Source organism: Rhipicephalus sanguineus, chromosome 9, assembly GCF_013339695.2.
Source record: "Rhipicephalus sanguineus isolate Rsan-2018 chromosome 9, BIME_Rsan_1.4, whole genome shotgun sequence".
Classification (NCBI taxonomy): Eukaryota; Metazoa; Arthropoda; class Arachnida; order Ixodida; family Ixodidae; genus Rhipicephalus; species Rhipicephalus sanguineus.
In genome coordinates, this window is record NC_051184.2 from 147,322,926 (window position 1) to 147,467,104 (window position 144,179).

General features: G+C 48.0%; 2 protein-coding genes and 2 long non-coding RNA genes across 10 annotated transcripts; 1 reads left to right on the plus strand and 3 right to left on the minus strand.

Annotated features, from left to right (window-relative positions):
- Positions 1–1,188: 1,188 nt before the first annotated feature.
- On the plus strand, positions 1,189–121,355 carry LOC125759995 (adhesion G protein-coupled receptor B2-like). The gene is made up of 5 exons (XM_049419542.1): positions 1,189–1,360; positions 1,791–1,860; positions 30,617–30,766; positions 69,076–69,253; positions 121,158–121,355. The coding sequence occupies exons 1-5, from the start codon at positions 1,189–1,191 to the stop codon at positions 121,353–121,355; spliced, it is 768 nt and encodes a 255-aa protein (XP_049275499.1).
- Positions 96,060–98,038, minus strand: LOC119403992 (uncharacterized). The gene is made up of 2 exons (XR_005186117.2): positions 97,811–98,038; positions 96,060–96,204 (listed from the first exon to the last, which is right to left on the minus strand). It is a non-coding gene; the product is annotated as an uncharacterized LOC119403992 (long non-coding RNA).
- Positions 116,241–117,204, minus strand: LOC119403995 (uncharacterized). Its single transcript, XR_005186118.2, has 4 exons — positions 117,151–117,204; positions 116,982–117,088; positions 116,362–116,465; positions 116,241–116,304 (listed from the first exon to the last, which is right to left on the minus strand). It is a non-coding gene; the product is annotated as an uncharacterized LOC119403995 (long non-coding RNA).
- A 4,775-nt stretch (positions 121,356–126,130) lies between the features above and the next one.
- On the minus strand, positions 126,131–130,775 carry LOC119403993 (uncharacterized). Of its 7 annotated transcripts, none has more exons than XM_037670626.2 (3): positions 130,346–130,775; positions 127,505–127,592; positions 126,131–126,316 (listed from the first exon to the last, which is right to left on the minus strand). In XM_037670626.2, exons 1-3 carry the CDS (start codon positions 130,754–130,756, stop codon positions 126,228–126,230), a joined length of 588 nt encoding a protein of 195 aa, XP_037526554.1. In that variant the 5' UTR covers positions 130,757–130,775; the 3' UTR covers positions 126,131–126,227. The 7 variants fall into 7 exon arrangements, with proteins under 7 accessions (XP_037526554.1, XP_037526552.1, XP_037526553.1 ...); XM_037670624.2 differs by having other exon boundaries at positions 126,131–126,430; XM_037670625.2 differs by having other exon boundaries at positions 130,259–130,775.
- Between the last annotated feature and the right edge of the window lie 13,404 nt (positions 130,776–144,179).

A 144,179-nucleotide genomic window follows, 5' to 3' on the forward strand; every position in this document is an offset into this window, starting at 1 on the left:
TTCCTTGCGCAAACTACAAAAAAATGTTTGCAGTTGTACTCAACGTGAAAGCCGTAGGAGGTGCGGAGCAGTGATACGCCTGCCCTTGAGCGACGCTCGTGTTGGCGGGCAAGCGAGCGCTGGCCTTCCAAACGCGCAGCCTGCTCGGAGTACATGGCGGGAAAGAAAACCTTCAGTTGTGGTTAGTGCAATATTATTCTAGTACACTATATTGGTCTTGCCCTCGCTTGCCTTTTCCATCCCTTGCAATAACACACCGCTATGCTGTGCTTTACGTCCTTCCTCCTCACTTCTCCTTTCAAGCAGAAGCGCCAGTTGGGATAGTTGGAGGATCGTCTTCACTGCGCCAAGAAAGCTGATAGGATTGTGCGCAAAAGTAAGCGGTGACTACAGCAGGACAAAGGATGTAATGTGCTGGACTTGCAAAAAGATTTGTTGAATGCGCGAAGAACGTCGTTTATAAGAACCAAGTTTTTAGCGGTGCTCATTACGTTGGACAGACGGAAAGGTGCGCCAGCGATAAGCTGCGTGAGCACCGATACAATTGTGGCCTCCTGCAAGCTGCGGGTCATCTGGCGACACACTGCAGCAGGTGCAGCTGCAGTGCAGTGTTTGAGAAAACAGAAAATGTGCTCAATTCGAGCAGCCATACCAAAAGGCATGTCTTCGAAGCCTACACAATCAAAATGGCATCAAAAGGCACGTGTGTAAGCGCTCCGTCGAGAGCACTCATTCAAAAGAAAATAGAGCTAATCAACGAGTCTAGATGGCGGCGTAAGCCAGGGCTCCTCTGCGCATGCTTGTAATCTCTGTATATATCGCTTGCTCATGAGCGCATTAAACAGGCGATAGTTCGGGCTCATGTGTTCTGTGTCTGTTTTCCTTAGCTTTGCCTAGTTCTTTTTGTAGTTTGCATAAGGAAAGTTGATTTGTAGTCTTAAATAAATTGTTTTTTGTTGTGCTTTTGAGGTCTGTTCTGCTGTAACTACGGAGGGGACGCAGTAAGCGCAATGCCCACAACGTGAATGAGCGATAATCCCAGCGTTGTGCGCGCGCAGTCTTATGAGAGCCTTTTAATACAGTCTCGAAGTTTCCCAATCATCAAGCAGTGGTAATAGTTCTTTCGTCGGTGACGTAACAGTAACGAAATAAGCGCGCGCGTATGCGAAACCAGGATCGCTTGTCGTGATGGACGTTGCTTTGCAGAAGCAGTGCCTCGTGACGTCGGTGTGCCTGCAGTACTTCTTCCTCAGCGTCTTCCTGTTCCTTCTGCTGGAGTCTGCGTACGTGTGCCGGCTGCTTTCGCCCGCTGTGGTTCCTGTGCCCTTCAACGGCATCTCTGTGGGCCTCGCTGGCTTTGGTGCGTACACACGCGTCCGTTCGTGCCGCCTTAGACAGTGTTCCTCAGTATTACGACATTACACCACTACGTAAATAAATACGATTTCCTTTTGGACGCTCATCCTTCAATACTATGGACCTATTAAAGCAGAAACACGCCATAAGGAATTCAACTAGCACGTGCTACTGAAATCACAACTAACAACTTCGCGTGAAGCCACCATATGCTGAAATAAGTGCGTTTAGTTGAGCGTATACGGTGTCTTCTTGGCATGTTCTTTGATTAAGATATTCGAGTTGTCTAGTGCCCGATGCGAACATTTATCTTTTAGATTTTTCGCTTTAGTGTCTGTTCATGGTAGCACTCGGCATTGTGCGCCTGCAACGACTGTATGGTGCATATTTCTGCATCACATAATGGTCATGTTGTCTTGACTGCTTTTGCGCAGGTTTTCCGGCCATTGTGACAGGTGCCTCCGCTGGGACGCTTGGAGACAAGTACACCAGACAAGGCCAGATGTGAGCAAAGCGCGTTTCAGTGGTTCACTAAAGACTGTCGTGAGTTACTTGAAACCGATCAGAGCTGCAAAATCAAAAGCAGCTGCGGCATATAAGGTCTTTAGTTAGTAATACTAGTGTAGCGCAACACTCGAACCAGAGCATGTCTACGTCAGTATATAGAGACGCTGCTAAGATTTCCTTGATTGTGCTCTCGATAGCGCTGCACTAGTAGTGGAACATTACCTACTAGCAATGCCGCATTCCGGCACTAGCTCGCAGACCTGAATCTTGTATTCTGAGAATAATTAAACAGAAAAAAGCTGTCAAAAGTCATATCCTCTAGTCTGTGTCGTCGTGTCTTTTTCTCGTCCGCGTTCCGTTTGCGCTGGCCGTCATGAGTATTTGCCCATTCACCCAAACTCGCTACACTATTGTAGTTTTCTTTAATAATACGCAGAAAACACATGTACATCAACGTTAACCTGTAATCAAATAAACAGAATACAGGCAATATCATATTTAGGGAAAAGGTCAACGGTAGAATGAGGTACATTTGTTATATACCGGACAGCTCTCGTTTGGAGCGTATGCAGCTTTTGTGGATTTGCAATGCCTGTTGTACACCACACAACACCGCAATAATCCAAATCAGTGGATACAAGGGAATTATAAAGGAGAATTTTCACTTTAATAGCAAGCACGTGTCGCGCCCTTGATGTGACACCGACAACGCTAAATATTTTAAATCGAATGTATTCCGTGTGTCCATTCCAAATACGAAAAAAATAACACCAAGAGTGTTTACATTGCTTACAAATTCTTTCACGTCATAATCTATATGAAAAAACAAATATTGTGATAATTTTTTTCATATGGGCCGATATAGAATTGCTTTTGCTTTCCCTGAATTTATTATTAGGTGATTCATGTCTGCCCAACTTTTTATGCGTTTTAAAACATCATTGGTTGTTTGTTCTAAGTCACTTTCAACTATTCCCGACATATATACCGTTGAAGCATCAGCGTGTGCAACAAACTGTGCATTATCTGTGATGTGTACGATGTCGTTAACGTATATAGAAAACAACAATGGCCCCAGTACGCTTCCCTGAGGGACCCTATTTTAACAGGCCACCTGGTAGATTTTGCAGCGCTGATATTTATATACTGTGTTCTGTGCGTAAGGTATGAATTAATGAGCTCGTGGGCTGTTCCACGGACGCTATATTTCTGGAGCTTTAGAAAAACAGCATCACCAATGAGGTGAAATGCTTTCGATAAGTCAATGTATACACCTATTATGAGTTCCTTGTTAGTGAATGATTCTATGATAATTTCTTTTTGAGCAGGTAGCGCCGTTTCTATAGAGCGATGTTTTCTGAAACCATGTTGAAAGTCATCCAGAAGGTTGTGCTTATTGAAATACGACGTCGAACGAGAGTGCATCATTTTTGTATACCTTTTGAGAACATTAGTAAAACAGAATTTGCTCTACACTATCCGCGGATTGATGCGCAAAGACGCAGTTAAAGGCATCAGCGAGTGCTTCCCGTGATAGCTCTTTACCTTCGCTCAAGATGTGAGTTGAGATAGCTGCTGCATTGCTTGGGTGAAGAAGCACGTTTAACTTGCGCCAAGGTGCTTCCCATGTCTGCGTCTTTTCATGACGAAATAGACTGATGCAATAAGAATCTCTTGCATCTTTTAACATAGATGCAAGCTGGTTTCTGTACGCTTTGAATTCTGCTAGCAATAATCCATCTCTAGTTTACACAAATTTTGCGTAGGGGGCGTTTTTATGATGTATAATTTTTAACCGCCTTCGAGTGACCGAAGGCTTGTGAGCCTTTTTAGCCTTACTTATTTTCTTAATTGGGAAGTTCGCTCTATAAAGGCCGGTCAATGCATTTATAAAGTTAGCCCCGCCACGGTGGTTATGGCGCTCGACTGCTGACCCGAAAGTCGCGGGATCCAATCCCGGCCGCGGCGGCTGCATTTTGGATGGAGGCGAAAACGTTTGAGGCCTGTGTACTTAGATTTAAGTGCACGTTAAATAACCGCAGGTGGTCAAAATTTCCGGAGCCCTCAACTACGGCGTCTCTCATAATCGTATTGTGGTTTTGGGACGTTAAACCCCAGATATTATTATATTATTATTATTTATAAAGTTAGGATAGGCGATGTCACTGTAATTAGGATTCCAGGTTTCTTCACTTATAGCTCTTCAAAAATACTCTAGCTTCCGCGAGGTTATTATCAGACTACTACGTCATGATATAAACAGCGCACTGTGGGACGAGGACAAAAAGAAGGTGCACAACACGGGCGAATTTTTAGATGCGAAGTATCTTAAGGCGGAGCACAATCCGGTGGTGGTGGTGTGCGGCGTGACCACCCCTACTACGCATGCGCATACCTACTCCACACACTCCTCTCCACTCACCCTCTCCTCTCCCCTCTCCCCTTCCCCTCTCCACTTTCCCTCTCCCCTTCCCCTCTCCACGTTCTCTCTCCCCTTCCCCTTTCCACTTTCCCTCTCCACTTTCCCTCTCCCCTTCTCCTCTCCCCTTCCCCTCTCCACTTTCCCTCTCCCCTCCCCCTTTCCACTCTTCCTCTGAAACGCGGGCTAGACATGCCGAAATTCTCTCCTGCCCAACGCCGCAATGAGCTCGAGCGCATGCGCGTCCCCTCCGCTTCTCTCTCCTCTCACATGCTGCCCCCCTCTCGCCCGCCTGTCGACCGCGTTCCCCGCTCGCCCTGTGAGAATTAACGGCCAGGCTAGATGGAAGATACGACGCGCGTAGCGTCCCTCTTCGCGTTCCACGACGCGAGGTCGGTAGCATGCCCAACGAACGCCAACGGAACGCGATCGTGCAAGTGCTCCGGCTTCGCATCGGCTCATGGTCCCCTTTAGCGGGAGATGGTGTAATTTTTCCTTCTCCTCGTCCCTCAGTGCGCTGCTTATATCATGATGAATCCGTACCAACTAGCTCAAGTTTCAATTCTCATGAATACTACGTGTTTTCAAAAGCTTGCTTTTAGGAAGTTCGTTTTTAACACGAAAGTGTTTTATGCCGGGGTCCACCAAAACTTGAGTGACGTATTTCCGTTAGGGAAATGACATCGAAAAAATTTACACGATCAGATGGCAAAGAAAAAAGGTTCCGTCAACGGGCATCGAACCCACGACCGCTCGGTCCGCAACAACAGATGCCGGGCACGCTATCCACTGCGCCACGGTCACAGACTCTCGAGGCTTTACAAACGCGCCTTTTATAATTATCGTGGCCTCCGCGATTAACAGCTCCAACGCGTTACACGTCCGTCCAATTAGGCGCGTTTTCAATAGAAGTTCGATTTTGTCAGTGCCTTAACACACCGCGAGGTGGCGACCTTAACCCTAGCGTCGTAAAAGCGTTGGCCTCGCTCATAGCATCACGCTAATCCAAACCAAAAATAGCTCTGCGTGTCGAGCCTGCCTCACCTGCCTGTTACACCGCGTTCCCCGCTCACGCTCTCGCCCCGAGAAAAATAGCGGCCGCAGGATGGCGCGACGCATTTTGCGTTTCTCTCTAGTGCGGTCGTGTTGTTCAATCACGTTTTAACATGACGCGGGTTGGCGACCAAGTTCTGCGTTCAATATGCGACGCTCTTCTGGCTATCACACCTCGTTCTCTGATTACGCTTTCGCCGTTAACTACTACAGCTACCACAATGTTTTGCGTAATCATTTAATATGGAATGTTAGTCGTCGGGATGGAGATGTACCACCAGTCATCAAAGTGGCTGCATCCACGTTAAACGGTGCTATAGCTGCCAGACATCAATATACATTGTGCAAGCTCTCTTATATCAATGTACAGTAAACATTCAGTTACTTCTGTAAGGGCACGCTTTCCTTTCGTGTTATTCCGATTCCTATGACGGGGGAATCAACCATCTTTTTTTTTCTACTAACGTGAATATACTATGATGATCACTAATGCATGTATAAATCATATCAGCCTTTAATAATGGCCGATTAATATGTGATGAAAACATCTAGCAATGAGTCGCCATCTAGAGAAACACGCACAGGACTAGTGATCATATTGTTACGGAAAAAGACACCAACTCAGAGGGATACGTATCCCTGTATTGTTTACAGCTTAGGCGAGCAGCGCAACCGACGCGAACAGCACGCGCCAGTCTGTCTGTCTCGTCCTTCTCTTCGTCTCCTTGGCCGCGATGCCGCTGGTACGTAGCATTACCCCCGGCGGCCGAAGCACCGTCCCAGAGCTTTAAAGGTCGTTTTCGGAAGCGGTGTTGTAGGGCTTGAGCCGTGAAACGTGAACAATATCGCTGGACCGAACAGATGGCGATGGACAGATGGGGCCAATCTCATAGGTAACAGGTGTTACTTGACGCAGTACACGGTAAGGTCCCGTGTAGCGAGACAAAAGTTTTTCGGATAGGCCCACCCGACGATGAGGGGACCAGAGTAGCACAAGGGCACCGAGAACGAAATGTGCGTCTCGATGAGAAGCATCGTACCGGCGTCGTTGTTTGGTTTGCGACGCCGTCAGCCGAGCGCGCGCGAGCTGTCGGGCTTCGTCGGCTCGCGCGATTGCGTCTCGGGCATACTCGCTGGTGGACGAGGTGGAGGTAGGAATGATTGTGTCAGCGGTAAAGTCGGCTCTCTTCCGTACAGGAGATAAAAAGGGTAAAAGCCTGCCGTGTCGTGACGCGATGAATTGTACGCAATAGTTGCGTGGGGTAGGGCAACAACGCAGTCTCGGTGGTCCGGCGACACATACATAGCGAGCATGTCCGTAAGCGTGCGATTAAAGCGTTCCGTTAGCCCATTGGATTGAGGGTGGTATGCAGTGGTCAGTTTGTGCTGCGTAGAACAGGAACGTAAGATGTCGGCGATAACTTGAGACAGGAATTGACGGCCACGGTCTGTGATCAGTTGTCTTGGGGAACCGTGAACCAAGATAACGTCCCGTAACAGAAAGTCAGCAACGTCGGTTGCACAACTTGTCGATAGAGCTCGCGTGATCGCATAGCGTGTAGCGTAATCTGTAGCCACTGCGATCCATTTGTTTCCTATGGTTGATACGGGAAAAGGTCCAAGAAGGTCTAATCCAACGCGGTAAAAGGGTTCCGTGTTTATGTCCAGTGGTTGAAGATGGCCAGCGGGTAGCAGCGACGGTGTTTTGCGGCGTTGACATAACTCGCACGTGGCGACATAGCGGCGTACTGAGCGAGCAAGGCCTGGCCAAAAGAAACGGCTCCGTATGCGCTCGTATGTGCGAGAGACGCCGAGGTGTCCACCTGTCGGCGCATCGTGAAGTTCAGCGAGGACACTGCGTCGTAAATGCTTAGGCACGACAACTTGAAGGTCAGGTCCGTCAGGGCGGAAATTTCGATGGTAGAGGACGCCCTCTTGAAGCACAAAGTGGCGAAGAGAGGCGTCGTTTGGCGAAGATTCCGTGCGGGTGATGAGGTCAAGGAGCACGGGATCCCGTTTATGTTCTTCCCCAATGTGAACCAAGTTGGACACTGAGAATATGGAGCGCATCGTGTTGGCGTCAGTGTCATTAGAATCGTCGACAGGGTACCGGGAGAGTCGGCATCCTGGTGCATGCGGCCAGATTTGTACACAACCGAGTAGGAGAACTCTTGGAGGCGCAAAGCCCAGCGACCAAGCCGCCCTGAGGGGTATTTAAGAGAGTTAAGAGAGGTTTAAGAGAGTAAGTGGTCGGTAACGACCGAAAACGGGCGCCCGTATAGGTATGGCCTGAACTTGGCGACCGCCCAAACGAGAGCCAAACACTCACGCTCTGTGACTGAATAATTGCGTTCGGGGGCGGATAAGAGGCGGCTGGCGTATGCAATAACGCAGTCGTGGCCACGTTGGCGTTGAGCAAGCACGGCGCCGATGCCATGACCACTTGCATCCGTGCGGATCTCAGTAGGGGCAGCAGGGTCAAACTGGGCCAAAATTGGAGCAGTAGTAAGGAGCGCGATGAGATTGGACAACGCAGAAGCCTCTTCTGAGCCCCATGTAAACGGGACGTCTTGCTTGAGGAGCTGCGTAATAGGTCTCGCTATATCCGCAAAATTTTTCACGAAGCGTCGAAAATACGAACATAGTCCGAGAAAGGTGCAGACATCCTTCGCAGATCGTCTAATGGGAAAGTTCTTGACTGCGCTGATTTTCGCCGGGTCTGGCTGTACTCCGTTAGCGTCCACTAAATGGCCAAGTACTGTAATTTGGTCGCGGCCAAAATGACATTTTGATGAGTTCAGCTGCAGGCTAGCACGACGGAAGATGGCTAAGACGGCTGAGAGGCGTTCTATATGAGTTTCAAATGTTGGGGAAAAAACAACGACATCGTACAAGTAGCACAAACAGGTGGACCATTTCAATCCTCGGAGCAGAGAGTCCATCATTCGTTCAAAGGTGGCTGGGGCGTTACAAAGGCCAAAGGGCATGACCTTGAATTGATATAGGCCATCGGGGGGTGATAAATGCCGTCTTTTCACGTTCCATATCATCCACCTCAATCTGCCAGTACCCGGAACGGAGGTCGATGGAAGAAAAATAGCGGGCACCATAGAGGCAGTCAAGGGCATCATCTATTCGTGGCAGAGGGTAGACGTCTTTTTTTTGTAATTCTGTTTAGGTGGCGATAATCGACACAGAAACGCCATGTGCCTTCCTTTTTGCGCACTAGCACGACAGGGGATGCCCAAGGACTGCAGGACGGCTCAATGATGTTCTTGGCGAGCATTTTGTCGACTTCAGCTTGGATAATTTGACGCTCAGTCGCCGACACGCGATATGGGCGCCTATGAATAGGAGGCTGGTCAGCTGTGTTGATGCGGTGGGTTACACCAGTAGCTTTTCCCAACGGACGGCCGCTGAGATCGAAAACGTCGACGTAGGACAGCAGAAGCTGGTGGAGCTCGTCAGTCTGCAGCGGCGTTAAGGTGCAAGCAATCATCGACCGTATGGCGCTGCCGGGACAAGGATTAGATTGTTGCTGGGCATTGGGATCGGACGGAGCGGTCGCCGTGAGAGCAGCCACCGCGCTGTCTTCTAAGGTCGAAAGTAATGCCAAAGAGATGCCTTGCGGGAGCACTTGCGGTGTCAAACTAAAATTGACAACGGGAAGGCACGTGGAGTTCCCTGTGACAGAAAGAACGGTGTGTGGTAGCGTAATACCACGACTTATCAGGACATCGGTGACAGGTGTCAGTACATAGTCGCCGTCGGGAATTGGTGGTGTTGAGACAAATTCGACATAGGTCAGTGTTTGGGGTGAGAGGCGAGCGTATCCGGTAGTGCAGAGGCGACTCGGCCTGGGCACAGGAGGGTCGATCATGGGCAAGTGGAGACGGAGCATACTGGCCGAGCAGTCAATGAGGGCAGAATGCGCAGACAAGAAGTCGTGGCCTAGGATGACGTAATGGGGACATTGTTCAAGGACGGCGAAGAGGAGAACTGTGTGGCGATCAGCAATGCTTACATGAGCGGAGCATATTCCCATGACAGATGCTGTTCCGCCGTCGGCAACACGGACAAATGGAGTCGTCGCAGGTATGAGAACTTTCTTGAGCTTGCGTCTAAAATCAGTGTTCATAACGGAAACTTGAGCGCCAGTGTCGACTAGAGCTGTCACAGGCGCTCCGTCGACTTGTATGTCAATAAGGTTCCGTTTCGTCGGTATGGTCAATAGAGGATTTTCGCTTGGTCCGATTGATGCAGCGCCACCTCCCGGGGCTGCAGCATTTAGTTTTCCGTCGGCGAACGTCGTGGGGGAGCGGGGGAAGGTGGTCGTCGGGGCTGAGGCGAACGGGACTGGCGACGGTGAGGTGAGGGAGAGCGGGAGTAGTGGGGATCGTGAGGGGCAAAGTGGTCCTGATGGGAAGAGTAGGCCTGAGGGGCGAAGTGGGCCGGAGGTGCGTAGTGGGCCGGAGGGGCGAAGTGGGCTGGAGGGGCGAAGTGGGCAGGAGGGGCAGAGTGGTCTGGGCTGGTTGCAGAACGAAGAGCGGGACGATTATTGAAGGGGCGGGAAATTTTGTGTAGGAGGACCCCAGCGACTTCGGCAATGACGAGATATGTGTCCTATTCGGTGACAGTAGAAGCATATGGGCTTGTCATCAGGTGTTCTCCATTTGGACGGATTACGGAACGCTGGTGGTGAGCCAGACGGGAGTCGACGTGGGGGCGTGAAGTGCGGCGGGAAGTCGGTACGGGGAGGCGTCGAAATAGAGCAGATACCCATGCTGGCAATTTCCTGTCGGATTACTGCTTGAAGAAGGGGTAGAGGAACGGAAGGAGGTGTGTCAGAGGATGGTGGTGCCACGGTAACAGGGCCGGCTGCTTCAAGTTCACGCCTAACGAGTCGGGTCAAGTTATCGCAGGCGTGCGGTTGTCGGTATGTAGCGAGGCAAGAAGACGTCACTGCGGTATTCGGAAGGCGCGGAATTATTTGGGAGACACGCCTACTTTTAGCCTGTTCCAAGCGACGACATTGTTGAAGTACCGAATCTACAGAGGACACGTTAGTGAACAACAGCAAGTTGAACGCGTCGCCGGCGATAACATTGAGTATGTGCGCAACTTGTTCTTGCTCAGACATGGTTTCGTCGGCTTTGCGGCAGAGGGCCAGGACATGTTGAATATACCTGAGGTAGGACTCAGTGGAGCTTTGCGTGCGAGTCGATAATTCAGTATTTGCGGCGAGTCGACGTCTAAGAGAGTTGCCAAAAAGTTCGCGGATCTTTTCCTTAAAGCTGTCCCAGCTGGTAATCTCATGCTCATGGGTGTCAAACCAGAGACGAGGGGTTCCGTCTAGGTAAAATATGACATTCGCGAGCATAAGGGTGGGGTCCCACCTGTAACTGGCGCTGACGCGTTCATACAGGTGCAGCCATTGGTCGACGTCAGAACCTTCGAGGCCCGAGAACACGCCAGGCTCTTTCATGGCGGAAAGCGTGACGAAAGTGGGTGCGGGCGGTGGGTTGGCAGGTAGGGCAGGAGGCAATGCGGGCGGCGGGGATGTAGCCGAGTCTTGGGAGGCCATGGGGAAATCCTCGAGACAACGTCCGCTGCGGAGTTCCGTGGCGAGGTAGGGGATCGCACCACTCCACCAAATATCTTACGTAAAAAGACACCGACTTAGAGGGATACGTATCCCTGTATTGTTTACAGCTTAGGCGAGCAGTGCAACCGACGCGAACAGTTCGCGCCAGTCTGTCTGTCTCGTCCTTCTCTTCGTCTCCTAGGCCGCGATGCCGCTGGTACGTAGCAATATTACACGCACCACTGAAAAACATGTTCGATTGAGGTTCTTTTTGCTTACTTCTGCAAGCATGCTCACATTAAGATCAGCACCGATAACAAATTCTAGGTTGTACTCTGAAGAAAAAGCAAGGAAACGCTCAAGAAAACTTATAAACAGCTTGAAATCACCCGAGGGTGGCCTATAACAAACACAGAACAAGATATTAAGACTTCCCAAAGTTAGCCCTTCACAATCAGGGTTCACAGTTGTGAACTGTGGCACATGCTCAGCAAGTATGTCTTCATTCATCAGAACGGCAACGCCGCCACCACGCTTATTTCCACGATTTTTAAGGTAACAGTGATAACCAGGGGGGCAAGAAGTCAATGACGTTCCTTAATACCAAGTTTCGGGTAACATTATCACTGTGAGATGCAATTCGAAATTTTCTAACATCGATGTCATTTCATCTTCCTTATTCACAGGTTATCGCACGTTTTGGTGATAGAACGTCAAGGCAGGCTTTTTTTCTCATCACTAAGCTGCTGAATTTCGGATGGTTTGAGGGCCATAATCTGTACTCGGGGACAACTTTCTGGGGCAATGAAGGAAAAGCTACAGAGCCGCAATGCACGTACTCTACCGCTAATAAATGTAGTCCCACAATTGCGTCCGTATTTCTTGTGTGAGATATATAAATTACTCCTTCATTTCCTACATGTAGCTTTTAGGGGCGAAGCTCCTTAAGGCGGCACCCGTTCGTCCCTCGTAGTTGTCGTAGTCGTAGTGCGTAACTAGTCGTAACGCTAGTACCAGATCTTGATCTCCAAGGTGGTGCGTTGTTGAACAATAAAAAATTCGCAGCGTGCGCGTTAACTAAAAGCCGAATTCTTCTGTCTCTCATTCCCCATTAGCAGCCATTGGCATGTTCCAGTAGGAAACGTTAGTAGAAGTAGAAGTGTAAGTGTTAGCTAAAAGCCGACTTCTTCTGTCTCTCATTCCCATTAGCAGCCATTGTTTACCTCCAAGGTAGTGCCTGGTGAGATTTCTCCTGTGCGTGATTAAACAATAAAAATTTTGTTCAAAACGCCGTTCATTGATGAAATAAACCAACGAAAGACGCCAGATGTTTTCTAAAAGCAAAACGAAAGAACGCCAGATGTTTCTAAAGCAAAACGAAAAGACGCCAGCTGCTTAACGAAAGACGCCAGATGTTTCTAAAGCAAAACGAAAAGACGCCAGCTGCTTAACGAAAGACGCCAGATGTTTTCTAAAGCAATGGTTTTCTTACTGAAAAACCAAAAAGACGCGTACCATCAAGGAAAAAGTAAGGACAGGACAGAAAGGGCGTCACTCGCAACTAACTTTATTCCCAGAACATCAGCGTCATATATAACCACAGCGACCCTGCGCGCGCACATCACCTCACAAGCTCGTCAAAAACCCGCGATAACAAGATTAACGAATCGAAAATGAATCGACGAAACTAAATTCACCCCCACGGTGTACGAGATCCCGTTTAGTTGCGGTAGGGTATATATCGGCCAAACAGGCCGGTGCATAAACGACAGGATGAGGGAGCACGAACTTTCGGTGAAAAATAAACTTTCAGCACATTTGCCTGTGCATTGTGGTTCCTGCAAGTGTGAGCCTGGGTTTGCCAGTGTTTCCGTTCTTGGAAAGAGTAACGATGTCTTAGCGCGTGAAATTATGGAAGCATACTATATTAGAAAGAAGAAAGAATGCTGTGTTAGTGACACATCTGTTGCTCTGCGTGGGGGTGAATTTAGTTTCATCGATTCATTTTTCGATTAGTTAATCTTGTTATCGCGGGTTTTTGACGAGCTTGTGAGGCGATGTGCGCGCGCAGGGTCGCTGTGGTTATATATGACGCTGATGTTCTGGGAATAAAGTTAGTTGCGAGTGACGCCCTTTCTGTCCTGTCCTTACTTTTTCCTTGATGGTACGCGTCTTTTTGGTTTTTCAGTAAGCATGTACCAACTAGCCCAACAAAAAGTTCTATTAAATTACAATGGTTTTCTAAACAATGAAAATTCACAGCGTACATGTAAAATTAAAGTGAGCTGCAAGTCGTCTTAACTCATCGAACCTTTAGTATAAACGCGCCCGATCTCACGTCGGTGATGATGTACTGGGTAGAATTCACGGAAGATTCACGGTTTACCGATGAACCTCCGCAGCTTCGCCCACTCATCATCACTCACTCCGTGGATACGCTGTGATTTTTTTTCTCAGACGGAACGCAGCGCACACAAGCGAGATGTTTGTATTTCTTTTTACTTTATACGTTGTCACTTTGCGTTTTTGCGTACTTGGAAAAGTCGCGCCTTTTACCCGTACCTTAAACGCTTAGACGTACCTTAGACACTTCTACCCGTACCTTAGTCGAAATGCGACGCTAGCCATCACTTTCCACGGCGTTACGAGACGCGCGCCAAACCGGACTACACTAAAACCTCGGTGATACGAATCTCGCAGGGTTACCAAAAATATTTGTATCATCCGAAATTCGAATCACTAGAAAATATGGAAAATTATAAGGCGACAAAAGAAAGTTGACATACGTTTAACTTAGTGTTTCTCAGGGTCGCAGCGACGTCATGAACAGATCTGAATGATTCCCAGTAAAGTTTTTAGACGTCAACGATCACACAGGTACTCGTAATCATACTTGTACCGGATGTGTTGTGCCCCGTGACCGCTAGTAGCCCGTTCCTAATCTTGCTACGCTTTTCTGCATGACATCAGAGTACTGCACCGAAAGTGACATAAGAAGCGCTTTGCACACGATAGAGGCCAAGTTCCTTCGCCAAGACCGCCCCCTTCGTCTCTTGGGTCTTCGTCCACGTTTCATGGGGCTTCAAGACGGACCCGCAGCCCAAGTTTCAGTCTTGTTTCATAGTAGGAGACCTCGCGTCGTGGAACGCTGTACGGACGTGCGTCGCATGGGCTCCGTACTTCCTGGCTCGTTTCACCGCAACTCTTCGCCCTTTCTTCGCGATGCTTCTCCAGCGCATCCGTGAAGGTGAGCCGATCCGTTTGACACCTTCGGAGCCCAATTACGTCCATTTTCGACCACTTTTAACCGTTTTTGTGCACGCCGCCGATGCGCTGAGGCTATCGCGCGACGCTCGACTACGCGCCCCTGCGCAACGCGCAGCTGCGTTCCAAGCCACACCGGCGGCTGACGCTGCTCGCGTTTCGTCGCCTCCGCCGAAACTACTCGCAATTCTCCAAGCCGCCGACATGGCGTACCAAGTCGAAGGCGAATTCATCACCCCTGCTGAGTTTGAAGATGACTCACGCTGGATCCGTGCCGTGAAAGCACACCGTGCAGCCGCGGCCCACCAGCCCATCACCTCGACGCCGCCTGCCTCGACCCTATCGAACACGCCTGTTCTACCGCCGAACATCACCCCCACTACTACCACGCTTCGTCGTCATGCTCCTCTCCCTCGACTCCCAGCGGAGGACTTCAAGATCGTCTTCAGACCGGGAGGGGGGCTTGACCTCCGCACTACAACTAACGGTGCCCTTCTCCAAACCCTCTGCACTCTGCCACCATCGACTACGCCACCGCCCGAGCCGCTGACCGTGTACGAATCAATCCGTACAACAACTCACTGTCAGCACCCCATCTGAGTCACACGCACGGCTCTACCTCCGTGTATCGGAACTCCGCCTGGGTTCCATCTCTTAACCCCTACGTGCCTACATGGCGGCACCAGACAACGCCCTCCGCGGCATCATCTACAACACCGTGGACTCCCAAACCAAGGAAGAGATCATCCATGATCTCCAGTCCATGAATGTCAACACCCCCTACGCCATCGCCGATGCGCGCCAGATGGGGCGCTCCAAATCCATCATCACCTTCGTTGGCACTACCACCCTCCCCTCCTCGATCGTCTTCAATTGCGGATGATGATGACAAACTTTATTTATGTACAGGCAAAGCTCCTGTGGATTGCCCCGTAGGGGCCTTGCTGATGGTCGGGGCCCTTAGTCCAGGGCTCCGCTGGCTCTTGCCATCCGGTCTGCTCTCTGAACGAGCCTGATCTGGTCGCTGAGGGCCGGGCTGGACAGCAGTGCCTACCATTGCTCACATGAGGTGTTCATGTTGTGGTGCTCGAGGTCGTGTATTGTGCACTCCCACGTAATGTGGTACAGGGTTGGTGCGGCCCCGCACCATGGGCATTCATCCCTGTAAGATGTGGGGTGCATGTGGTGTAGTGTGTGTAGGTTTTTGTAGGTTCCGGTTTGGAGTCTACGCCATGCAGTGGCCTCCTTCGTCGCAAGCTTTTGATGAGGTGGTGGATACCGTAGGCATCGCCCTCTGTGGTAATTCAGTATTGTGGCATACTGGAGGTGAACTGGCTCCGGGTCCGCTGCAGTCGACGTAAGGAGCGCTCGGTTGTGTACGAAGCCTCGAGCTGCCCAGTCGGCGTGCAGGTTACCCGTGATGCCAGAGTGGCCTGGTATCCATACGACGGTCTGAATGTAGGAGTCGTCCTTGCCTTCCCTTGGTATTTGTGCAAGGAGATGTGCCGCAGGCACACCAATTCTGACCTGCAGGAAGTTCCTGCAGTCCTGCTGGGAGTCTGTGAGTATTGTCAGCGGCTTGTTTGCATGCAGGCCTTCGCGGATGGCAAGTGCGATGGCCAGCTCTTCCGCTTCTGTGATCTTGCAAGGGCGGACAGATGCTCCAGAGGTTATGTGGCCGCGGCGGTCGCATACCACTGCCACTGCTCCTTTAGTCCTTGTCCCATACAAGGCAGCGTCCGTAAAACGGGCTGTAGTTTGGAAACGATAGGTTTTCTGGAAGTATTGGGCCCTTGCTCTCCTTCTGCCGCTGTGTAGGTTGGGGTCCATGTTGCGTGGAATTGGGGCAACGTGATAGCCCTCCCGGACATGACGAGGTATCTCGCAGGTTTCCTGGGCTCTCGTTGTCGAGGCTTGGAATCCTAGGGTTTTTAGGACCTGCTGGCCCGTGCGAATACGCTCAAGTCTCTGTTTTTGTGAGACGTGAGGGGCTGAGGGTGTTATGAAGCCCCAGTGCCATCAATTTCTCAGTGGATGTACTCGTCGGCAGACGGAGAGCAGTCTTGAATGCCATTCTCAAGAGGGTGTCGGCCCGTCTGGTCTCAGATTGTGTGAGATTATAATAAGGTAGGCTATATGTCCCTCTTTTCTTAGATGTCACCCTAGATATCATGCGTGATATAGCCTTGACGCTGGTTTGGAGGAGCATAAAGGTGTGGGTGGCTCGTTGGCTACTCTGCAGCCACATGCCCAGGATCCTGATCAATGGTTTCTCTGGTATGAGTTTTCCATTGAGGTATACCTCAAGTTTTAGATGCGAAGTATCTTAAGGTCGAGCTCAATCTGGTGGTGGTGGTGTGCGGCGTGACCGCCCTTACTGCGCATGCGCCTACCCTCTCCACACACACCTCCTCTCCACTCCCCCTCACCATCCCCCTGTCCTCTACCCTCTCCCCTTGCCCCTCTCCACTCGCCCTCTTCCCTTCCCCTCTGCACTTTCCCTCTCCCGTCACCCTCTCCACTTCCCTTCTCCCCTCCCCCTTTCCACTCTTCCTCTGAAACGCGGGCTAGACGCCGAAATTCTCTCCTGCACAACGCCGCGATGAGCTCGAGCGCATGCGCGTCCCCTCCCCTTCACTCTCCTCTCCTACGCTGCCCCCCTCTTGCCCGGCTGTCGACCGCGTTCCCCGCTCGCCCTGTGAGGATTAACGGCCAGGCTAGATGGAAGATACGACGCGCGTAGCGTCCCTCTTCGCGTTCCACTACGCGAGGTCGGTAGCATGCCCAACGAACGCCAACGCAACGCGATCGTGCAAGTGCTCCGGCTTCGCATCGTCTCATGGTCCCCTTTAGCGGGAGATGGTGTAATTTTTTTTATGGGTCTGTGGAGGCTGCGTGGTTATGTCTGCTTCGCCATACACGTAAGATTTCAGATTTCTCTGGGGAGCACTGTAGACCCCGCTGGCTGACATATTCTTGGACGATGTGAGCTGCAGTTTGCAGGCGCTCTTCCTTTTCAGCGAGTGATCCTTTTGTGGTCCAGAGTGTCATGTCGTCTGCATAGAAGGCGTGTCGGAGCCCTTCTACCTCCTGCAGTTTTCCGGCAAGGCCGACCATGGCTACGTTGAAGAGCGTGGGTGATATTACTGCTCCTTGCGGCGTGCCCTTGTTGGGAGGTTGGTATGCAGGAGTCTGGAGCTCTCCGATCTTCAACTCCGCTGTGCGTTGGCTTAAGAAGCTCTGAATGTACTTGTATGTTCTTTCACCACAGTTGGTGTTTGCGAGCCCCTCCAGTATTCCTTGGTGGCTGATGTTGTCGAAAGCCCCTTTAATGTCGATGGCTAAGAGGACGTGTTCACCGTTGCGGGGAACGTTGCTGAGAACCTCTTCCTTGAGTTGTAGTAGTACGTCCTGCGACGACAGGCCAGCACGGAAACCGAACATGGTGTCGGGCAGGTGCTTATTATCTTCCAAGTGCTTCTGCAGTCTTGTGTTTATGATTCTTTCGTACACCTTGCCGAGGCAGGATGTCAGCGAAATGGGTCTGAGGTCTTCGATTGCCAACTTCTTGCCTGGTTTGGGGACCATCATTATTCTTGCGTGTTTCCACATCGCTGGCACCGTGCCTTGTTCCCAGTGTTGGTTGATGAAGGCCATGAGTGCAGAGATAGACTTGTCGCTGAGATTTCTTATCATGGCGTTTGTGATGCGGTCTGTGCCCGCCGCCGTGTTACGGGTAGTAGCTGCGATGGCCGCTCTCATTTCATTTTCAGTTATAGGTTCATCCATTGTTGGGTTCGGTTGTCCCACGTATGATGTTGTGCATGGCTCTGAGGGAGCAGGATCTCCATAGCATTTGGTCTTGGTGGCGTCGACGACGTCTTGTTGGCTGCCTGGGTAGGTGTGTAGTAAGCGCTCCAGGGCCTTGTGTCCCTCTCCTTTGGTCTTGGTGGGGTCGAGGATGGCTTTGAGGATGTGCCATGTCTTGGCTGTACCCAGGGTGCCGTCCAGGGAGTCACAGAATTTATACCAGTTCGCCGACGCGAGTTGCATGGCGTATTCCTCCGCTTCCGCTGTTATTTTCGCTGTGCGTGTCCTCAGTTTCCTATTGTTCTTCTGCTTTTTCCAGCGGCGGGTAAGCCCTTGTCTGGCGTCCCACAGATGTAGTAAATGGGAATCCACCTCCGGGATTTCTGTTGTTCTGACTATTTCTTTTGTGTGGTGTTCTTTTTGTTGACAAACTTTGTTGCACCAGTCTTCCAAGTTTGTGATTGTCTCTTCATCCTGCTCTTGGGCTTCCCTCATTTTTTGCCAGTCAGTTAATTTGGCTGTGCCAATATCCCTGCGTAGGCGTCCGGTCTGTAGTGTTATGTTCAGTATGTAGTGATCGCTTCCCAAGTTTTCGAGTGTGCTGTGCCATTCGGCTCGTGTGGTTTGTGTGATGAAAGTGAGGTCGGGTGTTGTGTCACGTGTTACGCTGTTTCCCTCCCTTGTCGGTGTGCTTGGGTCTGTGATGGGCATGAGTTGACACAATTCCATCGTTGTCTCTAGCTGGAGGCCTTTCCAGTCACGCCTCTGGTATCCCCATAGCATGTTCTGCGCGTTGAAGTCGCCCATAATGACTAGTGGGTTTTCTTTGGCGAGGCAAAGGGTGTCTCGGAAGAGTTTGGCAATGGTAGCCCGCCTTTGACGTGGGGGGCTATAGATGTTTAAAATGAAAGCACTTTGTTTCTGGTTGCCTTTGTAGACGAGTTCGAGGAGTACATGCAGTACGTCTATGTTGTCGTCCAGTTTATGTTGTAGAGTTGTGATGTTTTTATCCACGAGCGTGGCTACCTTCCACTTTTCATCTTGACTCGAGTGATATGCTTCATATCCCTGAAGTGTTGGTCGGGTACCGATCTCTTGTAGGGCGATGACCCCTGGTGGCCTTGAAGATTGAGCGATCAGTTGTGTCAGCAGCCTTTTTTTCCTTCGGTACCCGCGGCAGTTCCATTCCCAGAGTTCTAAGTTTTCTTTGACTTGCTTGCGTGGTCTAGGCAGTTTAGACGTGGTTGCTTTTGTTTGAGTCTGCGGTATGTGGTTTGATCCTGTCGTAGAGGTTATCTTGTGGAGGTTCTGTCGTAGTCTATTGCGTAGTTTCGTGTGGTGAATCTTGTCTTTGGCCGTGCTGTCTTTAGGTGCTTCTGTTTCTGCAACTGCTGCCTGTGTGCCGTTAAGTGCAGTCTTTGTCAGCTGTCCCAGCTGAGTGCGAATGTCGTCCATGAAGGCCTGCATCTGGGTGCGGATGGCCTCGAATTGGTGCTGCAGGTCAGTGATGGCTTGGTGTGGCACTGTTTCCTGAGGTTTCTGTGTGAGTTGTGTCGCTAGTTTTTTGAGGTGTCTGTTTTCTTGTGTGAAAATTTACTACTTTGAAAATTATTAGAGAAATACAAATGCAGAAGTTCATTATTCGCATAAAGGCCTATTCATACTGCAAATATGAACAAGCCAAGATGTTCATAGAAGTAGAGAAGTAGCCATAGCGTCCCAAATTTGACTAATTTTCAAAAACGCAGCGTATTTTGTGAATTTTTAAAAATACATAATTTACTCAAAATTCCATGAAATGATAAGAGCTATTACCTCTTAACTTCTACTTCCGCTCAAAAGAAAGATATTTGTAATATATAGCTTGAGTAGCTGCCAGCATGGTTCCGAAGTTACGAAAACGCACTCTTCGTAAAATGGTCGTCGTCAACCGGCGACACTTGTCGAATTTTGCTGTGTTGAAAAAAATTTTTATTTGAAAACGAACTGCGATTTCGTGCTGTGCAGTCATATGTGCACAACATACAAAATTATCAGGAAAATCGGAAACATCAAATATACACCCTTTTTTTATCTTTCGTGGAATCGACCACCTGTGTTTTTATGCTCGCGAGTTCCTGTTCGAATTTTGCGGATGGTGGAGGCTGTTGGTTTTGGTGCGAGTGGGAAGCTGCTGCTGTCCGGCTTACCCTGTCTTTGTTGGCGTCGTTCCCCGTGGTGGAGGCTTCCCTATTCTGTTGGTGCTGCTGCTGCTGCGAGAACCCGTTGTCATCGGGTGCTGCGGTGGCTGCTGCCTGCCTCTGGTGTTGGGGCATCGACCTCGATCGTCGTTTGGGCGACTGGGATTGAGGCTTGGGTTGTAGGCGTGAGCGGGACTTAGATCTCGAACTGGAACCTGGCGGAGACCTGTGGGCACTTGGCGGCTTGGTGAGGGCAGGTGGCGGAGATCGGTGGGCACTTGGCGGCTCGGTGGTGGCAGGTTTTGGCCAGGTCTGAATGCGCGTTAGTTTGTTTTCACACTCTTTTGCAGCTGTGAGATGGGGCCCTCTACACAGGGCGCACTTCTGAACTCAGGTGTGACCGGCTTCTGGGTTTGGAAGATTGCAAACGTCGCATGCTCGAGCCGTTGGGTTGGGCCATACGTCTCGTCGGTGTCCGGGGGTTCGGCAGATGGGGCAGAACTGCCTTGTCGGCTGGTAGCATCGGCAGGGCATCTCCCCTCCATAGAAGTAGACCAATTGAGGCAGTTGGGGGCCCTCAAAGTGGAGCAATGCCGTCTGCGATTGTCTGAGCATGCGGGCTCGCACGATGCGAACTCCATGTGTGCGTACCCGAAGATTTCCTAGAAGCTCTTCTTCGCTGGTGCCCGCGTCGATGCCGTGCACGACACCTTTACACAGGTCCTTGGGTGTTGACAGATATACCTTCACAGGGTGTGGCCGTTCCTGGAAGGTGAGGCTCGTAATTTTTACGAGTGTAGCCGCCGTAGCTTCGTGAGGGGTGCTCACGATGATGATGTTCGACCCGCGTCTCAGGCGGACGATGAAGTCTTCCCCCTTGCATGCTGACGCCCGTCCAGTGGCTTGGATGATCGCCTTGGCCACCTGATAGAAACGCAGTTCTCGAACGATCAGCCCTGGGCTCGGGCGAATTATGACCTTCAGGTCAGCGCGCGGGAGCGGTGGCGCGCGTTGGCGGGGCCTACTCCGTGCGTCTGCGTTGTCGGGAACTTCTTCGGCGTGCTCGCACGGCTCACCGGTGTCTGGCGTCCGGGTTAGGGCTAGCTCTGCCGGCGTGGTTTTCGATGTAGAAGTGCGCTCGCCCGGTTCCTGTTCGCCGGAGATTTGTTGTTTTCGCAGGCGGCGTCGCCGATGAAGGGAGACGACCGTTTGCCATTGATATTCTTGATGCATGAGCTGTTCCGGGAGTACGAGAGACGGCCCCGGCGAGGCCTCGTCCATTGGGGCATCGTCTTGTGCCTTGGGCGCATCTTCCATATTTTCTGTGGTGTTTGGTAGAAGGACGACGTTGTCCGGGTTTCGGGTGATCGCAGCGACCAGGGTTGGGTTGCCTCCGCGGCTCACGAACGACGCATCAGCCGCCCATGGGTCTCCGGCGCCCCGGCGTTTGGTGTAGGCCTAACCTTGCCGTCGGCAGCGCCCAGCGGGTTGGGGCTCTCGTTGCTCGTAAAACTTCGACTCGCCAAAAATTTTGGTTCGATTGAGTCGCCTGAACGTTTACGATGGCGCTCCACTCATCTCAGTGGCGTCCGGGAATTTCAACTGCTTGGGAAGTTCAATAGTCGCGGAGACGACGCGACGAACAAAGCACCTCTGCCGCTGCCACCCGTCCGCCCGAAAGCCGAGGCCTGCACGAACTGCTGGACTCCTGGCCACCGCGCTGACGTCTGCACCAAGCCCAAGTCCGCGCTCTGCTGCCGCTGCGGCCAAGCCCACAATACAGTTGAGCCCCCGACCTGCGTCCCATGCTGCATCCTTTGCAAGGAAGCCCACCTCACAGGCTCGCGCCCGTGCAAGCTCCGGTTCGACCGGACCGGCCCGTCACCCTCGACCCACTCTAAGCCCCAGCCTCCCCCACCAGCGCCACCCACCGGGCCCATCCTGAAGAGCTCCTGGCCTTCCCGCCCCCACCGCCGATCTACATCTCGTGGTGCCCGTTCTACCAGCCACCACCGCTCCGTCTCTTTCCCGCCCCTGCCCAGGCCGGAGGCGTTCACCACCCCCGCCATCGCTACCAACACCACAGCCAAACCACCGGTAAGCTCGATAACGCAGCCACACAGGTCGGACTCCAAAATCGCGGCTCTCGATTGATGCCCAGCAGCTCCAAATTCAAGAGCTGTCGCTCCAGATGCAGCCCGCGCTGGCACGCCTGTCCTCTCCCGCTCCTCCTCCTCCTTCCCCAGCCCCCGCACCTCCACGAACGCCGTCTCCGCCGGCGCCGCTGAGGAGTCGATGTACACGGCACCCTCGGCTGCGTCCTCGCGCGCGTCCTCCCCCACCCGTCGTCCACCGCACAAACGCCGATCACCCTCCTCCGACGCCATCGCGCCACACGAGCGTGATGTCGTTTGCGAAACAGCCTCCTTCTTGGAGGCGTTCGAACAGCGCTTCATGGCCCGCTTCGCACGACTTGAGGAGCGTGTCGTCGCTATCGACACGCGCGTGGCCGCCATCGAATCCCACCTTAGCGCCTTAGACACCAGAGTTGCTGCCTTAGAAGCCCGCCAGAGCACGACTCAGGCCACCCTCGCGCATCTTTCGCTCCCCGCCCCACTCACCCCGGCACCTACTCCAACTCCGCATGGTGTCCCTGCCATTCATCATGGCCAGACACTACCCGAACTTTAATCTCTGGCAGTGGAACTGTCTGGGGTTCTGCGGCAAGCGGAGCACCCTGCAGCTCCACCTCCAGAATATCCCCCCGACACTATTCCCTCTGTCCTAGCACTCCAGGAACCCCTAGCTCCCGTAAAACTGCGCGATCACACCTCCTGTCATCCGCCTTCTGAGGCCCACCCAAACGTTGCGACGTTGGTGCACCGCAACCTTACTGCCGTGCTGCACCAGCTGAACGTTTCGCACTGTGCCCATCTGCTCCTCGAAATCCTTCCCCGCCGTCGCACTGAGGCAAGCATCTTTGTTCTCAATGTGTAGAGCCCTCCAAAAGCCGCTTCAGCACCTCTACTCCTCGTCCTACGCAAAGCGCTTTCCTGCGCTGGCCGCAACGCCCTAGTTATTCTAGGCGACTTCAACGCACCCCATACCAGCTGCGGCTACCCCCAGAATGCCCGCAAAAGCCACTCACTTTGGAATTTCATCCAAAACGAGTGCATTTCAATCCTTAATGACTTCGCTCGCCCTACCAGAATCGGATCTAGTGTCCAGCGAGACACCAATGCGGACCTTGCCCTCGCCAAACATGTAGCCGATCCATTCTGGACTAATACGGGTGTCTCCCTCGGTAGCGACCACTACGTTCTCTGCACCATTTTCCCACTCTCCTCCCTTGCTCGCACCTCTACTCGTCTTACCCAGATAGCGGACAGGGACCGATTCCGCTCCATTCGTCTCACTAATTCCTCTTCTTCTGCTCTCACCGGCCTCTCTGCTTGGACTGAGACCCCTTTGGCGGACGTCCGCTCTGCCACATCCACAATCCCTGCAGCGCCCCACTCCTCTACGGCAGACAGCCGTCTGCTGCACCTCTGGGAGGCCTATCACGCTGTCCACCGCCGGTGGCAGACCCAGAAGCACAATCGGCGTCTGCGCCTCCGTTTGGCTCGGCTCGCGTCGGAAATGGAGGAGCACTGCTCTCTTCTACGACAACAGTGGGGTCAGACCTGCGATCTTATGGCCGGCAACCTGGGCCTCCGCGACACGTGGTCGCTTTTCAGGGTGCTGCTAGACCCCACACACACCAAAGCTTCCCAGCGCAAGGATATCGCCCATCTCCTTCACTCTTCCCCACTCACTGATACTGAATTCCTGCCGGCTCTCCGGGACCGCTACCTCTGTACCGAACCCTCTATTCTACTTCCCGCTTACACTGGCTCCCCCAACCCCGACCTTGATGCGGACATCTCCTTGGGCGAGGTTCGTGCTGCGCTATTCACGCTCCGCACGACCTCGGCCCCCGGGGCGGACCGCATCACCAACAAGGCACTCCGCAACCTGGATACCCCCTCCCTCGAAGCCCTTACTGACCTTATCAACACACATTGGCAGGCTGGTACTCTTCCCTCGTCCTGGACCCATGCACGTGTCTCTTTCATCCCCAAACCTGGCAAACCTATTTCCCTCGAGCACCTCCATCCCATATCTCTCACCTCTTGCCTCGACAAGCTCTTCGAGCACATAATCCTGGCCCGCCTCCAAACCTATTTGGATGACCATGACCTGTATCCGGACTCCATGTTGGGCTTTCGTCCGCAGTTGTCTACCCAGGACGTCATGCTCCAGCTCTCCGAGGACGTCCTACACCCCTCCCACCACAAACGCACTCGAGCTATCCTGGCGCTGGGCCTCACCAAAGCATTCGACAATGTACACCACACCGCCATTCTGGACACTCTCTCTTCCCTTGACGTCGGACTCCATGTACATGCTTACATCACCGCTTTCCTCGCCCACCGCACAGCCGAAATCTCATACGGCCCACTTTCTTCTCCTTCCTTCTCCCTTGGAACAAGGGTACTCCCCAAGGCTCTGTCCTGTCACCTATTCTTTTCAACATTACCCTCTTCCCACTTGCACGTGCCCCAAGCACTATTCCAGCTCTGTCACATGCTTTCTATGCCGATGACATCACCCTTTGGGTGACCACCGGCAATATTGGCGACATAGAGGCCACCCTCCAGGCGGGTGTGGACGCGGTGACGACACACGCCCGAGCTATCGGGTTGAGCTGCTCCCCGACCAAATCAGGGCTTTTGGTCCTTCTGCCTCGGGGGATGGCTCCCCTGTCGCCTTTTCCACTCACCGTCTCCGTCGACGTTCAGTAGGGTTGAGAGCTGGGCTAGTTGGTGAGATATCATTTTAACGTATGGTGTAGTAGCGCGAAAGTGTCGTGTTTTTTGCTTCTTGTCCTCTTTGTCCCCGTCGAATTTGCGCTACTACACCATACGTTAAAATGAGGTCTCCGTTGACGGCACACCCCTTCCTCTCGTCTCTACCCTACGGATCCTCGGTCTCTTTCTTCAGTCCAATGGCAAGCACACTACCCTCATCATGCAACTCATCAATACGGTACACCAGACCATGCGCCTCATACGCCGCATTGCCAACCGTCACCACGGCATGCGCGAGCACAACCTCCGCCGCTTGGTCCAGACCTTTTTTCTCAGCCGCTTCGTCTATTCTATTCCATATCTCTTCCTTTCTCGCAGCGAGGAAGACAAAGTTAACAGCCTTATTCGCCAGGCGTATAAGTCGGCCCCGTCCCTTCCCACATCTACCTCAACGGTTCGGCTACTGTCGATGGGCGTCCACAACTCCCTCACGGAGCTGACGGAGGCCCATCGCACGGCCCAGCTCCTTCGCCTCTCCCGCACCCGGCCTGGTCGCGCACTTCTTTCCGCCCTTAAACTCGCCCCTCTTATGCCTCTTCCCACCTCCCTGCCCATCCCTTCCCATGTCTCCTCCCTCCTAACCGTTGATCCCCTCCCTAAGAATATGCATCCTGAGCACCACCCTTCCCGTAGAGCCACGCGAGCCTCCGCGCTCTGGCGTAGGTTCGGACGGCAACCTGCCGTGGCTTATGTGGATGCCGCCCCGTACCGCCACTACACAGCCGACGCTTTTGCAGTCACCGGCAACTCCCTCCGACCCACTATTACGGCCTCCGTCTGCACTTCCACCTCTTTCGAGGGGCGAAGAGGCAGCTATCGCCCTTGCCATCACACAAACCTCCGCGGAATACATTTACTGTGACTCTAAGCCTGCGGTATACAACTACGCAGTTGGACGGGTGGCACCCCCATCCGCCGGTATCTTGCGTTCTGGTACCACTCCCTCTCGCCCCATTTATATCATCTGGGTACCTGCTCACGCGGGTCATCCTGGCAAACGAGCCGGCCAACTCCATCACTCGCGATTCGACTGACCGAGCAAGCCCGCCTTCGCCGGGAATGGACACGCGCGACGCGCTCAACAAGCTCAACAAACTCAACAAAGAACGCAGCGCCGTCGCCGAGCACGCCGAGACGTTTGACCACAAAATAGACTTCGACGGAACGGCCATCCCAGAAAGTGAAACCAAGTGGAGGAGGAGGTTGCTACTGGAGTCGTGGCACATACAGAGGACCACTCAAAATATCAATCGTTCCCTCGGAACTCTCCCCCCAGTGTATGCGCATGGGCTACGCTCCGCGGTAATGCGTGGGGTCGTTAACCGCCGCAAGAGTGCCTTAAAGAGGCCGCTGCCAAGCCGCCGCAGTCCCCCCTGAGGAAGGAACCAAGCTGGTTCCGAAACGTCGGGCTTTTACGTGTTTTCGTAACTTTGGTTGGAGAATAAATATCAGTTATCTCAGCTCCTCACGTACCACGACATCACACTGAACTACCGCCTCTCTCACCTCATTTTCCCCCCACCGCACAAATCCCTTTCACAGCATCACCAACACTCGTGGCGCCAACTGCAGGCCCACACCTTCCTTACTCCCGCACGTCTTGCCCTCTTCCACCCCGGGACATATTCACCGGCCTTCCGCTTATGTTGCAGCTCCAACGCCAATTATGATCATATCTTTTTCTCATGTCCGGCACACTTGCCCCCTGCCTCTTGGCCAGGGTGTCGGAACGAAATGTTTTTCGTTTCGGTTTTAGTTTCGTTCCAGCGCAAAAAGTTCCGTTCCCTTTCTGTTACGGAACGAAAAAAAAACGTTCCGTAACGGTTCGTAACGGTTTTTTTCTTTTTTATGAAAAAAAAATGAAGGTAAGGCAATCTTAAAAAAACATTGCATTTGTGATGTAGTTTTTGCCCTCCTCTTAAGAAAGTGGGGCAAGGGTAAAACACGTTCTTCAGAGGAGCGGAAGTAACTGTATCACGTATTCCTACCAACTAGCACAAACCAGTATTAATTTCAAAGTCGTAGTATTTATTTTCTCAAAAGACAAACACGAATTTGTTTAGTGGGCTCAATGCTTTGTGTCAAAGGAGTGAGCACGATGTCAGAAGCAGCACGTCATTGAGAGTACTCTCTGATGTGCGAGACCGCTGTTCTGATAAAAAGATCGCCAGGCCTGCGCGGAGCACCCATCACAGTCACAGCGAAAGCTGGAAGAGCGAACTTTGTAGAGCCTCTTGTAGAGTCTCTTGGGGCAACTAATACAAGTACACATGCAGTGGCGTAGTGTGTACAATGTACACACTACGCCATAAATCATCGCAATTTTTCTGAAGTAACGAAGTTCCCACTAGGCCATTTTTCGTCATTCTTCGGAGAATCGTGGTACCCGCTACACATCTGTAAGGCATTATGTGCACTTTGTGCTGTGGCTGATGATGATGAAGAATTATGGCTGAGCACTTTGCAATGGGTGGGGAGCAGTGTTGCGGAATGGGCGCCTCCATTCCATTCCAATTCCATTCCGGTGAATCAGAACTTGCCGCAATTCCATTCCTTTCAATTCCTCGGAATGAAAAAACGTAGCCCATTCGGATTCTGGGAATGGCCGGGTAGTTCAATTCCATTCCTGCAATTCTTCAACGTAGGAAATGCATGTTGATAGTTTTATCGAGTTAAGAATGAATGCCCCATAGAGCTGATGTCATCAGATGCATTAAGAACTGCAAAAGTACGCAAAACACATTACCAAGGTCAAAGGATAGTAGCTTGGTGACATATCTCGTGCAGTACAACCACCCTACTAATTCGCATAGGGGAATTCTCCCGCTACCTATAGTATTTGCATGGTCAACATGTTTGAACGAATGGTGGTGTTTCAATATTGTTTAAGCTTAAATATGTTAATGCTAAAATGACGACATAGCGTATTTTATGCTGACAAAAGTGCCTTTGCATCGAATACGGAACACTGGGCCGCACTGCTCGTCAGCACTCACGCTTGTCAAGCGCGCCTCGCGAGCATGAATGGGGTGAGGAGAACTTTCTGTGTTCGCCTGTGCGCAGGCATGCAATGTCTTCCTTGCCGCAAAAGGTATTTACGTGTGTCAGGTACTAAAGTAGTCGTAAGATAAAGATCAGGCTGTGCATAGAGTATTCACCACTTTCGTGTGGGGGTATCAATGGGAGCCAACGCGCAGGGGTAATTTGTTTGTCCCTTCGGTATCTGCTGGGATAATGCATTTGTTTGTGCACTAACTTATGCCTCGGTTTGTAGTAAGTGCGTTGCTTATAAATGTATCGTGCTTGTAATCAGCCAAGCCATTTAAAAAAACTGCTTGATTGTTAATTTGCGAGGCTCTTACTTACTAACGTTTGAAGTTTGAAAAACAGCACGTCGACGAAAACGTGCTCTATTTTCGGAAAAAGACGTAATTGCATTCCCATTCTATTCGGTGCAAAAGGCGCTTTATTCCATTCCCATTCCAATCCGGGGTCGCGAAAATGTCGAATGATTCCGGAGTTATTCCAATTCAGGAGTGGCAACTCCGCAACACTGGTGGGAAGCATTAAAACACACACTCTTTGCGCTATTAGCATTGTGCGATGATTGGTTGTTATTTTACTCTTCTGCCTCGCTATATTACATATATTAACGCGATTCCTTGCCCGACATGACGCCTGTATAGAGTATTTTTGCGATGGAGTTAAAAGCAACAGCGTGGCACTGTGGTGGAAGACCCGACTGCCACGCAGAGGGCGCGGAATAAAATCCCTTCCGATCATAGAATTTTGTTTCTCATTTAATTTTTTCTATCACGCGATAGCGATCACGTACACCGGCGGCGGCGGACAACTATTGCGCTAAAATCGGCTGTTGTGATCTCATAACAACTTTCGCTGCAACAAACTTCAGCGCCGACAATGCCCTCTCAACTTTGGCCTGCTTGACAGGCGCGCAAAAGTCCACTTGCGTTAATATAAACATCTCTGGTTGTCACTACTTTTGTTTTTCGCACAATTTCAACATATCTTTGCCCTGGAATTCCTCTCTGAGGTACGCGCTAATACTACACCCTGAGATATTCTTACATTGCATGAGCTCAGTTCCGAATTACGAAATTTTCTCGTGAACCGAAAAACGATTGAAAAAATTTCGGTTTCGCTCCGGAACTAAATAATAGATAAAGTTTCGGTTACGTTTTGGTTCCGGTCAAAAATATCGTTTTTTTTCGTATTTCGTTTTCGGTTTTCGTTCCGTTCCGACACTCTGCTCTTGGCACTTAAGAAGTGCGCAGCAGTGGGAGGCTGCTTTGTCCAGCACCAGGCCGGATCTCCAACTTCGGCTGGTGACTTGGGCGGAGGACGTCGCGGCTAGGCATGGCCTGGACGCCACAACCGGCAGCCTGAAGGCCGCCCACAACGCTGCTTTTTAATTTTTTAAATGTATTTTTTTTACCTTTTTGGCCTTCTCAAAAATAAAGTTTTTCAGCACCACCACCACCATAGTACGTCTGATTGCGGGAACATGGCTTGCATCGACGTGGCAGGCACGTCTTAACACACTACACAGACGCTGCTGCATCGAGCGCAGGAGGACGCGTAAACACGTCGAAAAAAAAGCGCGACGTCAGCGTCATCTCTAATATAAACGCGAAAGCGCATAAAGGCCTCCAAGATTCGCGCGCACTATCTCGGAGGCAACGACGCACCGTTGATGGTCGCGCAGCGCGCATGCCCGCGCGTGACTGCCGCGTCTTCCGCGACAACGCGGGCAGCACCTGTTCGTACCTGTGCTTTAGCGTACGTTCGTATCAAACGTCAGGGGTGCAAATCGGTTCGCAGGAACCGTACTCCAATACATTGCAGGGTAATGGGCCTTGGCCGGGACCACAGAAAAATTCGTATCACCCCGAAATTCGTACGAGCCGTGATCGTATCACCGAGGTTTTACTGTACTTCGCGTAGCAGTACACGTGCAGACGCTCCGCCCCCGTAGCTTTCCCTTCATTGCCACAGAAAGTTGTCCCCGAGTATAGTCTATTCTGGAAATGGGTGTCTTCAGTTTCGATACACAATTTTCATTAAGTGATCAGCATGAGCGATAGGAATAACAGGCGTTCCATCAGTTTCCCGCACAAAACTTTTTCCGGTCTGAGCGTGTTTCCAGCCACACCGTTCCCGGTGTGCGTTCGCTGCACCAAAGAGACGCTTTGTGACTCATTGTCGGAGCTTCCAAGGTCTTCCGATGACAGTTCTTGCTTTGCAAGAAAAGAGTCGCGCGCTGCCCTCCCACCGAATTGTTGGGGTGGGCCCGTAGTTTGTAAGCGGTTGCAAGCTTGTATGTCGCTGTCATTCCGAGGCATAGATATTGCCGCTGCAGCCTTCTTCGGTATATCCAACGTATTTTCAGCGGTACACCTTTCAGTTCAATAGTACAGCGTCGGCTGGATTGCTCAATTTGCACAAGTATACTTTCTTGTGCTTTCAGCACTGAATTAAAAGAGTCTATCCCTTTGGCGGGTTTCACATTCAGCTGCTGGCTGGACCTGTCCCAGGGGGCCTCGTACACGACCACCGTGCCAGTGTGCGCATGCGTGCTGTTGCAGCTGTTCTTCCTGAGCGCCGCCTTTTGCTGCGCAAGACCACGGCGGAACTTGTCCTCTGGGCACTTCCAAAGAGCAAGGTAGCGTCTTTCACACGTTCTTTATTGTTATTTATTTTTAGGGGCGAAGCTTCTTATAACATCACCTTGTCGGTCGTTCCCCCGCCGTCGCGTCTCCCGTATCATTCAATAGATGGCGCTGTCCCATAGAGATGCATGCAAACTGCAGTTGGGTGACGATATACTAGATGGCGCTGTCCCATAGAGATGTGTGCAATGTGATGGTTGGGTGAATGCACGCTAGATGGCGTAAAGGTGCCAGGTGTGTGACCGGGCTAGTTGGTATTCCATATTGACGTGGACAGCGCGTGTAATACACAGGGACGAAGAAACGACGAGGACTAGCGCTGAACTCTTTTTGCGTGTCCTGCTGAAGGGTGGAATCCGCCGAACATCGCCTCGACATCCGTGGGTAGCTGTTCACCGCGAATGCAGTAGGCCAAGACCCGTGCACGGCAAATGGCGAGGGCGATCAAGGTGATGAGGATTGAGGGATGAAGAAGAACACAATTAACAGAGCCCGACGAACTAGAAATGAACTGAAGCAAGGTGTGTGACCGGGCTAGTTGGTATTCCATATTGACGTGGACAGCGCGTGTAATACACAGGGACGAAGAAACGACGAGGACTAGCGCTGAGGTGCCGACGGTGAGAGCAGCGACGAGGTGCCGCTGCTCTCGGATTGGCTGCTGCGCCCGTTATCTCTCATTCTCCTTGATCGTCGCTGTACATGAAGGAGTGCGCTTGCCGGAGCGTGCTGCTTGGCGGACCATGGACGACGAAGAGCGCCGGGTGTGGAAGGCCGCTGCGTCTCCTGCTCGTCGGCGGGATCCTGAGGTGGGAGATCGAGAGGCTGCCTCCAAGCGAGCGCATCAGTAATCAAAGCGGCGTATCACTTTGATTACTGCTGGGCGAAACCACTGAACATTTCACGTTGTAACCATGATTGCTTCAGGAGCTTCGCCCAAGCTCTTCATCATTCACCCGTGGATATGCTGTAATTTTTTCATCAGGCCCGTCTTGCTTGACTGATGTAAGTGTTGTGTTGGGTGGAATAGCATAGCTAAATTTAGTTTCTATAAGCACAGCATGCTACTCAGCTGAGACAACCCGCCACCTTTTGTGGTCGCTGTTTCAAAATATCATCAACATATCTACATATTTTCACGACATTTCCGTCTTGCAACCTCGATCTAATGCAAGACGGAAAGGTCGTGAAAATATGTAGATATGGTGATGATTTTTTGATTGTCTTGAAAGGAGCTGCAGGCGAGAACTTCAACCGAAATATTGCTGACGTAGTTAGTGTTTTTGAGGATGAAAGCGAGGGATTAAAATATACCTTTTAAGTCCCGAAGAATGATGAACTTCAGTTTTTGGCTATTAGGCTGCGTTTCTTTCATGACCATATATGCTGGGAGTACCTTCCATGGTCAAAGAAGGCGCTGCTTCCTTTTGATAGTGCTCACTCCAAGCTAGTCAAGAGGGGCACCGTAACGAATTGCCTTAACTCAGCCTCAACTAAGTCGTGTGTTCATGTTATGTCAGCCAGCTTTCACAATCAAATTGCCCGGCTCAAGGAAGCTGGCTATCCCTCGATGGTGATTTCAAGTGCTTGTGAAGAGCTGCTGCAGAAAATTAAACGACCAGAACGCAGCACTGCAGCAGAGAAGAAAACAAAAAAAAACGTTCATGTGATTCCACATATTCACCGGGTGTCCCGCAACATAAGAAGAATAGCGTCCAAACACAACGTTGAAGTGGTGTTTTCTGCACCCTGAAAGCTCTCTAAATTATGTGCGATGACAAATAAAGATTCACGATGGCAATGCACTACGAAGCACAGAACGCGCTACACGCGATGCGTTTGCAACGTGATTTACAAGATACCCCTTACTTGTGGACGCCCATAGATTAGGTCAATTCCAGGAAAAGAAGCACCGCCCTATTATCGTAAAATTCATACGGTTAAAAGACAAGTCTCAAATTCTTTCCTGTGGCGGGAAGCTTAAGGGCACATTGTTTGCTCTACGAGAAGATTTTTCTGCACGTGTACGCCTAGGTAGGAAAAAAACTTCATCTTAACGCACAGGAGCGAGGGCTTCCTTTCAAGATTAGATTCCATAAACTTGTAACTGGCAACAAGCGCTTTGTTTACGATGTTCAGAGTGATTCTGTCATTGAATTCACATCATAGCCACTAACACGGGATTCCACATACCCAGTTTCTGCTTTCACTCATGCCTCCCCAGTCTTTGAAGCCACTTATCACCACATGCATGTCGTGCTTTCGAATGTTCGTAGTTATTTACCAAAAAAGGACATCGTGGAGGCTCTTCTTCAGGACAACGATACTGACATTGCGATCTTTACTGAATCGTGGTTAACCCCGGACATTGAGAACGACGAACTTTTGCAACATACCACCCCCTTTGTTACTTATAGGTACGAAAGGACCACACGCAGGGGCGGTGGTGTATTGGTCTTTGTTCGTTCAAATATAGCTTCATGTTGCGTCACACCAAACTGCAACCTAGAAATTATCTGCGTTAAGTTGTCCCTCAAATCTTGTACGGACATACTTATAGCATGTTACCGCCCTCCAGACAGTGAGCACACCTTCACTAGCGAACTGCACTCGGTTCTACTTAATTTGACTTCCCGTTTACCTAATGCCAATTATATATTTTGTGGCGATTTCAACTTTCCTGAAATAGAGTGGAATCACTTAATTGCATCCTCACGATTAGCGAAAGACTTCCTTCAGCTCGCACTTTTGTACAACTTTACTCAGACCATACGTTTTCCCACTCGGGGCCGTAACATTCTCGATCTCGTTCTAGTCTCAAATCCTGACTTAGTTTCATCGGTGTCCGTTGGCATGGAACTAAGTGATCGCAAAGCCATAACATTCAACCTATCCATTCCCATTCCAAAAAAACAGCCAATAAAAAAATATATTAGGAGCTACAACAAGGCCAACTTTTCTGCTATTAACTCAAAATTAGAATCTTTCTACGAATGTTTTCATCGATCTGCTTCCTCATGATCAGTTAACGATAACTGGTTGCTGTTCAAGCAGCAAGTTCAAAATCTGATTGATACACATGTCCCACTAATATGTATTCGAGGCGACGCAGGAAAGCCTTGGTACCCTAACTCGCTAAGAAAGCTATCATGTAAAAAAAAAAGGTTGTATCGGGGTGCTCAGAAATTGTCATCAGCCTCCAAATGGAAGAAATACTCAGTAGGAGGGTAGCGAATTGGGCGAGTTGGAAAATGCTCATGATGGTTAGCGCAAACGCAACACAGACGAAGGAAGAAGAAACGACGACATAGCGCCTGTGTCGTCGTTTCTTCTTCCTTCGTCTGTGTTGCGTTTGCGCTAACCATCATGAGAAATACTCATATTGTTTGCGCGAATTTGCCAGTCTTTTGAGGCGCTGCAAACGCAAATTTCATCATGAGGATCTGAAAAAAATCATTAGTACTAATCGAAAAAAATTTTTGAGCATTTTAAAGCCAAAGAATCGGTCCCACAACATTACGCTTGTATATCCAGATGGCTCTGATGTTCCACTTGATCAGCGAGCAAATGTTATGAACACCTACTTCTCGTCTGTTTTCACCTCCGAACCTGTTGATTGTGCCGACGCCTCTCGACTTAAACTTTAGCGTAATGCCGCCGGTCGTTGTTACGGCTGAGGGAATCTCGAGTCTCATCATGAAATTAGGAACTTCTAGTGCTCCGGGACCTCACAATATTCCTGCGAAATTTCTTAAAAGTACCAGGGATGTGACGAGTCGAATCTTGCAGATAATCTTTGCGCAGTCTCTCTTAGAAGGTCAAATTCCTGAGGATTGGAAGGCTGCGACTGTAACCCCGGTTTTCAAAAAAGGTAGCCGCTCTGACCCATCAAATTATCGGCCTATATCACTGACTTGCGTTGCATGCAAACTAATGGAACACATAATTTATTCTCACGTTGCCAGTCATCTCGATAACAATTCTTTCTTTTTCCGCAAGCAACATGGCTTCCGTCCCGGACTATCATGTGAAACGCAATTGTTGGAATTCACCACAGACCTCAACTTGAACTTGGACCACAGACCGACGTCATTTACATTGATTTTTCAAAGGCATTTGATCTCGTGGCTCATTGTCGTCTCATAGCTAAGCTCGGTTGTCTAAATCTTGACCCGCTTACTTTATCATGGATCAAAAGTTTTCTAACAGCACGATCACAGTTCACATTCATCGGCGGTAATCTTTCACACCCACACACGTAATATCCGGTGTTCCTCAGGGATCAGTTCTTGGCCCGCTTCTCTTTCTTATCTTCATCAACGACTTGCTATCCGGAATAACGTCATCTATTCGCCTCTTTGCGGATGATTCCGTTGTCTACCGTCGAATCTCGAACAGTAATGACCAATGCTTACTACAACACGATTTAAACCTAATCGAATCATGGTGTTCGCGCTGGCTCATGGAACCTAATGTTTCAAAGTGCAAATGCATGGTTGTTTCACGCAAAAAAAACTATCCTTGTATATCAATATACACTTAATTCTACAGCTCTGACACATACTTCCTCTTACCGATACCTAGGCGTCCTCATTACCAGTAAGCTGTCGTGGTCGGAGCATATCTCAAATATTGTAACTGACACATCCAGGACCTTAGGTTATTTGAAAAGAACCCTACGTCTGTACCCTCGAGAAATTAGGAAAATGGCATACGAAACTTTTGTTAGAAGCAAACTGGAATATGCTTCCGCTATTTGGAGCCCCTACCAAGAATACTTAATCACCTCTCTTGAGGCGGTCCAAAATCGTGCTGCCCGATTTATTTCATCAAACTATAATTCACACACCAGCGTAACCCACACTAAATCATCTCTTGAACTTGCTCCTTTAATAGTAAGACGCAAAAGTTTCCGACTCGCCCTGTTCCATAAACAATATCACAAATTTTCCCATCTGCATGGTACACTGTTACTTCCACCTGCTCGAACTTCTCGCCGCCTGTTCAATTCTAACAGCGTCCAACGCCTTCACGGTTCGACCCTTTCATTTAATAAGTCATTTCTTCCCGCAGCCATCGAGGATTGGGATTGCCTTCCGGAATCTACTTCCATTGAAAAAAATTCAGAAAAATTCAAGGAGTCCTTAAGTACGCTCTTTGTTAAATTACTTTAATTATGCATGTTTTGTATTCATGTAACTTTTTTTCACTATTTCGCCGTTGTACTTAATATGTTTTGTGCCCACTAAGGCTTCTATCATGAAGTGCACTTGTTTTGACTTCTCTTCGTCTGTTGTGTTTTTGTTAATTCTAATTTTAGCTCCTTCCCATCATTGCGTTGTACGCCTCTTTTTGAGCGACAACTGGCGAGGAAATAATTTCTCTTGCGTGCCTTGTACTTTCTGTAACGCTGTTGGTTTTTTTTCCTAGGCATTTGCTGAACTATGCCTCATTTCAACCTTGTAACCCCTGTATGCCCTGTTTAGGGTCCTTAAGGGTTAATAAATGATGATGATGATAGGGCAAACCGGAAGGTGTTTCAATGAGAGAGCGAAGGAACACAATCTGAATGTGCGTAACAAAACGGGAAGCTTTCTGGCAGAACATTGCAAACAGTGCGGATGTGCGCCCACTTTTGAGAACACGCAATTTTTAAAGAAGGGAAACAGCAAAACAGAACGTGAAATCCTGGAAGCGTTTTTTTGTCAGGGAAGCTGGAGACAGTTGCATCAGCAAGCCATCTATTTTGCTCACTGACGCTGAGATTCAATATCTCAAAGGTTTCATATAAATCATTTCCTTTACCGTGTTTTTTGTTGGTCATCCCCTAACTTTCCATCGACTCACTCTCAATCATTGTTATCGCAGAAGGTGAGCCTGCGCCTCGAAAATGGATTGTTCATCGTTTGTTGGTTTTTTGTCCGTTTTTTTCTGTTGCTTGTTCATCCTTGTTAGGAACTGTTTTTATCGGTTTGTCACTTTTGATCATGTTATCTGAGTGTGGAAGATGCGTGTGCACGGTGTAATTCATGTACACGTGTTAGCTTTCAGTGAATACCTAGTTTGCATACCTGATGCTTTTGATTGGCGATTTGATTGGAATGGCGTGCACGGTTTGATGCGGTGTAAAAACGAGCGGTAGGTGCAATAAAGATGTCAGTTGTAAGTTCAGCGCTCGTCCAGTCTCTGTGTTCCTGCGTCCTCGTCCTTTATTGCGCTGTTTTTCCCCAGTTAAGCTGCACCTCACATGGTCTTCCAGTGCGTCGGCCCATCTTTGGCCAAGCGACGATGCCATGTGTCGATGACGTCATCAAGTGACGTCTCGTGATGTGACTTCACAATGACGTCGTGATTACGTCACAAATTTTGCCGACCTGCAGGGATGTGTTGTGGTGACGTCATGACGTTATGATTATCTTTTGTTACGATATGTTCAGCAAACTAAAGCACCAACTCGCCCAAAAACAAGTTCTAGGATATATCGTAGCTTCCGGAGTTGCTTTGCACGGGACGTTAGACTCTGTCCCGTGTCAAGGTGGCATGTACGCGAGCAACACAGCAGTAAATGTTTATCGTCGAACTTGTTTGGGGCAGCGCTAAGGAACACACGGAGCCATTGTTTCCGAAAAAGCGACTTGGCAGCGTCTCGTAAGCGGCTACCTACAAACGCAGCTACGAGTACTGGTGAAAGACGACCCGTTCGTCATTAGGAAGTCATCTGATGTCGTCCAACATTTACAAGGTTTGAACAGTGGCAAATTCAACGGGTTTTCTATCGACATAGAGGATCTGTACTACTCTGTGCCGAATAAGGAATTGCTCGTGGCTATTCGCGAGAGGATCGAGGATCATGGTGAGCTCGCCTTTTCGAGTACCACTGGTGTTAATTGTGAAGGATTTGTAACTTTGTTCGAACTTTATCTGGGTTCTACCGTGGTCGAGTTCAACAACAAATTCCACGTACAGAAACAGGGAATCTGTATAGGTTCGGCGGTCGATCCAGTCTTGTGCGATATCTTTCTGTCCGTTGTTGGAAGCCGCATCCAAGCGAAATTGCAAGACCCGCGTATTGTAGGCATCTTTAGGCATGTTGACGATTTTTTGGTCCTTTTGAAAGATGTTTCTGAACTTGATGCAGTGATTAGTATTGTCGTCAGTGTATTCCAGAATGAAGGGCAAGGAAATATAATCCGAGGTCAGAAAAGAGTTTGTTGCCCTATGATTCCAATCATTTCAAAACAGTGAAGCGGACCATAGCGTCCCAGTGTGTCGTGTCGGCCTTGAAGAAGTCTTGCATGCACTCTGTACAGCAAAGCTTTGCAGCACAGATGGTTACGTTGCAAGAGGCTGGTCTCCCGCAATATGTGCCAACTGCAGTAGCGGAGGCAATGCTGAAGAAAATCAAGGGCAACAACTCAAATGCTCCTTCTCAAAGGACGAAGGTCGATAGGAGATGTGTGGTTGTGCCCTATGTGCACAAAACGTCGCACCACCTAAAGCAGGTTGGGAAGCTACACGGAGTTGAAGTCGTGTTTCCGGCTCCTACGAAGCTTGAAGGGTTGTTCGCGCGCATAGGGGACCGCCGAAACAGGGTACAAGGGTGCGGGAAAAAGCCCGCAAATTCATATGCAGATTGCAATGTTGGCGTGGTCTATGAAATTCCCTTGTCACGTGGAAAAAGTTATGTAGGACCGACCGGCAGATGTGTGAACGTGCGCATGCGTGGACATGAATTGTTAGTTAAAAACAATACAAGCGGGCTTCTACCCACCCACTGCTCCGAGTGCAAGTGCGAACCGATGCTGAAAGACGTTAAGATATTCAGCCGCTGCCGAGATAATAGAGCAAGGGAAATTTGCTAAGCATACCACATTAGGAAGAAGGGAAATGAATGCGTCAGTGAGTCATCGGTGTTCTTACATAGCACAGAAATGAGATTTATCGATGACCGTTGTGAAGATGACGTCCTATGGTTGCTAAAGGGCCCCTAAATCCCCTCAGACATTTTCCCAAACATTTCAAGTAAACAAGCGCATCGCGTGCAGAATGCCGTCACGATCAACGATGCCACACGCTGCAGCGCTATAGGTCGCGGGTGCGCCACAATTTCGAAAAAAAAACAGTAGCTTCTCTTTTCCGGTCCCCGCCATTCCGGCCACTGACATGTGTGACATCACCAGTGAAACTCGATGACGTTATCACTTTCGATGCTTGCGATTGGCCGAACGACAACCGACGACTTCCGGTTACTCTGCAAACAGCTGTTCGCGCGCACCTTGCTGTTGGTCGTGTTGCCGCTTGCGAATCGACATCTGCGGCCCGTATCGCAACCGCCAAGTCGCTAGCGTAAATACACATCCACGCCTTGCGGTTTGATGGGCTCCGTGAACTTAATCAGTGTTTTGCGATGACTACGCTTCCGTGTGACGGCGGCTCCTCATCTCGAGCCGAGGTGGTCTGGCACGGCGTGTCACCGTACGGGTCCATCACGTTGGCGATCCTTTGAAGGCGTGCGCGCAACACAGGGTCCACACCGGCACGATTCGTAGGGGCACGGGCCCGCACGGCAGCAAGCGGTTAGTCAACGAACAGTGCACCCAGATACCACACAGAGTTGATGGCGAGCTGGAGCGTCGGAGTCGCGGCAACCGGAAGTAGACGCTGTCTCGAACAGCGCGTCAGCGGTGACGTATGCCACGCGAGATGAGGAGGGGCACTCAACAGCGAGGAGGGCAAAGCGGTTTTGGAAAAGGGTAGCGTAGGAAAGAGGGAAAGAAGCGATCGTCGCGTTTCGATCATCAAACGCGTGCAACTCCGCTACTACGGCACGGTTTCGAAAAATTCTCACGGCTACGAGTTCGTTGTACACTCGAGCACAACTTCCTCACCTCAACTAAATTTCGACCGCTGGGTGGTTTAGGGGCCCTTTAAGGTTTTTTGTGATGGCACCTTTCTGAAAAGCGCATGCTCGGTGTTGATTTCTGCGAAGTGTACACACAGGATGATTGTGTGTAATAAAGTTCAGTTGCAAGTATGCGCCTGTGTGTGTGTCTATGGTTGTTACGTGTGTGTCAGGTAGCGCAGTTATCCCTTTTGTATTAAGGTGCACCAACTCGCCCAGCAACACGTTCTTCTAAAGGTCCAAGTTTCGCCCGAGTTTCCATTGCTCATACCGGAGCGACGAAACAGTCATACCTTCAGTCCAAGAAGCATGATACCGTAAAACAGATCGCATTGGGCCCTGCTTTCTAGGAAGCAGTTATTTAGCGCACTTGGCTTCCGAGGATGGTCGGCCGCATTCAGATGGAGGCGAAATGCTCAAGGAACCTGTGCGTAGGTTTAGGGCCACGCCCTCCACTAAGGCGTGCCTCATCTTATTGGCACGCTAAATCCCAGAAATTATTATGAAGCCTTAGATGCCTCACCAAACGCGAAAATTGACCGGCGGCAGTGTCGGCGTCCCGCGTTGGCGGCTTCAACACGAGTGATGCAAACAATTATAACCGTGTGGCGACGTTACCACATGACGTCAAAGATGCCGAAGTCCGCGACGTCGTCGTAACGTAACTGTGACATCACCTGACGTGACGTCGCATGATGACGTCCTCACATGATGACATCATCATGACACATACATCATGACATACACATCGACCGCGATGAAATTTTAAGAAGATGGCTTTCGCCTTTTCATATTCTCAGGCGAATGCATTGGGACCCTGTGACTTGTAATCTGAGCGTGGATCGTAGGTGTGAAACTCGCAAAGGCGAACGTATTTCCTTTCGAATTTGTCTTAGTTCTCAGGCATTTATTTTTGCTTATGCCGATTACCGACCTGAAGTTTGAACGCAAGCACGAGTTTGCGCGAATGAGGAACGTGCGGATAACACAGGCTTCTGAGTGCGGTGATGCCCTGTCCATTCTTCGGCCGCGCACAACATGAGAAGGAAACGGGACAAAAAGGACTCCTGTCTGTTTTGTGTTGTCCAAGAATGGATATGGTTCATCTCGGCCGCCTTTCGGTTCTATTAAATGCCGGGTCCACTAAGGTGCGTCGGCGCACCAGCATGTGTCTCCCAGCGCTCACTGTGCTCCGTCTAGACGCACGTAACGTGGCGTTGCAGCTGATGCGAACTTAGGCGCCGTTTCACTGCTACATGCGCTACTTCGTGGTTTCCCGTCAAAATTCTGCGCGTGCGCTCGTCCTATATTGCGTGCTCCTTCTTGGATCCATTGGACAGCCATTGCTGGCGCTAGTGGTTCCACGTGTGACAGCAGCGGGCTGCTGTGGTGCGCAAAAATGCAAGAAAATCACACACACTTCGCGTTTAAATAGCTCATAAGTGTGGTTTCCTTTGTGTATTACGAGGGTTAAAGCGGCGCTGCAGTCAGTATCTATAATTTAGTGACCCTTCAGAAAGCAGGAAAACCGTACGTCTAGGCTTGTTTTGCTTTGATGTGTGGAAGAGGTTCATTCCATTCATGCACGGTACTGGTTGGGAGCACCCGTTTTCAGATAACGGGAATCCAGATAGCCTTTTCTAATTGTCGGGAGTACTGCAGACGTGGATTATTCGTCTGAAGTACAAGCTTACCAAATGTCCTTCCCTTGCTGAAGCGCCTGTCACCAATGCGCAGTGATCGTAGAGTAAATGAAATCGCTGATCGATGAACCGGAGCTCAACTCCAGGCATGCTGATACGTGGTAAACAGGTGGATAAGCCTGACTTCATTAGTTCTCACGCTGCTCAGCGCTGATATTTTGAATTCTGTACACAGAGCAAATGTTTCTTTCACAGAGAAAGCTCTTATGAGATCACAACAGCCGATTCTTTTGGCGTAGCCGCTTGTGTGCACAACCGCTATCGCACACAATTAGAAAAAAAAAACGGTGAAGCTAGCACTAAGCCGTGCAATTCTTGAAACAGTGAAACTGGTCGAAATTTGAAGACTAATCTTGTTGCTTCTAGGTTGTTTCTAGGCCTTAGCTAGGTAATGCAGGTTTCTAGGTCGCTTATAGATCGTTATAGTGCTGTTTCTAGGTTGCTTATAGGTCGGTTATGGTGCTAGGATTTAGCTAGGTGATGCTAGGTTGTTTCTACGCTTCCTACGTTGATTCTCAGTGCATAAAGATTCGAGCTAAACCACACACAGTCACAGACACGGCACGGATGCCCAAACTCCAGAGATAGAACCTCGCGCTGAAGCCAAGCGTTCGCACCTCATCTACGGGCTATTCTAGTTGTAGCTAGGTTGAATTCGGTGGAACTGGGCTATATCGAGGTTAAGTTTGGTGTGGCTAGGTTGAGCTTGGCTATATCGATGTTGACATAATTTAGCCGCGAATTAGAACACACACAACAAAGGGAGGAGCACGATGACAGGACGAGCCCCTCGTCCTGTCATCATGGTCAGCAAGCAGTCTTATTATATCGAGGTTGACCTTGGTAGTAGCTAAGTTCAACTTGGCTATATCGAGGTTAAACTTAGTGTGGCTATGCTGAACTTGACATTGGCTAGGTTCGGCCGCGCCTACACCTAGGTGGTTATTCCGGTAGTACCACCTCCCAATTTCTGTGGCACATACCCCTTTATGATAATGATATGCCGCACAGTGGCAATACCCGTTTGATGACGATTCTTTTCTTCTTCATTTTTAGTAGACCAGTGGTCAGTAGTGGGATTTACACAATTTCGGTGGCACATACCCGTTTATGACCACGATAGTTTTTGCGTAGGCCACACGGCACATACCCGCACAAATAACGGCTTGCTTAAACAGCATCGCTGTGAACATATCCAGGATCGAAAGGTATTTGAACCAAGGCCTTATGCGTGGCAGTCGAGTATTCTACCGCAAAGCCACGCCAGTGCTTGATTCGCAATTCAGACGTCATGTCGGGTGAGGAATCGCGTTAAGAGATGTAATACCAGGCGTAGCACAGTGCGTGAAGAGTCAGTGGTTGAAAGTTTGTTTGTTAGTTTGTTTGCCCTAAGGAGACTGGCTCATACCCACGAGGGGGATTGGCCACATTGATAATTATATAGGGAAATGTAAACCCTATGAAACTTCAAAAACAAAAAAATAAGCACAAAACGCGATGTAAATAAAAAAGGAAAGAGTTAAGAAGTTAAAAAAGCCATAGGATAAAGATTGAAAAAATATATATACATAATAATAAAAAAGGAAAAAAAAGTTGGTTTCCGTGGTCAGTATCACTAGCAGCGTACTCTTCCTGTTGCTTGAATGAACTTGTGTAGCGCAGTTATAATAGCACTGCGGCTTGCCCCAAACTGATTCGCTCCAAACGACAACAGGCTAGAAGTAGTAAATTGTAAGCCCAGCCTACCAGTCGGCATTTCCAGGAACATTCTACGGAGTGAGGCGAAACGGCGGCATGATAGAAAAAACATGGTTGATCCCTCCGTCATAGGAATCGGATTAACACGAAAGTAAAGCGCGCCCTTACAGAAGTAACTGAATGTTTACTATACATTGATATAAGAGAGTTTGCACAATGTATATTGATGTCTGGCAGCTGTGGCACCGTTTAAAGTGTATGCACCCACTTTGATGATTGGTGGTACATCTCCATACCGACGATTAAGTCCATGTTGATAGATTAAACAAACCCTTGTGGTTGCTGTAGTAGTTAACGGTGTAAGCGTAATCATAGAACGAGGTGTGATAACAAGAAGAGTGAAGAGCGTCGCATATTGGACGCGGAACTTGGTTGCCATTCCGCGGCATGTTTAAATGTGATTGAATACCACGGCCGGACTAGAGGCAAACGCAAAGCGCGTCGTGCCGCCCCGGTAGCCCGGCCGCGATTTTTCTCGGGGCGGGCGCGTGAGCGGGGAACCCGGTGTTACAGCCAGGTGACGCAGACGCGCGTCGCAGAGCTATTTTTGGTTTGGATTAGCGTGATGCTATGAGCTAGTCCGACGCTTTTACGACGCTTGGGCAAAGGTCACCACCTCGCGGTGTGTTAAGGCATTGACAAAGTTGCACTTCTATTGAAAACGCGCCGAATAAGACGGACGTGTAACGCGTTGCAGGTGCTAATCGCGGAGTCCACAGTAATGACTATAGTGTACTAGAATATTCTCCTAGTGGCGCGTCCACGAGGGAGGGACAATGGGCCGGTTGAAGCAAACGCCAGTAGACGCCACTGGTGGCGTTGCTGCGCCTTTTTCTAGTCGCCGAGCCGGTTCGGGCTGGTTTGGGCCGGTTCGGACGCGCTTTGCGACTGCTTACTTCGTTCGTCTGTAGTGCGACGCTATACTTTAAACGTGGTAGCACTTGTGAAAAAAAACGGTGGAGTACTTGTTTTTGTTTTCTTTTTTTCTCGGACGCTTCTATGTCCGATGCTAAAAAGAAAAAGAGAGTCTCGTTGTACGCCGTGAAATGGTGCAAGGAAACGCCGGAATAATTTTGTTTAGATGCGGTTCTGTAACCGGTAACAAAGTACAAAAATTTTATCACAGTCAATGAGCGTCTGTCGAGGCCTTTATTTATTTGTACGCCTCCTGGCATAGGAACGCAGCGCAGACGTTGCTGTGCACTTTTATGTAGTTTGTGACCAGCACGCGATTTAAATGTGATAGATATTGCGCCATAGAAGAAAAACAGGTCTATACATGCTGGGTTTGTGCAATGTATGATAAAAGTTGCGAATACATACTGCTGAGGCGATGTCCCGAACTGCAATGAATCCGCCGGTCTGCAGCCTTTACGCTAGCAGACGACGTTGTCGATACTAGTGTGTTGACGTGGTTTTCAGAAACTTTCTTTACACTGTACTACAGTAAATACAGTCTTTTTGTGCTGTAGTAAAAGAATCCGTTGCATAAGGAACGCCTACAAACTCGGACAACGTCAAACGCACCGGGAGACAGCGGCCGGTCTACTAGAAAAAGGCGCAGCGGCGGCACCTGGTGGCGTCTACACAAACGGGCACGCGCGCTCCTTCCCGGACGCGTCACTAGGAAAATATTCTAGTACACTATAGTAATGACGAATTACTTTCTTTACCGCTCCCAGAGGGCAACACCACCCCACCGACCGGGAGAGTGGTAGATATAAAAGGCGCGTTTGTAAAGCCGCTAGAGTCTGTGACCGTGGCGCAGTGGATAGCGTGCCCGGCAACTGTTGTTGCGGACAGAGCGGTCGTGGGTTCGATGCCCATTGACGGAACTTTGCCATCTGATCGTGTATATTTTTTCGACGTCATTTCCGTGACGGAAATACGTCACTGGAATCTTGGTGGACCCCGGCATAAAACACTTTCGTGTTAAAAAGTGATCTATTGTTTCTGGTTCATTGCAAACTGCACAGAGATTTGTTAAGGAAAAGCCAGATTTATGCAGGTAATAATTTAACCGGGTAACTCTAAGCGAAAGCTTGTCGCATTGACGGGAAAGACATTTTGTGGTGTTCCAGTCGAAATCCATTACAAATGGCTCAACCATGGTTCTTCATCGTCCTCAACCACAGCATAAACAAAGTGCACATAATGCTTTATAAATTAGAATGGTTTGCAGCTGGGCTAGTTGGTGATCTTGCATGTTGAGTGGTTGCAGCGGAAAATTAGAGGCACGGACGAAGGAAAGAAACACGAAGGCACTGCTGACACTGCCTTATAGATGACACTGCCTTGGAGCCTCGCTTCTCCGCAGAAATGTATAACGGCACAGTGGGAACGTTATGATGGTTCACTGCGGCAACTGTACTTGCAGTAGCCGCCCCAAGAGAGTTTACTCCATCTCACCACTACCGTTCAGCGCTACCAAAGCTGCAGGAAGCATGCTTGCGCAGCGAAAAGATAGTTCCGCATAAAACTTGAACTTAGCAAAAGCAGGGTTGAAATATTTGCGCGTGTTTGGCACGTACTACGCCACAGCGATACGTGATATTTTTATTATCAACGCGATTGCGTTAAAGAGATTGTTTCGCAGAAATTCCGGTGTCGGCGTCGTTGGTTGTGAGCGAAAAATCAAGAGAGATGCAAATAAAATAAATAATAAAAATTGTCGGGTTCGCGTGAGAATCGAACCCAGGCCGTCCACGTGCAAAGCAGGTGTTCTACCACAGAGCAGCGCTATTTCTTGAAAATGCCCAGGAAAGAAACACTATATGATTGTCATGTAGTGGAAGCAGTCTCCTTATCGCATGTAATATTGCGTGGCAGAAACGTAGAATCGCGACAGGCGTAAAACATGTGAATTGCGCAACGAATGGATGCTTCAAAGGCCCACCTAAGCATACTTAATCATCATCATCATCATCAACAGCAGAAACATCGACAAAATGAGCAGCTGCCTCACAGACGCGTAGTGGGCCCTTCGCTGATTCGCAAAGGCAATAATTGTGGCGCAGTGGCCACTTAACATTTAATAACAGAAACATGAGCGAGTTGGCACATCATCATGCGCAAAGTGCAGCGCGCACGGGACGACGGACGAAAGAGAAGAAGCAAACAGGACTAGCACTGTCCTAGCACTGTCCTAGCAGAAGGCATTCTAGGATACTTTGGAACGGCCGATGCTATGCGCACAGTCGTTCGTTTCCTTAGAGAGCGGGTGACGCATGCACCGAGAACCGAAGCGAGGCTAGCAATTGAAAAGGCGATGCGCACGAACTGTAAGCAAAAAAAAAAGCCTAGATGGGAGCAAAATGACTTGTCCTCTAGCGCACGCCTCTATGGGGGTTTTATATACTCCGTCCAGGCGGAGTGAAGAGTTTACTCCCCTAAAGGACAGAGTTTTTGGATGGACTGAGGGGAGTATCTCTTTACATCCGTCGGGGAACTTTTCCAGGAAGTATGGAAGTAAATTTGTATAACCATCGAAAAAAAACGCTTTTCGCTGTCGCACCATATGCCACAGAATGCTTAATTAAATTATCATCGAAGCACACAACATTAAAACACTCACACTCACCACCGCTACCCGCTGGCGCTGTACAACCCCAATTCGGTCACTGGGTACATAGAGGCACCATATCTTGACATGTAGCTCTGGTGGGACACTTCTGCGTCATTAAGCAATAAACATTGATGGCGTACTTGTAAATTTACGGTGGGCTTATAGATGCCACTGAAGCACACCCATCTGGTACTAGAAACCCGCCTGATATGCAACGCCATTTTAATTAGCGAATGGTAATTATCAGCTGACACTTCGTCGCATGGGCTGAATCCGCCTTAGCAGTACTGTGCGTGGATCCGTAAAATGCACCTAATCGCACCCAAACCACGAGCGGCCATGCGCAAACACTTTAGCGGCACACATTCAGCAACACCGGCGAAGAACCGCGGCGCCCTGCCGCTACCGCAGTCTTGCCGACGGCGTCGCCAGGCCTCTGCCCGGAGTCATCATCATCAGCCTGTCTACGCCCACTGCAGGGCAAAGGCCTCTCCCATGTTCCGCCAATCAACCCGGTCCTGCGCTTTCTGCTGCCACGTTATACCTACAAACTTCTTAATCTCCTCTACCCACCTAATTTTCTGTCTCCCCCTCACGCGTTTGCCATCTCTTGGAATCCAGTCAGTTACCCTTAATGACCACCGTTTATCCCAGGAGTACGGCACGGCTATACGATGAACGACTGCTGGCGATCAGAAAATTTTTGCTGCTGTGCAGTTTTCGTCGCTGTTATTTTATACACAAAATAAAAAAAAACAGGTGTGCGCTATCCGCGGAGTCTAAGCTACGGAGCGATGTACTTACAACGAACGAGACGGCTCGCAGTCGCGGTTCCTTTTGCTTGCAATGCATCGGCGCCCGCATGTTGGTTCAATCTGCCTTGTATTGGCGCTCGTCTTCTCGCAATACGTTTGAGAGCGGTGGTCGCATAGCGCAAAAGAGACAATTTAAACTTATTCATTCCATCAGCCTATATTTTCTTTGAGACATATTGTTACGGGGAGACGGGGGAAGAAGGCTGTATTTACAGTACTGACACAATCACAGTAATCGGGGTAACAACCAAGATTGCGAGAACAGCAACGAGCCCGTCCTCCTCTTCTTCGTCCTTTGGGTAAGCGTCACATAACATTACCCTCCGGCGGTGAAAGCACCGACTCGGTGCACCCGGGCACAGACGGTCGCGAGAATGGTCACTGTACACACGCGTCGGTGGGTTCTGGTTGTGATAGGGCTTCAGACGGTCAACGTGAACAATGTCGGTGCGGGCTGAGTCCACGAGGACGAAGACAATCGCTCGATTTCATACGTCACGTCGGTCACTTGGCGGCATACACGGTATGCTTCCGTGTACGGGAAGTGTAGCTTTTCAGAAAGCCCAACACGGCGTGCTGGAGACCAAGGGAGGACAAAAGATCCAGGAAGAAAGTGGGCGTTTCTGTGACGGCGATCGTAGCGAGATTGTTGGCCCGCTTGCGATTCGGTTAACCTAACGCGCGACTTGACGTGCATGTTCTGCGCGGGCAATGGCTTCTTGAGCGTACTCATTAGGTGGGTACGTGGAAGGAGTCATCATCGTGTCCATAGGCAACGCTGGATTTCGGCCGAATAAGAAAAGAAAGGCGAATAACCAGCCGTCTCATGCCGGGACCTGTTATACGCGAACGTGACAAAAGGCAATGTTGTATCCCAATCTTGGTAGTCGGCCGACACGTACATTCCTAACATGTCGGTAATGGTCCGGTTCATCCGCTCCGTCAAGCTATTCGTCTGTGGATGGTAGGCCGTGGTTAGCTTATGTTTGGTCGAGCAAGGCGTCAGGATCTCATTGATGACCCTGGAAAGAAACTGTCTGCCACGGTCGGTCAAGAGCTGGCGCGGTGCCCCGTGTTGAAGGATGACGTTATGGAGCAAGAAGTCTGCTACATCGGTCGCGCAGCTGGTTGGAAGTGCGCGAGTAATTACAAACTGTGTAGCATAGTCCGTGGCAACGGCGATCCATCGATTTCTCGAGACCGACGTAGCAAACGGACCAAGCAAGTCGAGGCCGACAGGTTGAAACGGCTCATATGGGATGTCGAGTGAGTGAAGACGGCCAGCAGGCGGGAGTGTTGACTTCTTCCGCCGCTGACAAAGGTCGCACGAGGTCACGTAATGGCGTACCGACCTATACATTCCTGGCCAGTAGAAACGACGGCGTGCACGATCGTAGGTGCGGGATAATCCGAGGTGCCCCGCCATCTTGGTTATTACCCGCACCTCCACCAAAGATGTTACGGGGAGACGACCAGAAGAAGGCTGTATTTACAGTACTGACACAATCACAGTGATCGGCATAACAACCAAGATAGCGAAAACAGCAACAAGTCCGTCCTCCTCTTCTTCGCCCTCTAGGTAAGCGGCACATAACAATATTGTAACGAGGTGTGATCGAGGAGGACACAGAGAACGACAAGCAAACACGCTTTATCAATCAGAGAAACTGCAACGTCTTCTTCGTCCCCGCCCTGGGCGAAGAACACTCGCGCTGCTTTGTTGCCGTCACCGCTGGCACATTCGCGCGGCATTATTCCCCCTTTATAGAGAAACAGCGCCCCGATATTAAACCTTCAGAAAGCAAGGTAAAAAAACTGCGCAGTTAGTCACTGCAACTATGGCTTCATCTGAAGCACGTGAACAATTTCTGGCGAATGTTTTCGGCGCTTTGAACACTGAGAGCCGTGCGGAACAGCCTCGCAGTTGACCTCACTGATGCGTCGCAGAACTGCGTAAGGTCCAAAGTATCTTCGCATTAGCTTTTCGAAGAGCCCACGCCGACGAATAGGTGTCCAGACCCACACTTTGTCGCCCACGTTGTATGTGACGGGTCTGTGTCGGAGATTATACTGTCTGGCATCATAGCCTTGCTGTTCGGCATAGGCGTGCGCAGAGGGGGGCAGGGGGGGGGGGGGGTGGCCGCCCCCCCGTAATCACCTATGAGGGAGGGCGCAAAATCTCTCCAGTACATTGACCCTTCTAGTCGCCTAAGAGGGGGAGGGGGCGCGAAATCTGCCCCATACATTGACTTAGTAGGGTGGGGGGCGCTGCGATGAACCTTCGCCTCCCCTGATGGGGAACCCTGCGCACGCTTATGTTGTTCGGGGAATCGCAACCGGGCAAGTGGTCTAGCTTCTTCTGCTCGCTGTGTAAACTCTTCAGCGTCCATCTCATTGCCATCATTTTCGTGAGGGAGCATTGCGTCTAAAGTTGTAACTTCACGGCCGTGAACGATACTGAAGGGTGTCTCCTAAGTGGTCTCCTGACGAGCCGCGTTGTACGCGAATGTGACGTAGGGTAGAATGTCGTCCCAGTTCTTGTGCTCTACATCTACGTACATGCTCATCATGTCAGCCAGGGTTCTATTGAGACGTTCAGTCAACCCGTTCGTCTGGGGGTGATACGCCGTTGTTTTCCTGTGAGCGGTACCACTTAGTCGAAAAACGGTGTTCAAAAGCTCGGCCATGAACGCAGTGCCTCTGTCGGTGATAACTACTGCAGGAGCACCGTGCCTTGAAACGATGGCTTCGGTAAAAAATCGCGCCGCTTCAGCTGCTGTTGCCCGTCGCAGAGCACCCGTCTCGGCGTATCGGGTGAGGTAATCTGTGGCGACGATTATCCACCTATTTCCGGTAGCAGACATTGGGAAGGGGGCCAGAAAATCCATGCCGATTTGTGCAAATGGTGTTGCCGGCACTTGGACAGCTTGCAACAGACCGGCTGGCTTGATGGATGGCGGTTTGCGACGCTGGCAATCGACACATGTCTGCAATATTCTTTGCTTCACCGGTGGCCAGTGCGAGCTCGTAGAGCTCGCCACGGCGACCGGTGCGGCAGTGGGAGTTCGCACCGCCACCGGCTTGCTACCGACGACGTAGCGAAGCCTGCTTAGCGCTTAGACGTTGCAGCCGGTGAAACACCGGTGACACTCCGAAGAGCAACCATCGCCGGTGGTCGGGGCGAGCGCGTCGCCGGCGCAGCTCTCACACCGACACAAGCAGCGTAGGACTCGGTGCCGTCCTTGTGCAAAAGACTAACGGGCTTGAAAGGGTTATCAGTTATGCTAGCCGGTCACTATCCAAGGCAGAAGCAAACTATTCCATAACAGAAAAGGAATGCCTTGCCATTCTCTGGGCTACCTCAAAGTTTCGCCCCTACCTCTATGGCAGGTCCTTCAAAGTTGTCAGTGACCATCACGCCTTATGTTGGCTAGCTAACTTGAAGGACCCTTCAGGTCGTCTCGCACGATGGAGTCTCAGGCTTCAAGAATTCGATATTACCGTCGTGTACAAGTCCGGACGAAAACACTCTGACGCCGACTGCCTGTCTCGTGCCCCCGTCGACGCGCCGCCGCAAGACGACGACGACAACTGCTTCCTCGGAACTATAAGTGCCGACGACTTCGCCGAAAGGCAACGGGCCGACGCGGAACTGGGGGGCCTTATAGAGCACCTCGAGTGCAAGACCGCCGTTGTCCCGAAGGTATTCAAGCGAGGACTGCCGTCGTTTTTCTTACGGAACGGCGTTCTCCTGAGGAAGAACTTCTCGCCACTGCGAACCGACTACCTTCTCGTCGTGCCCTCATCATTGCGACCAGAAGTCCTCCAGGCCCTACACGACGACCCGACGGCTGGACACCTCGGTGTTTCCCGCACGCTCGCCAGAATACAGGAAAAATACTACTGGCCACGCCTTGCTGCCGACGTCGCCCACTACGTCAAGACTTGCCGAGATTGCCAGCGACGGAAGACACCGCCGACTAGGCCAGCGGGACTTCTGCAGCCAATCGAACCACCTCACCGGCCGTTCCAGCAAATCGGGATGGACCTACTGGGGCCGTTCCCGACGTCGACTTCCGGCAACAAGTGGATCGTCGTAGCGACTGACTACCTCACCCGCTACGCCGAGACAAAGGCCTTGCCCAAAGGCAGCGCCGCCGAGGTAGCCAAGTTCTTCGTGGAGAACATCGTCTTGCGACACGGCGCCCCAGAGGTTCTCATCACCGACAGAGGTACGGCGTTCACGGCTGACCTAACTCAGGCGATCTTGGAATACAGCCACACAAGCCACCGCCGCACCACCGCGTACCACCCACAGACAAACGGCCTCACCGAGCGTCTAAACAAGACTATCGCCGACATGCTGGCCATGTACGTCGACGTCGAACACAAGACGTGGGACGCCATCCTTCCATACGTGACCTTCGCGTACAACACTGCCGTACAGGAAACGACGCAGATGACGCCATACAAGTTGGTCTACGGACGGAGCCCGGCAACGACGCTCGACGCCATGCTACCAAACGTGACCGATGAGGAAAACATCGACGTGACCACCTACCTACAGCGCGCCGAAGAAGCACGACAGCTCGCCCGCCTACGGATCAAGAACCAGCGGACGACTGAGAGTCGCCACTACAACCTTCGACGACGCCACATGGAATACCAGCCCGGTGACCGTGTATGGGTATGGACGCCAATACGCCGACGAGCACTTAGTGAGAAGCTTCTTCGACGATACTTCGGACCGTACAGGGTACTTCGACGCCTCGGCGCACTCGACTATGAGGTTGTCCCTGACGGCATTACGAACTCTCAGCGGCGCCGTGCGCGACCTGGAATCGTCCATGTCGTGCGCCTTAAGCCGTTTTTTGCGCGTTAGCGAGCCTGGGGACTCTATTTTTTCCTTTGTTATTGTAATTTAGTTGTGTATGCACTTGTTTTTTCCTCTTCTATGTTCTTTCACAAGCATCGGGACGATGCTTTTTCAGAGGGGGGCAATGCCACGCCCACTTCTTGTCTTGTTTTGATGTATTCGGGTTTGACCGGCAGGGACGGTTATCAACGCTCGACGCTGTCCGCGAAGTAGTGTTCTAGAAGCGTCGCGATTGTAGTAGCGGTTTGTTAAGATTGCGCGCCGCACGCGAATGTTCCAGCTTTGTCTAGAGATAACGCCGCCACCAGCGATATTGCTGGAAAGTTCGATAGCGCCTGTATAAAAGCCGACGCGCTTGATCGCTTGTGAGTTGATCGACGGACGACGCCCTGTTCGCCGCTATCATTGTACAGCGTGTATTGCTGTAGTTCTAGTTCTCATTTTCCCGGCCACAAGTTCGGCCAAATAAACAGTTTCATTCTGCAAACGCCGACTGCTGTCTTCGTCGACGTCACGACCACGTGACAATATTTATTCTTTGATTGCGAATGTTTCGCTAACAATTCTACTTTAGCCTACGGTAATTTCGTGTAAACAGGGGCTCACGGTGGAAACAGTTGAGTGGACTTACTGGGTGCACTGAATGTTTACTAGGCAAATGTATACCATAACTGTTTGTTTTTTTTTTTTGCAAATGCAATGGGGATCATTAAGAGCGTTTTGTAGCAGATATTGCACCAAGGAAAGTGATTTGCAGCATGAGTACAGTTTCGATAGGAAGTGCAATATAAACAGGGGAGACAGAGAACAGAACGCTCCCTTCAGTTTGTTTTTATTGCGCTCTTTACTGAAACCTAAAACGTTCTAACGACAAAGGCAATAGTGCACCCGGCTTCTGGATATGTAACACCTGTCTTCATCATTGTAGCACCTCGCCACAGCAAGATGGAGGAAGAAAGCCAAGTTTATTACCTTGCTGTATGTACACTAACCTAGATAAAAATTATAACGAACCGTGTGCATCACGTGCACTTTTAGAAATACGTTTAGGCAGACGAAAGGACGAAAAAAGTATTTGTGGTAGCATTCTTTTCATATATCAGACCACTGCTACTATATACAGTCTTTTCTGGCATATTTCATAGTTTATTTCTTCACGCGTTATTGTGCAAAAAATCAAAGTATCTAGAGATTCCGGCTTGAAGCACGCCATCCATCGTTGCATCACATATACTGCCACGCTAAAGTTTCTCGCACTGCATGCGCTCTCCGCAGAGCTGCACATCTGCCTTGTGAAATGTGAAGGCGTCGGCAGTCGTATTTCTTAACTTCCACTACTGGAGCAAATTTAGGACGTCTTTGTGAACCTCTGCAGAATGAACGTAGCTGTGCAGCTTATTGTAGTGTCGAAGGTCGACACTAGGTGACTTTAGTTATGTTCAACTGTCATCAAGAGATGGCGCCACCTCTGACATATATAAATACGACTGTCACCGGAATAAAGGAGTTCTTGTGTGGCATGGGTTGAGTGTGTTCGTTGTCCTCAGTCGTGCCGTGTTGCCGACACTACAATCTGGCGACGAGGTTTTCGATCACACCGCGATGGCTACCGCCGCGCTTTCGCCGCCGCCCCCCTTTCTCGCCGCCCCGGGCACTCCAGCCATACCATGGACCCGCTGGATACGCCTCTTCGAGAATTTTCTTCTCGCGTCTGGAGCGGCCGACCTGCCTGCGCCCCGCCGTCGAGCCCTGCTGTTGCACTGCCTGGGCCCGGAAGGACAACGTATTTTCGATGCGCTTCCACCGACGCCCACCGCATCCCAGCTACCGACGACTGAGCCGTTGGCCGCCGCCGCTACCTCAACCGGTGAAGTCAAAGACCGTGGCGTGCCCTCCAAGCAAGAAGCAGCAGCGACGAGTCTCCCAGACGTATACGACGCGGCCCGCGAGATTCTGGAACGACATTTCACCGGCGCGCGCAACATTCGCCTAGAACGACATCACTTCCGAGAGCGCCGTCAGCTACATGGTGAGTCCATCCCCGACTTCGCCCTCGCGCTTCGTGAACTGGCAGCCCCTTGCGATTTCGCCGAGCAAGCCAACGATAATATGTGCGATCAGTTCGTTACCGGAGTTGCATCCCCGCAGTTGCGATCACGGTTGCTCTTGGAAGGTGACACGTTGACGTTCGACCGTGCCGTTGAAATTGCGCTACTCAGCGAGCGAGCCCAGCTGCAGTCGGAAGCTTTTTCTAATTCCGTTGAGCGCATCACACGCCAACATCCACGTCAGTATGACGCTTCCGAACAAAACACGCGCGATAGTCGCCGGTACAGCAACGAGGCACGCCCCCTTTATCAGAGCCGCCCTAGCTTGCCGCACGCTCGTCAAACGAGCTCGCCATCTTCAGATACCAACGCTGCCGATGTTCAGTACAGCAAAAATACGCAGGCTTGTGGTAATTGCGGCACACGTCACTGTGAACCGACGGCATGCCCCGCTCGCGGTAGAACCTGCTTCGCATGCGGCCGCCGTGGCCACTTTATGCGAGTGTGTCGTAGCTCACGCAGAGGACAACGCCCGACTCACATCCAAGAAGTAGTTCCTGAACAAGATGCATCAGGTGTCATTAGCCTACTCACTGTTCACAAAGACAAGCGCAAGGGCGTCTACATTGATGTCGTAGTCACGCCAGTCGCCTCGAGCTCAGAACCGCGCGTTGCTAAGTTCTTGGTCGACACGGGATCAGCTGTGTCAATTATACGGGAACAAGAATTTCGAAACATGTTTGAAGGTGTTCAGTTGACCAGCTCTGCCCTTACATTGTTGGACTTCCAACGCCGGAAGATCCCGTACTGGGCCAGTTTAAAGCAAGCATCTCGTTTAAAAGGGAAACAGCCGTGATAGCCATTCATGTCACCCCCGGAGGAACTTCTCTTCTGGGTCTGGACGCGGTGCAAGCTTTAGGACTGCACATTGTGGGCGCGCAGCTACGCTGCCTGTGCACGGCTGCCGAAGCTTCAGAGACCATGAGTCAGAAAACAGCAACATCTGCGCACACGGGCGGCGCAGTTCCTGCAAGCCCGCCGAAGTTCGATATGCCACCTCTGTTATGGGCTAAGTTTTCACATTTGTTTTCACCGGGCCTTGGCCTGGCCAAAGGCGTCCAGCATCAGGTCAAAATGAAGCCGTCAGTCCCTCCAGTGGTGCAGAAGCTGAGACGCCTCCCACTTTCCCTGCGCAAGCCAGTTAGCGACCAGCTTCAGCGGCTCCTCTCCGATGATGTAATTGAAAGGGCTAACGCCTCTGAATGGATCTCTCCTATAGTTGTCGTCCGCAAGAAAGATGACAGCATCCGCCTATGCGTTGACCTCAGAGAGCCCAACAAAGCAATTGTAGTTGATAGCTTTCCCCTGCCTCATACGGAAGAGCTGCTGCACTCTCTTAATGGTGCACGTTACTTCTCAAAGCTCGACTTGGCCTCTGCATATTACCAAGTTACCCTTCATCCGGACAGCAGAGACCTTACGGCTTTCATTACGCACGACGGCCTTTTCCGGTTTAAAAGAGTGTGCTTCGGATTGGCGTCTGCTCCAGCCGCATTTCAGCAACTCATGACTGCAATCCTGCATGGTTGCAAGGGGGTCCTCTGCTACATAGACGATATCATCATCTTCGGCAGGACAGAGTCAGAGCATGTGAGAAACCTGGAGCAAGTTCTGCTGCGCATCTCCGAAGCTGGACTCAAACTCAATGATAAGTGCATCTTTAATGCATCAGAGCTATCATTTCTTGGCCATCATGTCAGCGCAGAAGGAATAGCACCCCTTCAAGCAAAAGTTGACGCAATTGTACATGCTTCCACCCCCACAGATGTAGGCATGCTGCGTTCATTTCTTGGTCTTGTGGAGTATTATGCCAAGTTTATTCCCAACCTTGCCGAAGAGGTAGAACCTATGCGTAGGCTACTTCGCAAGGACGTTCATTTTGAATGGGATCTTGCTGCTGAACAAAGCTTTACAAAGGTAAAGGAACTTCTTGCATCGAGAAGAGTTCTGCGAATGTTCGACCCAGCGCTCCCAGTTATTGTAGCCACAGACGCCTCTGCATATGGCCTGGGTGCAGTACTGCAACAAGTTGACGGTCCATCCATTCGAACCGTTGCATTCGCATCACGAACCTTAACAGAGACAGAACGGAAGTACTTGACAGAAGAACGCGAGGCCCTGGCCTGCCTATGGGCATGCGAGAAATGGCACATTTACCTCTGGGGACGATCATTCACTTTGGTAACAGATCACCAGGCCCTCGTATCCTTGCTGTCAACACAAAGCACAGGACAACGACCACTTCGCATTGCAAGGTGGACTGCTCGGTTGCTGCGTTACAACTTCGTTGTACAGTTCCGGCGTGGGGAACACAACAAAGTAGCAGACGCTTTGTCCCGGCTTCCTGTCCCAGGCACAGAAGACGGCCTTAAGATTGAAGAAGAAATAGTGTCCATCGTAACGTCTTCAGTCCATATCAATGATCTCCGTATTGCCACAGCCGAGGATTGCAAGCTCCAGCAGGTTGCACAATGCGTTCAGGCTACATGGCCAACCAAGAAAACATTGTCACCTGAACTAAGACCTTACTATGATGTGCGAGAGGAACTGTCAGTAGTGGACGGCCTGTTGATGCGCTCAGAACGCGTTGTAGTTCCAGCCAAGCTCACAGCTACATTTGTTCAACTAGCCCATGAATCACACCCGGGAATAGTGAAGACAAAGCAACGTCTTCGCGAAAAGTACTGGTGGCCAGGTCTGGACAAGCAGGTTGAGAAGGCTATCCACAGCTGCGCAACCTGCCAAGCTGCAGACAAGAGTGTTAAGAGCTACCCCACTCCACTGCAGCCAGTAGCTCTTCCCGACCGGCCTTGGAGCAAGATAGCTATTGATGTTGTTGGGCCATTTGAGCGTGCATCAGCTGACTGTCGTTTTGTCATCTCTGTAGTCGATTACTTCTCAAAGTGGCCGGAAATAGCTTTCTGTCGTGAAGCCTCCTCCCGTACAGTGCTTGACTTCCTCTTGTCGATACTTGCACGGGAAGGCTATCCGGTTGAACTCGTCTCGGATCACGGACCACAGTTTACATCTCAAGAATTCGAGTCCTTTCTTCAAGACAGAGGTATCAGGCACAGCTTTTCGGCTGTATATCACCCCCAAGCCAACGGACAGGTCGAAAGGTTTAACCGTGTCCTCAAATCATACATTCAGTTGGCAATACTGGAGCAGCGCCCAATAAAAAATACTGTTACAGAGTACTTGGGAATCTACAGAGCCACTCCTCACAGTACCACTGGACTCTCTCCGGCAGTGCTTCTACATAGCCGGCACATGAGGACATCCTTGGACGTCATTGGCTATCCCACTGCAAACTTCTTCGCAGATCCCGCTCAGGAGATGTCCTCACTTCGGAAGAGGGTGAAAGAGCGCCAGCTTAAAAGCAAGGATTATGTTGACCGACGGAGAGCTGCCCGAGTACCCAAGTTCCAAGTTGGAAAGTACGTGAGGGTCAAGAAGCCAGTCCCTGGTCCGAAAGGCACTCCCACTTTTGGACCTCCTTTGAAAATTCTCAAGCGAATAGGACGCTGGTCCTTCTGCCTGGAAGATGGTCGCACGTGGAATGCCTCTCAATTGACTGCAGTTCCCAAGGAAGCCCTGCCGCACCATGCGCTAATATGGAATGACAAAGGACACTCCCACGACACCGTGCGAAGTCCACCGACGCCTGGCAGACCGACTCTCTCCTCTGAGCTTCACCAGCACCCTGCTCCTAATGATGATGATCGTGATGGTGATAGTGCTCCAGTGGATGGTGATGGTGATAGTGCTCCAGTGGATGGTGATGGTGATAGTGCTCCAGTGAATGGTGATGGTGATTGTGCTCCAGTTGTTGGCACCGAACCGGCTGGTGAGCCACCACCTCTTCGTAGGTCCGCAAGAAACCGAAGACAACCCACGAGATTTCAGGACTATGTATAATGTACCATGATGTGAACATTGACTCTTTTTGTAATTATTTTTGTGTAAATATGTATATATTTAGGGAAGAAGTAGATGTAGTGTCGAAGGTCGACACTAGGTGACTTTAGTTATGTTCAACTGTCATCAAGAGATGGCGCCACCTCTGACATATATAAATACGACTGTCACCGGAATAAAGGAGTTCTTGTGTGGCATGGGTTGAGAGTGTTCGTTGTCCTCAGTCGTGCCGTGTTGCCGACACTACACTTATCCCTTCATTTCTATCGTTCCCGAAAGTCGCGACACTATTTAGTATCACATATAAAACTCCTCTTTGAGGGCTTCTTCTTGCAGTTTTCAGCAGTGCATGTTACGCGCGGCTTGTGCCGCGCTCTTTTTTTTCCGTACCATAATCCTTTATGCCTTCCTAACGATGTTGTGCTGGTAGAAGGTGATCACCAGACTACGCGGGTAGCACTGGCAGGAGGTGGACAAAGCGATATCGATCTATTTTTGGTGTTCCTTACAGTTTGGTAATAAAGGCGCAAATAAGTTTCTCGGCGCTTACTCATTGGATGCATATGGTTTGAGGTAAAGGGACATCACCCGGCACGGAATCCGTAATTGCCTTTTTTCAAGCGTGATATTTCGTCAAGCAAATTATTTTGCCTCACGCTTTATGCTGTTTGAACCTATGCTATTCCTGCACATTACAATGGTGTTGCGGCAGTATCATGTAGATCTCACACTATACCTGTATACAGACCCGTAGCCGGGGGGGGGTGCTAGGGGCCTAGGGGCCCGCCCCTCCCCCCCAAAATATTTGTAAAGTAGGTGTTTTTACCAAACATAAATAGTAACAATAGGTGTTTTCTCAAATAGTCAAGGTTTTCAGCAAGTGGGCCCCCTCGAAAAAAATTCCTGGCTACGGGCCTGCCTGTATAGCTCAGGGGACCCAAACACGCAGCCCGTGGGCCTCTCCCTAGAGGCCCGCGGCCCGCACATGACTGTCTTCGTCCCCTTTTTTTCATTTTCTTTATAAGTATGTTTTTAAGCCGCACAGGGATGACAGGTCTAAAGCTTTGTTGTCGCGAGGCATCCCCTGCGGCCACCATGTGTTGATACCCAACGGTGAAACAAAACTCTATATTTCACAATCGGCGTCCAAATTTTAGTCGTGCTGAAGATAGGTATCGATATGTTGTTGGAGTTCCGCCGCCAAATACCCTTCAGAAACGACCCATACGTGATACAGTAAAACCTCGGTGATACGATCACGGCTCGTACGAATTTCGGGGTGATACGAGTTTTTCTGTGGTCCCGGCCAAGGCCTACTAGCCTGCAATGTATTGGAGTACGGTTGTTGCGAAGCGATTTGCACCCCGCGACGTTTGGTACGAACGTACGCTAGCGCACAGGTACGAAGAGGTGCTGCCCTGGCTGCCGCGGAAGACGCGGCAGTCACGCGCGGGTGCGGGCATGCGCGCTGCTCGACCATCAACAGCGCGTCGTTGCGTCCGAGCGTAGAGTTTATTACAATAATACCACTATGCGTCCGAGATAGTGCGCGCGAATCTGTGAGGCTTTTAGGCGCCTTCGCGTTTAGATTACAGATGACGTTGACGTCTCGCTTTTTTTTCCGACGCATTGACACGTGTTCCTGTGCTCGGGGCAGCGGCGTATTTGTACTGTAAAGGCCCGAACACACGTACGCGTTGCAACGCGTCGACGCGTACGTGTGTTCAGGCTTTAACACGCGTGCCTGCCACGCAGACGCAAGCCATGTCCCCGCAATCAGGCGTTCTATGGAACAAGACTAAAACTTGGGCTGCGGGTCCGTCATGAAGCCACAATAAAGGTGGACAAAGACGCCAAGAGACGAAGCGGACCGTCTTGGCGAAGGAGCTTGGCCTCTTATCTATCGTGTGCAAAGCGCTTCTTAAGTCACTCTCGCCGCAGTACTCTGATGTCATGCAAAAAAGCGTAGTAAGATTAGGAAGCGGCTACTAGCGGTCACGGGGCACAACACATCTGGTTCATTAATTACACACGCGTGCATGCACCGTATATTTTCGAGTACAAGTATGATCGTTGACATCTAAGAACTTTACTGGCAATCATTCAGAGCTGTTCATGACGTCGCTGCGGCCCTGAGAAACACTAAACCAAAACGTATGCCAACTTTCTTTTGTCGCATACTAATTTTCCATGCTTTCTGGTGACACGAATTTCGGATGATACGAATATTTTTGGTAACCCCGCGAGATTCCTATCACCGAGGTTTTACTTCGGAAAGCTCTCCTTTTAATTGGCAACGTTAGCTGACATTTGATACGACCTAGCCCCTCCCCTCCTCCCCACCCCCCTCCCGCGCACATTTAGCTGCGTTACTGTCCTGGCCCTTGCGGGAGTAAATTTTCGTGAATGCGGCCCGTTAGCTGAGGTGGGTTTGAGACCCCTGATATAGCGGAAAAAGGACAAAGTTAAAACATTAACAAATTGGGCACACAAAGCAGGGTATGCATGTTCATCTCGCGTCACATGACCACTGGGGGCCGTGACGGAGCCACGGAAAAAGAATGCGTCTGTGCAGGAATTCTATGTAACGAGACTCCGTGCAGTCCTCTCCTTTTAGTGGAGGGCTGGAAACTTCAAAAACGTTTCCCCGCTTTGCAGCTCTGTGATCGCTCTTGCCATAAGTTATATATATATATATATATATATATATATATATATATATATATATATATATATATATATATATATATATATATATATGCGATTACAGAATAACGTTCGGCATATAAATTCACAACGAAAGCAAATAAAGCACAAAATAACGGCATGTTAACTGTATAAGCCCCTGGTATATCTACTTTTAGCTCGCGCCGATTTAGATAAATCAAGTAGCCCCATATGCAAGGAGCAAAACAAGTTCAGTACTTGTGCCTAATAAAATTTCTCCAAATAGCTTGCCCCACATATAAAAAAACGCTTTTTGGAGAGAAAATGTGAAACACATATTTATGCACAACGTATGTGGAACAAACTGGAAACAATTACTATTTTGCAATTCCTAAGTCACCATGCTCGCCGGGCCAAGACTCTTGGTAAGTGAGAAAACTCTCAAAAAGACAAATGCGGGTGGCGACGCCCCCTTGAAATTCGCGCAGCAGACGCCGTGACATCTTAGATTCTGACGGCGTCTAATGAGGCCTACGTAGTTCCTAATCTGTAAAAATAAAGTACATTGACCTCTGACGGGGCCATAGACTTAACATACCAAGTGTCAGGAAATTTTGTAGAGCCAATGTTTCCAATGTCGACGACAAATACAGTTTGAAATCTGTGACGTCAAGCTCGGAGTTTCAGCGCGAAATTTAGAAAATGGAATTTTTACCTTCAATTTCTCGTCTGAAAATAGGCTTATGATGGCGAAATGAATGAAATTCGAATTCTTAGCGTACACTTTATCAGTCTAAAACGATCAGTGCTTCACTATAGTGTCCATTTAAGAAGCGAACAAAGTCCAAGCCCGGCCCGACCCGAGCCCGCCACCTCAAACCCGGGCCCGGCCCTAAGCCCGGAGCTACAGGCCCGAGCCCGGCCCGGGCCGGCGGTGAAAACTACTTTACCCAGCCCGGCCCGGCCCACGGGCCGGGCCGGGCCCGGGTTTCCGGGTAGGCCCGAGCCCGTGCAGTGCTCTAGCAGACCCCTGCCACGTTAATGCGACTAAGCTTATTTGGGGCGGCAAACACAACCTTCACCCCCACATCGCTTCCCTACGTTCTTCAGGCCATGCGACTTTTTATACATATGTGGAATAACTGCAATCTTTCTAGTTTCTTCATTATTTACGGATGGAGGACGACCGCGTTAATCTTTCTTTGCCATGCGAACAGATTTTCGCAATCCGATGCAACGATACACAGCATATCCCGCCTCTTTGATCACTCTGCAGCTGGAAACTACTGCTCATCTTATGGGCGCAAGTTTTTTTTTTTTTTTTCAATGCTGTGCGTAATCATGACATCACAATTACTCGTTTAACAATATTCGAATGCGCTGACGCGAAACTGAACACAGATTTCGCTGAACGCGGGCTATACTGCCCGCAAACATGCTCCGCAGTGCAACTTAAAAGCATGTATGAAGAAGCTGCAAATTATCAGTGCAAGCCATCTCGCAAGTGAAGTCTAGTCCCATCCCTTTTTCTTTAAACACATTTAGAATGTGTTCACTTCTTTGTACAGCGCTTGACTTGTCAATTAAAATCAAATCATCTGTATAGCTGAACACTGTAATACCTCTCTACAGTTTGGTTAAACCCAATCACGAGCCGCTATGGCATTAAATTCCATAGCGGCTTGTGAACAAGTAATCATTGAATAAATACGAATTTAGTGTTCCAGCTCACATTGCTCACGATAGCACGTTTTGACTGCATGTATCGGCAAGTCATCACTCGCATGTCGCTTAACTGCTACATCCGGTATGCATCCGCTCGCTAATACGTATACATCGACTGCATCATTCCTTTCGCATTTCATGCGAAGAGATACATGCAGGTGCGTTCAGACATGTGTAATACTTAGGATTTAATAATATTCAACCAGCGGCGACGCGTTTTTTTTCGTTTGGTGCTTCCACGGCGCCAACGAGCAGCGAGGGACGGAACAGCCGGCGGGCTCGCCGTACACACTTTTCCCATAGTGCTTCGCGCGCCCGCGGGGGGTTCTGGGATTGCTTGAAAAAGGTCTATTGAGGAGCACAGGAAGAAAATGGACGATGTGATTAAAAAGAACAGGGATCTTGAAAGTGAAAATGCTGCTCTTCGTGCTGAGTGTAAATGTCTTGAGAGCAAAGGCAGGGATCTTGAAACAAGGCTCGTTCTTGCTGAGCAGTACTCGAGGAAGGCAAGCCTCGAAATACAAGGTGTACTGAAACAAGACAATGAACCTGTTATAAACATTGTCTCTAAGGTTGGCAGTGCCATTGGTGAGCAAATAACTGCAGGTGATATTCAGGTCTGTCATCGGGTGCCGAGCCGAGACAGCGGCAGAAGTTATGTCATCGTCCAGTTTAGGTCTCGTGCAAAGTGAGACAGCATTCCAAAGAAAGCAAAACGAGCTCGTGTGACTAACAAAGATGTCGGACTGACCAGTGAAAATCCTATCTATGTGATTGAGCATCTTTGCGCAGCCTTAAAGAAACTTCTAGCTCTTGCTGTGAAGAAAAAGTATGAATACAAATGGAAATCCGTCTGGTCATTTAACGGGAAAATCTATGCGAAGCAATCTGACGATACACCCGCCGTGCACGTTTCGAATGAGCATGATATTGATAAGGTTTTTTCGGGGTCGGCATTTGCAACTGCGTAGGCACAGGCGACAGGCTAGGCTTAACACTGCGCCATATCATCAAAAAATAGATAATGACTGCGCGTACATAAACTTCGCGTCGCCTTCTGCTGTTAAATCTGATTACCCGTCTTGCCAATCAGTTTTGCATATTAACACTCGCTCTGCAATGAATAAAGAGGACGACATTTTGCTTTTTTTAGAGCAACTATCATTCAAAGTGGGTGTTCTTATGCTGTCTGAAACCTGGTATACGAATAATAGTACCAAGTTAAAACTGCCTGGATATGACAGTTGCTTTTCCAATCGATCGGATAAACGTGCAGGGGGTGTTGCGCTTTATGTGACTACAGAGAAGAAATACCATTTAGTTCATGAATACTGCGTGTCAACTGAAGATTACGAAATGCTCACCGTCTCCGATCAAAATGAAATATTCGCTGTTGTTTATCGCCCACCGGGTGGAAATATTAGGCGTTTCCTAGAATTTTATGAAAGTTTCCTGGACTTCACTTGTAAAAACAACTTCCACTGGACGTGCGGTGGCGACTTTAACATCAATATTCTTGATGACAGCACTACTTCGAGAGAATTTGGTACGTTGCTGTCTTCGAGCGGTTTCGAAAATTTAATTACTACTCCAACTCGCATTACGTGCTGCACATTGTCATTCCTCGACCTTTTAATAATAAATGCAGAGACCAAGACTTACACTGCAGGTACTGTTGCCTCGGACATTAGTGATCACCTCCCTGTTTATGCGCTATATGAAAATCAAAGGCGAATTCTAAACCGTGAGGGAGAAACATTCACTGTTCAGCGAGTAACAGAAAGTGGGCTGGCTGCCTTTAAAACTGAAATATTGGCCCAAGACTGGTCTTCTGTCTTGGCATTAACGTCCGTCAACGAGGCATGCAATGAGTTCATAGGAAAATATATAAAAATATACGAAAGGCATTTTCCAATGAAACAAGTAAATCCACCGAAAAAAGCAAGAAAGCCATGGATAACGAAAGAACACTTGAAAGTGATCTCGCGTAAAAATTCCTTGTATCATTCATTTTTGAGGTCACGTTCGCAAATATAATTAAAGGAATTTAAAGCTTTTCGAAACCAATTAAATTGTGACCTACGGCGTGCCAAACGAGCTTATTACGAGCAACTTTTTATGTCCGCCTCACAGCAACGGCCCGATAAGACATGGAAAATAATAAACGATGTTCTTGGTCGTTGGACGAAACGAAGTGTTCCAAACAGTATACTTCATGGCGGTACTGAATTAAAAGGCGAGGCCCTCGGTAATCACTTTAACCAACATTTCATTAACGCTGCCATTCCTGCTGCCTACCCCACCTGCGCTGCAACGTCGGGAAAAACAAACGCAAGTCTTTTAGCCGATAGCATTTATTTACAGCCTACGGATGAATACGAAGTCTGCGCTACATTTCAATCCTTGAAAAATACTAAAGCGCTAGACATCAACAACCTGCAACTAGGTCCTATTAAGCACTGTATAACTTCTATTTCTCCTGCTCTTGCTCACGCTCAGGCAATGAAATACGCTAGAGTTTCGGCAATATTGAAAGCAGGTAGCCCTAATGACCCCAACAATTACCGGCCAATTGCGGTGTTACCTGTGTTTTCCAATAATAATAATAATAATAATAATAATAATAATAATAATAATAATAATAATAATAATAATAATAATAATATCTGGGGTTTTACGTCCCAAAACCACAATATGATTATGAGAGACGCCGTAGTGGAGGGCTCCAGAAATTTCGACCATCTGGTGTTCTTTAACGTGCACCTAAATCTAAGTACACGGGCCTCTACCATTTCGCCTCCATCGAAACGCGACCACCGCGACCGTGATCGATCCCGCGGCCTTCAGGTCGGCAGCCGAGCACCGTAACCGCTATACCACCGCGAGGGGCTAGAAAAAATTATACACTGTCGTATGGTAAATTGGTGTCATAACTAATACGCAACACGGATTTAGGAAACACAGGTCAACGGAGACAGCCCTTCTGCTAATCAAGGAAACGATAGTAAGGAACATAGAAAGGAGAGCCTATGCGCTGGCGTTATTTATAAATTTTAGTAAGGCATTTGACTGCCTAAGTCACAACATTTTGTTAGACAAACTAGAATGTTACGGAGTGCGTGGTAGCTGCTTATCACTGTTTAAGTCTTACTTGAGTGACAGATACCAGTGTGTTTACGTGAACGGTCACACGTGCTCTTTTCTAATAAACAAATTTGGCGTGCCTCAAGGAAGCGTTTTAGGGCCGATTTGATTTAATATCTACATTAATGACATTGCGAATATTCATACTAATGCTGAATTTATCATATACGTTGATGACAGCACTGTCACATTATCTGGGAACGACGTGCGCAACTTGACAACGAATTGTAATGAACTACTAAGAAAGTTATCTACCTGGTCTCAGCTCAGTCAACTTAGGATCAACGCGAAGAAAACTGAGGTAATTATTTTTCGCTCCAAGAACAAATTGTTTCAATTAAATAATACTATTGCTTTTGAAGGTCAAAAAATCGAAATAGTCGACAGCCACAAAATTCTTGGCGTGCACTTTTCTTCACAGCTCACTTGGGACATGCATTTAAATTACCTATGCGAAAAGCTGTGACAGGTGTCTTATCACGATGTCGTAGTATGCTGCCTACAAAGGCCAAAGTACAGATTTACAACGCTTTTTCATGCCCACTTAAATTATTGCGCCTTAGTGTGGATCACAACCACTATAACTAACATACGTAGAGTTCTGACGCTACAGAAGAAGATTATTCGCTATATTGCCAACATAGACTATTATTCTAGCACCAGAGAAGCGTTTCGTAAGAACAATGTTATTAGAATTGACAACCTTTATACTTTTCGTTTATTACATACTGCGCGATATGCTTCTGAATCCCTGAAGAAGTACATGAAACAGTTGGCATCTTTAGAACGTCGTAGAATTAATGCGAACACAAGGAACCCTTAGACATGGTCAGTTCCATATTTGAGGACAAACGACAAACATCAATCGGTGGTATATAACCTACCGTCTACTTTAAATAAATATGAAGATATTCACATGTTTAGTAAAAAAGACTTGCGCTTATATTTCGTTCACTCGCAAAGTCACATACTGTGACATTCTGTGTAATTGCATTGTGTCCTTTCTTTTAACAAAGTTTTTCTGCTTACATGAATTTCTTGCTGCGCTATGTGACCAGTGTTTGATTTTGTTCCAAATAGCTAGTATTGCTACAGTTGTACGGTGTTATTATTCTGTGTTATTATTTCTGTTTATTACTCATGATATAGCGGTATTTTATTGTATGTAGCATTTTTTTCCAGCTTTTTTATGCACATATATTTATTTTCACTTTTTCTTCCTGCAATTCTCGTGCTGGTAATGCATGTAAACCGCTGTATATGTATTTACAATATCGTATTCTGTTTTACTTGTTGGTTTGCTCGCCACTGCACCGGACTGCTTGTTGTTACTGCCCTGTATAGTCTGGTCGTTGGGTCCCGTCAAGCTACTTATGTAGCTTTTAACCCAACGCCACCATCCAGCATCTATATACTGGAAAATAAATTTAATTGAAATTGAATTGAAATGCCGTTTATATACTCCCTCACGTCATAGCGGGAGCATAACGACGACCTATGCCGTATTAACGACATATGCCGTAAGACGGAGTAAGTGATGCGGGCATGGGAGTTTTCGGGGCTGATAAGCTGATAAAATTCCCATCTGGGCTAATTTTTGCTTACAGAGCGGGGCCCGATTGCGCTATCGCGTTCTATATACTTTTGAAGGTGAAGCTCAAGCGTCCTCCAGTTTTAGGGGCGAAGCTCCTTAGCGTGTGGGTCGTTCCCTCCTCTATAGTAGTAGTAGTAGTATGTAGCCAGCTCTAGTTTAATGAATTGCTCACTAGATGAGCAATTCACTAGATATCATAATTTACAAGACATCGTAGTGTTCCTTGATGTAATCACACTAAAAGACATACTTTGCGGGCGATATACTCTAGTGTGCTTTCAACTTTTCGTCTTAATGTACATGATAAAGAAATTATCTCTACGAAAAACGCAAAGCACACCTTGAGCAAGATGTTTGGCTAAATGGGACCATGAGGCGATGCGAAGCCGGAGCACTTGCACGATCGCGTTCCGTTGGCTTTCGTTGGGCATGCTACCGACCTCGCGTCGTGGAACGCGTAGAGGAACGCTACCCGCGTCGTGTCTTCCCTCTAGCCTTGCCGTTAATTCTCACAGGGCGAGCGGGGAACGCGGTCACTCTTGGCGCGCTTTCTCTTTCGCTCGGGAGCGGACACTTTCCCTGCTTTTCACCGATCACAAAGCGGTGATAATGAAGGGACCACGTAAACCAACAGTACAATAAAAGTTTGATGTTTAATATATACACGGTGTTTCACACTCTTTACATAATTGTACTGCGCGAATTTCACGGAAGAGTTTCACGGTTTACCGATGATTTCCTCCGGAGCTTCGCCCCACTCATCATCATTCACCCCGTGGACATGCTGTGATTTTTTTCGTTGCACTTACGTCGTACGCCTTTAAATAGTGTATCAGTAACCACCCCTAACTGTGTTTACAAGTGAACATGGCAGCGCCCCTGCAAACGCCACCGCCCGCATCGATCCGAACATCCGAACTTGCGCATGCCACTCGCCCACCGCGCTGACAGCAACAAATAAATGATGCAATCAGCCATCGCTTTGTGCCATCTCACGCTGACGGCAAAGAATCAGGTAAGTTTTATTGTTATTGACGAGATCAGCTATTCGTTTAGGCACGCCTGCTAAGCCTAACACTGCGAGAATTTCATAAAGTTCTTGTACACAGTGCAACATAATCATCAATACATTGCTCTCGAAGCGTCAGTAAATAAATCTAAAGCAAATACAAGTGTCAGTTTGCAACGTACGGGCAACACAGCGCACGGTGACGACTTGATAAATTCAAAGCGGAAGGCACCAGCTTTCATAGGTGCAGCCATGTTTTCGGCGCTGCCGTCTGCTTGCTGCATCGCCCTACGCACGCGCGCAGACGCCAGGAGGACGCTGAGCAGACGACGCGGCGCATCGTGAGGTATTTTCGCCCTGCCTATTGGCTAAATGCACTGTAGCCGACACAGTGCTGAAGGGAACTCCTTAGATCCTCCAGCATTCGCTGTGTACGCGCAGGCCTGGCGTTTATCTACTTTCGTCCCTCTTTCCTAACGCACGACGCTGATTGAGAGTGGCCGCATGCTGTCTCGCAGGACGCAACTGTCAACTCGGTGGGCCTCGCTGCTGGTGCTCGTAAGCACCGTGCTTTCGTGGTCGAGTGGAGTGGCGGCCGAGTACCAGCGCAGCCGGGGCCTCTACGTCTGCTTTTCCGTCTCCACCATCATGCTGGGAGTGTTCATTGTCACCCTCAGAATCACCACCGAGGATCAGGTGCATTCAACTGCATGCGCGTTTCATTCAGTGCTTTCAGGTGATCACTCGGCTATAGGAATCGGCATAACACGAAAGTGAAGCGGGTCTTCAGAAAAGTTGATTGTTTATTTGCAAGGACTTTTTAGGGGTCTAGTTGGTGCAACTTACAAAATTACTTAGCGCAATACAAACACAGCACGCAAGGAACAAGCGCTAAGTAGCGCTTGCTCCTTGTGTGCTGTGTTTGTATTGCGCTGTTTTTTGTCGGACTGTTTATTGTACATTGATATATGAGAGCTTGCGCAATGTCTATTGGCGGTTGGCTGCTGTAGCACCGTTTGGCGTGTATGCTAGAGCACTGCACGGGCTCACTCGGGACTACGCGAAAACCCGGGCCGTGGGCCGGGCCGGGTAAAGTAGTTTTCACGGCGGGCCCGGGCCGGGCTCGAGCCTGAAGCCCCAGGCTTAGGGCCGCGCTCGGGTTTTAGGTGGAGGGCTTGGGTCGGGCCGGGCTTGGAGTTCGCTCAGTCCTTAAGATTCTTCCACATTCGTTGTGCATACATATATGTTCCACATATTTGATCTTGGAAAAAAAAAAACGCTTTTTTTAAATGTGGGGCTCGCAACGTGGAGAAGTTTTATGAGGGACAGGTACTGAACTTCTCTTGCTTTTTAGGTCCATTAAAGAAGGTGTGGGGCAAAGTATATTCACTTGACAAAATATCTAGCTTGAAAGAAAAGGACAGTTACGAATTCCGTAAGTGGTGATGTCCCCTTACCGAGAACCATATGCATACTATGAGTAAGCGTCGAGAAGCTTATTGGCGCATTCATTACCAAACCAGAACGAACCCCGAAAAGAGATTCTCTCTAGGAGGGAGGGGAGATCGAACAAGAAGGGCGAAAGGACCGCCCCCTGAACAGTACCCCTGGTCCCTAAAAGTAACTTTCCAGTCGTGAAACTCGGCTGTCCTTTCTTTCGGGAAATCCGCATTGTAGTTATGCATTCGATGTCCTACATTCATTTCATATAAATTGGCTAGGATCGATTCGTGTGACACGTTGTCAAAGGCTTTGCTAACGTCCAGTCCAAGAATAGCGCGTGTAGCTCTAATGGGATGGAGAATGTCGTTTTGAATCTGCCACATGATATCCTGTGTGGATAGATGTGGCCTAAAACCGATCACGGTATCCGGAAAGAGCCTCTCTCTTTCTACGCATTCATTGAGTCTGTTTAATATAACGTGTTCCATAGCTCTACCGGGACACTAAGTTAGAGAAATAGGACGGAGGTTTTCCGGATCTATAGCTTTTGGCCTGGCTTGGCTATGAAAATTACTTCCATCCAACTGGTCGGTATTGCTCCCTCTTACCATTGGTTGTTGGAGAGCTCGATAACCTGCTTTACAGAGTTGTCTAAATTGCGCAGCATTTTATTAGTGATTCTATCTTCACCGGCTGCTGCTGTGGTTTTGATTTGGTTTAGGACTGCCCTAACCTCGGATTCTGTAATATCTCTATCGAGAACATCGTTGTTTTCCGCGGTATAGGTATCTATTAGGGGTGTGCGAATATTCGAGTTTCGAATTCGAATCGAATAATAGCTGATCGAATAATTCGATTCGACTTTCTAATAGCTAGTATTCGAAGTTTCGAATTATTCGACAGGACGAATACTAAAACGCGACAAAGGCCAATGGTGCAACTTGGTTAGAATGGGGTGGCTAAAACTAACGCTAACGTCGTTGCAATAGGCCTTTCCTTAACCCATATATGCCCAGTGTCCTACATATAGGACGCTTCTTTGATGCACTCTAACATCGCCATTCCTTTAGCTGATGACTAGCACCAGCACATCAAGCTGGCCTCATTCTCAACGTGTGCAAGCATAGACATGCTTTTCATGCTGCTACGTGCCGACCGCTTTCTCCGGGCAAACGCATGATTTGTGTGAAAGACGTCGCGGAGAGGAAGAACTGCAATGTTGGTGTGCACGTGAAATGTTTCAAGGCTTACCACACCCGCACATAGCACTCCTAATGGCCATTGTCCTGTACGTATAGGACGGCTTGAAAAACTGTGTTGCGTTTACCTGGCACTAAATAAAGAACTTGTGCTTTCTTTTGAGGGTAGAAGTACACTTTTCGTGAATTTTTTTTGTTTTGTCCATTTTTCTGAATTTGGGCATATATGGGTTAAAACTTACCGATATCATGGTTCGAAAGTGAGCGCATGTTTATTTTAAAGGAGATTATGTCATTTGTATATGTAAAAAAAAGAAAGAACACATGAGATTAACTGTCAAGCCGTTCACAACTTCGCTTCCGAAATCAATCCACGGACTTCTTGTGTAGTTCGGTCGCCTATGCCGTAAGCTCCGTAAAACGTCCCGACTTTGGCCTGCAAAACCCTCGGTGATTGCTTCACATTTCAAAATTTGTTCTCGCTGTGCACTCGCCACTGTCGCACCGCACCGTTCGTTCAGAAACTCCCATCGTTCTTGCGCGGAATTAAAACACTGCTGTCAACGGGCGCCCGAAGATGTTTAAGCCCACAGTACCCATTGCGTTGAAGCATAACATCACCACTGTAAGATGAGCCATATTATGCTACCATATATGAGGAAAAAACTAGCTACCGTACGCTCTTCTGTTTACCGTTAGGAGGTTAGGAGTGGCGCTGCTTACTGGGATGGCGGCTCCTCTATAAACATGCTTGCGCGCCTATAAAAGGTTAAAAAAATATCTCCCGAACAAGCGCGTAATGAAGCTGTCGCCACGCCATAGCGTCAGTGATTTTACCTTTGTCATGCCGTAAATGGCGGTACACCTTTCGTGTAAATATACTATTCGATATTCGATTCGATATTCGATATTTTTGGTCACTATTCGGCACTATTCGATTCGAATTCGATTCGAGATGAAATTTCACTATTCGCACACCCCTAGTATCTATTGTTGGGAGATCCGCGGTAGTGTTAAAGTAGCGTTCCTTCAGCTCTTTAATATGCGAATCATTGTCTCCTGAAAAAGAGTGCACTACCCTCTGTAGGCTTTTCTGCGATGCCGTTTGGTCCGATTAGGATCGATTAGGTGTTTGAGGAGGAACCACGTATTTTTGCGTCCTAGCTGCCCGTTTAAGCGATCACACATTTGATGCCAGTGCTCTTTACTGAGCTGTTGGGAGTATTGCTCAATCTCTCTTTCAATGTGAGTGATTCGTTTAGAAAGATTGTTGTTGTGTTTGTGCATGAGCCACAGTTTTTGAAGCATTTCTGTGCTTGCCATAAGTGGACTAGCCTGGCGTCACATACAGGTGACTATGGAGGATGAACCAGTCCCGCCAGTCTTAACGATAAGAGTCCTAGGAATCAGGGGCGTAGCCAAGGAGGGGGGGGGAGCTTCAAGCCCCCCCACCGCCCCCCGAAATTTTTCAATTTTCCTTGCGCATATATACACGCACAAATACAAGCGCACGCACGAACAAACAAAAAGTATGGTTGAACCCCCCCCCCCCCCCCCCCCCCCGGAAAAAAATTTCTGGCTACGCCCCTGCTAGGAATGCAGGTGCAGCACAATACACACAACTCTAAGGTAATAGCGGGGCTGCACTCTTAGGCTGAAACCATGACCGCTTAGAACAACACATATAAGGCGGAAAGTAGGTCAAATTCTTGACGCTTATAAATGGCTCTCTAAGCGGCCTACTTATACGGCTCTTTTATGCGGCCATTCTTTATGCGGCCTCTGGCTAAGCGGCTCTTTCTAATGCGGCCTAAGTTTATGCGGCTCTTCCATATGCGAGGCCATCTTGTTGCCAGAAGGCCGTTTAAAAGTGACCGCTCAATTTGGTTAAACGGTATTTCAGGTCAAATCTGTCCGGCTTATATATGGCTCAATATGCGGTCGAAATATATGTGGTATGTTTCGCAGATTTTTACAAAAAAAAAACAAATCCTTCTACATTTTATTTGATCGTGCAGTGTTCCTCTTTTATTTCGTTTGTTGTTTTCAGCCTTCCAACTCATGGATATGCATTTACACACCACAAGAACACTGCACAGAAATACATGGTTTATGCATGATACTGCATAAACCATATTAATGGGAACTAATATGTTGAGCATAAATAATCTTGAGCATAAACCATGTATCAACACACACACTCCACCACGGGGATTTGAATCCAGGCCAACCGCGTGACAAGCAGACACTGTAACCACTACGCCACCGCACCACACGATCTCGGTGGACTTACGCGGCTTTATATATGCACTTCACGTTATCTGGGACGATTTTATGACCGGTTACAACGCTATAATTTTATGATCGGTTACAACGCTATAATCCAACCCCCTTGCGCTTTTTCGTCTCCCTTCTACTACCGTCGTGGTATTTGCGCTAATTCTACCATAAAGAATGACCCAACTCGCCCAACAAGTCACTTTACTATAATTTTGCGTATTTGAGATGCATCTTTCGCGTATATATGCGCGTGTATACGTGTACACGACCTTAAGCGAACCCTCGCGGGCAGTCACAGCCAGTTTGTGTGTGGAATTATGTTTCTCGTCCGACGGCTTGCGCATCCTGCACGGAGACAGAGGTGAACCATGAACGACGCGTTTCCGAGTGTATTTCCATTTGCCGGCATCATACAGCAGCCAAACGTGCCCTGTCGTGCAACCAGCCGCCAAAGAAAAGTATTCTGCGATGTTTGACGGCGTACAGGCGGGGGAAGTCAGCTGATCTCCTCTCCACTCGGCGAAGTACACTCACCCACGTCCTTTGCGAGCATCGCGTTGATGTCGGTGCGTTTATACGGACAATATTGTGTAGAGGTTCATCTCGGGGAATCGGATTAAAACACATAAACCCTTATTCGCGCAACAGATGGGTTTGGTGCAGTGCAGCGCATACGGGGCGACGGGCCAGCTTTCAGAAAGGGCGCGCTCATTTCTCTCCGATTGTAGTACAGACGATAAAGAAACGTTGTTTGCTGAGTCGAAAGAACAACGAGGCTTCGCAGAAAAAGAATGCAGTCTCCCGAGCTCGAGGCTGACAGCGCCGACGAGCGATGCCGTGGAATTGTCATGCTGGGGAGGACGGCGGGTCTGAGGTTGTTCGTTCTCCTGGTTCGTTCGTTGTTGACAGTTGGAAGTGATGCTCCCTTGGCTTCCACAAACCATGAAACGTATAGTGCATGACTGGCGCGGAAAGAGCACGCATGAAATCGCTTGCATCACCCGTTAGAACATGTTTCCTGCCAAGCGTCGCATCAAAAGAAGCTAGCAATGCTTGAAATCGAATGAAGTCACAATATGATCCAGCTTTCAAGGATAAAACCATGCTATTATTGCGATAGCAATTATATGGACAGTCTCGGCTGAATTTTGCCGTCGCCGTCGCCGTCGCCGCCGTCATGCACTGTATATGTATAAGTATGTATATATACATAAAAGCCCCAAAGAAAAGTAATTCAGAAAAATGCTTCCGAAGCGCGGAATCGAACCAGGGACCTCTGCTCCGCAGCGAGTGGCGCTAGCCACTACGCCACGAAACGCAGATCCTTCACGTAGCTAACGGCGAGCGTTATATACACACCTTTAGCGCTGGACGGACTCGGTGACGGCAGGCGCTTATAAGCGTTTCTTCATTACCAGCGAGATGGCGCGAGGAGCGCGTCGGCGAGCTCGCTCGTTTCTTCTTATGTTTGCGCAGGGAGAGCCTTGCCCTTCCGCTGTCTGCTCGCGCGGTTTTCTCGTGCTGAGGGGAAGAGGGATGTTTCACGCTTTCACCGTGATGTCCGCGCTCATGTTACGGAGCGTACGGAAGTCACTCGGGCTCAAGGGACGCCGCTAAACGAACAAACAGAAGATGAGCGCGAACTATCAAGTGTCACAGCTTGACACTTGAAGCACGCTAGTTGCCTTCGCTGCTTCGGCCGCCTTTGCAACAGGAGTGCTGTTCAAACTGAGAGTATCCATTGGCGACCCTCACTTCGTATAGCATTAGTTTCTTGCTATCGCATTCATTGCTTCGCCCTTGCGGCGAAACTGTGACTTTTTTCTTCATAAGTCAGAAGTGGCCTGAACGATTCAGAAGGATCATGTGAAGAATTATACTGAATAATGCAAAGATTAACATGAAACATTCTAATATTTAATGGGCGCTGTTAAATCTAAATAACAACCCCAAATTAAATATGCACTTGTTTTGCACCTTGAAGTTTCATGAACGTTAAGCTCTACAACATGTCTCAGTTGACCGCATATCAGCGCCGAAGAGCGATTTGGTGGAGGCCCTGTGTTGGGGAACATGGCATGTTCAAGGTTGTTTTCGTATTCCACCCGTTGTCGACGAGTGAAAGTGATTCTTTCCTTGGCTACGAGATGTGATCGGAGCGACAAAGGCCAGTATTACTTCACTCCACGTCATCCAGTCGAGTATGCTTTCAGCTTAACGACGCTTTAATGAATAAACTAGCAAAATGCTAAAGGTGGCTTAACTCGGGCAGTAATCTTCACTGCTAGGAATAAATGTTCACCTGTCTTAAAAATTTGTAGTCAGTAGCAGCCTCCTTGATTCGGATCATAGTACACGACATGTAAACGCATAATACTAAACAGTAGATATAGAGGAACAATTCTTATACTCAATAAAAGCACGCTTTCACACTAATAGCACACCCATAAATGTTGAGCTTTACGTGTCCCAGTCAACCTCCTCATGTTCGATACCAGGGGCGTAGCCAGAAATTTTTTTCGGGGTGGGGGGGGGAGTCAAAGATGCTTTATGTGTGTTTGTGCATGCGTTTGCATGTCTGTGTGTATATATTCGCAAACAAAACTGATCATTTTCGGGGGGGGGAGATTGAACCCCTCCAACCCCCCCCCCCCCGCTAGCCCCTGTTCCATACCATGTAGCTTTACGTGCACCTTTATTTAAATATCAGCTGTCATGCAACATCCTTAGCACAAGAACAGTCTGTAGTAGTTGAAGCGCAAGTGTTGCAGCTTTTTTTCAGAATTAGCAGCTCATATAGCGCTCACATAAGCATGCAGACATACACGTCTAAATGTGCAGCTATTATTCTTTTTTACGAAGAACTGCGCGAAATAAACTGGCACAAGGAGACGCACGGACAAGCGTCTTCCTTGTGCCAGTTTATTTCGCGCAGTTCTTTGTGGTCATGGATTACCAACTTGCCGAGCGATCAATTCTTCGATATTATCCTTTACATGCAGCCCACTTCCATGGCAGTTACCACGGCACACCATCTGTCAGACATCGTGCCACATGAAGGGTATTCGCATATAGTACTAGATTTGTCCTTCACTAAATGTTGAGACCTGAAATGTATTTGTTCTTTTTCTGGCATCATTTCAAAACATGACCTTTCCCTTGCAGTGTTGAGACATATCTTTGCAGTAAGGCATTGTGTCCAAATCCATCACTGTGCCAGCCTGGCACTTAATTATGTATGCATGGGTCCCTTATTTCCATTCTCTGCTCCACGGCCTTCCCTTCACTCATTACTGTAGAACTGTGGCATTTAGGTGTTTTATCTGGCAACGCTAATTGTTGTTACATTTTGTGCCAATTCTTCGAGTAACCATGCCAGTATTTAGTGCATTAAGTGAATGAAGGAACATGTTATGCTGCTGCGCAGCTACACACTGAGCAGAACAATGAGATGCAGAGCCATGAGAGAAAATATAGAGAATATTGTCACGGTACAACGCAAGTTCTACAAGAGTAGGACAGCTTGTTGACACAAAAAATGGCAGGCAAAAACATGTCTAACAAGACTGAATCTTGGGCTAGTTGGTTGTCCTTCATGATGAACCAGCAACACAACCACACACGGACAGAGGAAGGGTACACGAAACACAGCACTCTGTTGTGTGCTTTCTTTCCTATGTCCGTGTATGGTTGCACTGCCGGTTCATCATGACGGCCAAACATGACGTCCAGAAGCACACGTAGTTGGGCTGGTCGGTTCATGTTCTTTCAGAAGCCACGGATGTGGCTATTTCGCGCAAAGAAAACACAAGGGGAGGGTTAAGGGGAGCACAAACTTTCGACTGTTTATTCCAGATTTACTGCTGTAGTATATATATATATATGCAAACGCATGCGCAGAAAGCGAGACAAACATCGAACAGATAACGTTTTGTGCAATGCAATACATAGGTACAGACACGCGCAAAACAACAATCGTATACCATCTTAATCACAACCTGCGATGCAAGAACGTGCTCTCTGCCTGCGAAAGGAACAATGAAGTGTCACTAATGCATAATAAACCTATTTTCAATATGGGGTATTATTGGGCATTGGTTCTTTCCTATTCGTCAAACATTTTCGGTGTGCCATAAAATCGCCTCCTTCTTAGGCGACCTCACGAGTATGCGAAAACTCGCGGTGTTAAAATGAAGTCTGCAGAATAGGCAGCGCATTACTGTGCTGAACAATTTTTTTTTTCGGAGTAGCCACACAGTGTCTCTTTCTGAACGTAATTCAAGAAGACTGCTCGCCAATCAAATCGGCAGCGGCTACTTATAGCAGCGGGCGAGATGGATTCATATGTGTATAATAGATACTTTCCGTAGTAGTATATAACGATGCTGAACTGCTCTTGCGCGCATACAACTTTCTGCGAACTCATCCTTGCTGACAGAGAGGTAGAGAGAGAAATAAACATTATTAGGAACAGACATCATCCTTTGCAGGAGGGCAGCCTTCTTAGCCCAGAAAACCATAGAAGCTGATCATCTTTCTGGTGAGGTAGATCAAGTTACGGGGCAAAGTTGAAAGCTGGGCTTCTCAGTATGCTCGACTCCACAGCCTTGTCAAAAGCCGCCGCGACGGCTGCAGGATACCATATGATAAGCAAGGTGAATCAAGCTAATCGGAGACTAAAGCTTTTTTTAGGTCTCCTGGCTAGGCACAACTAAAATACTCGACACTTCTGCACACTCATCAACTCGCAGCAGCTTGGACACGGAGCAGTGGCGATGCTAATCGTTTTCAAAGAAACTAAATTTCCTGTAAAAAGAGAGCGTTTGATCGGGCTATAAAACGTTTACTGGTTCCCACCGGTATTTGCGTTGCCGATCACGTAAATTTCAGGCCAGGCAGAACAAAATAAAATCATGACATATTGCTGTAATGTTATAGAGCCCCAGCCGAGCGATAGCCTCCTCTGCAATGCTCGAGCGCAAGACGCGAAAGTGTGGAATAGGCAGCCCGCACAGCACAGAGCCTACACTGCGTAGTCATGACACACGGAGGACAGTCGTCACAGCTGAATCGTAGGACAAATTTTATTACATAATTACGTCGTCGCTCCGTTGAAGCAAAATTTTGTCTCTGACTTGTTAGTTTCCCAGTCTGCAGCCGAGAATGACCACTGTCGAATGTGGGGAGGCTCCGCCCCCCTAACATTTCTCAGTGGGGGGGGGGGGGGGTCAAGCGCCCCCCGGTAGATACGCCTATGTGTTCTAGCCAGAGCCTAGCAGACGACAAAAGCCAAATCCCGGCCTTCTCATCCCCGATGGATGGATGATATGCGTCCCCTTTATAAAGGGCCGGTGACAAGTGTGCCACCAGGCTCGACAAAAAAAAATCCCTTTATTCTTCTTTTTCTTAGTGTTGGCCTAGTGTCTCTACTTCAATTAAATCTATCTTACTACAGAAAAAAAACTCAATTCTCAGGCCAGTTCTCTGCCCTTTACGGCAGAATGTCCTTATTTTTTTCCCCAATATTTATTTTTGCCCTTCTCTCTCATTTTCTGCCTCCAATACTCTAACCGTATGTAATTTCAATCGCAGGTGTGTTCAGCTTTCAATTGTCGTCTCGAAAACCCCAGGCGTCATGTAGGCTCGTGCCAAAGCGTACATCTGAGTGGATGTCTCCACATTCAATCAGAACATGCTCCGCCGTTTCCTGATCTTCCCCGCAGCATGTGCATTGTTCTTCTTCTTTACTGAATCTCGCTTTATAACTACGCGTTCTAAGGCAACACGATCTCGCTTCAAACACTAAAGGTCGATTCCACGAAAGATCAAAAAACGGTGTATATTTGATGTTTCCGATTTTCCTGATAATTTTGTATGTTGTGCACATATGACTGCACAGCACGAAATCGCAGCTCGTTTTCAAATAAAAATTTTTTTCAACGCAGGAAAATTCGACAAGTGTGGCCGCTTCACGGCGACCATTTTACGAAGAGTGCGTTTTCGTAAATTCGCAGTCATGCTGGCAGCTACTGAAGCTATATAGCGGAAGTAGAAGTAAAGAGGAAATAGCTCTTACCATTTCGTAGAATTCTGACCAAATTATGTATTTTTAAAAATTCACGAAAAACGCTGCGTTTTTGAAAATCAGTCAAATTTGGGACGCCATGTCTACTTCTGTGAACATCTTAGCTTGTTCATATTTGCAGTATGAATAGGCCTTTATGTGAATAATGAACCTCTGCATTTGTATTTCTCTAATAATTTTCAAAGTAGTAAATTTTCATGCTGGAAACACCAAAAAGAGAAAAGTGCTCCTCAATTCGAAAATCTATAATAAAAACACCCCAATCTCAATTTTGTTCAAAGTCCCCCAAAATGTTCTCAAAGGACTGCAGAATGATATTATGAAAAAACATTTTGCATCATTTTTATTAGAACAAAAGCAGAAAATGTCAAACATTGTGTTTGCAGAGCGTGGTGGCTACTGCGTAAAGGACATCGAACGAATGTTATCCTTTTTTTTTAACCGGAGCTTAACCGGAGCGCCGTCCACAGCGCCGCCATCGATGGCGCGCAAGGCGAATAGGGAAGCCGAGCTCACGTTCGGGCGCGACGCTCGCGCGGTTGAGCTATGCGTCACTGGGGGCAGACGCTGCCCTCGACGGCGTCAAGGCGGAGATGCGGGCTAGTTGGTTTGAATCACTTGTAATCATATTCGTAGCGCAAAAAAAAAAAAACTAACGCCAGGCCTGCGCGGAAAGCGCAGCACAGTCACAGCGAAAGCTCGAAGAGCGGCATTTCTAGAGCCCGTTATAAACTCTCTTCTCGCTACTAACCCTACTGAAACGTTTCGGAAGCGATTCCAATAATTCCATATGTTTCCATACTGAATCCATAAGTTTTCCGTATATTTCTGTAAAATTCTTACGTTAACATACGGAATTATTGGAATGGCATACGGAACGTTTCAGTAGGGAACACAATACACTAGCAACGTATCCACTACGCCACAAATTATATTTTTTTGTGAGGTTGAGAAGCACCCACCACGACATTACTCGTCATTCAGCGGAGAAGCGAGGTACCATCTGTAAGGCATTATGAGAGTTTCTTGATGCGATGGCTGATGAGGATGGAGAATTACGACTGAGCTTTTGTAATGGGTTGCAAGCTTTAAAGGACCCACTAGTTACTTAATTGGCATTGTGTGACGCCCGGTCGTTATGTCACTCTCCCACCACGCTTTATAACATACGCTAACGTGGGAAAGAGATAGAGAGAGGGAATTAACTTTATTGAGACCCTGAGGAAGTGATCATGGGAGCCTTATGGGCCTCCTTGGCAACCAATAGAAGTGCACTTGCGAGGAATCCACTACGCTATACATCATCATAATTTTTGTGAAGTAGAGAAGCAGCCACTACGCAATTTTTCGTCATTCTGCGGAGAACCGTGGTACCTGCTAAACAACTGTAAGGCATCATGTGCACTTTGTTGATGCTGTGGCTGATGACGATGAAGAATTATGGCAGAGCCCTTTGTAATGGGTTGGAAGCATTCAACGACCTACTCGTTGCACAATTCGCATTGTGTGACGCCTGGTTACAGAATTCGCGTTGTGTGAAGCGTGGTTGTTTTACTCTTCTACCACGCTACATTACATATGTTGATGTGGTTCCTGCCCGACATGAAGCCGGTATAGGGTCTTTTTGCAAAGCAGTTTCAAGCACCGGCGTGGCTCTGAGGTAGGACACTGGGCTCCCACGCAGAGGGCCCAGGTTCGAACCTCGTTCCATCGTGGAAATTTTTTAGTTTTTTTTTCTTATTTCGAGCGATAGTGGTTACGGACACCGGCGGCGGACAACTACGGCGCCAAAAACGGCCCGTGTTTTGATCTCATAACAGCTTTCGCTGCAAAACAAGACGCAGACACAAGTAAGGAACACACATAGGATGGGCGCTAGACATCAACTGATTTATTACTGCAAGACAACATAAAAAAGCCAAAAAACCATCGGACATGAGCGCATGCGCACTATCACACTCCGAGGTGCCTTCTTATAGCCCCGTCACGGTGGTCTAGTGGTTATGGCGCTCGACTGCTGAACCGAAGGTCGCGGGATCGAATCCCGGCCGCGGTGGCTGCATTTTCGATGGAGGCGAAAATGTTCGAGGCCCGTGTACTTAGATTTAGGTGCACGTTAAAGAACCCCAGGTGGTCGAAATTTCCCGAGCCCTCCACTACGGCGTCTCTCATAATCATATGGTAGTTTTGGGACGTTAAACCCCAGATATTATTATTATTATTATTATTGACTTCTTATACCTGCATCCCCGCGTGTTACCACCTTACATGCGCAAGATTTCCTTTCAGATAGTCAAGCTCTTCACGGGACAAAGCTATATAGCGACGCAACACTGACACATTTTCTTTAATTCTATAATTTCTCGCGTTGCCTGATCCTTGCCTTTCTTAAGCACACGTGCACACTCGACGGTGGTTTGTCGCCGGATTTGCCAGCGGCGGCGGCAAGGACACGTGCGCGCATGCTCTCCTCATTCGGCACAGAGCACTGCTAGTCAGCAATAGTTACATCGTGACGCACCACAGATGCAATCCGCGCGTGCGTGGAAGCGGTGGCGGCAGTGTTGTGGCCGTGGATGCCCCCAGTTGCGATAAAAACAGCGGCGCCGCTCCACGTTGCTTTGGAAGACTATATCCCGTATTTCCCAACGTGGGAGCTGTGCGTCACGTTCACGGACCTAAATAAAGTTATTCCATTCCATTCCATTAAGACGCTCGCCTTCTCGCAAATATTTACAGAATTAGCAAATAAGCGCAGGGCCACTTGATCTCATATGCGAAGTGCTGCTAAACACATGATACTTTTGCTACATTTCGATCAAAGATCACCCGGGCATTGTACAGGATGTGGAAGTAGTTAACAAGATCCGATGCAGTGACCATAGAATGGTAAGATCTAGAATTCAACTAGACGTGAGGAAGGAACGGCAGAAACTGATACGCAAGAAGCCGAATAATGAACTAGCTCTGAGAGGGAAAGTACAGGAATTCAGAGTTTCTCTTCAGAATAGGTACGCGGCTTTAACCGAGGAAACCGACCTTAGCGTTGACGCAATAAATGATAACCTGACTAGTATCATCAAGGAGTGTGCAGTGGAAGTCGGGGGTACAGTCGTTAGACAGGACACTGGTAAGCTGTCCCAAGAGACGAAAAACCTCATTAAGAAACGTCAAGCTATGAAAGCCTCAAATGCAACAGACAAAATAGAGCTGGCGGAGCTTTCGAAGTTAATCAATAGGCGTAAAGTAGCCGACATAAGAAAGTATAATATGGAGATAATTGAGCATGCTCTAAAGAACGGAAGAAGCCTCAAAGCTATGAAGACAAAACTGCGCATAGGCAAAAATCAGATGTATGCATTAAGGGACAAGGAAGGCAAGGTCACAAACAATATGGATAGAATAGTTGAGGTAGCGGAGGAGTTCTGCAGAGATCTGTACAGCAGCCGAGACATTCAGGATGATAACGTAAGAAAGAGTAATAGCGCAGAGGAATCTGACATCCACCAGTATTGACAGAAGAAGTAAAGAAAGCCCTAAAGGGAATGCAAAGAGGCAATGCAGCTGGTGAGGATCAGGTAACATCAGACCTGTTGAAAGACGATGGAGAGATTATGTTAGAGAAACTGGCCACACTGTATACGAAGTGCCTCTCGACGGGGAGGATACCAGAATCTTGGAAGAATGCCAACATCGTCTTGATCCATAAGAAAGGGGACGTCAAGAACCTGAAAAATTACAGGCCCATAAGCTTACTGTCCGTTGTCTACAAGCTATTTACAAAAGTAATTGCTAACAGAATTTATACGATATTAGAGTTCAATCAACCAAGGGACCAGGCAGGATTTCGTACAGGATTCTCAACAATAGACCATATTCATACTATCAGTCAGGTGATAGAGAAATGCGCGGAATACAACCAACCCCTATACATAGCCTTCATAGATTACGAGAAGGCATTTGATACGGTGGAGACATCAGCAGTCATGCAGGCACTGCGGAATCAAGGCATCGACGAAGCCTATATAAACATAATGGAAGAAATCTACAGCGGATCCACAGCCACTATAGTCCTCCATAAAGAAAGCGACAGAATCCCAATAAAGAAGGGCGTACGGCAGGGAGACACGATCTCTCCAATGTTATTCACCGCATGTTTACAGGAAGTTTTCAGGGCCCTAGATTGGGAAGAGTTAGGGATAAGAGTTAATGGAGAGTATCTCAGTAACCTACGATTCGCTGATGACATTGCATTGATGAGTAACGTGGGAGACGAATTACAGCTCATGATTACTGAACTGGATACGGAAAGTAGAAGAGTAGGTCTGAAAATTAATATGCATAAAACTAAAGTAATGTGGAACAATCTTGGCAGAGAACAGCGCTTTGCGATAGGTGGCGAGACACTGGAAGTTGTAAAGGAGTACGTCTACTTAGGACAGGTAGTAACCGCGGAGCCGAACCATGAGAGTGAAATAACTAGAAGAATAAGGATGGGTTGGGGCTCATTCGGCAAGCATTATCAAATCATGAATGGTAATCTACCACTATCCCTCAAGAGGAAGGTATATAACAGCTGCATCTTACCGGTACTTACCTACGGAGCAGAAACCTGGAGACTTACAAAGAGGGTTCAACTTAAATTGAGGACGACGCAGCGAGCGATGGAAAGGAAAATGATAGGTGTAACCTTAAGAGACAGGAAGAGAGCAGAGTGGGTCAGAAAACAAACGTGGGTTAAGGACATCATAGTTGAAATCAAGAAGAAGAAATGGATATGGGCCGGGCACGCAGCACGTCGGTAGGATAACCGGTGGTCATTAAGGGTAACTGACTGGATTCCAAGAGATGGCAAACGCGTGAAGGGGAGACAGAAAATTAGGTGGGTAGATGAGATTAAGAAGTTTCCCGGTATAACGTGGCAGCAGAAAGCACAGGAGCGGGTTGATTGGCGGAACATGGGAGAGGCCTTTGCCCTGCAGTGGGCGTAGACAGGCTGATGATGATGATGATCAAAGTTTGATTTGCCATTTTATCGCAGCTGGGCTCTCTCAAGTGCGCTTCAAATGTCCCTGCGCAGAGTATCTGCTATTTTCACACGGATTCCTTTCATTGCCGAGTGGGGGGCATATAGTGCGCATTGCCCATGATACTTGCTCTTTACAGGATACTGACCAAGTACTGACCACAAATACATCGTATTGACCTTGCGAGGCCAAATGAAGGGTGAATTCAACACACGTCATGCAACCGCATATTTACTACTGTAAACAAGATGCGGGCTCGACAGTCCAAGTCACGGTGTTGCCGAGGCCGAAGGTGGTAGAATCACAGATGGGTGTTTGGATTCATATTGAAGGTTCATAATGAAGGGTTCATAATTCGTCCTCCCTTCTTGTCCCTTCATTATGAGCCCAAGGTTGTGTTTATGATACTTGGATGTGGGCGCGAAAAGACACGGACGAAGGGAAGAACACACACACACTGGCGCTACTGACAACAAAAAACGTTTAATTTCATTCACCACTCCTACTTTATACCTTTTTTTGCACACGACATTCAAGTGACCACTAGCATATAATATGAAAAACCAGCAATACAATCAACAACATGACAGGGTTGAAAACCTCCTATGACCAAATTGACCGCTTCGGCATCACCGGCAACCAGACAGAGCTTAACACATGCGCAGGTAGTCTAATTCCTTTTTGCTCAAAGATAGTGACGTTTCGCTAACACAACTTTCGCCAAAATAGTCTATCTGTTCAGCTTCGATTACTAATCTAGTGATTTCGGACTTGTTCTTGCCAACTACAACAGTCTGTTGTAGTTGGCCTGTCAACAACCTGTCATGTTGTTGATTGTATTGCTGGTTTTTCATATTATATGATAGTTGTCACGTGAATGTCGTGTGCAAAAAAAGGTATATAAGTAGGCTTGGTGATTGAAAATAAACGTTTTTTGTTGTCAGTAGCGCCAGTGTGTGTGTCTTCCTCCCTTCGTCCTTGTCTTTTCGCGCCCACATCCAAGAACCATGACAGACCAACAAGCCCGCATCGCTACCCTTGTGTTTATGAGCTTCATGGTGCCGCATACGCCGTACCGTCAATCATAAAACAGTGCTAGGGGTGTGCGAATAGTGAAATTTCATCTCGAATCGAATAGTGCCGAATAGTGGCCAAACATATCGAATATCGAATCGAATAGTATATTTACGCAAAATGTGTACCGCCAGTTATGGCAAGACAAAGAAAAAATCAGTGACGCTACGGTGTGGTGACAGCTTCATTACGCAGCTCGGGAGTGGCTTTTTTATAGCGAGGTATACCCACACCTCGTGACACCACACTGCAGATACTGCTCACAGTCAACCACCCTCATACACATGGCGTGGACGTGCCCACAGTACGCTGACGCTTCACACACAGAAGATACGTGGGAGTCCCTTCTGCGTACCACCGACTCGGCACAGCAACGCCGGGTAATCTCACGCGCATTGGAGGCCGCGGCGTCCCAAGGCATTCCCGCTGACCTCCTCTAAGCAGCGTAACCGATCTCTGGGTCGGTCCCCTCTTTTGGGAGAAATAAAGTTTTGATCATCATCATCATGGCTTTTGTTTCAGCTATATGGGCGCGCAAGCATGTTGATAGAAGATCTACCATTCCAGTTAGCAGCGCCACTTCTAACCTCCCAACAGAGGCGGGTATGGTAGCTAGTTTTCTTTCCCTATGGTCGCGCAATACGGCTCATCTGACAACGGTTTGTGCTTCATCGCCATGGGTGCTCCGGGCCCAAAACTCTTCGGGCACCCGTTCACAGCAGCGTTTTAACTGCGCGCCGGAACGATGGGAGTTTCTGAACATGTGTTGCGGTGCGGCAGTGGCGGCTGCCCAGCGTGAACAAATTTTTATATGCAAAGCCAATAACCGAGGGTTTCGCAGGCCAAAGTCAGGTCGTTTTACGGCGCTTGCGGCATATGCGACCGGACTGCGCAAGACGTCCGTGCCTTCGTTTCGGGAGCGACGTTGCGAAGGATTGACAGTTTTCTCGTGTGTTTTTATACGTGCGGAAATGACATAATCTACTTTAAGATCAACATGCGCTCGCTTTTGAACCATGGTGTCGGTGAAAGTTAAACGAACGGCGACGTTGGCGCTAGTTTTAGCCGCCCCACCCTAACCAAGTTGCACCGTTCGCCTTTGTCGCGTTTTAGATATTCGTCCTGTCAAATTATTCGAAACTTCGAATGCTAGCTATTCGAAAGTCGAATCGAATTATTCGATTAGGTACTATCGATTCGAATTCGAAACTCGAATATTCGCACACCCCTATAAAACACAACTAAGTGTTTATATTTAACTTACGTTAATGATATTACACAACCGCACAATCCTCACAGGGCCTTGCGATATCGTTAAACACGCTAAAACACAGAATCTTGGAAGCGTCAGGGTTGCTCCGGACATAGCCAGGCGGCCTATGTCAGGCGCGTGCCGCGCCTTTCGGCAAGAAAGAAAATAGGTCCCGGATTGCTCCTCTTTCCTATGCGCCGTCGCTCCACCTAGACTATTCTAACATGTGGGCTCTGAGAGATATCGCCGCTGGTCGACACCGCTGCACTGGCTCGACGACTTGACCTTAGTCCCGGAACCGCAAAGGTAACGTGGCCGTCGGCGCGAGAGAGCGTCGCTGGCGCCGACACGTCTTCCGGTTGCGGGCAGCACTCACGAGTGCTCCAGTTTGAAGGCAGCTGCGCAGGTCACAGGCATGTCCACTGCTCGACATGTCTCGACCGCATTTCTGGCCAGCGGCGACGGCGATGTGCAGAAGACAGCCAGCCGCGGGTTACGTCAATCCCGCTGCGTACACTGAAACATTCGACAGAACGGTGCAGTAGGACAAAGGGAAGGGAGCTACGGGAGCACGCGCCCACGTGGTACGATGTTCAGTACGGCTCGCAAAGACATCGGCGGTGACTGAGACGACAAATTCAAGTGAACAACGGTTCCTTTTTTTTAATTTGTGCAACGCAAGCTAAATTAAATGAGGGAAGCAGAGTGCAACACCTCAACGCCACGATCCAACGGGTTGTGTCCAACGTGCGACAGGCAGCTCCGCAGAGCCTTAGGCCTAACGAGTCGCTCAACAACAACCGGCATCCAACAAGCACTCCGCACAGGCACAGAAGAGGCAACCGCGAGGAGACATCAGCTCTTTTAGGTGGCCCTACGCGCTCGCTGCACACAGCAGCTTATCCAGCGATCGGCGCCCACCGTCCCGGACGGTGTCACGACGCCCCGGCGTCGAGCCGCAATACCAGCAGCAGCAACGACGCCTGTGGCCCCGGCCACCCGGCTACACAAGCCGCGACTCGCTTCAGGCTTGCCTACAAACCACGTGCCCCGCTCTCCCAGGATGCGGACCACGTGACTCTCGTACCGACAACTCGATGACATTCTTAAAAATAAAAATCAACCACTTGCGAACAGAAAATACTCTTAGCGTGCCGACGAGTTCAAACACACCACATCAACCGATCTCCTCGCTCTCAAGAAAGCACGCTGCCGACGCTAGCAACGAAAATCCCCCCTAAGCCTACTCTAACCCGGCTCACACAAAGCTTGCCCCGAAGAGCGAAAACTGTCGTCCGATGCCCCGAGAGTTCCACTAGAGTGACCTAGAATAGGGGGAGTGTCCAAAGCGCCGGCTCCCGCGTGGGCCTTTTGCCGTGAACTCCCGCGCCGCGCCGCTACTGCGCCGGACCCGTGGGCTTTCCGCGCTCGGGAAGCGCGCGGAAGCGCTTTTACAATCCCGACCAACTCCAGCCGGCGACTGCAACGCCGCGGCGCGTCACGGCACGAACTATTATGAACAGCGCAGAGCTAGGGGTTTTTTTGACGACCGCGCGTGGCCTAGGCACTAAAATGCGCGAACGTCCCTAGCCATTTTAGTCCCTAGCAGTGGCTGGAGCGGGGAGCGATTGTAATGATTGTAAACGCCATGGCTGCGCTGTACAGTGTTCTGCGCCGTAGTTGTGCGCCAGTTTGTATTTTTGTAATATTAGCGCCGCCTGCGAATGTGATGATACGTGAGTGTTGGCTGTTTCGTGCAAGTGGTAGTGTTGAATGCGCACTGACGACGGGTTCTTGCTGCTGTGTGGTCGCTTTTAAGTGCGATCAGGACTGATTGCAGTATGGTTGCAATTTGAGTGGCGGTATTTGTTACGGATTACTTTGGACCGTGCAGCAGAGACAGGTGTCACACGAGCACTTTTGAATCGCTGGCGGCGTGAGGAGCACTCGGGTACAGCAGTGTTGTGTGTGTACGCCGGTGAGCATTGCACTAGGAGTGGAAGCTTGCGCCGTTCATGAAATATCCTGCGCTCATGGTTGCATGTGCGCACCGTACTTCTTCAGCACATCTTGTTTGCATACTCTGACAGTACATCTTGTCGGGTGTGAAATCTCAGCTAAGGCTTCTTGCGTTGTCACAGTTAACCATTGCAGTTTTTTTTCTCAAAGGTTGAATTAGTAAAAGGACCGAGGCAGTTGCGCGGCCTTGGCACTTCTATCTTCTTGCTCTGGAATATTGCAACTTTGACCAGCAACATTAATGCTTGCCTAAAAGCCCTAAATTATTGCGGCGCAGTACTAGTACTTCGTTTACGGTGCTTCAAAGCAAGTTATTTACAAATAGATAATTTTATTGAAATGTGCTGGTGTTCTCTTTTACCGTGTGCTGGAGCCTTCCGTAGTGGTTATAACTCATCTAAGTGCAATATTTACAATATTTAGCACCGATGTTCTACTTACACATATACCCAGACTAACCATATCTATCCATTTTTGTGTGTCTGGGCATTCCGTTGGTTTAACCACTGTGGAGGTCTGAATAAGGAGGTGCCATTGCAGCATCTAGTGCAGGATGCAATACAAACACTGAGCAAGACTGGCAATCGTGTTATTTTAGTCTGCCTTTGTGTTGGGTCCTGTGCTAGATTCTGAAGCATTAATAGGTCATGCTCCCAAATGCAATGTTTGTGAACTCTTGCTGAAGACAGAATGAGCCACACTAGGATTGACCAGTCCAACATTTTTGCATTTCTTACTTGTTGATAGTGGGATAAAATGCTAATGGTCACATTTGCACATTTTTCTGTTGTATACTTTAGCATATTTTAAAACTTGCAAAAAAATGTAAAAAATAATTTTATATAAACCAAAATGCATCAAAGGATGTGTAGGTGAAATTCGACTTGCCAAGTACATAATGAGCACAATATCCAGTACATCTAAATCACCACATCTCTCAGCTAAGCTGTGTTATTAAAGACTGATAAAGTTGATACCTAGCAGTTTTATTTTGCACACAATTGCCCTTAGTACAAAAAAATTATCGATCGTTTTTGGTCAATCTGTTTGAATGTACAGAAAGTTTTATGTGAAAATACTTGAAAGTAAATTATCACTGCTTGCCTAAACCGTAGGATGCAAAAAAATGTTTTGAGAAAAACAGCTTTAAGGATTTTAACCGACTGTCCGTGTAATAAAGAAACATTCAATAAGTCAAATTCACCAGCCTGTTGAATTTACTCCAGTACGTTCATCTAACAAAGTGGCAAAACACTGCAGGTTGTACGACCAAGTGCCAATTCCCACGAGGGGTGTCAAGGTGCTAGGCATTAGCAAGTCATCTTTCTTATCAATATGCTATGCAACGTTTTGTTGAGGGCATTGCCACACGACACTGTTGCAGCTTATCACAGATCTCGCGCAACACAACTTGAAAGTTTCACGTACAACGTTCAGCATGTCACAGAACTAGAGCATCTCCTTCACTTTGTCTCTGTGGAACCAGAGGGATTCCGGCTTCGAAAATAATGACTTTGGGTGAAACGGAAACGATGCAACGATGTGGCTCATTCTAGAGACAAGAGTAGTCGCGCCAACAACTCAATCCCAACGTCATCAGTGCTTCATAAGCAAGCTTTAAAAACCCCTCCTATTACAGGCTGCACCTTTAGCAAGTTTCCACAGCATTTGACAGAGTTCATGGAAATTAGCAGCGCGGAAAACGAGACGACGCACACAAGGAGAAGAAACAAGAACAAGCGCTGTACTTTCAACTAAGCTTCTTTAATCGGAAGTAAAACACATATGCATCCCGCCACCAAACGGTGCATGCGCAAACAAAATTTGCTCTTCTCTCGCTCAAAACCTAAAGCACACATGGCACATGTTATCCCAAGATATGAAATTTCCTTATCATGTAGTGTCACTGACGCCTGACTGACACGTGCTTGTGACAGATTAGAAATGTGTGCGGCCTCAACAAGTTTACGTGCTTTCTGGCTTCTGTGTTTGTACAAAATAGATGTGGTCTGTCTGATGTCTTCTCCCTGTGTGCGTCGTCTTGCTTTCCGCGCTGCTAATTTACATCGATCCATACCAACTGGCCCAGCCTTCCACACTTTGACAGAGTTGTGCTGTAGATACGTACCTCTATCAAAGAAGCTTCTCTCCACCAACATACCGTGCTGAAGCAAGACTGAAAGTTGGGCTAGTTGGTGATACATTATGGGCGGTAACAGCGCACACACTCACGGGACGGATAGAAGGGAACACAAACAAGCGCTGCGCAATTGGCTTGTTTGTGTTCCCTTCTATCCGTCCCGTGAGTGTGTGCGCTGTTACCACCCATAATACCGTGCTTTCGATGCACCAGTAAATTTAGGTTTCTGTGTAAGGGATTGCTGGTGTAGAATTTCATGCTTGGGTTGCAGAGGTCATCATGCGTGCGTCCAGTATGCGCGACCCAGATAAGCTAAGCCAAAGAGCATATGAAGATGTCAATGGCAGTAGTACGACTATGTACAGCTACAACCAAGATCAATGCAAGAGGCAACACTTTCACGTGTGTGCCTCTACAGAATTTGCATGCATGGGCAGTGACAGACTATTTGTGCCGTTTAATCAGAGGCGTGTTCAATGGAAGAAGCAAACATGCATTCGTTACTGAAGCTCTTTCAGGGTGTTTGAAGTTGAAGTGTCTCAGCTCTATAATTGTAGCAATCATCACTTATGCGAATGTCAGCAGTTGCACACCAAAAAGACTACGCATTGTCGCGCTTCACCTCTGACATCAACTTTCTAACGTTGAAGTCGCACTGAGAGCCATCGAGATTCCCCACATTTGCCAAGATTTTTTTGGCCAACATGATAACTTCAGCGTTCATCGCGGCATTAAAAAAACTGGACACAACATTGCTGATGAGCTGCTCCATGCATTGATTGAGAAAGAAAGCTGAATAAGTGTGCTGACTGGCTGGGACCAGATGTGGGAAATGATGAACAAGTGAAATTTACACATATAAAAAGCGAGGAAAAACTCGCTGCCATGATCTCTAAAGTTTACATGGACATTCCAAGGGAACACCATACACTCGTCATCAAAGGCTGTTGACTTAGGAGCCATGGTATGCATGTTAATTCAAGTAGAGGTTGATGAAGAGTTAATCGATCATCTTGGCAACAAGAAGGTGGAGCCATATCTGATACTGCTGCTCAACTATGCAACACTTCAAGGAAACGATAGAACTACTGGAAGGCAGATGCAAAGTGTTATTGCCCTGAAAAACTGGGTCTGAACTCTGTGATAGCAAGGAAACTGCCACTACCAGACAAAAGAAACCTTCGAGCCACTTGTCTAGCAAAAAGGGTCTTCCGCAGACGTACGACACCATGATTCACGGCCATCTACAAGTCGGCCCTGCGGAAGTAGTAGATAGAGCCCACCTCAAAATTTGCCAAGGGTTTATTACATGCCACATAAAAAAAAAATTGTTCGGGAACAAGCATCGACGACAAAGCGGCGTATGCTGGCTGGCGCATCGTATTTTACTGCTGCTAGCGGTTGCTTTCCAGAAGTTGGTTGAACTAGAAATCTCTGTTGAATCCCATAGAGTTCCGAACTGTCAATGTGGCCGATACCATGAATAACAGTCTCAAACTGCCTTCGAAAGTGAAACTTGAGCTTAAATCGTGTTCATAAAAGCGCACATTTGGAAAAAAAAGGCATTTATAGGCACTATAAAAACACTATAAAAAGACTATAAAAGCCCTCCTTAATCTCTAATTCATGGTCAAAGTGGCACGATAGGGCACAAGGAACAAAACAGGCATTTGCCTAAAATCCCGTCCCTAATCATTATACACCTATTCGTTCATTTCGGATACTTTTAAATTTCCAGTAATTTATATTCAAAACGAAGCGAATTCGTTACTGTAATTTTCAAAGTGCTCGAATATTTGCACAAACCTAGTAAAGGCATCAAATGGAAGTTTATGTGCGAAACGCTCCATGGTGGGATTGGCTGGTAAGAACTGTGAAGACACCACTTTGCAGAATTCTCCGAAGAGGCTGCCTTGATTATGAAGAACTTATGATGGTGATCACAAAAGTTGAAGCTGTTGTCAATTTGATAACTTGATTCGCATTCATTGACGCAGAAGACGGCGAACCATGCACTTCAACACTGGCTGATCTGTTAATTGGCCGAAGGTGCACAGTGATACCACAAGGCAGCATCGATGAAACTGAGACATAGCATAAGGAGACCATCCGGAGATATCAGTACAGAAGGTGCCCGAAAGAAAACTTATAAATCATGACCGAAGAGTACTTACTCCTAGTGAGATCAGCGCACTTCTTCTACAAAGGGGGTATGAAGAAAGTTGAGGGCGATGTACTTGTCCATGCTGCAAAACTTTCCACATCAAGTGTGGCTACTCTCAAGGGTGATTTAAGTTTACGAAGGAGATGATGTTCACGTTTGCTTGTACAAGATAAAATGACAAGATGGCTTTGCGACAGCAAGGGTCATACAAAGACTGTACCCGCTAGAACTGCGGCCGTGACACCATTGCACGTCCAGGAATATGTTGAATTTCCCACACTTATTCTACAAGAACAAGAAAATTTGCATGGCAGTTAGCTCATGAGCTCCGTCCACCGGGAAGAAGCAGCCATTTTCAAGGTCTGGGCTCATGTGGACTCTAATGAACGTTTGTAAGAATTCCTAAATCAATGTCCGGCGTCCTGTTTGCCAGGGCTCATAGCTTGAGCCCTTCTTTGAAGTGGTACAATCTCCTTTTGAGCAAGCTGATGTGTGCATTTTTTTTTCTTGCAAAATCTGCATCTCCAGCTGACTCAAGTTTATGAGCTCTTCAGCAAATCCACGCTTGGTGCATTCATTCCTGAACTTGTGTTGACTCTTCATATTCATCCTATACTGCGGGATATTTTATGCAGCACTATAGGTTTCTCCTTAAAGTCATTCAATGTATTTGAGAACTCTAAATGGTGTACGAAAAAACACACAACTGCAAACAACGTAAACAACACAGTGCCGCAGCACCCTGCAAGAAACAGTAACTTTCAGTTTCAGTTTCCGATGTGCTGCCTAGGAGGGGTTCAAAAGTTGATCATAACTTTTCTAACAGCTTAAATACTATAATTTTTTTTGCTAAAATATTCTTGAATAGACAGGGAGCGTGCAAATGCAACATCCCCCCCCCCCCCCAAATTATTATTTTTATTTTATCTGGGGTTTGACATCCCAAAATGACCTTATGATTATGAGGGACGCTGTAGTGGAGGGCTCCGGAACTTTCGACCACCTGAGGTTCTTTAATGTGCACCTAAATCTAAGTACACGGGCCTCGGCATTTTCGCCTCCTTCGAAAATGCAGCCGCTGCGGCCGGGATTCGATCCCGTGACCTCCCCTAAATTATTTTTTAAAATGTGTTTTTGAAGATGGTTATCATACGTCGGCAAACTCACTCATGAGTCGACTCACTCAGATCGAGTCGCAAGTTTGAGTAAGTCTAGGTGAGTAATATTTTGGCTTGTCTGAGTCCTAGTGAGCCCTCAGCGCAAAATATATTTCTTGAGTGAGTTCCACCTTTAATTGCTGACCTCAGGTCCTATCCACTCACTTATATGCATTATTATCAGCCTTATATCAGCTTATGTTTACATTCAGATCTATTCACACATATCTCAATGCACTAGCATTCATGCGCCATCTCAATGTTTCTTGATCCGAGGCACGAGTTAGGGGAGGGGGGTGCCAAGACTTCCTCGCGCGAACTTTTTCTGGGACTTTTTTGATAGAAATGTTAGAAATATCTCGTGTGAGTCGCATATTTCATAAAAACGTCCTTACCTGGATTGGAACCACTCATAACTCATATGTGATGGCACAGGATCAAGAGGCGTATCGTAGAGCACCTATTATGTGTGATATTGGCATTAAAGAACGAAAGAAGGAGAATTTCAAGGGTTCGTTTTTTCTTTGTTAGACACTTCAATTCCTTTTCTTCAGATTTTACGCTATATATACTACAAATAACATCCCCTATACTTTCCTTGGGTTTCTGGTCTGCTAGTTCTATTAAATTGGCATTAAAGAGCATTCACACTATGATCGGAAAAGCTAATTTTATGCCAGTGGACTCATGAGTCGGCTCACTCAGACTCTCATCAAGCCGTGAGGCTGAGTGAGTCCGGCTGAGCAATTGTTGGTGAGTCCGAGTGAGTTCTCGGTACAAAATTTTTTCTTGAGTGAGTCCGAGCGAGTTCCAATATTTTTACCGACCCATGGTGGTGATCTACCTTAAAAGGCTGTGGTGTTGTGCTCTTATACACGAGGACAACTGATTGAATGTTGGCCTCAGCTCGGGCTGCAACTAGTGAAGTAGGTTGAGGTCGTTCAGATTCCACCCCCCACCCCAATATTCTCGTGCTTTAATTTTCAGGTGATACTAAAATATCCACACGCCTTTATAGCGATGATCACCATTTGCCAAAGTTAGCCGCTCTAGACAAAACCACCCCGGAAAAAAATTGCTGGGTACGGCACTGACCACACACAGCCGCTCCATTATGATGGGGTTGAAATGCATAACTGCACGAGCACCATGCATTTGTAGGAGGTTATGAAACACGAGAAACTCAAAAATAATTCAGGAGCTGCCTGCTACATCATTCACCACATCCAATTTGCCACATTGTGCATGAGCTGGTTCCATTCCATGCCTGCAAACCTCTAGATTTTGTGACTCCCAGTAAACCTCCGCCATGTGTAGCTATGCAGGTCTATTAAAGATTACAGAATAAATCTAAACACATGAGAAAATAACAGCTTGAAACTGCTTGGCATAATTGCTGAAGAAAGTGACAAAGTCTTTAAGTCAGCAGACCAGTAGTGCCTACCAAAGGTCTTGCATGGTTTTGTCCATGACTGTATACAGTAGTGTCATTCATTAGTTTCACAAGCTATTCTACTTGCGAGCATGAAAAATAAGCAAGTGCAGAGTTATGCAGCGGCTATCACAATGCAATGCGTTTGGGAGATGATCTGAATTCTGTCCATGGCCTGCTGCACTTTTATGATACAGGAAAATTAAAGGAACACCAAACATGACCAAATGTTAGGTAGATGAAGACAGAACAAAATGTTTTATTAGCAATATTTAAAATGCTTGCTTAGTGGACCTCTTTAGCGGAGGCTTAGCTTGTGAGCCAGCTTCATGTGCGGATTCATTGCCACCTTTTACACCCTTTTTCCTTTGCAACCTGCGGCAAAAGAAGCCTTGATTGTAACAGACATCTGTGTCATGGCAAACACTGTGTAAATGCTGGTAACAATCATAATTCTCGTTCTTCCTAATATTTTGTGTGTGAATAATTTGCATGAAGTATGAGCTAGCATTCAAGAATTAAAATTTCAATGCTGTAATAGCACATACATGAGATTGCAGATAATAATTTTGGTTATTTACAGAACACACCACATCCTGTGAATAACCGAAATAGCTTTCAGATGGTGGTATGATATATCGCATTTTCCTGAATTTACGCAGTAAAGTTCTCATGAATTGAAATTCGACAATTTAGGGCTAAAAAATCATATAATTTTGTTTCCATTGTCTCGATTTTGTGTCACATCGGCGTAATTTCGACTAGAACACTAACATCACAGCCGACGTAACCTTCAGCAGCCAGACCTGTAACTGCATGATGTAGTTATTGTGAAGTATTGTGCACACCAATTGCAATACTAACAGTTTTCATGCTGGATTTCAATCTGTAAGCACTGTACAGCAGCTCTATTGCATGCACAGTGTGAGGGCACGTATTTCAGGAAACATAGCTATAGGCTAAAAATGGTCCAAAAGGGGCCAATATTATTCAAATAATGCCCATCGCAATCATAACACCACCAGTGAGTGTCGCCAGTATGCTTATTGGATTGTTTGGAGCATTATGAAAGAGAATAACATGGTGCTTAAGACGAAGTACAAGAACGTTCGTAATCTTCACTTCCTCCTGTCTAAAGCACCATTTTATTAATCTTAAAACGGTGGTCTCCTGTTTTATTCACTTTCAATAGTGAACAGAAAGCACTGCTTTTTGTGCCTTTCCAGAACATGGTAGTCTTGTTAATAGTGGCATACTTTTGTGTGTACTTGGCTAACTAAAAAACGTGCAAATTGTGCTTGCTTTATTCATTTGCCAATACATGTCCTTTTGTTTCAATTTTGCCCTTCCTGCCACTTTCACCGACTGCAGTATGTACAAGATAAGTTACTGTTAATAAACGGTGTTAAAAAGGAAACTGGGGTCCATTTAATTTATTACGAAGACACAGCTCTGAGACACTTATCTCCGCCTCTCCATTTTTATTAACAGCCTGCGCTTTTCCATGAACAGCGGACTTTAGAGCCAGATGCACGAACGCTGGCAAATGAGCATAGCGTTCAGTCCCAGCCAAAAGTTTTCCTTTGTCTTTCTTTTTACGGCGACACGCACCTGCGATTTTTTCGGTGGTTTGCTCCATTCTTTGTCCTGTCTGTTATAACGGCGAAAAAGTAGTTTGGATGCGACGTATTTTGCTTAATTTTTTGCGCTACCAACGTTCGCTTGCGAGAGATACTGCCGTTGCAAATCAGTCACGAAAGCAGTCACTCGCGACTAGCCAGACATCATATCGTTAGAAAACCGTTAACAATTAGTAGATCGCGTGAGGATATGTAGCACAACAGCAACAAAGCGTACCGAGCTAATAAAATAGGCAGTTTTAGAATAGCGTACACAAGCCTTTGCGTTAGCATTTCGAACCGCTGTGCATGCGTCGTAAGCTGCAGAAACGCCGGCATCAGCTGAATGGTTCACAACTTACCCATGGGCGAAACGAGGCAAAGTTCCGAGCTATAGATGTTTGTCTTCATCAATGCGGTCACTTCAGTCCAGATTTTTCACGAGGGAGGATGCGTTCGACGTATAAGAATCGCGAAAGTTTGTTGAGAGTCCGTATTGAAAAACCTTGCGCGACGAAACAGGAAGCCGCCATGACGCTTTCCCTTCCACGGAAGTAGATGGTGCTTTGCAAAAGCGCTGCCAGAACAATGCACTGCAGCAGCCTGAACAATCATACCACTCGAGTTCTATATTATTTCTCCTTGGCTTTTTTACGTTATAACTTTATTCATTATTGCGGCATGGGATCACGACGCGTGCAGCCTGCGAAGGAGAGTTCTTTGGTTGCATCGTCAGTATCATCATCGGCAGCAGCCGCCAAAATTGAATGCAGAACCGCAGCAAAGGCCGCGCAGTAGATAAAATAAAAACATAACGCTAAGTAGGTAACCGTAATAATTCGCTCTGTGAGACTTGATAACTTTCCACAAGGCATGTGGCAAAATGGTCTGCAATGCGCTTACTTTGCGGGCAACTGAACTTGTCCATTTATTGATATACTAGTTGTAGGAACACTGACTCTGTGCATAGACATGTAACCATTGAAACACACAATGGTGTCTAAGTGTGCGCAAACATTCACTTCTCAATGCTAGTACTCAACGCAGGCCTGAATAAATGGCACACAGTGCAGCAGCTCCTGGAAGTACATACAGGTATACACAGAAAGCACATTTATTTACCAAAGTAATTCATAAAGCAAGAGTGCATATAGGACTGCTATTATGTTTGCATAACTTTATCTGCCTCCAAGAGATCCCTGTGACAATGGTCAACATTCTGTTAGAATCCCTATACTAACACCTGGTTTAAAATTTCAGGCACACTGCATTTATATATAAAAAAAAATCAAACAAATCTTATTTATCTATCGCTTATTCAACACAATTGTTTCTGTACATGCAATTACGTAGTAGGTGGCAACTGCATAGCAACTCTCTCAGATGAGTTGGTGCTCTGTACTCATGCAGCAACTACCAACTTCACCTACCCCTGTACAGTAGGTGAAGTTTCATGTTTTTAGCTCACAAGTACTTGGGTTGCATTTTACCCATGAACTTCGAGAATGTTCGGTTTTACGGTTTTTAGACCTTAAGAGATCCTGCAAAGGACATGCTTGCTGGGGCTACTACCCGAGGGCTAAGAAGGGATTGCTTCCCTTTGATTCAGCACATTTTAAGACAAATAAGAGAGCTACAGCTTTGGTGTGCCTGGAATCTGCTCTAAAAAATCGTGCCCACATCAAATGGTGCCCAATTTTGAGAACCAAATATGCTTTCGGCTGCAGGGTTCCCAAACTCAGTCTTGACTGCTCTTCCTGAAACCCTCCACTAAAAATTGAAACGTGGAACAGGATGTGCAACTGCGAAGGTTCACCGGAAGACCCTTAGACCAGAGGTTGTACAATACGTTCATATAGTTTCCCACTATCTTAAGAAGATGAGAAGTAGGCACGGTGTCACAATTTGTTTGTCTACTCCTAATAAGGTGGGAAAGCTGTGGCCATGCATTTGCAACACCAGTAAATGTGGATGCTGGAAGAACCACAAAACGCTGTTGGTCAAGTGTTCCACAGGGGTGGCGTATTGCATTCCCATGTCATGTGGGATGTTCTACGTTGGAGGAACTGGGCGCTTTGTCAATCACCATTTGTTGGTGAGTCCGAGTGAGCAAAATGTGTGGCCCGGTTTAAAGGGACGACGGTTTGCGATAGGAGTGAAGGCAGCACTGCACGTATCAGTTTAGAAGCCTATCATATTAAGACAATTGATAAGTGCATTAGCCCCATCTCTTGCCCTCTTTAATGCTGAGTTTCATCTTCTGGATGTAGCTGTTACATCTTGGATCTCAAAGGAAAATAAAAATCATGTTTTTGTGTGTTAAGCCTTGTTTTGCATCCCTCTTCTTTTTCCCATGCTTCACTCTGGCATATATAAGGTGTGTCATTCTGCCATCAAAGGGGCCCTGCGACACAAATTAAGCGTGCAGTTTTCATTGCTTCTTCTCGAACTATGGAATGCACTGATTTCGATCATTCTTTTTGCATTCACCTCAGTATTCAGCATTACACGCACTACAGTGCTGCAGTTTACAGATGAAAAGGCTATCCAGGGCCCCTTTAATCCAGTTGTACGTCAGCGCTAGTGTGTCCGTGTCGTCTCTAGTGCAGTGGTTATCAGCCATGGATGATCTGGGAACCCCTTGCAGTGAGAGACAAAGAGTCAGAGTAATAAATTAACACAACGTGCAGCTGAAACAGGTGGCTTTTATTTCTCCCTGGCAAAGCATGGTCAGAGTAATGTGCCACGCTGATTCGATGTCAACAGCTTGTTAACAAGCTGTGCTGTGTGCAGCCACCTTCAACCTCTTTTTTGGCAATGTTTGTTCTTCAAATATTGAAAGCTAGAGTAAGTGTGCTCGCGCACATATGCCGAAGACAACTGCAACAGAAGCTTTGAAGCCATCTGATAAAGAAGTGGAATTATAGGTTAGTTTTGCCGCAGTGCAGAAGTTTTACGCGGCGAAGCATACCACAAATGAAAAGGGGCCGCTGTCGCAGGGTATAGTCAGCCTCCAAAAAGTTTTTTTTTTTTTTTTATGAGTGTCGCGGACCCGTTGGGGTCCGTGGACACCCAGTTCAGAACCACTGCCCTAGTGGGTGTGTTCGCGCGGTTACTCGTCAACAATGAACCAACCTGCCCAAAAGGAAGTATTGACGATGTCTCGTTCTGTCTTGGCAATTTGAACATTGCGCGCGTTCTTGTTGTTAAATGGGAAAGAGAAAACGATGAAAACAAGAATCGACACGGTGATCAAGGCACAGACCAGTTTGCTTTTAATAACGGGAGTTCAACAAAACAGCGCACAATGCATTCGCACTGGCTTTCCAGGCGAAATTAAACGACCAAGCACAAATGATTGGAAGCAGCGACGCAATAACCCGTCCGCGGCTACAGCCTGTTGCCACACTACAGCCTGCTGAACGGCAAGGAAACGATTGCGGATCGTGTTTGCCGCAGAACACTCTAACATAATTTACTTACATAATTGGCATGTATGTACAGTACGTACTCGTCCGTAAACAACTGGAAGCTGCCGATGCAGTCGCTTGCCGTTTGCAGTCGTTTACACGTTGCGAAAAGAAGCCTCAATACAGGGCATAACGACGCCGGCTGGTTATCTCATAGCAATGAGAGTTCACAAAACAAGAAGCACACATCGCGTTCATACCGACTTTGCCATCGAAATGACCGCATGCTCGTGTGCATGGCAGATGGACACGTAACAAATGGCAAAGACCTCCTCACACGCAACAACATCGAATGATGGCGGGCCCGACAGCGACCGAGCTTTTTTCCGACGTTCGTATGTTCCACGGAAAAAGGAATGTTGATATCCGAGGCTTTCCCTTCCACACAACACGCGACGCTGCTGCTATCTGCAACCATGGAGGCACTGCAGGAGCGGCACTCTAGGGACTAAAACAGCTAGGGACGTTCGCGCATTTCGGTGCCTAGGCCGCGCGCGGTCGTCAAAAAAGCACCTAGCTTCGCGCGCTCGTAATAGTTCAAGCCGTGACCGCGCCGCGGCGCTGCAGTGGCCGGCTGGACTTGGTCGGGATTGTAAAAGCGCCGCGCGGAAAGCGAGGGGCGTCTGCTACGCGCTCTAGTTTTTTGCGCTGAGTTTCCACACAGTGCGCTTGAAGTCTACTAAACTTTTATAACGCGGTGCGGAATGGAGCTTATCCATCTTTAAGCGTTGTGTTAGTGCTGGGGCAACAACAGAATGCAAAAAATCATTTGTCAAGCGGCATCAGCATGGCCTAGTTCCGGTCACAGAGTTCGAGAACGTTGGTGCGTGCGTAAAAACGCGCAAAACGGACACGCACAAGCAATGAACGAAAACAAACTTATTCGCACGAGTAATCGGGCAATAGCATCACGCATACAAGAATTAAGAGTAATAAAAAAAAGTAAATTGCACGCGCAGTCAGCTGAAATACTTGTGCGCAGTGACCGCTTCACACTACGAGCTTTTTACTCATGGTCGCCACTGGTTTGCTAGCCATATGCACACCGCTTTATTCGACAATTCATTAGCCTCCACTAGCTCTTTATTATTCAATTCAATTCAATTTTATTTTCCAGTATATAGATGCTGGATGGTTGCGTTGGGTTAAAAGCTACATAAGTAGCTTGACGGGACCCAACGACCAGACTATACAGGGCAGTAACAACAAGCAGTCCGGTGCAATGGCGAGCAAATCAACAAGCAAAACAGAATACCATATCGTACAAAATTAATACATATACAGCGGTTTACATGTATTTCCAGCACGAGAACTGCAGGAAGAAAAAAAGGGAAAATAAATACATTTGCATAAAAGAAAAATACTGGGGAAAAGAAAAAAAATGCTACATACAATAAAATACTGCTATAGCATGAGTAATGAACAGAAATAAGAATAACACAGAATAGTAACACCGAACTACTGTAGCAATACTAGCTATTTGGAACAAAATAAAACAAAAACACTGGCCATATAACACAGCAAGAAATTCATGGAAGCAGAATGACTATGTTAGAAGAAACGACATAAGTTACACACATGCAATTACACCGAATGTCACAGTATGTGACATTACAAGTGTGCGAAATATAAACGCAAGTCTTTTTTACTGAAAATCTGAATATCTTCATATTTATTTAAAGTGGATGGTAGGTTATATGCCAGTGATTGATGTTTGTAGTGCGTCCTGAAATATGGTACTGACCATTTCTCAGGGTTCCTTGTGTTCGCATTAATTCTACGACGTTCTAAAGATGCCAACTGTTTTATGTAATTCTTGAGGGAATCAGAAGCATATCGCGCAGTATGTAATAAACGAAAATAATAATAATATCTGGGGTTTAACGTCCCAAAACCACGATATGATATGAGAGACGCCGTAGTGGAGGGCTCCGGAAATTTCGACCACCTGGGGTTCTTTAACGTGCACCTAAATCTAAGTACACGGGCCTCAAACATTTTCGCCTCCATCGAAAATGCAGCCGCCGCGGCCGGGATTCGATCCCGCGACCTTCGGGCCAGCAGTCGAGCGCCATAACCACTAGACCACCGTGGAATAAACGAAAAGTATAAAGGTTGTCAATTCTAATAACATTGTACTTAGGAAACGCTTCTCTGGTGCTAGAATAATAGTCTATGTTGCCAATATAGCGAATAATCTTCTTCTGTAGCATCAGAACTCTACGTATGTTAGTTATAGTGGTTGTGCTCCACACTAAGGCGCAATAATTTAAGTGGGCATGAAATAAAGCATTGTAAATCTGTACTTTGGCCTTTGTAGGCAGCATACTACGACATCGTGATAAGACACCTGTCACAGCTTTTCGCATAGGTAATTTAAATGCATGTCCCAAGTGAGCTGTGAAGAAAAGTGCACGCCAAGAATTTTGTGGCTGTCGACTATTTCGATTTTTTTACCTTCAAAAGCAATAGTATTATTTAATTGAAACAATTTGTTCTTGGAGCGAAAAATAATTACCTTAGTTTTCTTCGCGTTGATCCTAAGTTGATTTCGCTGAGACCAGGTAGATAACTTTCTCAGCAGTTCATTACAATCCGTTGTCAAGTTGTGCACGTCGTTCCCGGATAATATGACAGTGCTGTCATCAGCGTACATGATAAATTCAGCATTAGTATCAGTGTTCACGATGTCATTAATGTAAATGTTAAATAAAAGCGGCCCTAAAACGCTTCCTTGAGGCACGCCAAATTTGTTTAATAGAAAAGAGCACGTGTGACCGTTCACGTAAACACACTGGTATCTGTCACTCAAGTAAGACTTAAACAGTGATAAGCAGCTACCACGCACTCCGTAACATTCTAGTTTGTCTAAAAAAATGTTATGACTTAGGCAGTCGAATGCCTTACTAAATTTAGGATTGCCATCTTTTGGGCTTGTTGGTATACTGAATTAGAAACCATCTTCAGCGCTAGCAGACAAGGACGAAGGAGAGACGACACTCCTTCGTCCTTGTCTGCTAGCGCTGAAGATGGTTTATTAGCCTTACTAAAATCTATAAACAACGCCAGCGCATAGGCTTTCCTTTCTGTGTTCCTTATTATCTTTTCCTTGATTGACAGTAGTGCTGTTTCCGTTGACCTGTGTTTCCTAAATCCGCGTTGCGCGTTAGTTATGACACCAAACTTATCCAAGAAATTGACCATACGACAGTGTATAATTTTTTCTAGCCCCTTGGAAAACACACGTAACACCGAAATTGGCCGGTAGTTGTTGGGGTCATTAGGGCTACCTGCTTTTAGTATTGCCGAAACTCTGGCGTATTTCATTGCCTGGTCGAATTTGCCCGATTCAAGTGCTAAATTAAATATGTGAGCAAGAGCAGGAGAAATAGAAGTTATACAGTGCTTAATAGGACCTAGTTGCAGGTTGTTGATGTCTAACGCTTTAGTATTTTTTAAGGATTGAAATGTAGTACAGACTTCGTATTCATCCGTAGGCTGGAAATCAATGCTATCGGCAATAAGACTTGCGTTTGTTTTTCCCGACGCTGCAGCGCAGGTGGGGTAGGCAGCAGGAATGGCAGCGTTAATGAAATGTTGTTTAAAGTGATTAGCGAGGGCCTCGCCTTTTAATTCAGTACCGTCATGAAGTATACAGTTTGGAACACTTTGTTTGGTACGACGACCAAGAACATCGTTTATTATTTTCCATGTCTTATCGGGCCGTTGCTGTGAGGCGGACATAAAAAGTTGCTCGTAATAAGCTCGTTTGGCACGCCGTAGGTCACAATTTAATTGGTTTCGAAAAGCTTTAAATTCCTTTAATTGTATTTGCGAACGAGACTTTAAAAATGAATGATACGACGAATTTTTACGCGAAATCATTTTCAAGTGTTCTTTCGTTATCCATGGCTTTCTTGCCTTTTGCGGTGGTTTTACTTGTTTCATAGGAAAATGCCTTTCGTATATTTTTATAAATTTTCCTATGAACTCATTGTATGCCTCATTGGCGGACGTCAATGCCAAGACAGAAGACCAGTCTTGGGCCATTATTTCAATTTTAAAGGCAAGCAGCCCACTTTCTGTTATTCGCTGAACAGTGAATGTTTCTACCTCACAGTTTCGAATTCCTCTTTGGTTTTCATATAGCGCATAAACAGGGAGGTGATCACTAATGTCCGAGGCAACAGTACCTGCAGTGTAAGTCTTGGTCTCTGCATTTATTATTAAAAGGTCGAGGAATGACAATGTGCAGCACGTAATGCGAGTTGGAGTAGTAATTAAATTTTTGAAACCGCTCGAAGACAGCAACGTACCATATTCTCTCGAAGTAGTGCTGTCATCAAGAATATTGATGTTAAAGTCGCCACCGCACGTCAAGTGAAAGTTGTTTTTACAAGTGAAGTCCAGGAAACTTTCATAAAATTCTAGGAAACGCCTAATATTTCCACCCGGTGGGCGATAAACAACAGCGAATATTTCATTTTGATCGGAGACGGTGAGCATTTCGTAATCTTCAGTTGACACGCAGTATTCATGAACTAAATGGTATTTCTTCTCTGTAGTCACATAAAGCGCAACACCCCCTGCACGTTTATCCGATCGATTGGAAAAGCAACTGTCATATCCAGGCAGTTTTAACTTGGTACTATTATTCGTATACCAGGTTTCAGACAGCATAAGAACACCCACTTTGAATGATAGTTGCTCTAAAAAAAACAAAATGTCGTCCTCTTTATTCATTGCAGAGCGAGTGTTAATATGCAGAACTGATTGGCAAGACGGGTAATCAGACTTAATAGCAGAAGGTGACGCTATGTTTATGTATGCGCAGTCGTTATCCATTTTTGAAGATGCGGCGCAGTGGTCAGCCCAGCCTGTCACCTGCACCTACGCAGTTGCAAATGCCGACCCCGAAAAAACCTTATCAATATCATGCTCATCCGAAACGTGCACGGCGGGTGTATCGTCAGATTGCTTCGCATAGATTTTCCCGTTAAATGACCAGACAGATTTCCATTTGTATTCATACTTTTTCTTCACAGCAAGAGCTAGAAGTTTCTTTAAGGCTGGGCAAAGATGCTCAATCACATAGATAGGATTTTCACTGGTCAGTCCGACATCTTTGTTAGTCACACGAGCTCGTTTTGCTTTCTTTGGAATGCTGTCTCGCTTTGCACGAGACTTAAACTGGACGATGACATTACTTCTGCCGCAGTACACCTTGTATTTCGAGGTTTGCCTTCCTCGAGTACTGCTCAGCAAGAACGAGCCTTGTTTCAAGATCCCTGCCTTTGCTTTCAAGACATTTACACTCAGCACGAAGAGCAGCATTTCCACTTTCAAGATCCCTGTTCTGGTAATCACATCGTCCAGTTTCTTCTTTTGCTCCTCAAGTGAAGTGAAGGCAAAGTCAAGGCTTTCCGTCATTTGACGCTGTTCAGTTTTTAGCTCACGGATTTCATTCCGTAAATCCCTTTCAAGGGAATCGCGAAAAGATTTCATCTCTTGTTTCATCTCTTCCTTTATCTTTAGCAGCTCTGCCTTCATTTCTTCCTTCAGTTTAGCAATGTCTTTCGCCATTTCCCAACGCTCACACAAAAATACAAGGCAGAATTTACAAGGCAAAAATACAAGGCAGAAACCCGGATTCACTGTTTGGCAGCAGCGACGAAGAGTGGATATGCAATAAGGTAATGAAATACCCGATATATCTGGAACACTAACCTGTGATAAGAGTGCCAGAAAGTTTAGCCCGTGCACACAGCTCTCGTCGCTACTGCCAAGTGAAAGCTGCGACGACCACGCAGCTCCTTTTGTAGTGTGCACAACGTGACGTTGATCCTTGAGACAGGGCGCAGGCGCAGCCGACAATGACGCCTCCTGGTACCAAACCCTGGATTGCTTCGGAGAAGCGGTGGACCGTTTGGACGCTTTTGGTGCGGCTGCTTGAAATGCCCTGTCATAAGAGTGGCAGAAAGTTTAGCCCGTGCACACAGCTCTCGTCGCTACTGCCAAGTCACGGAGCACACCGGGAAGACGCAAGGGAAACAAAAAAGAAAAAAAAGGCGTAGGGACGGCCATACGACCGCAATGCTGTTGGCTTATTTTTGCTTCTGAGGTAGCGTACAACAAGGCTCACCGTGCGCAAACATTTCAAAGAAAAGCAATGCCAGGTAAACTAACCTTATTCCACAAGCTGTTGCATAAAAGGAGTAATATAGAAAATGATTTACAAATATCCAGATATCATAAAACAAAGTTACAAATGTCCCCATTCTTGCTGTACAAGCTGCCTGAACGAAAATACAGTAAGAAATTGACAAATAGAAGTGTAATATCTCAATCACTTCCGAAGATTGTTCAAATGCTGAGATCCCTTATGTACCAAGCCTGAAAAAATGCAACATGCATAATATATATATAGTTGCAGCAAGGAAGTCACGTTGGCCCCGGTAGAATAAGGAACAAGAGAGAGTACGACGCACGTTGGTTTTTGCGGTATGTTTACTGACGTTTCGGCTGGTGGACCAGCCTTTGGTGGACCAGACAAAGGCTGGTCCACCAGACGAAACGTCAGTAAACATACCGCAAAAACCAACGTGCGCCATACTCTCTCTTGTTCCTTATATATATACATATATATATATATATATATATATATATATATATATATATATATATATATAAATTCATCATACGAAATGAAAACAGTTTCAAACAACTCATTCTCAACTTCAGACGTTTTAACGGTTCTCGGAGGTTAGCGTTCGCCCGGTTCAGAGACTTTACAAAGAGATGTGGACGAGTAGTTACATAAAATACAATTGTTTCCGCTGCAGTTGAGTGCGCGCCCACAGGGCACCCGACCGCAACTTCCCGCCTTTCCCTGATGACCTCAATATAGCATCCGCCACAATTTCGTGTCTGGTCATCTCTTGAATAAATATAAGAAATAACCAGACGGGTAAAGCAAGCCTGTTTTTTCCCGCAGACGCGCGCAATCAGCTGCTCTGAACTGAGAATCACGTTTGTCTTCGGGCGATCGCTCGTAACATGAAGTGAGGCATACACGATGTTGCACTGTTGTCATTTCATTTACTTTGTCTTGTTTTTTTAAGGTAGAGCCTTAGATGCCTCATCAAACACGAAAATTTACCGTCGGCTTCCCGCGTAGCCAACACGAGTGATGCACAAAATCATCACGCGATGACGTCGACAGAACTAGTGACGTCACTATGACGTCATTCAACGTGACGTCATATGATGACGCCATCATATGACATGGTCGCTTTGCATTGCCCCCGTGATCGGGGGCCGATCACGGAGGTAATGTAAAAGCAGGTGAGGTGCAGAAAGCTTGCAATGCCTCCGATCCTGTCGGCAGTCCGAAACCACGTTATGTGCAGAAAGCTTTCGGAGTGGGGCGAGGGAGGATCAATGCATCGACTGACGAAAAAGATGGCTTTCGTTTTCGAGTCACCTCAGGCGAATGCGTAAGAGACCATGTTTTTTTATGTAATTTTTTCGCATACATTTTACCTATGCGGTCAGTTTTAAAATGTATGGGTAAGTCTAACATGTTTACATCAATATTGGTGACCACCACGTTTTTTATGACCTGACGGAAACAAACCGTCAGACCACACATCGTCAGAATTACTTGTGGCTACAGAAAGCGGGTTTGCGCGCCACACACCATAATATTATTGTTAGTCGTTACGCAAATGGCAAGCATGTCTAGTTATAGTGATGCCATGTCCTATCGGTCGTATTGGGCATACGTACATTCGTGCCCCTCCGTGCCAATTTTCGTGTATAGCACGTGAACGAGACGCGACTAATTTTTTACTTTTGGTAGCGCGGCCACGCGTCGACTGACACATTCGGCTTCGCATGAAATGCCTTGAAAGAGCAAAGCGCCGGAGGCAGCCTTGTAAAACAAATCGAATGCGCGAAATAAAAGATAGGATATGAAGGGTGCAAAAGCGTTAGCATGCATGAGCTAGTTACTACGTGCAATATGTGCTACGTTCTCCTGGTTATCTCCAGTTCATTCTCTCCTGCAGCAAGTTTACGTTCGTCATTCCACACGTAAGTAACTTAAACGCCTTTTCTCACGATGAAGTGCGCGCAGGATGCGTTCCTCAAACAGCCGCGGAAGTGTGGACCAATGCGATGACAAACCAGCTGAAAGGATATATGCGAAATCCCCGTTTCACAGCACACAAACTAACAAACGCGTTCTTTGTGTGATGAGTCGCTGCAGTATTATGTTGCAGTGACGCAGTATTAAATATTGCCCAAATTTCCGCAAGTTTAGCTAACAGCGGCCAAAATATCACGCGCGTAGCAGACGCTCGCCGCTTTGACGCGGCTTCTGCCGCGGAGAAAGCCCACGATGGATGGATGGATGCTATGAGCGTCCCCTTTATAACGGGGCGGTGACAAGTGTGCCACCAGGCTCGAAAAAAAAAAAAAAAACCTTTACTCTTTTTTTTTAGCGTTGGCCTAGTGTCTTTCCTTCAATTAAAACTATTTTACTCCAGAAGAAAAAAAAAAAACTTAAGTTTTCAGCTCCGTTCTGTGCCCTTTACGGCAGAATGTCCTTATTTTTTTCCCATTATTTATTTTTGTCCTTTCTCTCTAGTTTTCTGCCACCAATACTCTAACCGTCTCTTACTTATTTCAATCGCGGGTGTGTTCAGCTTTCCATTGTCTCTAAAACCCAAGGCGTCATGTAGGCTCGTGCCCAAACGTACACCTGGGTGGATGTCTCCACATTCAATCAGAACATGCTCCGCCGTTTCCTGATCTTCCCCGCAGCACGTGCATTGTTCTTCTTCTTTACTGAATCTCGCTTTATAACTACCCGTTCTAAGGCAACCCGATCTCGCTTCAAACAGTAAAGCGCTTCCCATTGAATTGTCGTAAAATGCCTCCCTCCTTATTTCATTTTTGCCCTTTCGGTAGTTACTCAAAGCCGGTTTTTTCTCCATAGCTGCCATCCAGTAAATCCTCTCCGCCTCTCTGACTTTTCGCTTACCGCTCTTTGTTGACATACTGCTTACACTACCAGCCGTATATTTACTAGTGAGCCTCCTAGTTCTTTTTCTCCACTGTGTGTCCACGCTCTTCCTATACAAGTAGCGGAACACCTTCTCTGCCCATCTACTCTCCTTCATATTCCTTAGCCTTTCTTCGAACCTTATTTTGCTCTGAGCCTCCCTCGCCTCAAAACCTGCCCATCCCATATCGCCCTTTACAGCCTCATTTGTCGTCTTCCCGTGAGCACCCAACGCGAGGCGTCCCACAGTCCTTTGATTTATATCCATTCCCGATTGCACCTCTGCCCTCATGCACACCACTGAAGTCCCAAAAGTAAGCCCCGGAACCATTACACCTTTCCACAGACCTCGAAGCACCTCGTACCTATTGTATCCCCACAATGCTCTGTGCTTCATTATTGCAGCATTCCACTTTCCTTTTTGCTGCTGAGGCTTTTTCCTGTACCTCCATGTACCTGTCACCCTCATTTATCCATACTCCGAGGTACTTGTATTCGCTCACCCTCGGTATTTCTTGGCCCTGTATTGACACCGCCTGATCACAAAGTCTTTCCGCCAATGGTGGAAAGAGCGTCACCTGGTGTGGGTTCGGAAGAGAACTGCCTTGGGGCACCTGTTGCGGGCTGGCGTTGGCCGTTGGTAGAGGTATGCGGCGCCTGAGACAAGGTTCCTGCGAGGGAGTGAGCGCCGGAGAGAGGCCTCGCAACCTCCGACTCAAGCGATGCACGGGAGTTGTAGTAGGTGACATTGCGTCCGGGCTGGATGAACGGCTCCCAGTAGGGGTGTGCAGCATCAGGCAGGGTTGCGGTCCAGCACCTCCACCAGTGTCGCGATGCAACGCGAGGAAAAGACAAGAAAACCTTTCGGCAGCAAGAAAGCGTGCTGAAAATCAGCTGAACAGGCGGAACGTCTTCTTCGTCTTCAACTAATCACAGCCCCACTAGATGGCGTCCGTTAAAGCCCCCCATCGTCGTCGTTGTCCACATGTAGTATACACGCGTCAATACACGGTTCGGCTGTCGTTCCATGAAATTCCAGCTGCCGCTGGTGTTGGTAGAGGTGGCTTGCAGTAATTAGGCGGGATAATTGGTCTCCTAATACATCTTCAAACTACACTAGAATATGCAGCCGTCGTTCACGACGCGAAGATTTCATAGAATATAAGAAGCGGCGGCTTACGAAGGATGCAGTACCTTCACTCATTGCAGACTACCCTTCACGTTTGCAGCCCAAGGTAACAACTGAACCAAGCATTGCAATTATCCCTAAACGTGACCGTGTTGCGTCCGAACAGTCAACGATTGCATGTAGTACCAGTAGCAACGGTGCCTCGCGATCGCCGCCATGTGCATGCAGCGCTGACATTAGGTCCCGAAGCTGAAGAATCGGAGCCCATGGACACTACATGCGCTACCGGCGAAACAACCGACAATCATTATGTACATTGTCACTGGAAGCATCTTAGTGACATTTCATGCTATTTAGCGCATGAACTCATGGCTTGCGTATAGTGTGCTACACCAGTAGACGGTAGCACGCATCGGGGAACTTTAAGCGCCCAAGCTTTCATTATTAGCTCTTGGCAAATGCTGCTTTCGAAAATCGACTTTCAGACAGTCAATAACCGACTCTCAGTCAAGCGAACATAACGGTGACAAAACAGTTTTCCGCGCATCATTGGCATGCGCTCTCTGGAATCGGGCTAGCAGACGACGCGCGAGCGTCTCAATCAAATAGCCGCGAAAGACACATACCTTCGAAATGGGCTGGTTGCCCAGAACGACAAGTGCTTCATGATTCCAGTTTACAAGTTTTCCTTATACTTTAAACAACTTGAATACAGCCGAAAACTGAACCATATAGCAGCTTCTAATGCAGCCACGGCATTCGTTTCCGCGAGTGACGACGCGACGGCTAGTCTACTACGGGGGCGGCGCCCCGCGGCTAAAAGCCGCACTAACGCCGACGGTCGGCTCCCATTGCGCTCCGCTCCTTCGCCCAGGCACAGAAAAGTAGAGGAGGCGCTGCTCCCACTGACCCACCGCGGGAGACGTCCATCCATCCACGCACGCCGCCAAACCCCAAAGAGACTCGCTGCTATGTTCTGGGGGGCGATCGGAGATCTTTGTTCTGCGCCGTTCGTTCGCGTTCGTTCTGGTGATCGCACGCGATTGGCTGAAGCCGGACAATTCACGCCACGCTAAGGGGCGTGGCCATTTCTTTTTTTTTCCTTGATGTTTTCTTTTTTGGTGACGTCATGCCGCGTCATAACGAGCATGTCGTCTGCTAAAAGTGAACGGAGAGCGAGCCCGTTCGCTCGCGTTCTCTCGCGCGAACAATGGCGTCGCACGGCATGTATATGAGTGATGCGGCGTGTCGGCTGCCGCAACAGCTGATTTTGAGAAAATGGCGCTTGCAACGGTGCTTCCCTGCTACGTTGGCGTTTCTCGAAGCAGATGCAGCGGTAGGAGGTGCGAAATGCGTTTGAAGAGATGAGCGAGTGTGAATTCCAGCGTCGATTTCGTTTCTCGAAACGTGCTGTACGTTGGTTGTGCGACGAACTCGACCCCGTCATCGGGTGCCAACGAACCAGTGGGATTTAAACAGAGCGGAAGGTGTTGTGCGCGCTGAGATTTTTTTGCGATCGGATGCTTCCAGCGAGCTGTCGACAGCGAGGAATTCGGCCTGTCGCAGTCGTCCGTCAGGAACACGCCATTACTGTCGTTCGCGGGCAAAAACGGTGGGTGGCCTTTCCGAAGACCACAGAATCGAAGAGCGAACAAAGGCGGCGTTCGCGCGGCTCGGGCGGATTCCCGTTGTGGTCGGGTGCGTGGATGGTACGCTCATCGCCATCCAGAAGTCCCATGGTCTGAGCTCCGCGGACACGACGCATTACATGTCGCGGAAGGGAGTCTACGCATTGAACACCATGATCGTGAGTATTATTCATGCATTGTATGCGTAGCGAATTGTTTCATTTATATCGCTTAAACTTTCCGCTTTACTAAGGCTGTTGCGACTGAGTATAGTGGGAGCGGTATTTTCGATCTATCCAGAACGGGAATTGGTTCGTTTCAGGGCACTTCGCTTAGGATAAGCAATGAAATCATGCGACGCGGAGTACATTTTGGTTCAGCGGCCTGCACAGTGCGTAATATTACCGTTGCTCGTTCGCCATGTGTACCCGAAGCTTGAGTCTCGATTTGTATTTGTTGAGATTAACGCTGCCAGAATGTGCCGTAGTATGTCCTTATTGTTCATTGTCGTGATGGACGTTACATGGATCGATACATGGATGGATGAATAAACTTTATTTCGGTCCCTCGGAACGCGCCCTAGCATGTACATACATTAAATACGCATTGTTTCATTACCCTTTTTTCAGTCGCAAGTTTTTCGTGTTGTAGATACAGCAGTATCTTGCTTGGTAAGTGCTGTCAATGCTTGCCACATTCAAGACGTTATCACTACAGCTGTCATGCCGCCCTCGTGCAGGAGACTCCAGCTATACATTAGAACCGTGGCTCCTGACACCAGTGCCCGGACGACCAGCTCGTGGCACCCCTGATAACCACTACAACAAGGCCCACACCGCCTTGCGCAATGTTGTGGAGTGGTGCATCGCTGTAAGCTTGTGCAGAGCTGCACAAGCATCATCGCTGCTTGTGCAGCTCTGCACGACATTGCGTTGGCGGCACATGAGCCTGTTCTCGAAGGGGACGATGACGACACCGACGATGCTGAGCTGCTGCCAGCAGCAGCTGAGCTACCACCACCAGCAGCTGAGCTACCACCACCACCACCACAACGGGAGCCAGCAGCAGCGCAACCGTGTAGTGAACCTGCTTCGAAAACCACAGGACCTGCATGCTTGAGCACCTGCGCAGAGTACGCCGCCGCCTGCAACGACCTCAGCAGCATTGTGTGGTGCGTGTTTTTGTTCATTGTGTTTGTCACTGGCATGAACAAAAGGCAGTGTTTTTTACTACACTTCAAATGTTTGCTACACATATCAACGAAACAGCGTTCTCCTATCAATGAATAACCCCCTTGAATAGGTTGGCAAAAAAATGTGAAGTTCACCCTGACTCACTCGTGAAATATATTTTGCTCTTGGGGCTCACTCGAACTCAGACTCACCAAAATATTCCTCAGGCGGATTCACTCGGACTCAGGCTCACTAAAATGTTTTCACCCGGACTCAATCTCACCAAAGTATTACTCACCTGGACTCACAGCTCGATCTGAATCTGAGTGAATTGACTCATGAGCGAGTTTGCCGACCTACGCCTCTTGTCACACAATGCCATGCTGATGAAATACTTCGACCAGGTTGTAAAATATGGTGCTTCACACTAAGCACAAGTGAGAGCTCACCTGTGAATGGCACATGGTGCCATTCGGAGCCAAAGTGGTAACCTGAAAAGGCTGTTGAATCAGCACAGCAACATGCGCTAGCTTTAGTGCAACAAGGATCGTGCTTTTAAATGAGGTGAACAACAAGGGTGGTGTAAGAAGTGAAATTTTATTACAAGTATCGCGAGCAATGCACATAAAAAGCAGAGTAAATAAATATCCCTTAAATTTAATGCCAAGGAAAAGAACATAAAAGTAGCGTCCTTTTATAATATATAAATGGAATTGTTACAAAGTGCCTGCTGCTCCTCTGCATCATCATACGCGTCTCGCAGCACAAAAGTCATTGTAGTACATGAAAACAAGGCACAGTCGAACCAGTACTAATCGAACTCGCTAAGAAAATGCAAGTTGTTGGTTGCTGATATTTCTTCCTCTATTATTAATTTCTGTTTGTACCCAATCATGTTGTCTAAACACTTCTAAGCAACAGAACACGTGTTTTGTCAACTATATTTTGGTCTTGCAATATTTCCAAATTATTGTGCAACCTAGACCATGCACGAACGCTCTTCTTTTTTTCTAGGATATGTAAAAATCGTGTATTCTACACGTATACACTATAGACATAAAGATACAATACAGTGCACTATGTGCATATACTACAAACTTGCTGAATGCATTAATTCATATGAGATTTTAAAAAATGACATTGCAGGACACGATTTACCACTGAGCTACACTGTGTTATGTACAATGAAACAGCACATCAGTGCTTCTGATATGCAGAAAAAGAAAATTGACTGAAAAAAAATTGCAGGGCACCATTGAAGCAAACCAGCGTATCACAACTCGTGGTGTGAACAAAAATAAATCTACATATATGTACAACTAGTCTTTACAAATCACTGTGCAGGTGGCTTCTGCTGCAATGAGAGCCCGGGTGAGGGTACCAACGCCTTGCATCTTGTGGACCACGTCACCGAGAAGTTGAAACTGGCAGTCGGCAGCTTTCCAATGATATCTGGCCCTGCTGCCTGGTGTTCGCGGCTAGTAACTCCAGCGCTTCGGCCTGCCGGTTGCCCACATCTCGCAGCTGCGGCATGAGCTGGAAACCAAGAAATGTGTTGCCATTATCACCTATGAATTTCCTGCTACCGACTCTTCGCTGGAAGCTTCTGTTCGTGAAGACTTTCAGTGTGTGCAACAATTTCGTCTCTGTGGAAAATCCACTGACCTAAAGGCATTCATGAATGGTGCTTAGTTCACCGCACAACCAATGCACTTCGTTTGGACAGACCAAAGCGGTGCCGGAATTCATTTTCGCTCATCTCATCAAACGCATCTCACACCTCTAACCACCTCTGCACGAGAAGCAACCAAGCAGCCCTTTTCAGGGCTACACAATCGTTTGGCTTTACACGATGACTGACACAATCTCCTTCTGAAACCCTAGCTGCTGCAGTATGCATAACATACAGCAAGCAGGTGTAACACAGGTGCAAACATGTGCATTTGTGTATGACGGCTATGTTAAGTTATATAACGAGCTTGCTTTTTGAACAGTATATTTAGCAATAGCACATTTTCAGTTTCACTTTTGAAGCAAGTGACAAAATAGGGAAACATTTCAAGATATTGAACATTCTTCTACTGCAACTTTTTCGCTACATTTCACCATAACTGCAAGGCAGGACACCTGTTTATTCCATCTGACAGTTATGCAAACAACTAGCTCCTGCAACCGTTTGCCAAAATTTTTTTGTGCAACTTTTTGTCTTTATGCCCACAGATGTCATCTCTTCACAAACACATAGCCGCACGCATGAGCATCACCTGTGAGTATGTCATACCATTTACAGCTAATCAAAAACATCAGCGAAACTTACGAGTTGTGCCACGGGGAAGGTCCTGGGCCACATCCTCTTCAGCCACACCAGCAGCAGCTGGAGCAGGGCTCACCTGTTAGTAGTAAGAAGTTTCTTGATTGACACATGAGTGCAAGATGTGTAAGTTCACCTGCAAGCCGCGGAAGTTGTTCCCGACCAAGAACCTTGGCGGTGCAGGCGACGGAAGTCCCCAGATAGTGCACATGCTTGCAGGCTCTGATCTGGGGGAACCATCTGTAAGCATACGTTAAAAAAAGATTATATCCCAGTCTGGTCCCTACTAATGATAACAGTGCAGCTACACAGAGCTAAAAACAATAATTCGTAGGGATTATTGTGGCGAATGTGCACTAATGCTGGAAGTGGAATAGCAATGTTTTTTTTTTAGAGATGTTTACACAGCGGCATGCTATGACACAGACTTCGGAGAGAGGGTGGAGGGAAGCAAATCTACTGGCTACGCACCTCACTCGACTCGAGGGTCTGAGAAATGGGTTGGAACACGTAGGGTGCTCTAATGAGCTTCGAAATATAGTTCGCGGCTGTTCTTTCGTCATCACTGCAAATGTGGCTGTTTTGCTTTCTGTTCTGAGCGGCACAACCTGTTAGCACCTCAGCCAACGCGGCGGCCGGGTGATTCACTCGATATTGTTTGAAAAAGTAAAACTGACAGCGCGTAATGGCTCGAAGCAAATGAGCACACTAATTCGCAGCATACAAGTAACAATGATATTCTAAGCCAGTGCTTACCGATTCAGATCACCCGAACTCTGGGCCTCGCTTACTGTCGACCCGCGCGGTCCCTGTCAAGCACGACGCGGCCGCGGTAACCCGTAATCTGGCCGCCTCCGGTGCCGCTGTAAAGCACAAGCGGGACGTGTAAGATGACCGACCACAATACAATTGTGCTCGCACTCACCTCTGCTGCTCTCGGAGTTTGGCAAGGCTGTGGTGTTACGCGCAGGGACTTCGTTTAAAAGCGCTACCAGCTCCTGCCACATGTCGTCCCGGTCCTCCCTCGTGAACGACGGCTCCAGCGGGCACGACAGCGTCGCGATCTGTGGATGCTCTCTCACAAAAGCCAGCAGAAGCTCCTTTTGACGATCAGACACCCGAGAACCAACGCAGACGTCGCGATAGGACGACATTTTGAAACTGCGTCAGCCGCTACTTTTCTTTTTTTTTTTTCGCGTTCGCGACACCATCTAGCGACGACGTCAAAAAAAACTAACATTATTAAAAATTATCACTCAAAGCTGTTGCTGTTTGAAAGAGTGTTTGAGCTTGAGAAGCAAAAACAATAATTTTCTGTAAAGTAATTATATTTATTAAAAGGCGAGAAACGCTTCACGGTCCCCGTGCCGACGTCACAGGATGCGCGTCTACTTCCGGAAAGCTCCGCTTCACGATTGGCTGTTCTCTTCCTCTCGGCGGTTCTAGGCGGGAGAGCTGCGCCTCCTCTCACTTTTGTGACGTAGGCACCGCAGAACGAACGCGAACGAACAAAGATCTCCGATCGCCCCCCTGTCCGCCGGCCTAGCTTCCCCTCACCCGCGCGAACACAGCGCCACTACTCGCTCGGACGCCATTTAACCTCAACTGCGGCCAATACGCGAGACACACGTGCGCCATGCGGCGCAAACGACTTTTCAGGGGGTGATAGCACCCCCACAAACACCGTGCGCTAAACGTAATATAGTAACATTATCTGGGCTTTAACGTCCCAAAACCACGATATGAATATGAGGGACGCCGTAGTGGAGGGCTTCAGAAATTTCGACCACCTGGTGTTCTTTAACTTGCACCTAAATGTAAGTACAAGTACACGGGCCTCAAACATTTTCGCCTCCATCGAAAATGCAGCATCAGCGGCCAGGATTCGATCCCGCGACCTTCGGGTCAGCAGTTGAGCGCCATAACCACTAGACCACCGTGACGGGGCTTGCGCTAGACGTAGGAACCTCGTAAATGACACCAACCTGTTTGGTCTTTCTAGTCTCCGTTGTATCGCGGTTTTCTATGATGAAATTTTATGCTTACGCATTACCTGAAAATTGGCTGTTTCCGCAGAGACTGTTTGCGTTGTTTGAACGACAGAAAGCCTTATTTTATTGTTATTTATGGAGCGAATAATGGCGGCAAGTTGTCTTTTCGTCCGCTTTGCTTTCTTCACATTTATATCATAATAACTACAAATACCATCCTCTATACTTTTCTTTGTTTATTGTCTGTTTGTTCTCATTAATATTTATGATGCAAGGGCCAGTCGTGATCGCACAACACCGAGCCTCGCTTAAACAAGTGACGGCGGAGGTGTTCTCTACTCTTTTGCGTCTCAGCTCGAGGTGACTATCGTGCTGCCAGCTGTGATTACACACCTGTCCGACGCACCGCTGTGCTGTCTAGAACAACTTCGTTAATTTCGGATGCTACATTAACGAACCTCGGTCTGTAGCGTCATCATCATCGCCATTCATCATCATCGTCATTTTTCAACCACCGCGCCGCGTCTCTCGCGCAGCTCATGCCTAGCGCTCGAGGCGCGAGCAGTTAAGAACGAGCTCACGCTCCTGGAAGCTGGACGCCGGCAGCCGCTGCCGCTCTGCTTGTAAAAGGGCCTTCGAATAAAGTGGCGAGATTTCGGCACGGCCACGTCGGCCGCCTTGACGTCTCCCTCTCGCTACAATTGGTGACCCGGAGAACACGCCCTTCGCCGAGCGGCCCGCTGCCATGCTTCCGCGACTCTGCCCTCCAGTTCCGCCGTTTCACCCGGCCTACCCCCGAGCGTGGTTTATGCAGCTCGACGCCTGCCTCGCGGTGAATGGCGTCACCGCGCAGCCACTAAGGCACCACATCCTGCTTCACGCCCTCCCGGCTGAGCTGCGTCATCTGTCCGCCGCGTCGTCATCCAGCCCGCAGCCATACGACGACATCTGCGCTGCGGTGCTGGCCCGCTACGGCGAGACGTACCGCCCGCTACCGGGGACCCGTGAGTTCCGGGTTTCCCCTCCGTCAACGCGAGCGGTACCACCCGGCCCGCAGCCCTCCCATGACCACGACCTACCTTCCCCGGCTACGACTCCTCCGACCTCACGTCAGGCCACCAGCGCATCGATTCCTGCGCCCGACCACCCGCCCGACGAGGTACAGGAACTGCCTGCTGCCACCGGCCACTCCACAGAGAGTTCTGTCTTTTCGACAGGCTCGGCCGATGGTCCTTCAGACGTGCCGGCCATCTGCACATCTTCCCCGACCTCCATGGCCCATGACACTTCTGCCACGTCAGGCTCCACGACGGCTACCTCACCGCACGCCCTGGAGTCTGCCATAGACAAGGACATCGTCACGCCCGCTATACGACCCCCAATTGCGGAGGCATCGCCAGCGATGATGTCCGACGAAGCCGTTTTGCCATCGACCTCGACACTGTGCGCATCTTGCCAGCAGCGATCGGCCTCGCCCTCGCAGTCTCTCGCAGCCGAAGTCCCAGCCCCTAACCACCGATGGCCGAACTTCCGAGACGCTGCGACTATGACTGATTCGCCTGAGGACGACGTGCCTGGTCAGCATACGCCAGAGCTGACCGCATATGCCACGCCAGCCACAGAGGCAGACATCCAGCATGCCTACCTGCGCACCAGCCTCGTGAGCAGACCACCGCAGGGCCTTCCACAAGCACAGGTTCGTCGTCCGAACCTGCAGCAGAGACCACGCCTGCTCAGCTTCACCACAGGTTTCCTGCGGAGCCCTTGACGCAGGACACCATCCACCCGACAAGTGACTGCTACGCAAGCGCACTGGTCGCAACGGCAACGACGCCCAACCGCCACACATGTTTACCGCACGCGGCTTTACATCGACGAAGCCACCGCGCTCGACGCCAAACACAGCAGACGCTTCACACCCGCCCTTCAACGCTACCACGCGGTGCAGCCATCTCCCTCAAGGGTATCTATGCGTTGCCGAGACATCCCTTCGTGCGTCGTCATGTGACCGATACGCACTTGCGTCGACGCGCCCCCCGTCAAATGACCCAGTGGTCAGCGCTGCGCCGACGACTGCAACGACATCTGCACCCGCCCTCACCTGCATCTGCGGGCACCTCTCTCAGCCGCGCTCACTCGCGACAACCGGTGCACTACCGAAAGGCCCCATCAAGTCGCCGTGGGACCCACCTTGGTACGACCACAGGGTACTTTCGCCCGGTTCTTCGTCCGCCGCGCTTCTCCCAGAGCCGCCCGCCAGAGACTTAGCGGTTCCCGAAGGTCCTTGCACGTTCACGACCTGGACATCTCACGGACCCTCTTGTCTCGCGATAGCAAAATTCCTGTATATACGCACCCATCGTTTTTTTTTTTCATTTCGGCTTCATTTCTGCGGGGGGGAGTAATCTGTAGCGTCATCATCATCGCCATTCATCATCATCATTTTTCAACCACCGCGCCGCGTCTCTCGCGCAGCTCATGCCTAGCGCTCGAGGCGCGAGCAGTTAAGAACGAGCTCACGCTCCTGGAAGCTGGACGCCGGCAGCCGCTGCCGCTCTGCTTGTAAAAGGGCCTTCGAATAAAGTGGCGAGATTTCGGCACGGCCACGTCGGCCGCCTTCACGTCTCCCTCTCGCTACAGGTCCTTAATGTGCTGTTCCTTGTTGCCACGTTACGCATTACGTTGTCAGTCATTGCACCGACTGTAGGTCGTAATAATAATTTCTGGGGTAACCACGATATCGCGCGATCCTTTAGTCGTGCACCGAAATCTGAGCATTTCACCCTCATCGAGATGCGGCCGTCGTTACCGGGACGGTAAGTTGAGCAGCGCACCGTACGTGCTCAGCTACCGCGTCGGGTGGCTGCAGGAGAGGGATGTGCTGCTGCATAAGACGCGCCGCGAGTGCTTTGTCCCAGCAACAACGGGTGATTTCTCGCAGGTGCGCAGGCGGTTGCTGATCAAGGTGGGCCTGAGCAACGCGGTGGCCGACGTGTCCTCTCCGGCGTCGCTGCTGAGCTGGTCGCGTGAAAGCCTGAGAAGCAGCAGGAACAGCTTCCCCGACACGAACAGCTCCGTGTCCGCGCTGAGCACACCAGAGGTGCACCGCCTGAAGGTCTTCGACCCAACCTTCAAGTAATCGTTGTGCGCCGAGACTACGGGAACTTTCCCGGCCCGACGTCACGGTCGCTCCGTGAAGTGGACGCGAGTGCCAACGATATGTGTTGCCCCTAGTGAACCTCGCCAGAGTGAACGCAACCAGCATCAGTCGCAAGGATCGGCCGAACGTCGGGGCACTCGAGGAAGTTATCGGTCACGGCAAAGGATTTGCTCGGCTGCGATTTTTTACACCGCAGCAGTGTCTCGTGCGCCTTTCGAGAGTCTGCTGCGTGCACACTGCATGCTTGTGTTTCCATTCTTTCGTCTCTAGGGCAACCTACGTTTGTAGCAGTGCCGATACTACAGCTACAAAACACACAGTCTCTCTAGACGCAAAGAAAAAGTAAATCGAGCCGGCAATTAGGCTAGGGAAACTATAGCGCGTTAATTGCTGTCCCTCACTGTACTTACTAATTGTGTCGTATACTGAAATGAGGTGGAGGGAAAACGCATTTTCCGTCGGTGGGATCAGAACCCACAACCCCCGTATTACGCGTCCGGTGTTCTACCAAGTGAGCCACCAATTGAGCTACCACTTAAGCACGAGGTGATTTCTCGACGGCTAATTTGGTTGCAAATTTGCAAGTTGCAGCGATGGCGTAGTGGGTAGAACATCAGCTTCGCATGCAAGAGGTCCGTGGTTCGAATCCCGGTGCCGGACAATTCCCAACCGGATTAAAAAAAAAATCCGCGTGATGATGGAATTGTGTAAAAAGGCCTGGGGTGCAGCCTCACTGGCGACCACAGCCAGCAATGCACTCCCTCAGCAGAGCAGGATTGGCCACCCTGGTGTAGTACTTGGCCACTACCTCCCACATGAATACACCAATTAACCCTCGGCCCTCAGTCCCCAGCGGCTGCGAAGCAACTGACCAAGGCGGCGGTCAGACCTGCGACGCAGCAGAGGGTGCTAAGAATCTCTGGGTCCGGACAGGCCGCCATTGGAATCTGAACTTGGCTACATATAACGCTAGAACTTTATCTAGTGAGGCGAGTCTAGCTGTACTATTCGAGGAATTAGAGGGTGTTAAATGGGATGTAATAGGGCTCAGTGAGGTTAGGAGGCCACAGGAGGCTTATACAGTGCTGAAGAACGGACACGTCCTATGCTATCGTGGCTTAGCTGACAGAAGAGAACTAGGAGTGGGGTTCCTTATTCATAAAAATATAGCTGGCAATATAGAGGAATACTATAGCATTAATGAGAGGGTGTTATGTATCGTGATTAAGTTTAATAAGAGGTACAGGATGAAGGTGATACAGGCCTACGCGCCAACATCCAGCCACGATGATCAACTGGTTGAACGCTTCTACGAAGACGTAGAATCAGCAATGAGTAAGGTAAAGACACAGTATACTGTACTGATGGGCGACTTTAATGCAAAAGTAGGCAAGAAGCAGGCTGGAGATCATGCAATTGGGGAATATGGCATCGGCTCCAGAAATGCCAGAGGGGAGTTACTAGTAGAGTTCGCAGAACGCAATAATTTACGGATCTTGAATACCTTCTACAGAAAACGGACTACTCGTAAGTGGACGTGGAGGAGTCCTAATGGCGAAACTAAAAATGAAATAGACTTCATAATGTGCGACCACCCGGGCATTATACAGGATGTGGAAGTAGTTAACAAGATCCGATGCAGTGACCATAGAATGGTAAGATCTAGAATTCAACTAGACGTGAGGAAGGAACGGCAGAAACTGATACGCAAGAAGCCGATTAATCAACTAGCTCTGCGAGGGAAAGTACAGGAATTCAGAGTTTCACTTCAGAATAGGTACGCGGCTTTAACCGAGGAAACCGACCTTAGCGTTGAAGCAATGAATGATAATCTGACTAGTATCATTAAGGAGTGTGCAGTGGAAGTCGGGGGTACAGTCGTTAGACAGGACACTGGTAAGCTATCCCAAGAGACGAAAAACCTCATTAAGAAACGGCAAGCCATGAAAGCCTCAAATGCAACAGACAAAATAGAGCTGGCGGAGCTTTCGAAGTTGATCAATAGGCGTAAAGTAGCCGACATAAGAAAGTATAATATGGAGAGAATTGAGCATGCTCTAAAGAACGGAAGAAGCCTCAAAGCTACGAAGACAAAACTGTGCATAGGCAAAAATCAGATGTATGCATTAAGGGACAAGGATGGCAAGGTCACAACCAATATGGATAGAATAGTTGAGGTAGCGGAAGAGTTCTACAGAGATCTGTACAGCAGCCGAGACAGTCAGGATGATAACGTAAGAAGCAGTAATATCCCAGAGGAATCTGACATCCCACCAGTATTAACAGGAGAAGTAAAGAAAGCCCTAAAGGGAATGCAAAGAGGCAAAGCCGCTGGTGAGGATCAGGTAACATCAGACCTGTTGAAAGACGGTGGAGAGATTATGTTAGAGAAACTGGCCACCCTGTATACGAAGTGTCTCTCGACAGGGAGGATACCATAATCTTGGAAGAATGCCAACATCATCTTGATCCATAAGAAAGGGGACGTCAAGGACCTGAAAAATTACAGGCCCATCAGCTTACTGTCCGTTGTCTACAAGCTATTCACAAAAGTAATTGCTAACAGGATTAATACGACATTAGAGTTTAATCAACCAAGGGACCAGGCAGGATTTCGTACAGGCTTCTCAACAATAGACCATATTCATACTATCAATCAGGTGATAGAGAAATGCGCGGAATACAACCAACCCCTATACATAGCCTTCATAGATTACGAGAAGGCATTTGATTCGGTGGAGACATCAGCAGTCATGCAAGCACTGCGGAATCAGGGCATCGACGAAGCCTATATAAACATAATGGAAGAAATCTACAGCGCATCCACAGCCACTATAGTCCTTCATAAAGAAAGCGACAGAATCCCAATAAAGAAGGGCGTACGACAGGGAGACACGATCTCTCCAATGCTATTCACCGCGTGTTTACAGGAGGTTTTCAGGGCCCTAGATTGGGAAGAATTAGGGATAAGAGTTAATGGAGAGTATCTCAGTAACCTGCGATTCGCTGATGACATTGCATTGATGAGTAACGCGGGAGACGAATTACAGCTCATGATTACTGAACTGGATACGGAAAGTAGAAGAGTAGGTCTGAAAATTAATATGCATAAAACTAAAGTAATGTGGAACAATCTTGGCAGAGAACAGCGCTTGGCGATAGGTGGCGAGACGCTGGAAGTTGTAAAGGAGTACGTCTACTTAGGACAGGTAGTAACCGCGGAGCCGAACCATGAGAGTGAAATAACTAGAAGAATAAGGATGGGATGGGGCTCATTTGGCAAGCATTATCAAATCATGAATGGTAGTCTACCACTATCTCTCAAGAGGAAGGTATATAACAGCTGCATCTTACCGGTACTTACCTACGGAGCAGAAACCTGGAGACTTACAAAGAGGGTTCAACTTAAATTAAGGACGACGCAGCGAGCGATGGAAAGGAAAATGATAGGTGTAACCTTTAGAGACAGGAAGAGAGCAGAGTGGGTCAGGTAGCAAACGGGGGTTAAGGATATCATAGTTGAAATTAAGAAGAAGAAATGGATGTGGGCCGGCCACGTAGCACGTCGGCAGGATAACCGGTGGTCATTAAGGGTAACTGACTGGATTCCAAGAGAAGGCAAACGCGTGAGGGGAAGACAGAAAATTAGGTGGGTAGATGAGATTAAGAAGTTTGCAGGTATAACGTGGCAACAGAAAGCACAGGACCGGGTTGATTGGCGGAACATGGGAGAGGCCTTTGCCCTGCAGTGGGCGTAGACGGGCTGATGATGATGATGATGAATTTGGTTGCAAATTTCGTGCAAATGCGCATTTACGCGGCTTTGAATAAACTGGTAAGACGGAGTAAGCTAAAGCGTTTTTATCCCCGTCAAACACTGTAATTTTAGCTACCTGGAGGCTTTCTGGGGAAGTATACCATCGCATAAAACAAGATTGCAAACGTGTGCAAGTGCCGGCATCTAATACCAACTTTACAGGACTAATTTCGAAACCGCCGGCATCGCAACATTTATTATTTCTGATTCACAAAAAAGTGTCTGTTATTTCCTTAGACATCGCGGGAGCCAAAAATACAGAATGGCTGGTCCGCGAACAAAAAAAAATTCAAACAATTGGGATCGTGAGAACTCTTTACTAAACTGGTAAAATACTCGTTCAAAGCTTCCTCTAACTCCTTTTATGATGTTACATTGCCATCAGTCGCTATCTCTCTAATGGTGTCCTTACAGCCATCTTGGCCAAGAAGAGTGTTAATACGTTTCGAAACAATATCTCACTTTCACGTAATGTCATCGTTAAACAGTGTTGTCTGCGTTACCAAAAAAAGAAAGCTGAATTCCTTACTCGTTATACTAACAAAAAAGGAACGTGTTACCGCCCCATACGTTACCTACAAAAAAAGATAACGCGTTACCGTTACCGAAAAAAAGAAACGCTAGTTACTTCTGCATACCACTGAAACGGCGCCACCAGGGAAGACGAATGCACACGAAAAAGAGGACACGAAACACAAGCGCCGACTCTCAACTGAACTTTTATTCACATGCTCAGAACATAAATATATACCCACGCGTGGCCTCACACAGATAACAAACCCGTACACAAACGTATGAAAACCGGTGTGAACTAAAAAACAAAAATACATCTACCCATTCAAGTGTAAGATTCCTGCGTTCTGCAACGCTACTGACGGGAAGCTGATGCATGACTCTTTTTCCTTTTGTATGTGCCAAGCCTCGATAATCTCATTCATTCATTCATTCATTCATTCATTTTATTACCTCAAAGGTCCCGGTTGGGATATTACATGAGGGAGTGGGTATTACAAAGGCTAACAATATAATGGTAGTTATGATGGGATAGTTTCGATGAGCCGTTTAAATGCTTGGGTGTCGATGATGGTGGCGACTTCGGTGGGCAGGTCATTCCAGTCTTGGGCTGTGCGCAGGAAAAACGATTGATGAAAGGTCACAGTATGGGCTTGTGGTGGATATACTGCGTTACAGTGACTGTTGCGGGAAATGCGGTGGGCTCTTCTGATGTATGGGTTATCTAAAGGCAAAGAATGGAAGAATTTATGATAAAGGTTAAGACGTGCGATTTTGCGGCGCTTAGCCAGATCGGATAAGTTAATCTCTGCTTTTAGTGCCGAGATGCTTGATGTGTATGAATAGTTAGACAGTATAAATCGTGCCGCACGGTTCTGGACAGACTCGAGGGCGTAAGTGAGGTTATTGTGGTGAGGATCAAAAATCGCATTTGCATATTCTAGCTTTGGCCGGACAAAGGTTTCGAAGGCAACTTTTTTAATAGAAGGAGGAGCGAGCGAAAGGTTACGGCGTATATACCCTAGAGTACGATTAGCAGAATTGATTATGTGGTTAATATGACAGGTCCAAGTTAGGTCACGCGAGATGTACACACCAAGATATTTAAATGAATCGACTGTAGTAATCTGGTTGTTATTGATGCTGTAGTTATAAACAACGTGATGTTGACGATGGTGAATAGACATTAACACAGTTTTAGTTACATTCAAGGACATGAGCCAAGTGTTACACCAGTTCTGTATGCGGGTGAGGTCACATTGTAGTATGGAATGATCAGAGGGGTTATTAATTGCGCGGTAAACAACACAATCATCTGCGAATAGACGGATGTGAGAAGAAATATTACAGGGGAGGTCATTAATGTATATCAAGAAGAGGAGGGGACCAAGTACGGTACCTTGCGGTACGCCTGAAAGAACGGGTGTTAGAGATGAAGAGCGTGAGTTAGCATAAACAAATTGCTGACGGTTGGTCAAAAATCCTCGTATCCAGTTTAAAACACAGGGGTGGATGTTAAGACGGGATAATTTTAATAAAAGACGACCATGGGGGACCTTGTCGAATGCCTTTTCGAAGTCTAAGAATATTGTGTCAGTCGGAATGTTACGGTCTAGGTTTATGTGTAAATCATGCAGAAAAAGAGCAAGTTGAGTGTCACAGGAGTAATGTTTGCGAAAACCATGCTGACTTGGGTGAAATAAATTTACAGATGTTAAGAAGTTAGCAGTATGCGAGTATATGATATGCTCCATTACTTTACAAGAGACGCTTGTTATAGAAATCGGACGGTAGTTACTCGGCGATGCTCGGCTTCCTTTCTTGAAGACTGGGATGACCTTGCCCACCTGCCAGTCATGTGGAACTGAACCGCTGTCGAGTGATTCCTGAAATATGAGCGACAAAAACAGGCTACACACATGTTTAGTATTTTTTAGCACTTTAGCATTGATGCCGTCTACTGCCGTGGATGATGAGTTATTCAATGATTCAATGACTTTGACTATGCCGCATGAATCGAATGTGATGTTTTGCATCAGCGGATATGCGGAAAATGGAAGATCGGGTAAACTGTTGGGTGGCTCATTAGTAAAAACAGAACTAAATACTGTGTTAAGAGAATCAGCAATTTCATTCTCAGGAATAGGTAGGCCAAAGCTATTATTAAGTGAAATCTCACTACATTGAGAGGGATTAATTGTTTTCCAAAATCGCTTCGGGTTATTTTGCAGCATAGCTGGTAGGGTGTTAGAATAGAACTTGTGCTTAGTTTCGATGGTTAGTTTATAATATTCTTTCTCCACTGCGTAATAATTCTGCCATGTGGAAGCACAGTTAGCTCGTTTGGCAGCTCGAAATAGGCGTTTTTTCTTATTATTTAGTCGTTTGAGGGATACATTGAACCATGGGGAATTTATTTTCTCTGTTATTGTGATGGTAGGAATATAAATACGTATAAGACGATGCATCTCTGCTTTGAAAAGCAACCAATTCGACTCGAGAGAATTTAGCTGAAAATTAGCGGAAAAAGTGTCAAAGTATTTGCAATGGTTGACGCTTGGGCAAGTTGGTGTGGATTCATTTCAAAAAAGGTTTACAGCGCAAGAACGATTAGGAAGGGACGAGACAACAGAGGTAAAGAGCGCTGTCACACTAAGATATTTACCTCTGTTGTCTCGTCCCTTCCTAATCGTTCTTGCGCTGTAAACCTTTTTTGTCAAAGTATTCTGTTAATTCTCGGTTTATGCTAACATAGTCTCCTTTATCGTAGAGGGTAAGTGTTTTTCGATTTTTTTGTTTCTTTAGTAAGTTGCAATAAAACGAGGCATGCACTGTTAGATGATCACTCAAGCCGCGCAAAAGGGTGATAGGCGTGAAGTTATCAGGATGCGTTGTTAACACAAGGTCCAAAACGTTCGACGAGTGATCAGTGATGCGCGTGGGATCAGTGACGAGCTGCGTTAAGCCGAATGTTATGCATGTGTTTAGGAAATCGCTTGCCGGGCTGCTGTTAGATAGTGAAGAAGCGGGATCAGACCAGTCAATGGAGGGAAAATTAAAATCGCCGAACAAAAGGACAGGGCTATTAGGGTACTTGTTTATTAATGTGTTCAGACCTTCATGAAATAAAGGCGTGAATGAACTGTCGGAATTAGGGGGCCGATAGCAGACACCAATGAGGATGTGCGGGTGTGTGGCTGTGCATCGAAGCCAAACCATTTCCAATGGTGAAGGAAGGTTTACAAGTGAACAATGCAGATTCCGGTTAGTGGCGATTAATACACCGCCACCGCGCGAGTAATCGGCTCTATCTTTCCGGAATATGTCAAAGTGTGAAAGAAAGGGGAGAATCTCGGAATTATCGACGGATGTGTTAAGCCACGTTTCTGTTAATAGTAAGACATCACATGAAGATGAGCCTATTAAGCTGCACAGTGCATCGCGTTTGGGGATTACACTACGAGTGTTAGCCAGTAAAAATGAGAGGGGCTGATTCCGTGAAGAAGGTTTATTACGAGATCTCAATGATGGCTATCGACGTTCTTCAACTACCCTATTAGAAATGTGGTCGTAATAGTAGGTTTTATCGTTCGTGATAAGCTTTTCATGACGTAACCTGTATCGCATGTTCTGGGCCCTTCCAAACTAATAATAATAATAATAATATCTGGGGTTTAACGTCCCAAAACCACGATATGATTATGAGAGACGCCGTAGTGGAGGGCTCCGGAAATTTCGACCACCTGGGGTTCTTTAACGTGCACCTAAATCTAAGTACACGGGCCTCAAACATTTTCGCCTCCATCGAAAATGCAGCCGCCGCGGCCGGGATTCGATCCCGCGACCTTCGGGTCAGCAGCCGAGCGCCATAACCACTAGACCACCGTGGCGGGGCGGCCCTTCCAAACTCGGAGAGGCGTTTATGGGCAAGGCGCGTGCTGGGGGAGAGGTCTTGCGCGACGGCATAGCCTGTATCTTTGAATTTCCGCCCCGAAGACAAGATGCGCTCTTTATCTTTAAAGTGAGCGAATTTCACGATTATAGGCCTGCGTTTCCCAGTTTGGTAAGACCCGATGCGGTGTGCACGCTCGATATCGCGCGGTTCTACCTGTATGTCTAGGATTTGTTTACAATGTTCGATGACAATTTTTTCGGAATCAAGCCATGTTTCCTTAGGTTTATCTTCTATGCCATAGAAAACAAGGTTATTTCTTCTAGATCTATTTTCAGCCTCATTCATCCGGGCAGACAGTGCATTTATCTGTGCCGTATTTTCGGTACATGTCTCATTCACTTTAACTAATTCAACCTGCATTTCGTCGATACTAGCACAAGATGTCTCGATTTTGTCGAGCCGTGCTTTAATTTCACTGAAAGTTTTATCATGATCAGCCAATTTCTTTTCGATCGACTTTAGCTGCGCCAGCATCGCCGTCTGCCCGGATTGCAGTTCATTCAAAACTTTCAGAATTTCTTTGTCGGGGCCGGGATTAGATTCAACATCACCAGCTAGCAAGACAAGGCTTGGTAACATATGATAACAATCACTCACAATGGAACAAAAACGCCGTGGGCCCGGCAGCACCAGGAGTGCTCGGTGACTAGTTGGTTTTGCGTAAAGGCAATAAGAGTTCATTACCTGCACCAGGAAGAAGCGAGGAACGTTAGCACGGGTCATCGTTAGCGTGCTGCCGGACCCACTGAAAGGCGTGTTGCTCCGAGCTTGCTTTTTAACCAAATCCCACGCATGCGTGGAATGTGCAGGGGTGGTTCCGGTGTTCAAGTGGCCGACTGAAAGCCACGATGCTTGTTGATACGGTCGACGGCCGGGCACGAAGTGCGCAGACCGGGATGCTCCGAAGACAGGTTGATTTGAGGACCAGAATAGTCCCACCGCATGATGCTCGGGCAGCAGAGGCGTCGCGTCCGGCCATGGCCTGACAGCAGATGGTGGGAACGTGGTACAGAGGCCGGAAGGCTCCAGTAGCTGCAAACTCCAGAGTCCGAGAAACTGCACCAGGAAGAAGCGAGGAACGTTAGCACGGGTCATCTTTAGCGTGCTGCCGGACCCACTGTCCCACTGCGTGCTGCCGGACCCGCTGCCGGACCCACTCTCGAGTTGTCTGGTTATCATGCCGTTACACTATGCGAGTTTCACTGAACTGGGGTTTACATACACACTGCTGACAATGCGCAGCCATATGCTATAGGCCATCGCCACGTACACCCTTATCATGTTCTCTTATCCTAACATTAACACACCTTCCAGTCTGGCCTTTGTTGCGGCGCCGCGAGACAGGGGAATTCGGTAAACAGCACACGTGGCACGCTCGATTGCTTGAGACCGGTGCTTCACACCACAGCTCTTTGCTTTTTTTCATTTCTGCTTTTCTGTTTACACGACGGCAAATTCCTCCTAATTTGTTGGGCACCGAAAAAACCACATGCACGCCGTTTCTGCCAACTACGGTATTTAGTCCGTGCGATAGCGCGTGAATATATGGCACGACTGCGGAATTATTTTTTTGCTTTTTCAACAGGTACTTCTTGACCTGCCCGGCCTATTGCCGACTTAATCCCTCGGATCACTTTTGCGCATGCCTAGTTACCACATCATCAGGGAAAACCGCGCTTTTTATTCTGCCTACTTGTCGTGTCACGCTTTCTTTCATCCTATGACGACACGTCTTGTTCACAGCTGAGCGTGGACACGAAACTGCTACACCATCCTTTACTACTTTCGAACGCCCTGAAGAGTAACTTAGAATTTCTTTTTTCGCGCGTGGCCAAAATTCCCAGCAAATATGGTCCGAAGTAACGAACCACATCAGGTCCAGAAAACGCAGCTGCCCCTGCTAGGAACCTCAAAACTAAACCTAAGGCCCTTGCCTTCTTCTCCGAGCATCTCGAGTACATCGTCCACTGATTTGGATACTCCGTCCTCGTCTCTCACCAGGTAGTCATCCACGTTCCTGAAGACATCACAACCGGCTAGCTTTCGTTCTAAGACTTCATCGATACACCCTAAAAAAACATTGCTCAAAACAGGTGCAATCCGCGACCCCATGCAGATTCATTTCTTCTGCAAGTACAACTTATCTTGAAAACCTACAACCGTGGATTTTAAATAACAAGTCAAGATTTCGAGAAATGAACTAAAAGGAACGCCACACTTATATACAAAAACCCATTAATCATTGTACACATCTATACGCCTTCGCACACTTTTTAGCAATTCTTCTTGCGGTATAGATTAATGTCAATCTTCTACATCCACGCTGAACACACTGTAAGTGCCGGGTTTGCAATTACTTAAGTACTGGACCACCTTTTCCGATTTAGGCACCATAGGCCACAGAGCCAGGTGTGTTAATGTTAGGATAAGAGAACATGATTCGTTAGTACGTAGCGATGGCCTATCGCATATGGCTGCGCATTGTCAGCAGTGGGGATGTAAACCCCAGTTCAGTGAAACACGCGTAGTATCACGGCATCATAACCAGACAACTCGCGAGATTATCGAGGCTTGGCACATACAAAAGGAAAAAGAGTCATGCATCAGCTTCCCGTCTGTAGCATTGCAGAACACAGAAATCTTATACTTGAATGGATAGATATATTCTTGTTTTTTTTTATTTCTTAGTTCACACCGGTTTTCATACGTTCATGTACGGGTTTGCTATCTGTGTGAGGCCACGCGTGGGAATTTATTTATGTTCTGCGCATGTGAATAAAAGTTCAGTTGAGAGTCGGCGCTTGTGTATCTTGTCCTCTTTTTCGTGTCTTCCCTGGTGGCGCCGTTTCAGCAGAATGAACTGGTACCAACTTGCCCAGTTGTCAGTCCTTTTTAGTTACTTCTGCCGTTACTCCACAGTCACAAGTTTTAATCAGTGCGCCCTCGCTGCATGACTGAGAATAATTATTTATTAACGTCCTTTCATATTTCACATAAAACCCCGAACCAAAACAACGATTTTAGCTGAATAACTGATATAACTATATATGCACAACTGTGACGGACTTACGCAATAATATAGTGGCCTAGTGGTTTCTGTATAGTTCAACGCATGTGATTGCTTATAGCTTTTTGACACATGGTAATGCCATTTCTCAAAGTGACGTAAACATAGAATGAGATTTCATCATCGACACTGTGCGGAAAGAAAACATTACTGATCCCTCAACAAATTTACAGTAATTCTGAAGACGTGCTTCTACTCGTCTACAAAACATATGCGCAGATCTTGTAGGAAACAAAGAGATGCTTAAATTGCATAGCCCAGCAAAAAAAATATTTGCAGCATAAATCATTATTGCCCCTTTAACCTATATAGCTGCCGCAAAAATTGCGATTGCTTATGCGAAGGCGTTCAAGGTCAGCCTCGCTCGCTCAGGAATTATACCAACCAGAAACGTGTACCCGCAATTAAAAGCAGATAGAAGCAAATTTTATTTTGAAACAGAACTGACAAACAGCGCTATAGTAATGCAGGGACAAACTGCCGACAACTACAACTTGAAGAATTTAAGCAACAGCTCTAAATCAAAGCTGTCGTCGGACAGCTTGTCTCGCTTCTAGTGAATACTTACACATCTGCGGTCAATAGGCAGGTGGTCGACGGACGCATTAGATGACACTCCTGTTGTCAACGCCTGGTAAGCCGATAGCGTTCCGCCGCTGCGACAAAAGGATAGCTCTGGGAGTATGGCGCATACGAGACGAAGGAGTTCCCTCACTTTTGTGTAGGACTCCGGGAATAACTGGAATAAAAAAATTCACGCATATCCACGAACTGAATGATGATAAGTGGGCGAAGCACTGGGGATCGTTTAAAAACCGTGAAAGACCCGTGACATTGCCCACTCGCGCATGTAAATGAGTGACAACGCGTGTGTACAGTTATACAGGATGTGTTTTGTTGGTCATAACTCGTATGTCGTGTTCAGTTCAACAAAGTCGTGTTCAACATCACAAATATTTTTTTGAAACTGGCCTTGAAAAAGCGCCTGTCCTGTACATCCGTGTTCCTTCGTAGTCCTTGTCGATTTAGCGCTATCCAATCTTGAAGATTATGAACCAACTAGCCCAGCAACGTATACTATTAAGTTAAAGAAAGCACATGACAGCTTAGGTTGCGTAAGCATCGCGCCGTACATTACACATACCGCATTTACTCGATTGTAACATGACCACGATTGTAACGCCAGGGGTGACTTTTCACACGTCCAGGAAGGAAAAATAGAATTTCGGTATTCGATTGTAACGCGAGGGTCGACTTTAGGCTGCAAAAATCTAGAAAAACAAAACTGGCGTTACATTCGAGTAAAATGCTATTATACGTCACATCACCTGCACAGCTCTAGACCGGTTACAAAACCATGACCGCTAGGAAAACCGTGTTGTCTACGCATGTTCCATTACTGATCACACACTGCATGTCAAACGCGGAACTACCACGAAGGCAATTACCACCAGGCTCCTCAAAGGCATCTCTTTTTTACAGCGAAAGCTGTTATGAGATCACAACAAGGGCCGCTTTTGGCGCCATAGTTGTCCGCCGCCGCCGCTGGTGTCCGTAACACCATCGCTTGAAATAAGAAAAAAAACGAAATAAGAAAAAATTTCCAGGATGGAACGAGGTTCAAACCTGGGCCCTCTGCGTGGGAGCCCACTATTCTACCTTAGAGCCATGCCGGTGCTTGAAACTGCTTTGCAATGTCGAGAAGGAACCACATTGACATGTGTAATGTAGTGTGGTAGAAGAGTAAAATAGCAACCAAGCGTCACACAACGCGAATTCTGTAACCATGCGTCACACAACGCGAATTGCGCAACGAGTGGGTTGTTGAATGCTTTCAACCCATTACAAAAGGCTCTGCCATAATTCTTCATCGTCATCAGCCACAGCATCAACAAAGTGCACGTAATGCCTTACAGTCACCACGGTAGAGCACATACCACGGTTCTCCGCAGAATGACGAAAAATTGCATAGTGGCTGCTTTCCTACTTCACAAAAAATTATGATGATTTATACCGTAGTGGGTTCCTCGCAAGTGCACTTCTAATGGTTGCCAATGAAGCCCATAAGGCTCCCATGATCCATATCCTCAGGGTCTCAATAAAGTTAATTCCCTCATTTCATTTTCTCACGTTAACGTATCTTATAAAGCGTGGTGGGAGAGTTCAATAACGACCGGGCATCACACAATGCGAATTACGTAACTAGTGGGTCTTTTAAAGCTTCCAACCCATTCCAAAAGGCTCAGTCGTAATTCTTCATCGTCATCAGCCGTCGCATCAAGAAGTTGCACATAATGCCTTACAGATGGTACCACGCTTCTCCGCAGAATGACGAGTAATATCGTGGTGGGTGCTTCCCAACTTCACAAAAATTGATTTGTGGCGTAGTGGGTACGTTGCTAGTGTACTTGTATTAGTACTCTTTTTTTGCCTTTTTCGTCCACTTTACTTTCTTCACATTTATATCCCAATTATTACAAATAAAACCCCCTATACTTTCCTTGGCACTCTTGTCTGTTAATTCTCATTAATATTATATCAATTCAGTTACTTCTGTAAACATTCAGTAACTTCTGTAAGGGCACGCTTTACTTTCGTGTTATTCCGATTCCTATGGAGGGATCAACCATATTTTTTTAAAGACTCCGATACGAGTGGGCACATGCAAGCCGTTGAAAACTCCGTAAAGGAAAGCGTGTAGCGAAACAGTTTCTGTAATATAGTATGAGAGCTGTAACTACTGATTACGTAAATCTGAAATGCTCGCTCAAAACAACTGTCACTCACTGGGTACTCAGTACTGCCTGAGGCACTAATTTTATTTCAAAGCAAGCGCACAACGAGCACACTGCATACAGCGTCGAGCTTCGCTAGCGCAATTTGAACACACTTACCTGTAAGTTTACGTTGTACGGTGCTTGACACTTCGCCGAAAGGTCGCAATCGCTGTCTCTGCGAAAAACAGCTTCTTCCACATCATAGACATACTTCGCATTGGACAGCTTCCGTCATTTCGACAGGACACTCTCGCGAAGGTACCCGTCTGCACACATCACATCGCTGAAACCGCAGCGGAGAATAATCGGTGGCATCGCTGCGCTCGCCCGCTACGCCACAGTGCAGCGAAGTGTCCCGATCTTCGCTAGTAATGCGCTTTCCAAAGTACCTACAAAACGACGCACATCGAGCAAAAGCCGTGGCAGTGTCGAATAACGTTCAGCATGCCTTTGAACGTATTCGCAATGTCCATAGACTGTCGCGCCGCCAAGCGGAATTCAGGAGCGTCCTCTCGAGGAGGGTTAGTAGACGAAAAAAAAAATTGGCCGCGTATCTGCGTGCTTCGCTGCAAATGTCGTGTAAAGACGATAGAAGAGGCGCTGTGTGAGATATGGACGCCATCTGGCAATACGTCGGGAAACATGAGTGCTGTGTTGCGTGCTGGTAGTCCCGGCGCAGCAGCAGGCGAAGACCTTTGCAGAGAAACGTCCGCACTCAATGAGTACTCTCCACACACTCTTTTATTTACACGTCGCCTGGGTAAAACAGGAACGCCAGAGCGGCGCCCACAACCGGCAGCCTGAAGGCCGCCCACAACGCTGCTTTTTCATTTTTTAAATATTTTTTTTCACCTTCTTGGCCTTCTCAAAACTAAAGTTTTTCAACACCAACCCATGGCATTCGTACAGTGCAATACAGAACCGAAACCGAAACACAACAATGAGCTTGTGCGAAGGGCACGGAGGAAGGCAAATTTCAGCGCAGTCGCATTTTCAGCTTTGTTGAAACAGCGCTCACTAGACGACGACGAAGTAAAAGAAGGCACAGGACAGGCAGCGCCTGTCCTGTGCCTTCTTTTACTTCGTTGTCGTCTAGTGAGCGCTGTTTCAACAAAGATGAACGCATACCAACTCGCTCAAGCTTCCATTCTTATGCATTTTCAGCGCAGCTTAAGAAACTAGGGTCCTTAAAATTACGTATGTATGCATTTTCTATTAAAGGAACACGCCACGTAATACTTACCTAGTGATGTTGCACCTCAGATATGCATGATATTTACTTTTTGATCGACAACGTTCACAAGTATGAACAGCCGCACCAGTTCAAGACGGCTGGCCCTTGGGCAAGTGGTTCAACTTTGGCCGAGTGGCTGAATCGAGGGACGTGCCGACAAGCAGAAAGACAGACAGAAGGACAGACCAAAATTTCTGCGTTTAAGTTCCCCAAGAAAGACTATCGTCTTTAAAAATGGCAGCACTACGCAGTCGCTCCCTTGTTCGGCTGTGCTAGCCTCAGTGTTAACGCGTTGGCAAGAAAGGAACACTACGACTTTGCATGTTCCCTGCATCAGTGAACAAACCGGGCGCTCCGTGACACGAGAAATCTGATTAGTTCTTGCGAGACGCGAAGTTTTCGTGAAAATACGTGGCAACTCGCGCTTTCAATATCAGCCCACAGCGTACACATACTATCAGCTTCGCGAGGCTTTCTGTAGCCACGTAGGTTAGTTAAATGTTATCGTCTGACATATTCAGTTGAAGCTCACCCTGTTTTACTTGCATATAGCATTGGTCCCATAACATGCATGAGTCCCATAACACTGTACGCGGGAGGTCGTGCGGGCTCGCGATGTGCTCTCGTTTAACTGAGCGATCTCAAGTTGGCGATACATTAAAATAGGGCCTCTATCCTTTGTCAGCAAAGCGCTGTTACGAATCGCGCGAGCAACGTTTCAACCATTCGAGGACGCGTCTGCTCGACGCCTTTCGTATAGAGCGAACGCCGGCGAACGCTTTCCACGCCGTCCTTCGCCAGTGTGTTGGGTTTCATAGCCACCGCTGCGCCGCTTGTTTTTGTACGTTTGTTGATAGGTGGCAGCACACTGCAAGCGATTTGCTTGTTGACCGGTCTGAGAACAAAATGTTCTCCGCGCCCAGACGTCTCTCTAATTGTAAACGTGGTGACGCGGAGTGGTCGAAGTCGTTCGGCGGAGGAAATTCTTCAGATTGCTTTCAGCAGTGATGTTGAAAGAAACCATCTTGACGACGAGGATTTTTCACTGGACGTAGAAGGCTGTGAAAGCGCCGAGAGTGACAGCGACGATGAACCATCAGCTGCTAACTCACGAGGAGCGAGTTGCACTTCACGTCCCCTCGTGCGTTAATGTTATTTCACGCTCGTAAGTCACCTTGATTGTATTTAATGTATAATATCCTTCAGCGAGATCAAAATAAAAGCATAGTTCCTCTTGTGCATTGCAATGTGTATCATAATTATTGTGGATATTATGGAGCGCCGCATGCCGCCAACACGCTCGAGCTCGACCAGCGAAGCGAAATGGTTAGAGCGATGGAACATGCAGTCACAGCCACAATCCACGCCTCTAGATTAACTTCTTCGACGTTGCGAAAAGCATATGTGTGCATTCTTCTCGATATTCATGTTTGAATCGTGCTGATCGAACCTGCAGCATGCGAGTGAAGTGAATTGCACACGGCTAGAGTCTCAGCATGGCTGTGACACAAGCGCTACTGAATGGGATGTTACATGCTTGTGTTCCGTTGAAGACGTAACTCTGCGTTGCCGACGGCGCAAGTAATGACGACGGCGTATTATGTTTGCAAACCATCACCACGTTAAACGTGTGGTCCCGTGCAGCAGCGATGGCGGTACTCGCTGGTGGCCTACTACTGCCGCAAATCCGTCAGGCAGGCTCGGTACGTACTACCTCGGAGTGCCGTTCAGCGCATACGTCAATTCTAGTTCATGCGGTTTTATGTAGCACGCACATGATTTCGCAAAGCATCGTTATGCACGGTATCGGAGCTGAAATATAACGTTTCACACGGCAGCAAATAATTAGGTGGCGAGTACTTAGCACTTTCCATAGTTTGGGAAAGTATTTTAGTCTCATATCCATTTCAGCGCAGCTCCTAACTTCATCTGGCGAAAGTAGCACCGTACGTCCGCACGTCCTATCTGTCCCTATGCTAACGAACATGTTGACGACCAACGTTACTAGAACAAACTCAGTTTCAAAGCTCCGTATCTCCGCCAGCGGAGGAGGGTGGTCCGAACGGCGGTCGCGAGAACTAGCGGCGCTGCAGTTCCGTCTTGCGCCACTATCGGCGCGTCGTCTGCTGCCACGGCATAACGCTGCGGTGCGCCGCGCAGTTGCTCGCGGCAGCTTTCTTTGTACTAGTTAGGTGGATGCTTAGGTGGATATGCATAAGGTCGTCTGTATGCATTGGTCCGCGTGCGTTGTTCATTGATTGGCTAAGAATCGATGTTCGGTCTATATTGCCACGCCCACTTCTTGTTTTATTTTGATGTATTCGGATTTGACCGGCAGGGACGGTGATCAACGCTCGACGCTGTCCGTGAAGCAGTGTTCGAGAAGCTTCGCGATTGTAATAGATCGTTTTGGTAAGATTGCGCGCTGCGCGCGAATGTTCCAGCTTTGTCGAGAGATAACGCCGCCACCAGCGATATCGCTGGAAAGTTCGATAGCGCCTGTATAAAAAGCCGACGCACTTGACTGCTTGTCAGTTGATCGACGGTCGACGCTCTGTTCGCCGCTATCAGTGTATTGCTGTAGTTCGACTTTCAGTTTCCCGGCCACAAGTTCGGCCAAATAAAGAGTTTCATCTCGGACCTGCTGACTGCTGCCTTCGTCGACGTCACGACGCTTTGACATTTAGCCGCTGCCGTCTTATCTAGACCAAGAACAACCCAACACATTTGTAAAAGCCTTTCTAGTGCACAAAGAAGCGTACTTACTCGAGATACAAAAACGTTCTAGAAAAACAGTACTCATGTTTCTACAATTTATTGAAAAAAACTTTCTCGAAAAACATCACGAATGCTTTGCAATGTTTACAAGACACGTTTTCGCGACGGTTAAAGGGATACTGACCCAAAATCGGAAAATTTTACGAGAACTCGGTAAATGAAATCTCAGTGTGCGATTACATCGAATAGATGTCTTCCCTGAGCAATTTTTTCAGCGGATAGTTGTATTTTCGGTGGCTCATCTTTCTACGTCGGATCCTTCTACGGTGCCTTAAACAATTCGAACAGATCGGCCGTGATGTGAGCACCGAGCAGTTATTCGCGCGTACTCTGTCACTAGAAGAGTCGTCAGTATCCAACTTCAATTTTTCAACTTCACCCAGCAGATGTTCCATGCCCGCAGCACTTTACACTGTACGACAGCCGTTTGCGTTTCGTGCTGTAGCCGTTCACTACGCAGCAATTATCTTTTGCACAAGTAAGTCTCCCTTCCCGAAGCAAAGTGTGGGATTGGGCTAGTTGGTATTCCATTATTAAACTGCTCAGCGCAAAACATTTGACACGAACTTGAGGAGGGTGTCGACTTGGGCTTGTTGGTTTGTCATAATCGTAAACTGTTGCGCGGAAAGGAATCTCCTGAGGAATCTCAGGGCGTCTAGCACGTGCAACCTACCCACTTCCCGAGAGGATGGACAAGAAAGGAAGAAGTTCGCGGTTATTCCGTATGTCCACCAGGTTTCCCACAACATTAAAAAGATCGCCCAAAGAGCAGATGTTAAATTAGTGTTTTCCGCTCCGCAGAAACTTGCAAAGGTGTGCAAGATGACAAACCCAAATCGTAAAGATAAGAAAACCTGCACTAAGAATCATAAAACTGAATATGTGAAATGCAATGAAGGCCTCGTCTATGAAATTCCTTTAACATGCAGCCGTTCTTACGTAGGACAAACGGGCCGTTGTATAAACGACAGGCTTCGTGAGCACGCCAACAATGTAAAAAACAAAACGGGGGGATGGCTTGCAATTCATTGCAATAGTTGTGGCTGTATTCCGGAATTTCACAAGTGCAACATAATCGCAAATAGCAACAACGAAATGTCGCGTCTCATTATCGAGGCTCACAAGATCTCGGACTTAAAAGAAAAATGCGTCAGCCAAGCGTCCATCTCACTTTCCGACAAGGAAATCGCGTATCTGTGTGGCACAACACGTGTATATTGATTGGACCGTGTTGTTAGTATGTACTTGCTGCCATGCGCATTGAGTTTTGCCAGGTGTATAAGGTCACGTCGCTCTGCTAATAAAATTTGTTGACAGTGTGCGCTCCGTGTGTGTCTTTTGTGTTCCCCGTCTACGTCTTTCCGCGCAACAGTTTACGATTTGACACGGTACACCTAAAAAGACGAGGACCAGCGCTGGTCCTCGTCTTTTCTATGTGTACCGTGTCAAATTCTTGCGCTTAGCTGCCCGTTCCCGAGCCGGCGAGTGTAAAATATTCTGCACATCTTGTTCAATACCTCGTCGTAAAATCTCGCGAAAATCCACTGCTTTGAAGGCATAGCGACAGCTGACAACTGATCGAATGTCAGTGTGATGCAACTCTCATTCTCGGTAGCGTATATATGCAATCGCCTGCCTTTCGTTTTGCTGTTCTATTTCTGGCGGCTCCTCCAAATTGGGCACTGGGCTTTCGCGGGACGCCGTGCGTTTTGGGGGAGATGTGCGCCTAAACCCCGAACATTTTGGCTTTGAAATGTGGGGTGGAAGTGCTGGGAACAAGCGCGGCACGGCACCTGGCGCGAGTTCCCACTTTCCACGTGGGATCAAAACTTCTTGTCCCGCAACGACACGACCATAGTGCTTTACAATGTCGTCACTCTCAAAATGAACGTCACAGACCTTGCATTTCGCAGTAAGCTTTCTGTCTTTGCGATACAAAGCTTGAATGGCGTAGGGTCTTTTGCAGGTCCGAAGAAGTGTCGTGAAGCGGAGTCGTCGTTGCGGTAGCCGCTCTAGCAGCCCGCCGCAAAGCAAGTCGGCATACCGCACTGTGAATCTATTCGCCCTCGTTACGCTTCGTACATCATGCACGTGTCTTCGTACAGGACGCTAAGCCTGGTCAAGAACAGTCGCAAAAATCACGAGCTAACAAAGCGCAGGCGTCGCTGTAACCCACGTGCGCTCGTACATCGGCGGCGCCGATCGCAACAAGCACCAACCGCGGGAGCTAGACGTGACTGCAGCGCCACTAGTTCTCACGACCGCCATGCGGACCGCCTCTCCGGCGGAGCTTTTAAACTGAGTTTGTTCTAGTAACGTTGTTGACGACGGCATGAAAGCCTGGCACCGGGAAGGGGAAAGGTGCGTATGATTCGTCTGTGCTACGCACAGACGAATCATACGCACCTTCCCCCTTCCCGAACCCAGGCGCGAGCCGATACAGGCAATGCAAGCGCGCGGCGACGCGGCGACGGAGAGTCAGTCAGTGAGAAGTTAATCAGCGAAGAAGTTATGTCGCTCTAGTGATAGCATCGTTCGCTCGACCGCAGGAGGCGTGTTGTTTGATGATCTGGTGCTGCGAGTAAAGTATCAAGAGATGACGCCGCGGGAGCAGTGACGAGTTTTGAAGAGGGTCGCCGAGGAGACATGTGATGATCGACTGCGGAGGAGAACGAACGTCCGCGTGGAGTGAATCGTCATGCAGGTGAATGTCAAAGGTGCGTCGCGCAGACCAGCGTAACAAGACTCAGCTACGAGGTACAGCTCGTGGTGAACATCCGCTTTGTTTTGTTTACAAAGGTGACGTCTCAATCACTTGTTCTTTCTGAAGTCAACTATTGCTGCATTTCTGTTTCTGTAAATAATAAATATAGAACTTGGCTTGTAATAGCGTGGTACATGTACCGCGCTAGTACAATCTAAGTTCATCGACGACCAACACGCCCGAACTACAACACTTCTGAAATATAGAACGTTTGAGCGAAGTTCCCTTGGGAGGCACGGCGGTCGAACCGAACCAACACATGCTCAGGCTGATAACTTTGGTCGTCTACCAGTGTCAACATGATCTAGTGCATCCAGCGAGCACCGATATGGCAGAACGAAAGCATTAGAACAAGAAGCGACGTGTTAACTCGCACAATGGCGAAGCGGCTCGCCTTGGCCAACGAACAGCGGCGATCCATTGCTTCCGTCGCTCTTGCTCAGGAGACCTTGCGGTAAGTAAAACCGTGTTCCGGGCGCGTTCTTTTTTTTACGTGTTTGAGCACTCCACTCCATATCACTTGTTATTCGACATCCCTTGAAGTTTCGGCCACCACGCATACGACGAACGTTGCTTATTTCACTACGTAAACGTGAACAACGCGGAAACACACGTACAACGACGTAGGAAACCACGGCGGCCGTCTGCTTGCTTTCCCGAGAGTAATGACCGAGTTCGCCGCCTATGGCGCTTCCGTCGGCGCGAACTAGCGCGGTCGAGAGTGCTGGCACACGCGCTGTTTCGGCAGACATCCCCCAGCGAACGTCTCGCATACCTTCTACGCGCGGTGAGCGCTGTGATCTCACTGCTTCGCGCTCGGACTACTGATACGACAAATTGACCGAAAACCGCTTCTCTCCCGGAAGCAGCCGTATTGCCATACACCAGCGTTTTGTAGAGTTAAGTGCGATCGCAGAAAAAAAAATTTGCAGTGGCTTAGCTCGGCTATGGCAGGATATACCTGGCGTTAGCAAAGGTTCAGGTGATTATTCTGAGCTTTCCAGATTGTCTAGGAATAGCTTGATTGTCATGCGCACTGGTGCTCCAATGACACACACACGGTATACGTATTATGTGGCACATGCATATTTATTTTCGCTCAACGTCAGGTTGCTTCTTCATTCTTCGTACGCTGAACCGCTAATTGCCAGGCAACTACTTCGGGATCCGCTGACATAAGCTTCTCGGCTCTTCTGCGCCGTTGAGCAGCATTTGCGCTCTCCTTCTTCATGGCGTTACCCACCTGCAAACGCCAGTCAGAGGCGCTATCAAGCGGCACCAGCGCTTGTCAGACGGCGACTGCACAGCGAAGGCGAATAGCTGTGCGCGCCATGGAGAAAGGAAAAACTAAGGAGAGGCCCTATCGTATCCCAATGCATTGCGAAAAGTGTGGCGGAAGTGACGTCAGATTTATGGGGCAAACAAGCCGATATGGGGCAAACAAAACAGCAGACGCCCCGCGGCGTGCTCTCCGCGGTGGTTCGCTTCTGTTCGGATTTGTAGTCCCGGCGTAAACTTAGCGCGTATTGTGCGGTTCGCATGCAGTAAAATGTTGCAAGCAGACGTTTACCAGGCTGTTCGTGCGCGGCAGGCCCGAGCGTTGCGTGCTGTCGTTCTTCGAGGAGCGTTTTTGTGCAACAGTGCAGAAATTACCGGTACGTGCCGTAATCAAAAACATTCAGCCCCTGCCTCATCGTATTCGAACTCACCTAGCAGTGACGTACGCGTTCTGCTGGGCGTTAGGCCTTTGTTTTCCTTTCTTGTAGCCCGATTTCCAGATCTATTGCCCGATTAGCGGTTCTTTGCTCGTGTATATGGAGTGAGCGCAGTAGCTATTCGGCGCAACGCCAACCTATAGTTGACGTAACTTCATGTCGAAAAGAAGACACCGCTGTATT

Coding starts and splice junctions, on each gene's coding strand:
- LOC125759995 (XM_049419542.1), top strand. CDS start 1,189: ATGGACGTTGCTTTGCAGAAGCAGTGCCTCGTGACGTCGGTGTGCCTG. Junction 30,767..69,075: donor GGGCACTTCCAAAGAGCAAG/GTAGCGTCTTTC, acceptor GCTGTCTCGCAG/GACGCAACTGTCAACTCGGT. Junction 69,254..121,157: donor GAATCACCACCGAGGATCAG/GTGCATTCAACT, acceptor GATTTCTCGCAG/GTGCGCAGGCGGTTGCTGAT.
- LOC119403993 (XM_037670623.2), bottom strand. CDS start 130,756: ATGACCCGTGCTAACGTTCCTCGCTTCTTCCTGGTGCAGTTTCTCGGA. Junction 127,593..130,258: donor CACGGCGTTTTTGTTCCATT/GTGAGTGATTGT, acceptor CTCATATTTCAG/GAATCACTCGACAGCGGTTC. Junction 126,431..127,504: donor AGGAAGCCGAGCATCGCCGA/GTAACTACCGTC, acceptor CTTTGCCTTTAG/ATAACCCATACATCAGAAGA.